The following is a 141,949-nucleotide window of genomic DNA, read 5'->3' on the forward strand; positions in this document are numbered from 1 at the left end:
TGTCTTTGCTTGTCCAGATGTCTATACAGTGGTACCTTGGGTTACAGACGCTTCAGGTTACAGACGCTTCAGGTTACATACTCTGCTAACCTAGAAATAGTACCTCGGGTTAAGAACTTTGCTTCAGGATGAGAACAGAAATTGTGCTCCGGCGGTGTGGTGGCAGCGGGAGGCCCCATTAGCTAAAGTGGTACCACAGGTTAAGAACAGTTTCAGGTTCAGAACGGACCTCCAGAACGAATTAAGTTCTTAACCTGAGGTACCACTGTATAGACTCAATGTCGTTCATTCTAATGATGCGTTTCCAATCCAAGCATCAAGGTGCTGCTTGCATGACAGGCAAAACATACTAGCAGGAAAAACTGTGGGCGGGGGTGGCTCTTGAAAGGAAACTATCTGCACGCTTCTGCCCTAGGGTGAGAAGCACGTATCTTGTGATCACCTGCCTATAAAGTCAGCTGCAATCCAGGTCGATAAGATCTGGGTAGCCTAGCAGCCTGAAGCAGAATCCCGTGCGTGCTGCAATGCACACATGGAACTGTGGGAAAATATCCCTGCTCTCGTTTGCTTGACCAATGAAGGCAGCTCCACCCCATGGAGCTGAATGAAGAAGACCTTCTTCCCTTCCTCGTTTTTTGCATTGTTGGGGTTTTTTAGATTGTAAGCCTTCAGGCAGGAACTGCCTTGTTTTTCATGGCTATGTGTGAGCAACTCTGGGAACCTCTGTACAAATGCTCTAAGTCAATAAACACACACACACACTTGGATCTGGCGTTAGGTCTACAAGGCCTTACAGTTCGTGGACATCCTTAGCCATGCCACTGTAATCTTAGCACAAATTCTCCTTGCTGTGGATTTGCTCTTATTCCCATTTACCAAACAGCATTCAGATAACAGGGTCTGTGGTGGTGGTGAGAGCATCACACAAAAACCCACCTCTGCTGATAGAAAGCCAATGTATTAGGGAGAAAAGTTCTGGCTTAGCCTTCTCTCTAACATGCTAGTCTTCTGTGTGCAGGGATATTTTTTTGAGAGAGGGGGAGAGAAAGAGAAGCATTTAAGCATGTGACCTCCTACCTTCACCATTTCACAGCCCCACCATGTGCGATTTGGTTCTTCGCATAGCTCAGGCAATAAAACTCTTCTACCCTTTTTTTTTTAAGGACCATAAGATGGTTAAAGGTAAAGGGACCCCTGACCATTAGGTCCAGTTGTGGCCAACTCTGGGGTTGCGGCGCTCATCTCGCTTTATTGGCCAAGGGAGCTGGCGTACAGCTTCCGGGTCATGTGGCCAGCATGACAAACCACTTCTGGCGAACGAGAGCAGCACACGGAAGCGCCGTTTACCTTCCCGCCAGAGCGGTACCTATTTATCTACTTGCACTTTGTTGTGCTTTCGAACTGCTAGGTTGGCAGGAGCAGGGACCGAGCAACGGGAACTCACCCCGTCGCGGGGATTCGAACCGCCGACCTTCTGATCGGCAAGCCCTAGGTTAGTACCTTGTAAATTAATCATAATCATAGTCATAATAGATGGTGCTTTTGAACTGTTGCTGGTGTGTTTGTGTTGCGGCTGGAAAGCCATGGTACTTAGAGTGATCAGGCAAGTTCATTAAAGAGGGGTGGGTGGTAATTACAAGTAAACTTACAGTGATTACAACAGTGATGATTTATTTGGGCAACATAGAACAGAGTTGAAAGATGTTGCTAAATCAAGTGTCCCTGAGCCGGATACGCCCACAATCCATGCACGGCGCTTAAGTGATGAGGCCATGTGTTCCCGTCAGTGTTGCACCATGAGCCCATTTTTTACATCTTGCAGCAATAGAGGGTGGCTCATGACAAAACGTGCCACGTAGACTACACATGTGGTTCCCATCCATCAAAGGGATCCATATGTCCAGAACCACTTCCATGCGCCACTCTTCCCTGCCAGATGTGGGTGTATGAGCATTGTGCTTCATCCACTCATTATGCAATCAAGACATGTTAATTCATCAGCGTCTGTTTCACCCCCAAGCTGATTTACAGGTTTTGGCTCTTGAGTTGCTTCTTAACAAAGCCTCCTTTTAATTAGTGTACCCCTCGCGGCAGCTGCTTTATTAATACTGGGACCATGACCAACCAAGCTTTTGACATACACCTCTTCTCAGTCCTGGCCAACTTTCTCTTCGCTCGCAACGAACATCTGGTGCTGGGCACCTGGGTCTTTTGTGGCTTTTGAGTGATAAATGAAAGCTTTTTTGGTCATTGTTTAACATGGGCAGCAGTTCAGGCTCTGTTCTTTCCTTTTTTAAAATCGCTGTCATTCCTCTCCATGGAGAGATGCCGTCGTTTTGCTGATGGAGTTTTTTCTCTTGATGACAGCATTAATCGGTCCATCAGGCAACGTCTTGATGATGTTCCAGGCTTCGAAACGAGTGAGCCCTTGCATCAGAGTTGTGTGCACCTGTAACAACTCGTCCCCAGGCTGAACTGTGGGGCTGTGTTCCAATGCCACCCCTAAAAGAAGCAAAAGGCGTACAATAAGCGGCTTATGAGAATATGGTATATGGGAAACAGCACAAACACACGAAGAACCAACCCCAAACGCCACCTCTTCCAATGAAGCCTTTGGCACAACCAGTAGTTCCCATTTCTAACTACAGGGATTGCCAACATAGTGACCTATACATCTCATTGTACCCCAATTCCCATTGTGCTTGACCATTGGGCCAGAGGCAAAAATACACATAAGAGACATTCTGCAAATGTTATCAGTGTAAAGGTGTGGCGTTTGCCCTCCTAGGTGTGTGACATCATACAGTGGTACCTCGCAAGACGAAATTAATTCGTTCCGCGAGTTTTTTCTTCTTGTGAGTTTTTTGTCTTGCGAAGCACGGTTTCCCATAGGAATGCATTGAAAATCAATTAATGCGTTTCTATGGAAACGCATGCGCTTCTCCTCTGTTCCCGGAGCTTGCGGGGCTTGCGGTGAGGAGAAGGGCTTTCCTCCCCACCGCCAACATTCAGAACAGCATTCTGAATGTTGGCGGTGGGAAGGAAAACCCTCCTCCCACCGCAAGTCTTCAGGACAGGTCCGGGAACAGAGGGGAAGGCGCGTCGGGGGGAGGAGGTCTCTCCGCCCCACCACCAGCCTTCAGAACAGCCTTCCGAAGGCTGGCGCGGGGAGAAGGGCTCTCCACCCCACCGCCAGCCTTCGGAGGAGCCTTCCAAAGGCTAGCGGGGGGAGGAGGTCTCTCCGCCCCACCACCAGCCTTCGGAGCAGCCTTCCAAAGGCTAGCGGGGGGAGGAGGTCTCTCCGCCCCACCGCCAGCCTTTGGAGCAGCCTTCCGAAGGCTGGCGCGGGGAGAAGGGCTCTCCACCCCACCGCCAGCCTTCGGAGGAGCCTTCCAAAGGCTAGCGGGGGGAGGAGGTCTCTCCGCCCCACCGCCAGCCTTTGGAGGAGGTCCGAGGACAGTGGGGAAGACGCGCTGCGCTTCCCCGCTGTCCCCGGAGATTTCCCTGTGGGCTTTCGTCTTGCGAAGGAAGTCCATAGGGAAATTCGTCTGGCGAAGCACCTCGAAAAACGGAAAACTCTTCCTTCTTGCGAGTTTTCCGTCTTGCGAGGCATTCGTCTTGCGAGATACCACTGTACTGGGTTCATAAGGAAAGGGTTAACTAATTGTAAAATGACTAACCAATGGGAACCCCAGGGGGCAGAGTTAACAGTGTATAAGGTTTAAGCACAATGGGTTTTTGGAGGAGTTAAGAGTTAGGGTGGTTGAGAAGACAGTCTGGAGTTAGAAGAAACAGAGAGGATACGTCTGTGGGTTGGGCTAGTCTGATGTGAGAGAGTGAGAGAATTTGTTAACAGGAGTCAGTCAAACAGTTGATATAATCAGTCAGAAGGTATTAGGAAGGTATAGGCCGGTAAAGAAACTAAAGTTAAGATACTGACAGGAATATTATCGGAGAAACCATAAACTTGTTAACGTTTGTAAAATAAACTTGTTTTTTGGTTCACTTTTAACAACTGACTGGACTCAGTGTTTTACTCGAGAGTAACTGGTTGGTGGCAGCGGGGAAGCGAGCACAGTGGTGGCACAGGGATCAATAGACCGTTAAACGTCCAGGGACCCTGTGTGATCACCACAAAAGGTTGCAAACTCCAGCTTTTATTGGGCCAGAAATTCAGTGCAAAGTTATATTTTTTAAAATGGAGTGCAGGACATCTTTGGGAGAAGAAAAGGCTGAGGAGTAAACCCTACGCAAATCCAGAGTGGAGTCCATAAGACGGTTGGATGGTGCCTTGTACACCTCCTTCTAGCAACTTCGGCAGCCAAGCTAGTATTACTCTACTTTCAGTAAGGCTGAGAGGGGGATCTTGTCTAGCCAGCCCAAGACCTCCATACACACTGCCTAGGCTTTTGCCCTGGAGAGGTCACTTCGGTGCTGCAAATGCAGCAAACCAGTGCAAGACCAGTTACAAGTTACTGGTCTCTGCAGCCACAGCAGGCGCTGTGATTCTCTCAAGACAGACGGTCCTAAATGCGTCATGTTTGGAAATAAACCTTTCTGCTCTCTAGGTAAAGAGTTTGATAGGGCACATTAACTTACATGTTAGGTCCTGCACAGTTCACTGAACTCCTTGGGGAAAGTACATGCTGTGCGTTTCCAAGTTAAATGAGTACATCTGTGCTGTTTGCTAGGGTCAGAGGGGTTTAATACATCCCTGGGGTTGAGCCTCTATGCCAAGGATGGATAACCTGTGGCCCTGCAGATGTTGAACTACAACTCCCATCATCCCCTACTGTTTGCCATCCTAGCTGAGACTGAAAAACCAACAATATCTAGAGGGCCACAGGTTCGCAGTCCCTCCTCTGCAAACCAAAGATCTCCTTTGTGAGCATCACAGTGTCTACAGTTTGAAAAAGAATAACGCTCAACTATTTTGCCGCCATTACATACCTTTAAAAAGTCTGTTGACAATGATCGGCTTATCTCCGTTGATGGAGCCTTTCCCTCCTTCTAAACTGAAACCCAAACCTGCAGATGTCTTCTCCAGTATAACTGTGAAGATCAGGTCTTCAGATGCTGTGTGGAGAAGACAGAATATCGTCAGAGGGGGATGTGTTGGTTTGGATGGGCTGAAGCTCAGTGGTAGAGAGCTTGCGTCTCCAATAAAAGCTGGGAAGGATCTGGCCCCAGCAGTAGTATGTGGCCCCTGGAAGGTTACCCAGAAGGGATACCCCTCAGGCTGAAGTTCACCATCTCTGACCCCAGGGCTTTTTTTCAGCCAGAACTCACCAGAACTCAGTACTGGCACCTCTCAGGTGGGCGCCATTCCCATTACAGTGGTACCTCGGGTTACATATGCTTCAGGTTACATACGCTTCAGGTTACATACTCCACTAACCCAGAAATAGTGCTTCGGGTTAAGAACTTTGCTTCAGAATGAGAACAGAAATTGTGCTCCGATGGCACGGCAGCAGCGGGAGGCCCCATTAGCTAAAGTGGTACTTCAGGTTAAGTACAGACCTCCAGAACGAATTAAGTACTTAACCCGAGGTACCACTGTATATGAGAACAAGGGAAGGCTTCATTGTGGGTTCTGGCACCTCTTTTTCTAGAAAAATAGCACTGCCTGACCCTACTGCTTATTTAAGCCTTGTTACCAAATAACTCACTAGACTCCATTGAAGTTTCACTTCCTATAGATACAGAGGATGTAATGGACACATTGGGGCTCCTTTCAGCCTCTTTGGGTTTTCTCGTGACGATGACTGCCAGCTTCGGATGCCGGGCATTTCGCAAGATCTCCAGTGCTTCGTTGTGAGTGGTGCCTTTGAGCGACTTCCCATTTATCGATAAGACCTCGTCACCTTTCTGAATAGTTCCTTCCTGGCACGCAAGCCCACTGGGGAAAACTCTGTGGACCTGTTAGACAACACAATCGCATGCATAAAAGAAAGATGTGTGGCATTTTCAATTTGACATATCAGACAGCCATGCATCCTCCATGAATTTGCCAGGTCCTCTTTGAAAGCCATCCAGGTCTTGGGACCTGCAAACCTCCCAGCCCAAATTAGCAAATCTGTCCCGTCTCCACACATTAAAAAAACTGGAGGGTGTAGAAAGTCATTTAACTTGCAATGTCCCTGCCAGTGCTGGCCCAATACATTTTGCTGCCCGAAGCTCAGGATCTTGCTACAGCCAGCAGTCAGATGCAATCATAGACTTGGAAATCTATGCTCAGAAATGTTATAATTTGCTAATGAGCGAACTGCGTTCTTCATGCCCATAGCTTTTCATATGCCTTGGGATGAAAAGCCTAACAGAACAAGATTGCTTCTGGCAGAGGTGGGAAACCTCAGACCTTGGAGCCAAATGCGGCCCTCAGGCTTCTCTATCCAGCCCTCAGGAATCTCCACAGGGCCACACCCCTCATCAGTCGTGCACCATGCCCTCTGCAGATGCTTCTGTCTGGCTAGACTGTGTCCTTGAACTGAGCCTGTTGAAATCTCTGAGTTCTGTATAGCCGGAATATTGCCCATCGAATGTACAAAAGTAATAGCTCCACCCACTTTTGTCACTGGCCACACCCCTTTTCCTTTGGCCCTCCCCACCACTGGAATGTAGCTCCCCGGGAAGGTCGTCCATGAGAGAATGTGACCTTTGGGTTGGGGGGGGAATTAACCCTCCGCTAACTTACGGTAATGGCTTTGTTTTCTAGGTCTACTCCGCCTGCCAAGCTGAAACCAAGACCAGCGCCTTCTTCTTTGTGCAGAATTGTGACATGAATGTCACTGAGTTGCTGTGCAAAGGGAGAACAAAGTGGACCTCAGTCAAGGCAGTGGCAGGATGCACAGACACAATGGGAAGAGGAGGGGTAACAGCCAGAGTGCCTATGCTCTCAATAGCTGGCTGGAGGAGGTGATTCCATAGCAGCTCTCCAATGTGACAAGCTTCTTTTGGCTGAAATCTCCTCTTTGGCACATTAATGGAGCAGGAACCTTCCTTTGCAAGAAGATCTCTCTGTGTGTGGGCACCCTTGTGGTGCCAGTGAAGCAGACTTCATAGAGGCTTTAGCTTTGCCACATTTGCCAATATGGAAGGTCAAGGATAAGGAAACCTGTGGTCCTCTCGGGGACGGTGGACTCCAGCTCCCATCATCCCTGACTCTATTGCCCGTGCTGGCTGCGGCTGATGGGAACTGGAGTCTGGATGACACCAGGTTCCCATCATCCCTGCAACCTATCTCCCAGTGGTGTCTTTACTGCAGAAACAAGCAGTACTACACTGCTGGAAACAGAGCCACAACCTTTTGTTGTGGAGGTTTGGCTGGGCAGAGGGAACTTCATGGAATGTTTCTGGAGGTGTTCTCCCCCCCCCCCACTCTTCCTCCCATCAACACCTTCCTTTTCCTGTTTTGGGCACCCACACAGATATTCCTTTATCTGTGCAAGTGCACCTTAAAAATAAAATTAAAAGTCCCATGTCTACTCATATGTAAGTCCTACTGAATTGAGTAGAGCTAACCCCCAGGTAAGTGGGGTTGTTAGGACTGCATCCTTAGCATGTTTCACAAAGGGCAAAATGGAGCCTTATGGGATTTTATTTTCATTTACTTTGTAATGCTGATATTGATATTGATCTGACTGTTTGCCTATTGAGATCTTGTGCAAGACTCTTTATCTGGGCTTATCAGAAAAGGGGTGGGTGAAGTACATGTTGGGATACTGCCAGGGAGATAAAGTCCATCTGAGCCCCCAAGCTGGCTGCTGGATGATCCATCGACCTCCCGTAGTCAGGCAATATCAGCAATCAGCGGCACGAAGCCTCAAGAAAAGATAGCCACATTCTTGGACTTGTGCACACTCTATCAGCAGAATTCACACAGCAAAAGATGCACAGCAGGAGAGCATATTTACAGTTTATTCAGCGTTGGTCAGAACAAAGGAAGACATGACCGCCTGCTCCGGCTGCTCAGGCAACAAGAAGAAAATGAAAGGAACAGACAACAGAAACATCCTGTGAGACAGGAAATACGCAGGCTGTGACACAAACATCCTGCTCCCTTTTAAGGTGGAACGGAAATATCCTAACAGTACAGTGGTACCTCAAGTTACATACGCTTCAGGTTACAGACTCCGCTAACCCAGAAATCATGCTTCAGGTTAAGAAATTTGCTTCAGGATGAGAACAGAAATCGTGCTTCGACGGTGCAGCAGCAGCAGGAGGCCCCATTAGCTAAAGTGGTGCTTCAGGTTAAGAACAGTTTCAGGTTAAGTACGGACCACCGGAACAAATTAAGTACTTAACCCAAGGTACCACTGTAGAAGATAATTTGGCCTAGGCATCAAGTTCAAAGCAGCTCTCCAATTTAAACACTGGTTAGTTAATTTGTTTTTTGGTATTTGATCAGCATTGCAACTTGTGTGTGAGTCCAAAAGGTGACAGACTCTATCAGCTTAGAGCTGCAAATCTGAGCAAACAAAAGACGTGCTTTTGTAAAATACTTTTTTGTTGTTGATTATTGTATAGATTATTTTGTTTTTCTGTGTCATTATTATTATTTATTTGCCTGAACAGCTGAAAGTGGCCCTCTGGTTCTCCAAGAGGGCCTGCTCTTTATGCCTTCAGAGGGCAGGAGTTGGTGGAAATAGGCACACTCATGCATTTTAAGCTGTTAGAAATAAAATGGCTAGGCTATGCTCAGGTGAGGAGCAAACAGAAGTACTGGTGCTGTGTTAGAGATCAAGGATGATTCAATTAGGGTGACTAGGGCCCTTCTGTGCCACCCATAGCCTGCCCCCACCTGCCTTTTCACTCCCAAGCAGTTCAGGGAGTGGCATTGTCCATCAGCTTGAAGTCAACAAGGAAAGGCGGAAAGGTAAACGGCATTTCCATGCGCTGCTCTGGTTCACCAGAAGCAGCTTAGTCATGCTGGCCACATGACCCGGAAGCTGTACGGCGGCTCCCTCGGCCAATAAAGCGAGATGAGCGCCGCAACCCCAGAGTCGGCCACGACTGGACCTAATGGCCAGGAGTCCCTTTACCTTTATGTATCAATACTTAGATGCTCCAATGCTTTGGCCACCTCATGAGAAGAGAAGACTCCCTGGAAAAGACCCTGATCTTGGGAAAGATGGAGGACACAAGGAGAAGGGGACAACAGAGGACGAGATGGTTGGACAGTGTTCTCGAAGCTACCAGCATGAGTTTGACCAAACTGTGGGGGGCAGTAGAAGACAGGAGTGCCTGGCGTGCTCTGGTCCATGGGGTCACGAAGAGTCAGACACGACCAACAACAACATGTATCAAATGCTCCATGGTAAGGGGAAAATCCAGCCCTGGTCCTAACCCAATAGTTGAAAACCACTGAACATGGATGGGGTTGGGGAAACTGGAAGTGTCCATAGCAAGAGACTTACCTTTAACGTTGCCTCGTCTAAGGACTTAACCTCCTCCATGAGTTTCTCCAGTTCTTCAGGGGTGAGCAGCGATATGACGGCCTGTCCTGAGGAGGCGCCTAAAGGTTGAGGAGAAGAGCGCTCCCTCATGTTTCCCTCCTTTTCGCTGCCTGACTTACTTGCATTGTAGTCTCTCAGCTCGGAGAGGCTGTCCGATTGTGGAATAGGAAACAAGAAACACCAAATTATCATAGCAAACTTTCCCTGTGACCCATCACACACCAGAGGCTGTTGTGTCTACTGCAGTGGGTTTACTATGAATGTGCTTTTCATTCCTTTAGCAAATACGTACTTTTTACATTTATCAAAGTAAGCACAAAGGACCTGATCCAAATTGGAACTTGGGGTGGGGTGGTGGGAAGGCTTTACCCCTCCATCGTCCCCCTCCTGCCTGATCCAAATTAAGTCCCCTTCACCTGTTCTTTGCATTGGGAGAGATTTTCTCTCATAGGTCCATGTGGCACTTTTCTACCAACGCAAGCTGCAGATGTGGCAGGGGTGTGTGGTTCTGATCTGCATTGGGGGTCTTGTGCCTGTTATTTACTATTTTAAAAATCCATTCTCACACTTGTTCAATGATTCTTCCCCCAAAGAATCCTGGGAATTGTAGTTTGTTAAGGGCTACAATTCACATAGCGGTTTAACAATCAGTCTGTCTTCCCAGGGCACTCTGGGAACTGTAGTTCTGTGAAGGAGACAGGGATCTTCTAACGATGTTCAGGACCCATAACAAACTACACTTCCCAGGATTCCTTGAAGGAAACCGTGACTGTTTAAGGTGGTACGGTACTCCTTTAAATATATAGTGCCGATGAGGCCTTAGAGCCATTCATTTAAACGGATCTACTCTTAGGGCTAACATTGGATGCAAAACGACAAAATCCCCAAAGAGATGTGGCAATGAAGTGCGGGCCACTCCTCTCCCCCTTCTGAACCTGAAAATATTCAGTTTTTCCCAAACTTGGGTCTCCAGCTGTTTTTTTGACTACAGTTGCCATCATTCTTGACCACTGGTCTTGCTAGCTAGGGATGATGGGAGTTGTAGTCCAAAAACAGCTGGAGACCCAAGTTTGGGAAACGTTATGAATGAAACTCAGAGTAAACACTGATTAAAATGTGATAGGGAGTTCAAGCCAGGATATGGGACCCAGAGGTGGCTTGTGGGGGGCTGTCATCTGCCCATCTCTGGCCTAAACTGTAAAGTACCTGTAAAGTACCAGTAACTCTCCATATGTTGTCGGAGGGGTCCCTCATCCCTGCCCATTGGCCATGCTGGCTGGGACTGGTGGAAGATGAGAGTCCACCATACATCTGAAGGGCCCTAGATCCCCAATCCCGGTAGAGCAACTGATGGCACACAGGAAATTGCTCACTGATCAGAAACACACATTTAAAAATACCAAGTAGGAAGGTCTTACTTAAGAGAAAAGCTGGTATCCGAAGAATGAGCTTCATGTGTTGTCCCATTTTCTTCTGTTTGGGGGGTTGGTGACCCATTGTGTGGCCTCTGTGGGTTTTTCCCAGAACACAGCGGGGACTGAGGAAGGGAATGCAACGATTTCATTAGCGCTGATGAGAAGTGGTTGCTGATGGAATAGATCTTGCTGCATTTCTCCCCGTCCATTTTCTGCATCTCGCAAGATTGGGCCGCGGTAAGTGGGAAACTCCGGGCTCTTTTGCTGGGTGCTTTGGCGACTTGTGAGATGGGCTCTGTGCCTTGTAATGGTGTTGATGTCAAAGAAGAGTCAGTGGGGATACCGCTACATGCTTTTGGACTCGGGGCACAGTCTCCTCTTGAACAAGACAACGAATCTAGGCCAGTGGCATCCGGATATGGCTGAAGGTGGCTGTGTTCAGGACCTTGAAAGTCAACACTCTCACTGGGAACTTGTTTAGGATGAACTGCGGCCAAGTTTAGCTCCCTCCTACTGGAAGATCTTTCGTTCTGCATTGATAGAAGTTTTCTGTTTCCTCTTTCTGGAGACTGAGGAGTGCCCAGACTTTCAAATGAGCTTATTCTTTGCTTTATTGACGAGCCTCTAGGCGAGGCCCGGATTATCTTCGAAGTAGAACCCACTTCGTTGTCAGAGACGCTCTGGTGCTCAGCGGTGCTTCTGACGGCTGCTGCATCCGAATTTCCTTTCTTCAACCCTTTCAGGCTCTGACGAAACCAGGCTGGCTTAGGGGCTACTGGCGGCCCTTTCTTAGCAAAGTCGCCTTCATCGGATGACCTGGGTGCCTTTGAGTCCCCCTCTTCCGTTTCTGATCTCTGCAGGGCTGCTTCTGAGCAGCTAGAGGTTTGGTTCCCTTCATTTGAATCAATGGTTGGGTGCAGGTTTAAGGGACAGCTGCCTTCTGACATGCTGGGGTTAAACAAGCTTTTGATGCAGTCCGAAATTCGAACCCAAGGGTCTTCAGTCGTAGCCTCAATGCTATAATCTACCCGTGCCTGCCTTCTGAGCACAGGCCGTTGAGCCGGTGAAAGAGTCTTCCCTGTATTGGGGGGAAAATGTGATTTAACAGGAACATCGTGCATTCCTGTAAATGTACCATAATGGTTAACAGTGAAGAAGGGATGCTCATTTCATTCCAAGATTTCGCACAGATAGGAATCAACAAGTCAATTTTATTCTCTTTCAGTTTCTCATTGTTCTGGTCTCATTTCCACATCACTTTGCAATTTCTTTTTAAAAAGTCCTTCTGAAAATTCATTAGCATTTTACTGTAAATTTCTCCTAATGCACACATTTCTGTATGCAATTTGGCCCCATGTACGCATTTTTGCAAAGCACTTTCCCCGAATGTGATGTATTTCTGTCTGTTACTTTCATTAATCTGTGCATTTTTATGCAAATTTTGCCCCCCAGAATATGCACTTTTGCACACATTACCCGGCTGAAAACTGCATTGCAAAACTGGGAGAAGTACAAATTTCAAAGGATGGCTGCGTTTCAGTATTCTTTTGGAAAGTGTGAAATAAATAGGTTTGCCTTTAAACACAAACTGAACCAAATTCCCCTGTCCCCCTGCTGCATAAACCTGTGGCCATGATCACATAATATTTCTATGCAAGCCATGACTTCCTCATAGCGTGGCTGCCGCTGGTGACAGATGCAGGAGGTGCTGGAGGAACAACGATGTTGCAAGCCTCTCTTCTGGTTCTCAGACCTAAATCTGCTAGCTTGAAATTTTCGCCCTTTGCATTTTCCAGAGGGAAGAGCTAGAATCAAAGGCTATTGGTCCGATTCTATCTGAGCAACCCTTGAAATTGCATCACAATATTATTATTATTATTATTATTATTATTATTATTATTACAAAATTGCTTCACAAACTCACAAGTCCACCACAAGGGGGCAGTGAGGTGAGCTCTCCCTCAGCCCTGCTTCTTCTGTGGGAAAAGCAGATTTCAGTTTACAACAGGGTAAGTTTTCTGAAGCTGTGTCTGAGCTACTGTCCTCCCTCTAGTCTAATGCAACCGGAAATGAACGGAAGTGCCATGCCTGAACGCTACATATATTTTCATTTGGGGGCCATTTCATTTTACTGAATGAGCAATGCCCTCTAGCATCTAAGTTAAGGCTATTTCATTTGAATAAATATTCGTTATAATATCAACTCAGCTGCTTATGTCTCCTCTAGGTAAAGGTAAAGGGACCCCTGACTGTTAGGTCCAGTCGTGGACAACTCTGGGTTTATGGCTCTCATATTGCTTTGCTGGCTGACGGAGCCGGCCTACAGCTTCCGGGTCATGTGGCCAGCATGACTAAGCCGCTTCTGGCGAACCAGAGCAGCGCACGGAAACACCGTTTACCTTCCTGCCAGAGCGGTACCTATTTATCTACTTGCGCTTTGACGTGCTTTCGAATACCTGGTTGGCAGGAGCAGGGACTGAGCAACGGGAGTTCACCCTGTCCTGGGGATTCGAACCACCGACCTTCTGATCGGCAAGCCCTAGGCTCAGTGGTTTAGACCACAGCGCCACCCGCGTCCCTCCTCTAAGTTTGTTTAATTTTTTTTAAAAGATTCAAGTTTTATTTATTTTTTAAAGAAACATAATATAGCTCTAGTATCTTTGAGGGATAGAGAGAGTGGTCTAGATTCTTCTAATTGCATTTAGTTTTTTCTATGCTACTTCTACTCCAACAGCCTTCCAAGGACTTCAGAACTGTGAGCGTGAGAACAACATAGTGAGCTAGGATAAAGAGAGAACATTATGGTTCATATATCATGGTAAGCCAGAGTATGGCTTACCATGGCTGCACAGATGTCCTGGCTCCCATTTTGCTCCTCCCTGGGTGTTTTGGGTTAAGGCAGGATGAGAAATAAACCAAGATTTATGCATTTATACACCACTTCCTAGTAAATGTTTATGAAGTAGAGTAGAAAATAAATATCAAAATAGCAGCAGGTATATTAAAAATTATGTATGCGGAACAATCTCCAAAACAGATCTTAAAAGCGCCATATCACAAAAGTTTGCACAAAACACGTCGTAAAATAAATGAGCCGTCCGTTCCTCAAGATCTTGTTCCACTTTTGCTGCCATTTATCTTTCGACATCAAAAGTTAGCTGTGATTAAGGCTGCATTCCTAACAGTTCCAGATTTACGTATAAGCTAAACAAGCTATAGCTTAGGGCCCCACTCTCTTGGGGACCAAAAAAACTTAAAGGAATAAAAAACTGGATGTACATTTCCAAAAAATAAGATAAAAAACAAATAAAATAAAACCTACATACAGTGTTTTGTGTTGTGTAGGCTCCTATGATGTAAGTAATGAGCCCTGCCTGCTTGCCTGCTCCCTAAAATATCACTGGTTTGCTCATTTCTATATATAGGGTGCCTGCATTCTGCATGGACCGGTTGCACGGCAACATGTGCAAATGGCTTTAGATACCTATTATTTCCATAAATCACCATATAGCATATATTCAACACAAAAAACAGTGACAATTTGTTGCTGGCAAAGGACAGCTGGACATATAAAGGGCCCCATTACCTTCAATAGCTTAGGGCCTCATCAAACCTAAATGCGGCCCTGATTTCTAAGGCTTGTGACTCAGGTTACAACTTAGCTTGGAGCCAGTCCCATTGAACTCAATGGGGCTTGCTTCTCAGGGGAGATGCGCAGGATCGCACAGCAAGGCTACAGTCCTGAGCACAGGTAAGTCCCGCAAGACGCAGTTCCTTCCATGCATTGGATTCTCCTGCATGCCTCATCGAAAGCAATGCAGCTTTGATTCCTGACACACTTACCTGGGAGTAATCACCACTGAATACAGTGAGACTTCCTTTGGAAGTGTGACTACTTCAGAGCAGATGTGTATAGGAAGGACTGCACTGGCTAGCTCACCAAAATTCATTTCTTCCACTGGGATTTACAGGGCAATCCTATACATGCCTAGTACGCATAAGTGTGCAGTGTTGTTCATAATTTAACATTTGCATAAATTCACAATTTAACACGGAGCAGAAATAAATTCAGTTTCTTTGCTGCGGTGAGTACAAGTGATGTTTGTCATCATACAAGGAAACATACCTTTGCTGGTTTTTCTGTCTTGGGCTGAGGTTCCTACACAGGCATCTGGCTGCTCTGAAGCTCTGGGAACTAAAGAGCTCGCAAAAGCACCGTGAGTGACAACTGTCTTAGTTCTCTGCCGCAGCAGATCTTCTGCTTCCTGTGGAATAAACAGGAAGCTCAAGTGTAATGAGGCCCAGTTGCACAAAAACTACATTCTCTGCACCCACAAGCTAGCCCCTGCTCTCTAGAATGGCGGCGAAACATTTACGCTGGGACTCCTAAGGAAGAATGAACCGATAATTAAGGATGCCCCCAGATTGTCAATATTTTCTGACAAGGATTCAAGTGCATTCTGGGAAATTTAGGGTTGTGCAATTAAAGTGGATTACAGCTCAGAATAGACAGATACGTCCTTTTTCCCCCCCTCCAGCTTCTCATTCCTTCGGTCATCAATTCTCCACATTTCTACATCAGTTTAGATTTGTTTTTAAAGTCCTCGTGAAAATTTGTCAGCATAATTTGTCAGGATTTCTCTTAATATGCATCTTTGCAAGCAATTTCCCCCAATGCAGTGCATTTTAATTTCACTAATGTGCGTATTTTTATCTACACTTTTCCCAATTTACACAAATTTTGTAGACATTTGGTTGGAGAACTGCATCACAAAATTCAGCTTCAAAGGACGGATGTGGTTCCTGTTTGCATATTGTGTAGGAACGTGCAAATTACATACGTGCACATTAAAATCTCAATCACACCAATTTTCTCCCCATGCCTAATTTAAACTGTTCTACTGTCCTAACACAACGAATGCACTTTTTAAAAAATGACTTTCTGCAGTTAGGAAAGTGACAGGGATATGCATTGAAAAGTGTGGAATGAACAAATTATTGAGTGGGAAGATTTATAAACACGCCACAAGCGAATCAAGATGAATACAAGATGACTACTCAGTCGTATAACAGCCCTGCAAACAAATCAAAATGAATTACCCAATAAAGACTGAATATGATTGAACGTTTACATAAACTTTTTAGGACGAATGACCAGTGATAAGGGATGTTGCAATTCAACATCTGCAGGGCACCAGTTTGGGGAGGAAGGATCTAAAGCAGGGTTTCCCAAACTTGGGTCTCCAGCTGGTTTTGGACTATAACTCCCATCATCCGTAACTAGCAGGAACAGTAATCAGGATGATGGGAATTGTAGTCCAAAAACAGCTGGAGACCCAAGTTTGGGAAACCCTGATCTAAGGGGTTACCCTTCCTCATTGACTTATAGGGTTAAATATCTGTGGATGCTACTGGTGCATATTTGAAGGGTGGAAGACCAAAAATCATACCTAGAATTTTTTACCATAATTGGCACTTATTTTATTTTTTAAATCATTCTGCAGCGTTTCATAAGATCTTGCAAAACTTTGTACCAGTGATATATTTGTTTTGCTTGCTTTGCATATATGCTACCTAGTACTTTCCATTGTTAAGCTCCTGCTATCTAAAAACTACTGTAGTTCCTTTTTCACTGAAGCTTTGTATACTTGTGCAAATATACCAGAAGAAGCGTGCACTCACAGTTCTCTTGGGTAAATTTGCTTTTAAATGTGAGCAGAATTGAATTTCTCCCCAGCTTACCCATTGACATCACTTCTGCCCAGTGAAAGTGGACCTTCTTCCTAGTCTGAGAGTCACTGCTCTTAGAAGGTGTGGATTTTACCAGGGAGGTATAATCCGCACCTTTAAGACTCCTATTTTTGTTGGCTTCATTCTCTGGGAAGTTGTCTTACCTGAGTGTTGGAAGGAGGTGGGCTCCCGTCCCCTTGCAGCTTGGGCTTCTCTTTCGCTTCCCTGCTCGCCTGCTTGCTGTTGGTGCAGTCCTGCTTGAAATATTTCCTCGGCGGAGGTTTGGGCTTTGAGGACCTGGGTTTCCTAACAAGGATCTCTGCCGACCTTTTTGTATTTTGCAAGAGGTGACCGGCTTCTTTCAACATTGGTGGAGAGGAATCCTTCTCCAGGCTTGTTCTAGAGGAAGAATACAAGGAGCCAGGCTGTCTTGTAATCGGTGCATCAATGCTGTGTCCTTTTTCTTTCATATCAGCCAGCTGGTAGGGAAGGCCGTTGCCACATGATGGCCTGGGGTTGTAACTGCTGTCGCTGCTGGAACGGATCATAAGCTTTTGGGAGTGGTGGCTGGAATGAGCATTATTCCTCTCTGAGTATTTTTCACATGGAGGTCTCTTGTGCCAGCTGTTCTCCAGGCTTTTAACACCTGCATTAAAAAAAAACCAACAACAGTTTTTGAGTGAGGAATAAGACAATAACCAGAATCTAAACACCCACACAACTAATTCTGTGCACCTGAAGAAGCTCTGGAGTTATTCCAAAACCACAACAGCTTCCCTGCATGAGCTGCACTTTAAATAAAAGAAATAAAAAACAACCCCAAACCCTCTGGATGACTGCAAATGGCAAACCTGCATGGCAAACCCAGTGCTTTTTTTCTGGGGGGAAAGGTAGGGAAACTCACTGCAAAGTTTGTTTATTTGTTTGTTTTGTTGCTGGCCCAGTCACAGTCCCCCCCCCCCAAAGCAGAGGAAAAACCTGTACAGCTGCAAACTATAAACATTTCCAAACCATACTTTCAAAGGATCTGCTTACTCGGTGTCTCTGATGACAAATACATGACAAAAAGACACCACTCTGCTGCAAAGTCCAGCAGGTCTCAGTGGCTCTTCAAAGAACTCCCAGCTGATGAGCCTTACCGAGCCAGTTCACCATGGGATATGATTATTATTATTAATAATAATAAATTTTATTTATACCCTGCCCTCCCCAGCCAAGAGGGCGGCTGACACCAGGTGTAAAAACAATTTATTGAAATACAACTTAAAAACAAGAGTAAAATGCAACATTAAAACATTAAAATGCAGCCTCATTTCAGTAGGAACTCAAATCAAAAACTTTTTTGGGGATGAAAACGTCAAGTCTTCACCAAGGCCAACTATCCAGACTGGTCCTACATGGCCAGAAAAAAGCCAGGGAAGTCCCCAAATAGGAGTTCCATCACAGAAGGAGAAAGGAAAAAGGAAAGAGGGGGAGGGGATCAAGTTGATTCCAAGCCAAAGGCCAGGCGGAACAACTCTGTCTTACAGGCCCTACAGAAAGAATTCAGATCTTGCAGGGCCCTGGTCTCATGAGACAGAGCGTTCCACCAGGCTGGAGCCAGAGTTGAAAAGGCCCTGGCTCTGGTTGTGGCTAATCTGACTTCCTTAGGGCCCAGGACCTCTAGGGTGTTGCCATTTATGGACCTTAAGGTCCTCTGTGGGGCATACTGGGAGAGGTGGTCCCGTAGGTACGAGGGTCCTAGGCCGTGATTAAGGCTCCTTCCACCATTTCCCTGTGAGTAAGCAGGCAGCCCCCAGCAGGCAGATGATTAAAGGTTTTCTAACGGCAGTCCGAATTCTCTCCCACAAACACTTTTCGTGGGGAAAGCCTGGGATCTAGAGTGATGCTCCTCTGTCCACTGGTGGTCCTGATATCTGATATTGCCAAACTCCAGAACTTTCAGGGGTGAAGGCCCACCACATATGATAGCAGGACCGTCTGGAGCTACTTCCCCTCCAGAAAATGGGGGAGATGGACTTCAAGATACGATTCAAGTGGGCCAGCGTCAGAAAATGCATTCAATTTTTAATAATTTCTAAACCAATTGGGATTTCCTTACCTTCTGTCCGCCACTGGTACCTCTCCCTTTCAAACTTGTTGCTCTCCACCGCTTGTGAAATAGCCTCCTTTAGCTGCTGTTCAGAAACCTACAAAATGTCACAGATCACAGAGCTACTTGTGGAAGCTGGAAAGTTTGGCTAAAGACTGAATTTGGTTCCCTTTTCCTGAATACCTTTCTTACACAAAGGAGCCCCTTTTCACTCTAGTTTCTGTTGGCCGTTTTATCAATTTTCTTTTTGTGATTTCTGAGGCACGGCTTTTTTCCCCCTTCGTTTTTTTGCTCACAGTGTATTGACTTTTTTTTTTTGCTTCAGAAATAATGGAATCATAGAATTGTAGCGTTGGAAAAGACTGTGAGGATCATCTAGTCCAATCCCCTGCAATGCAGGAATCTTCCACCTAACGTGGAACTCAAACCCAGAACCCTGAAGTTAAGAGTCTCATGCTCTACAAATGGAACTAAGCTGAAATAGCACAGTAGAGCAACAGAGACATCACATGAGGTCACTGACTACATAGCCTGGCTCAAAGAATATGTAGGAGGTTTGGGGTTTTCTAATGCGGTATTTGACCAGATACTTGCAGCATACATAAAACCCAGAGGATTGTATCTAGCTCAGTTCTACTCAGAGTAAACCCACTGAAATTAATAAGACTAAAATGTTGTTGTTTAGTCATGTCTGACTCTTCGTGACCCCATGGACCAGAGCAGGCCAGGCACTCCTGTCTTCCGCTGCCTCCTGCAGTTTGGTCAAACTCGTGTTAGTAGCTTCAAGACTAAAATAGAGCCATGTCTATTACTTTCAATGGGTCTACTCTGAATAGGACTAACACCAGATACAAATCTGACTTGATAAGAGGGTGTCTTTGGTGACATTTACAGCATTTCCTTTTCCTGCCACCTACATTTCGGGGACCCTCAAACTTGAACTGTTTTGGGGGCCGCTTCACAACCAGCAACAAGGTCTGGGTAGCCACCATTATGTGGCTTGTTCCACAACAGATCACAATTTAAAAAAAGAAAAGAACTACCACATCTCTGATTAAAACTGCTGTACTGGATTATCTTGCAAGTCAAAGTCACTGTTGTGAATAAAAATTACCCAGGCCTTATAGTTTTTGTGTTACTGCGACATTCTGCCTTTACAACATCTGCACTACTGACTCTCAGACTTTGGGGTTGTTGAAATATATACCATAAAAAAATTAATCAGTTTGAGATGTGAGACTCAGACTGGGTTTGCTAGACCAAAAATTGTTAAGCAATGTGGACTCAAGTTGCTTCTAGGGCCCTCCAGGATTGGGGCCCCCTAAGCTTAAACTTCATTAGTTTCAAAGTAGATCCATTCCTAGCTACCCGCTATCAAGACTGAAAATGTCTTATATAGATAGATTGCTAGGAAACAATTCTAAAGTGAAATCATTTGAATAACTGCTTTCTTTTTTTACACCCAGGAAGCTAAAAGCCACCAGATAACAACATGTAAAGAATTTGAGTTGCTGCTAAATGGCACTTCGCTCACGAGGCTTAAAGACAAACAGTAAATGCAAATGACTGTACATAAACCTTGAGCACTTACATTTTAAAGGAGAAAAAAGATGCAGCGAAGAACACCCAATTTGCAGTAGAAGAGAAGCTTCACCTTTTCCACATCTGCCACATAGAATCATAGACTTGTAGAGTTGGAAGGGGTCCCAAGAATCATCTAGTCCAACCCCCCAATGCAGGAATTTCAATGAAAGCATCCATGACAGATGGCCACCCAACCTCTGCTTAAAAACCTCCAATCTTAGCTCTTTTGCTTCTTCTCCATCATGGGGGTTCCCAATGCATGTTGTTAGCAACCCTGCGAGGGTCGAAGCATCTGGGCAGTGACTCCCTTGGAAGGTAGTGCAACCTCCTCCTTTGGAGGTTTGTAAGCAGAGGTTGATGGCCGTTCTGCCTTGTATGATCTAGTTGAGAGTCTTGCATTGTAGGGAAACACTGGTCTGCAAGCGGTCCAACTGGAGAACAGCCTTGACCAAAGGTGTCATGGGCTTTGAAGACACTCGAACTCAGGACGTAAGGGAGAAACGTGCTAAGAGGAAGGCACCCTTGGCAAATCCACACCGTGATCAACTCCCGCCCAGAAGGACGTGTGGGTCCAGAATTGGCCTCCACAGTGACTTGCGGACTCATTGTTGAAACCGCGTTTATGGAAGACAATCTTGCTCGGCTACAAGTGATCGCCAAACAAGAAAGAAGAAGAAGGACTAGATTACTCTTGGGGGTCCATTCCAACTCTACAATTCTACAATTCTATGACTACAACCACCACCTCCAACAGTTGGCTAAGTTGGCTGGGGGATCTGATGGGAGTTGTCGGTCTAACAAAGTTGATGATCTCTGGGCTCTGTGTGAGCCTGCCCCATATGGCATCCCACCAGGGCCAGATTTAGGTTTGATGAGGCCCGCAGCTACTGAAGGCAATGGGGCCCTTTATATGTCCAGCTGTCCTTTGTCTACAACAAATTGTCGCGCTGTTTTTTTGTGTTGAATATATGCGATATGGTAATTTATGGACCTAATAGGTATCTAAAACCATTTCCACATAACAAAATACAGTGGTACCTTGGGTTAAAGATGCTTCAGGTTACAGACACTTCAGGTTACAGACTCCGCTAACCCAGAAATAGTACCTCGGGTTAAGAACTTTGCTTCAGGATGAGAACAGAAATTGCGCGGTGGCAGTGAAGCAGCAGCGAGAGGCCCCATTACTGGTACCTCAGGTTAAGAACAGTTTCAGGTTAAGAACGGACCTCCAGAATGAATTAAGTTCTTAACCCGAGGTACCACTGTATGTATTTTATCAAAGTACATCCAGTTTTTTCCCCCTTTAAATTTTTTTGGGGGGCCCAAGAGAGTGGGGCCCTAAGCTATAGCTTGTTTAGCTTATATGTAAATCCGGCACTGTATCCCACCAGAACTGCAGTTGGGATATCTTCCTGGGCAATAAAGAGTTGAAAACCAGGCCTGGACTATCAAGTGCCACACCAAACCCAGGCTGTCCATTGGGGCCTCTTAGACAGGAAGAGCTATAAAAGGTAACAAGGTCTTTCCGGTTGTGACTCCATGGCTCAGTCCTGACACTCAAGCATCTTCAGAATATGGAAGCTTCAAGCTTACCTGAGGATCAGGATGTCTGCTGATGATAATCTGCACAGCGCCAGGATTGCAATGACTTAAAACTGCATGGACCTCATTGAGCGACATGTTTTGGACTGAGGCCTCGTTGATTTCCACTATTTCATCTCCGCACCTTCCAAAATGGATAGGGGGGAAAACTTACATATTTCAATCCGGAAGCCAAGATGTGATTATTTATTTTAGCAGACATTTACAGACCCTCCAAATCTCCCTGTTTTCAAGGAACAGACCCGGATTTACAGAAGCCATGGATTTAAGCTTATCAGTGCAACTTCAACACTGTTTTGCCAAACGTAAGAGTTCTTGGGGCAACAGCAACACAAGCGGAGGGAAGTTCAGTGGTTTTAATAGCAGGCTTGAATACATGCACAAAAGGCAGCCTTTTAAGAAAAAATAGCATAGCATGAACAAGATAAACTACTTCCCTATTCTGCTATTGAGAACACCAGCAACTGATAACGCAAACCCTCCAAGTGTCCCTATTTTCCAGGGACTGTCCCGGATTTACGGAAGCCATCCCGGTTTCTGATTTGATCCCAGAATGTCCCCCTTTTCCTTAGGATGTCCCTGTTTTCATCAGATAAATATAGGAGGAGATGGAGTTATGTGACCCCCGAGCCAAGAAAATTACTAACTATACAATCTTTAGAAGACATCTGAAGGCATCTGTTTTAAATGTTTTATGTTTTGTTATGTTTTTATATATAGCTGCACGGCCAGGGAAAAAACAATGCTGTCCAAGGTTGTAAAGACTGTGGAGAGAATAATTGGGTGCACTCTTCCCACCTTAGATCAAATCTATGCTTCCAGGTGCTATAAGAAAGCTGCAAAGATAGCGCAGGATAGTACACACCCCGGAAATTATCTCTTTCAGCTTCTGCCTTCTGGAAGAAGGTATAGGGTTATAAAGACCAGGACTAGCTGCCTGAGAAACAGTTTCTACACAAATGCAATTCTGATTCTAAACACAGCATAAGGTGTCTCTATAGTATATTGTATTTTAAAATGGGGTTTCAGAGCTTTTAGGGGTTTTTTGAATGTCTTATGTAGATTTTTCAATTTTATTGTTCTGTATGGGACAGTGACAATAAAGATATTGTATCATACGTATTGTATATGTTGGAAGGCACCCAGAGTGGCTGGGGCAACCCAGTCAGATAGGCAGGGTATAAATAATAAAAGTATTATTATTATGGAATACGACATCCCTATTTTCTTCAGGGAAATGCTAGAGGGTATGCATTTACTATTGATGGCCTAAATCAGGGCGGTCCAACTTTTCATACCAAGTGGGCCACAACAGTACTTTGACCCAGAACCTAGGGGCCACACACAACCTTGTTGTGTGGTAGAGATGAAGAGCAAAGCCAAAATTTGTTTTTTTTTTTAAAAAAAAGATTTTTAGTTGTACTTTTCAAATTTATACATTTCATTAGTTTTGCAATCAATTTCGCATTTCAAAATATGGCTTCCTTCCCCCTCTTTCTGTAGTTCCTTAAATTTATTTTTTTAATGTCTTGTGCATATCCAAATTCATTTGACTTGCTCATTTAATTATCTACTGTAAATATATACTCTCATAAGACTGCAGGTTGTGACAGTAATCCTGCTACTGTTTTTATCTGTTTACAATTCATCTGTAAATATTCAATAAACCATTTCCATTCTTTTATGAAAAGTTTGTTATCTTGATTTCTCATTCTTCCAGTAAGTTTCACCATTTCTGCACATTCCATAAGTTTTTGTATCCATTCTTCCTTTACTGGGACTTCTGCTTCTTTCCACCTTGGGGCAAGTAACGTTCTTGCTGCTGTAGTAGTATACATAAATAAATTTCTATACAATTTAGGTAGTTCTGTCCCACAAGGCCAAAATTTGACGCTCCAGTTTGTTAAGGGTGCTGAGGGATGTTAAGGTAAAGGGACCCCTGACCGTTAGGTCCAGTCATGGCCGACACTGGGGTTGCGGCGCTCATCTTGCTTTATTGGCCAAGGGAGCTGACATTTGTCCACAGACAGCTTCTGAGTCATGTGGCCAGCATGACTAAGCCGCTTCTGGCAAACCAGAGCAGCGCACGGAAACGCCGTTTACCTTCCCGCCAGAGCGGTACCTATTTATCTACTTGCACTTTGACGTGCTTTCAAACTGCTAGGTTGGCAGGAGCAGGGACCGAGCAACGGGAGCTCACCCCCTCGCAGGGATTCAAACCACCAACCTTCTGATCAGCAAGTCCTAGGCTCTGTGGTTTAACCCACAGCGCCACCCGCATCCCTCTGCTGAGGGATGTTAGGAGACTACTATTCGTCTCACAGAGCTACAATTCGCTTTGTATCAACCCCTCTTCCCAGGGAACTCTGCGAATTGTAGCTCTGTGGCGGGAAGAGGAGCCTCTTAAGAACTCTCAGTGCCCTTAAGAAACTACAGCTCCCAGAATTCTTTGGGGGGGGGCATGTTGGGTTAAAGTGGTATTATCGTGCTTTAAATGTATGGTGTAAATGTGGCCTAGGTGGCCTGCAATATACCGTATTTTTCTGTGTATAAGTCAATGCTTTTTGCTTGAAAAAATAGGGGAAATTGGGTGTTGTCTTATACACGGATAGTGACTGCAGAGGGGGGAATGTAGGATTAATGGCAGCAGCAAGCAGGAGATTGGCAGCGGCGACTGGGTGGGTGATTGGTGGCTGCAGCAAGGCTTGCTGGCGATTGGCTGGTGCTGGGGCAATTGGGCAGGCGATTGGCGGCTGTGGCGAAGCAGGCGGGTGATTGGGGGCTGTGGCAAGTGGGCAGGTGGGTTGTTGGTGGCAGTAAGCGAGCAGACAATTTTCAGCTGCGGCTGCGGCAAGCGATCGGCAAAATTCATTTCTTAATTTTGGGTTAAAAAAATAGGGGTTGTCTTATACATGGGGGCATCTTATACACGGAAAAATACAGTAATTCTATTTTCCTCCCTTTTGGTCTCTCAGTCTGTAATGGGGCAGAGGGAGCTAGAATTAGGTTGCAAATGACTAAGTCCCAGAGGGCTGCCTGCCCAGGAGAATATCCCCAAAATACGCAGCGTGTGGAAGTCATGCAGGTCTGAAGCACCCTTCACACTTTGGTGACTTCTACAAACTTTCTTCTGATGAGCCTTTAGCTGCAACCAGACCTGCAGTGTGTGATTTGTCAAGTGTGTTGCAGCCACAGTTTCCTTCCTGCTTGCTTAGCCTGTCCTTTCACTTTGGGGGTGGGGGGTGAGTGTTGCTTAAACACTTCCAGCTTAAGCACAGAAGGCTGAAAGAGCAATGTGGTCCAAGCCCTTCATGGTATATGCAGCACAATTTAGCTTGCTAATGTGCAGCTTCTCATACCACTCTAGGAAGCGTGCACGTGGTTTTTAAAAGCACCAGCAGTTGCAGCAGTTTGAGAGTGGTTGCCCTGTTGTCCCTAGAAAATGTGTGTGTATTATGTACAGAGGCTGTTTGGGAGTCAGTCCGGTGCAAGTTTGTTGTGTAGACATGCCCTTATCGCTGCCATGTGTGTGGAAGGGAAGTGGGGCTGACACCCTCAGTTTTGAGGTTCTCGTATTAATTTACAGTGGTACCTTGGTTCTCAAACGCTTGGTACTCAAACAACTCAATGGTCTCGTTAGATCAGGCACCCTCAAAGTCAGCCCTCCAGATGGTTTGGGACTACAATTCCCATCATCCCTGACCACTGGTCCTGTTAGCTAGGGGTGATGGGAGTTGTAGTCCCAAAACATTTGGAGGGCCGAGTTTGGGGATGCCTGCGTTCGATAGTAAAATTCATGTTAAATTGCTGTTTTAGGGGTTGTTTTTAAAAATCTGGAACGGAGTAATCCGTTTTGCATTACTTTCTATGGGAAAGCATGCCTTGGTTTTGGAACGCTTTGGTTTTGGAACGAACTTCCAGAACGGATTAAGTTTGAGAACCAAGGTATCACTGTAGAAGGCCCTTTAACAGCTTGGGCCCAAGACTATCTGATCACTGAGATCCTGGGGAGGGGGGTCTCTGTCCTCCATGGCTCAGGTGCATGACTCATAAGTCTGTGCATTCCCTGTTGTGGACCAAGCCTGTGCAGCCCCCTTCCGACTGAGATTGTACAGGCCCCCTCCTTGCTGAACTTAAGTGCAAATCAAATACTTTCTGATTCCAGTAGGTGTTTAATGTTCAGTTTTATGCTGTCTTTTTGATGTTTTATTCTGTGTAGTGTATTGTTTATGTATGTCACTTAGAAATGCTAACGGTTAAGCAGTATGTCAATGCCTAAAATGAATAAATGAAAATCGACTGCAAATATAGGGCCATCTTTTCTCTTTATATTTTCTGTAATTAGATTTCCTCGTGTATTTTTTTTCAGTTAGTGAAAAACAGTTAGTGACCGCCTTCTAAAGAGATGTGAATTCTCTCTCTCTCTCTCTCTCTCTCTCTCTCTCTCTCTCTCTCTCTCTCTCTCACACACACACACACACACACACGTACACATATATATCTGCTGGGGGTTTTTTTGGTTTTTTTATATATATAAGCTATTCAGTCTCAACATACCTGAGCCTTCCATCCATGTGAGCTACGGAGCCTGGAGAGAGGGCATGAATGAATATTCCTGATATACACTGAAAATAAGGGATGCTGCATAATCCGATGCCCAAACCCACGCCAGCCTCTGAGGAAAATATATCAGAAAGATGCAAAACAAAGACAATCTGTTATGTTTTTTTGAATTATATAAACTGCCTATAAGTCATTAGATGAAAACTTTGAAAATTAGATTGGTTTCTCCCCTTTCTGTCTAAATTGGGTGTGGGAAACACCAGGTTTGGGGGCCAAATGTAACCGTCTGGGTCTCTCTATCCCTTCCTGCCTCTGGGACTATCCCCGCTCTTGAGGCTGCACCCCTCCTTCCCAGATCCCACCCCTCAGTGGCCCAGCGCCTCCTTGCTGGCTTGGAGTGTTTTTGCCTGGCTGGAAGTGCCTTTAAAATGTTATGTTGGTGCTTGCCTGGCTGGAGAGAGGTGTACATGTAGAGACACCCATCATTTGCACGGCCAGAATGTCTACTGTATAAAGCAGGCATAGGCAAACTTGGCCCTCCAGATGTTTTGAGACTACAGTTCCCATCATCCCTGGCCACTGGTCCTCTTAGCTAGGGATGATGGGAGTTGTAGTCCCAAAAAACATCTGAAGGACCGAGTTTGCCCATGCCTGGTATGAAGGAAGGAGTCACATCTGTTGCTCAGCTCACTTTTGAAAACTGACATTTGGAAATTACCGTATTTTTTGCTCCATAGGGCGCACCGGACCATAGGGCACATCTAGTTTTGTGAGGAGGAAAACAAGAAAAAATTATTCTGAATCCCAGAAGCCAGAACAGCAAGAGGGATCTGGCTTCTGGGATACCGTGTGGCTGTTCTGGCTTCTGGGATAACCGCGCCAAGCCTCTTCAGGGCAGCGGGATGAACACTCCCCCTGCCCGAAGAGGCTTCGCAGGGCTAAGGCAGAAGCCAGGACAGTCGTGTTGCTGAAGGGGCGCTGTCCCTTAAGCGAAGCTGGAGAAGGAACAGAAGGAGATCCTTCTGTTCCTCCTCTGGCTTCGCTGGACAGGCACGTCGCTCAAGGGGCGCTGCGCCTTCTCTCTCTCTGCACAGCGCCTCTCCTTCACAGGAGAGGCGCATCGCCCTTCAGCGAAGCTGGAGAAGGAACAGAAGGAGACCCTTCTGTTCCTCCTCCGGCTTCCAGGCCAGGCGCATCGCTCAAGGGGTGCTGCGCAGTTCTCTTTCTCTGCGCAGCGCCTCTCCTTCACAGGAGAGGCGCTGCGCAGAGAGGTAGAAGGCGCAGCGCCCCTTCAGCGAAGCTGGAGAAGCTCCGGCTTCCAGGTCAGGCGCGTCGCCGCGAAGCCAAGGAGCCTGCATTCGCTCCATAGGACACGCACACATTTCCCCTTCATTTTTGGAGGGGAAAAAGTGCGTCCTATAGAGCGAAAAATACGGTACGTTTAAGATTTCCTCACCCCTTTATAAACACTGGCAATTTCCCCCTCACCTTGCCCTACTCCTCTCAGTAGAGTATGACATATTAAATCTGTTTTGGGGCAAATACTTGGCACCCCCCCACATACCCAAAGGGGGAGTTATATGCCACTACTCAGAGTAGACCCCACTGAAATCAATAGACTTATGTCAGTCAAGACCATTCATTTCGATGGACTTAAAAATTATGGAAGTAGTATTCTAAAAGATCTGGAGGGCACAATGTTGGCTACCGTGGAATTAAATCATACTTGAATTCAGGGGTGGCCAACATTGTGCCCTCCAGGTCTTTTGGGATACTACTTCCATGATTTTTGACCATTGGCCATGCTGGCTGGGCCTGATGGGAGCTAGAGTCCACAACATGTGGAGGACACCTCACTGGCTATCCCAATTCAGTTGAATTCAATGCCCAGGAAAGATCACCGATTTAGGGAAAGCCTTCTAAGGGAAAGCAGAGCTGCTGCTTTTGTTCCTTTGTGCTCCGTTACTTCTAACACTCACCTTTCTTTAGGGAAACTTCCATAATGATCCTGTCGTTGGGGTTGGCAGAGTTCAAGGGGAAAGTGGTGCCTTCCGAGCCAAAGGAGCTGTTCTCCTTGGTGATAGACATGCTGGTGCTCAGGGAACGGCAGAGATGGGAGGATAAGTAGCTTGCGGCAGAATGTGGGGTGCTGAGGCTAGTCCGGACCGTGAGTGTGAGAAGACCTTTCTTGGCCTGCTAGAAACAAGGAAGCAACATGAGTTGTGTGTGTTATGTGTATAAAGGGAGAGGCAATGGGGCAGACCCAAACATTAGGCAGAGTGAGGCAGCTGCCCCAGAGAGCAGATTGGGGGGAATGAAAGGACGGCAAATTGTTGGGTTACTTGATTTAGTATTCTTGTGTTTTTTGCTGCCCGGAAAGCAGGAGAACGTGCTTATGCCATTTTCTGCCTCAACTGCAAATAGACAAATCTGTTCTTTTATATTTTTCTCTGTTTCTCAATTCTCCCATCTTATGTTCCAGTGTCCACATTTTCAGGTCAGTTGGTAATTTTTTTTTTTTTTAAGTCCTCCTGAAAATTCAGCAGCATTTTAGTGTGCATTTGGTCTAATAAACACATTTTTGCAAAGCAATTCCCCCTAATGTGATGCATTTTTGTATGCTGCTTTCACTAATATTTTCATTTTTATGCACGCTTCCCTCTCCCCCCAGTATACAGGTTTTGGTACTCATTACTTGGCTGGCAAAATGCACTGCAAAATTCAGAGATGCGCAACTTCTGAAGAACAGCTGTGTTTCAGTTTGCATATTTTTTCAGAAAGTGTGAATAAGATCACATTTCTGTTTCAACCCTAGTCCTGAGTGCCAAACTAACTTGGATGACCTTCTGTACTCTGCACCATGACCTGAGTTCATGTGTTGGGCAAGGGGAGGGGCAGGACTTCAGAGATGGACGTAACCTTGAATTTCTGCAGAGCTTCGTGATGTGTGAGTCCGTGCATTGATTCTCCATTCAGTTCTAGGATTTCATCCCCTGTTAATTGAAAGAAATAATCCTGTTAGAGAGCCTTAGCTTTGTTTATATGTAACACCATCGCTCCAAAAGAGGTCACAAATGAAGATTCAGAGCCATTGTGCATTTTCAGTTTCCACTCAGCATAAATGAGTGTGCGCACACACAAACAAACACATTGCAAAGAAGATACAATGCACAAGAGGATGTATTTATTCTGTTTCACAGTTACCCACTTGTTGTGTGTCAAAGCTGCAAGCCACCCCCATGAGAATAAAGGACACAGAATTTTAGGTTGGTGTTAATGGGAAAAATTTAGGCTACAATTTTATTGGTTACAGAATGTGAGTGGTATTGGCTTAGGCATTGGCATCAACAGACTATATCTGACTCCTGCCCGCCTTGCAGGGAGTCTGGTAAGGGTAAACCACCAGTAGGGGGAGCCCCACCAATGTGGATCGACTGAAGCACCTCCTGGGTTCCTGCTGGGGTCGTGGCATGGCCCTAGCCCCTCCCTGGGCTTCGGATAAGATCCACACCCCCGGATTCCTTTAACGGAATACCCCTGAGCACAGAGGGGCAGGTAATGGCCACGCCTCACCTCCCCCAAACTTTGCTATTCCAATGCCTAACCGCCAAACCTTACAAAGTTGTGACGATTGCTACGAGGTAGGTGAAAACCAAGTGGATGGTGCCAATTTGCCAAGTGGGAAAAGTCCTACCAGGCCCCTCAACGGCGACCAACCGAAGTCCATAGCAAGGCCAAGGACGCAACCTGAACAAAGGTTGTGGGTCACAAACGAAGATTCAAAACCATTGTGCATTTTCAGTTTCCACTCAGTATAAATGAGTGTGCGCACACAAACAAACATACTGCAAGAAAATGCAATGCACAACAGGAGGTCTTTATTCTATTTCACAGATACCCACTTGTTATAAAAGGAAAAGGCCAGTCTGCATATACATAAGCAAAGTTCTCCCACCTTCTTGCAGCCTTCCATCTGCAGCGGCAGCTCCTCCAGGAAAGATAGTCTTCACATATATGCCAATGGGGCCATAAATACTGTCTTTGCCACCCACAATGCTGAAACCAAGGCCCTAAGGGGAGGATACATGGGGAACATGTTTAGTTGATGAAGCGGTTTTAAAAAGGCTTTCCCAATTAAATGTAAATGCTGCACATAACAAAGGTCTTGCCATTATTTTATTTTATATTTTGGCCAAAGTTCTTGAGCTTTCTTTAGCTTTGCCCAAAGTTGTTTTGAGCTCAAAAATCGAAGTTTTCCAGCTATTTTTATGGAAATCCGGGTGTCTGCACATATGTGTGTTGTTGTATGCAATGTTTGGGAGGAAATAAGACGGTAAATAACAAATAACAAACTAAATATCGATGTATGTAATTTTTATTTCTTAATTATATTTAGTGGTAGTATGGCTGTATTGTTTTTTGTAACATAAAATCATTCAATAAAAATTATTTAAATATATCTATATATATTTATGGAAATCTGCCAAAATCTGCACTTCCAACATGGGTTACCATATATCCAGATTTTACCAAATCCCAGCTATGTCTGGGAAATTCCTTATGGCAATGCTATCCCACCCAACCCTCAAAAATACAGATGGGAGAGAACTTATGAACTGATAGACAAAACCTACAATTTCACAGATATGCCATGAGTTCCACTGAGTTCAGTGTAATTACTCTGAGATAAGTGAGAATACAATTCCAGTCCTACTAAACAATGTGTTGGCCATGCTGAATGGGGCTGATGGGAGTTTGAGAATGGTTAATGATGCCTTCCTACATCCCTCCTAAGTCTAAGAAGTATTGGTTAGCAGCCTCTCTGAAACCATTCCTGCCCAAGCAGAGGAGACACATGATTAAAATTAGCACCTCACCTTCCCTTGGCCTTTCATTAAAACAATATTGGAGATTACAGAGGCTTGAAGACCACACGTCGCATGCATCAGCTGGGCTGTACTTAGAGACCGCGAAGACCTGGAAAGGGGCTGCATATTCAACGAAAAGCAACAGGTCAATGCCACTTGAAAGGACAGGAGACCATGGATGTTATGACTAGGGGTAGGATACAAATAGGGCTTAGTTTGAATTTTAACATGAACCTACTCAATTCACACTTTCTGAAACAGTATGAACACTGAGGTCCAGCTCCGAGAGCCTTCTGGCAGTTCCCTCACTGTGAGAAGTGAGGTTACAGGGAACCAGGCAGAGGGCCTTCTCCGTAGTGGCGCCCGCTCCACACAATCGGAACAAATTTCACAAGCCAAAAAGGCGTGTTGGAAAATGCAATTTTTGAGCCGCCTGGCCCCGAAATGGCAATTAGGCATTCCGTTTTGGCAACTGTAACCCTGGTTTAAGAGGGTCATTTGGTGCCTAGATTAGTTATTTGAGTTTCTAACACTGTTCCCATCATTACTGACAATTAGTCACTCAGGCTGGAGCTGATAGGAGTTATAATTCGAGAACATCTGGAGGCCACAACATTAAATTCCCCTACTCCTACCAAGAGAGTCTTTCCTCGTGCTACCTAGTGTGGCTTGAACTGGAAACCTTATGCACCACAATGCATATGCTCTACTACCGAGTTTCAGCCAGACTGAGAAGATAATGCCTGGATGCTTAGAGATGCTGTTGGCAGCCTCCTCCATGTATGGATGGCTTTGGGTTCATTGGAGACATTAATTAGTTAATAAAGTAAAGGTAAGGTAAAGGACGCCTGGACGGTTAAGTCCAGTCAAAGTCGACTATGGGGTTGTGCACTCATCTCGCTTTCAGGCTGAGGGAGCCGGCATTTGTCCACAGACAGCTTTCTGGGTCATGTGGCCAGCATGACTAAACTGCTTTTGGTGCAATGGGACATGTGACAGAAGCCAGAATGCATGGAAACGCCATTTACCTTCCCGCCACAGCGGTACCTATTTATCTACTTGCACTGGTGTGTTTTGGAACTGCTAGGTTGGAAGGAGCTGGGACAGAGCAACAGGAACTCAGTCCATCGCAGGGATTCGAACTGCCGACCTTCTGATTGGCAAGCTCAAGAGGCTCAGTGGTTTAGGCCACAGCGCCACCCGCATCCCTTTTATTAGTTAATAAACTAATGCCCTGGCACACACAGTTTGGGAGCAACAGCCCAATGCTCTTGTAGCCGTGATGGAAAATAGGTGACTGTTCCCTTGACAGGAGGGAAATTGGTAGCCTTAAAGCTGTATACCAGCTGTTCCCTGCTAAGCATAGCTCTGCCTTGTTGCTGCTGCCATCTGATGGATTTCCTCTTACGTTTACAGAGGCTCTTCCTGCTGAGGTGTCCAGCTGCTGAGAGAGAGACTTCCTGTTGCTGTAAAGAGAATGGGACTGTCTGTATCGGGAGGCTGATTTCTTTGCCATGGGGCTGTCAATTTCCCCTATCCAGTATGGACTCACACCTGTTAACAATAACACACAAGAGAAGGGAGAAGGTATGAGACAATCAGGAGTGCATCACAAGGACCAGAAGATAAACTGCAGCACTGCAAGTGTTTCCAAATCAACATTTTCAAGGCAGATTTGGAAGATGGAGAGGTGTGCAGGCTCACCATGTGCAAACTTACCAAATATGGAGGATGGAGAGGTGTGCAGTCCCCTCAATATTCCTTAGTGGGGGGCTCAGCCCCCTGAATATTGAGGGGGCGGAGGAGGCCGAACTGCCGAGCTGAGCACGGCGTAGCATCAATAGAAGGTTGTGCTGGCCTGTGCAATGTTGGGAGATGCCTCGGTCCCGTATACCTGAAGGAGCATCTCCTCACCCATCGTTCAGCCTGGACACTGAGATCCAGCGCCGAGGGCCTTCTGGCGGTTCCCTCATTGCGAGAAGTGAGGTTACAGGGAACCAGACAGAGGGCCTTCTCGGTAGTGGCACCTGCCCTGTGGAACACCCTCCCTTCAGATGTGAAGGAAATAAGCAGTTATCCTATCTTTAAAAGACATCTGAAGGCAGCCCTGTTCAGGGAAGTTTTTAATATTTAATGCTGTACTGTTTTTGACGTTTGATTGCGAGCTGCCCAGAGTGGCTGGGGAGACTCAGCCAGATGGGCGGGGTATAAATAATAAATAATTATTATTATTATGCTGTGAGGACTGGCATGGCCTGCTGCAAAGTCACACTGGCCTGCGCACCAGCTACTCCCGACACCAAGCTGGCTGGTGCAGCCTTCCGCTAGGCCTCATGCCAGGCTGTGACAGTCTCCACAGCATCTCCTGACACCGTGGGGACCAGTGCGGCCTAGCAGAAGGCTGCCCGGCCTACATGGCATTGGAAGGTGTGTGTGACATAACACATGTGCAATGCGCACCACCACCCTAATCTTGGGTGCCACCCGGCACCTGTGAAGGTTTGTGTGTGTGTAGAAGCTAGCCTACTGTACAAAGTTAAAAATTTCCCTTAATTGCTCCACCCACTATGGACTCTGGCCTTGCCCACCACGGGCATCTTCAGCCTCAGTCCTTCCTCCTCGCACACCCATCTGCAATATCACCATGGCAACGTCTATTATTATTATTATTATCGTTACTATTTTTCAGGTTACTTGTTGCCTCATAAAATACAGCTCCAGCTGATGTACATATGCAGTTTTAAAAACAACCACCAAGTTCAACAAGGCAACAATTATTCTGCCCTGCCTTACGGAGTTGTTTGCCAGGATTACCAAGATAACATACGTGGATTGCTTTCGATATCCTAAAGTGCTATATAGTTCTTTGAATTCAGATAGATTTTAAAATGCTGATCTTCAGCTAAAGAAGGCTCCCAGAGAGGTTTGTCAATCACTAAAAAGAGAGAGCTTACAATCTAAGAAGGCACGACACAAAAGGAAAATGGATGTGGGGAGGAGGAGGAAATAACAGCATTAAGTGTTAAAATATAAATTGCTGCTAGAACTTACTGGCTGAATTGCTGCGAGTCCTCTGACATTTTGCTTTTGTCTGTAGAATGGAGCCGTTGTGTACGTCCTGTTTAACAGGCTGCTCTTTGCGAGAACAAACTGAGGATTCCTGGAGCGGGAAGATTTATGGAGAAAAAGACTAGCTTAATCTTTTAAGGGGAGAATGTTTACTCTGAGCTTGCCTGAATACGCTGGAGCTCTCTCCTGTCTTGGCCTGCAACACCAATAATACCCCTCACCAAAATGGTGGAGCCATTTGTCATAACCATGCAAGAGATTCTTGAAAACTTTAGCAGACTTGGATAATGAATCCCCTATATGTTAAATAATTTTTAATTAGGGTTAATGAATCTTTGACTAATAGCTCAGAGCAAGCTTAGTTTTAACAGCTGTGTGGCAGGCCAGAAACAGGAGAAGGGTGGCTCTTTTCAGTATGAACATAGGAAGGTAGGAAGCCACCTTTTACCATTAAGTCTATATAGCCAGGCATTATGTACACTGACTAGACATTGCTGTTAGGGCAGCCATGTACCCCACCCCACGCACCCCTTGCCAGGAATGCCCTTGGGAATACTTGCTCCTGTTTTCAACATCTGGATTTTCAGAAAATCCCATCACAACCTGCCATCAAGATTTATTGTCGAATGGCGACTTCCTTTTTCCCCACAGCAGAGGGCGCTTTTGTTAAGTTACTCAAACGCCGTCGCTGGGTATCTTCCCCTTATTGAACACTTTGGGGGAATGGCACTAATGTAGAAAAGCATAGAATCCTAGAACTGTAGAGGTGGAAGGGACCCTGAGGATCATCTAGTCCAACCCCCTGCAATGCAGGAATACAGAGCTGTCTCATACGGGGATCAGAGTTGCAACCTTGGTTGTGGCGCTCATCTCGCTTTATTGGCCGAGGGAGCTGGCGTACAGCTTCCGGGTCATGTGGCCAGCATGACTAAGCTGCTTCTGGTGAACCAGAGCAGCACACGGAAATGCCATTTACCTTCCCGCTGCAGCGGTACCTATTTATCTACTTGCACTGAGTGCTTTCGAACTAGGTTGGCAGGAGCAGGGACCGAGCAATGGGAGCTCACCCCGTCACGGAGATTCGAACTGCCGACCTTCTGATGGGCAAGCCCTAGGCTCTGTGGTTTAACCCACAGGCCACACCTTCCCTAATACCAACCAACTTGGGTCCTGTTTGTGGTGCTGCCCAATTGGTCCCTGCCATGCATAGTTCTGCCTTGTGGCTGATGCTGCTGTCTGATGAATTTCCTCTTACATTTACAGAAGAGACTTGCAACAGGGCCTTGTAAGTGGTGGCTCCCCCTTTGGGGAATGGCCTACCTGGTGAAGTGTATCTGTCTCCCTCATAACTGACTTCCAGGAGGAATTTTTTTAAAAATTAAAAAATTCTGGTTTACACCCAGACCTTTGAAGGCTAAATGCTACTCTTCCTAGAAACCTTGAAATTATTTGCTATGAGAATGTGTGTGGCTTTATGTTCATGCCATCAGAGTCTTTCCAAGAGGACATATCAGGGCCTCTTCTTAGGAAATGACCCCACACCAGTAATCACTAGAGATTTCTGGCCCTGGTGCTCAGTGCTCCTATGGCTATTGCTAGGCACTGGCCTGCTTTTCCCCCTCTAGACAAAAAATAAGGAATAACAAGTGCTACTTGCTTCCCCTTTGGCTGAAGGAGCAAGTGGGCAGAGACAAAAAAGAAAAGAGGAAGGAGGAGTCATGTAGGGCATCTTGCCAAAGTCTCTCCCCCACACCTGCAGCCTGTGGTCCTCCTACCAGGAGGTCTCTCCCACGTACCTTGTTAGCAATGACTAAGTTTACCAAGCCTTTTGCCGACCGGATGAGCGATTCCGCTTCTTTGCTGGAGAGCTCCTTAAGAGATTGTCCGTTGACAGTGAGAAGTTCGTCGCCAGGGCTTAGACGGCCATCCCTTTAAAAACAGCATCAGAAACACACTGTAATTGACGTTAGAAATACAGCGGTACCTTAGTTCTCAAACATAATCTGTTCCGGGAGTCCGTCCGACTCCCGAAACCATTCGAAAACCAAGGTGCGGCTTTCGATTGGCTGCAGGAGCTTCCTGCACTCAAGCAGAAGTCGCGCCGGACGTTCGGCTTCCAGGAAAAACGTTCGCAAACCGGAACACTCACTTCTGGGTTTGCGGCGTTCGGGAGTCGATTTGTCCGACAACTAAGCCGTTCAAGAACCAAGGTACCGCTGTATTTATCTGGAACTGGAATCACTTCCCTGTGGCTGCTTCTTTCCCTGAAGCTCAGGTAACTTAGAGATTTGGAGACTGCACAGAGGTTCATTTGCCCCTTACCAAACAACGCCCCCCACCCCAACCAGGTGATGCTGGAATGGGGCATAACAAGACATCCTGTAAGTGAGAGCACTTAATGTGTTGTGTTATTAAAATACTGCTCTGGCTGAGCTGCTGTGATGTCATGCAATGTTCACCAATGTTCCAGTTTCTGAGTATCAGTGTTTGCAAACCGCCACACAGCCTGTGCACTGTGATGAATCATGCAAATAGATACATGCATGCATAATTAATTCCAATAATAGAATTTAGTTATTCAATCCAGAATTGTGAATTGTGTTATTATGCTAATGTCCTTTGCCTCTTTTGAGCCTTGGTTAGAAGAGGTAAATTAGAAATCTGAGTAACCAAATACATTCATATTCATCATCTTTAAGCGAACATGTGAAGTACCTCTGGGCAGCTCCTCCGTCAATCACATGGCTAACGGTGAATTCTTTTCCAAAAGCAGAGCAGTTGGGAGTCCTGGAGACTTGAATTCCCAGCCCATCGGTACCCGTGGCTATGCAGAGTTTCCAAATGCAGCTATCCTGGTTTGGAAGATTTGGAACGGTATTTAAGGTAAGAACTGATGCTTCTCATGAGGCCAGCTATAACATTTGGATAGCCTAAAAATAGATGTGCTGGTGTATTCATACAAATCAGAAGACATTCCCCATCCCATGCAATCTTTGAATCTGCATCTTAGCAGATACATCCCCTCCAACATTCCTCCATTGAAAATAGGGACGTCCTAAACAGACAAACGGGACATTCTGGGATCAAGCCAAAAACTGGGACGACTTCTGTAATTCTGGGACTGTTCCGGGAAAATTGGGACATTTGGAGGGTATGCAGGTAGTGTGGGGTGTCTGTGCTGTGGTCCTTGATAAAGTTGAGCTTTTTTGTTAGTACTATGTCTCTCAAATGAGGTCTACTTGATTTGGAGAAAAAGCCAAGATGGCTTTTGCGGTATTGTGACATACATTCTTTATAGGCCTTTAGGGATGTTACTTAACTGCACATTTCAATATTTTTGACAGGCAAAGCAGTTCGTTTCATTTTAGTTCCCTTTCTGTTGGTAGTCGGGCCCAGGAAAGTCTCTGAAGGAGCCTGGCCTTGTTCTAAAAACGTTATTGCTGATATGTAGGAGAATTTCAGCCTCTGATGTGTAAAGTTTTTACACATTACTGTTCCTTTTTAAAAACCTGCAGTTTATTTCTTTCTGCATAGTTGCACTTTTTTGTGATGATGGCTTTATTGGTGTTTCTCTTTAAATAAAAATAAAAAATCTGCAGTGTTAAATGGATCGGTTTAGTTGCTTAGAGAGTGATGCTGATACTGCCAAGGTTGTACGAGACAGCTGCATATTCCTGCTTTGCAGGGGGTTGGACTAGATGAACCTCAGCGTCCCTTCCAACTCGACAATTCTATTATTTCTTCTATGGACAAGTCATATTTCAAAGGTATGAATTCTCACAAGCTTTTCAGCATCAAACACTAAATAGCACTACACACCAACTTTTGTTCCTTCATAGTCATTCCTATATCATCTCTTATCAAAACATTTTTATACAGTTTTGTACTGCAAACAGGCGATGTTAGATGCCATTATCTCTGCCTGCCTATCATCTTCTTGAATGGTTCTGCTAACATGAATTTGACCCGAAGAGTATTGTTTTCTTTCACCCTTTTTGCAGACAGGTAGATATTTTTGGCCCCTGCTGCTTGCTTGAAAATGTAAAGCCCACAGTCTTTTATTTGTTACTTCTGCCTAAGGAGGGCAGAGAATTTTGAAACGGCTTGCATTTTAATGCAAACCTGCCTTATTTGTACTTCCCAAAACAATATGTAAACTGAAATGCAGCTATTCTTCAAATTTTGCATTGCTCCATATTTTACTATGTACTTAATTATTCTCATATATTTAAGAAGTTTATATCCCACTTCTCAATATATACCTCAAAGAGGTTTACAGGAAAATATAGTTCTCCAACCAAAACATACGTACAAAATTGCATATATTAAGGGAGAGCATAAAGATGCGTAAGTTTGTGAATATAATGAACAATATGCATGATCTTAGGCAATTTGGTTTTGCAAAAATGCATATAGAAGAAAAGATGCACACTAAAACGCTGCCTAATTTTCATGAAGACCTTAAAAAAACAAACACCACCCACTAACTGATGTGGAATTGTGCCAATCTGTAATGTAATTGACAGAATCGCCCATCCTGAGTTCTACAGCTCGCTTTTATGCTGTTGTATCTTGATGGTGGTGGTGGTGCGTACTGGTTTTGAAATCTGGGAGCTAGCTTATGGACCTTTCTTTATGCAAATTAACATGACAATATTTAAAGTGTGAAATCTCATACTTTTTAAATAACGTATTTTTTGCTCTATAAGACTCACTTTTTCCCTCCTAAAAAGTAAGGGGAAATGTGTGTGCGTCTTATGGAGCGAATGCTGTTCTGGCTTCTGAGATTCAGAATTTTTTTTTCTTGTTTTCCTCCTCCAAAAACTAGGTGCGTCTTGTGGTCTGGTGCGTCTTATAGAGCGAAAAATACGGTACTAGGCAATATTGCATGTCAGCCATTGTGTACTAGTATCATAGAATTTCGTAGTTGGAAAGGACCACAAGGATCATCTAGTCTGACCCCTGCGATACAGGAATTTTTTGTCCGACATGGGACTCAAACCCACAACCCTGAGATTAAGAGTCTCATGCTCTACCAACTGAGCTGTCCCTAACTATGCAGTTATTCCTATATCTACTCCACTCCAAGCCATGCAGGCTTTCGCACGGCTTCAAAATCCCCTTTGCCAATGAATAACAGTAGGTGAGAGAAACAGATATGAATAGTGATACCTTTCACTGCATTAGGATTATTGCCTGTCTTTCCAGCCTATGGCCTGGGGCTCTCTCTGTATATATGTGACATCTCTAAGGGGCACCCGTAACGTTTGCAACACAAGTCGGAGGACCTGTCTCCGAGCATTTCCCTCCAATTAACAGCTTTTAAGCCACATTTTGCTGATGAGAGGTGCCTTTTAAGACCCCAGCTTACCCCTGCTGTGTGCGCTGTAATGACAGCTTTGTATCATAGCAATGCTCTCTGTATTCCTGGTAGGATGAGCCTGCTGTGCTGCAGAACGGAGAGCACATTGGATGAGCAAGCCACACAGTAGGGGGGGTAATACCCTTGGCACGGAAATTCATGCTGCCTTGGGAAAGGGACATGGTTCTGGGGTTTGTCTCCCAAACATCTGATCAGGAGAAAACCCATATTCAACTGGGGGGGGGGTAACTCTTACCCAGATCTTAGGGAACACCAAACATCCAGTGGTCAGGTGTGACCTCCTACCTTGATGAAGAACTTTCTCTTCATATTCTTGCAGCCATCGCTGGCCGCAGCCCTCAGTTGCATCATGCTGGTGATCATAAAAGGATCAGGAGGGCTGTCCTCGCTTGACGATGCACACGTTAATTGAAGCCGAGGGCAGTAGTCGCTTTCCTCTTGACCCCAGTTGGCCTGCGTTTCGAAGGGATTGGGGTACTTCTCCTCCGGGCTCGATCCGTCGTCGCTGTTCTTGCCATTGCAGAGGATGAGGGAGCGTGAAATGGAGCGCAGGGTTTTCGACTTCCGACTCTTTGCGCTGTTCTGTCGCTCCATCTTCGCCCACCCAGTAATCTGCTGTTTCCCGTCAATTTGCCATGGCTATTACAGGGGCTTGTCCCAATTATTGCAGCTGAACATCCTGCTGGAGGAGAGAGATACAGAGGAGAGAAAGCTGGCTTGTAGATATTGCTGTTTCATCTCTTCTTCCCCACCCCACCCCAAAATAACACACCGTTTCAAATTTGCGATTTTTATTTTTTTTAAGACACAGGCCTTCAGTTCAGGCACAGCAACGTGATGCCTCATGACTTGCTAATTCTGTATTTTTCAGAGAAGTGCTAGGCATGTCTCCCCTCACCCCTCCTTCGCCGCCTTCATCTCTTGGCTTTATATTCTTTCTATTTCTGTCTCTAAGCACCATGGAAGACTCAAAACAAATATTTTGCATCGGTCCTCTTCAGTTTTGGCAATCCTCCTGTGCCCCTTCCTCCTCAAAAATACACCCAAAAATCGAAGTGGGCATGTGGCAAGCACATGTTTCCAAACATCTGTAATACAGGTACGCCGGATAGAGGATCCCTGTATCTTTTTTCCCTTTGGGGAAGGCAAGTAGCTTGATTATCTGTCCAGCCTGAAGCCACCTGTAGCTGCTTAAGGAAAGGAAGCTCTGGGCTGGCGGCTGGCCAGATGGGGACAGAGGGAGTCAAGAAACTGTATCCAAATAAATGCATTGATGTGCAGAAGTCTAGGATTGGCTGTGATTGTAGTCCTGTTCTGATATTCAGCTGCCTATGGAGAGGAATGGAACTGCACACACAGTCTCTTTTCCCAACCACCCCAGTAACGCCGTCTTACTTGCCTTTTCTCTAAACTACTCCCCACCCCCTGCCATGTTGTAGCCTTTCCTCATCGGGGAATTTGGACATGCTTAGGAAATTGATTGATCCCTGGTCAGACTGTTTTTGCCCATCTAGCCCAGTGCTGTCCACTCTGGCTGGCAGTGAAATATTTAGAGGGTGCAATACTTGCCTTCTCCCGGGCACTGGCAATCCATGCTATACCACTGCTGGTAGTTCCACAAAGACCAGGATGCTTGCTATTATCGGCTACCTGGTTTCACTTCACCCCTTTTTAAGAGGATTTTGAGAGTAGGAATTGCCTACCTTCAGAGAAGTCTGCCCCACTGTGTTCTGTGTGAGTCACTGTTTCAGGTGCAAAAGAGTAACTCATGCAGAAAAGCAGGGGGTGAACTCCTCTTAAGTTAGGTCTATGTGTCTCTATGAGGAATAAGGGGATAAGTCCATTGCACCAAACTCATATGAGGCAGAACTGGCCATCCTCAGCAGATTGAAAGGAAGCAAGAGGACAGCATGGAGTTTCAAAAAGGGCTAACGGGCAGCTTCCACTTGTGGGTAGTTCTTCAGAGTTATGGTAGCTTGTAATAGTTTGATTTAAATTTTATTTCTCATGGCACACTAGCTGTTATCTATATTGGCACATAGTTAACTATTGTAGTAACATATCTCTACAAAGATGATTTCCTCTTCTAACATCTTAAGGGTAGTGCTTAAAAAAAAAGATCTCATTGGATAGCATATACATTTACGCCTTGTGGAATTAAATTATGCAAAGGAAACATGTTTAAAAGCCAAAAATATGCATCATACAGATGCTTTTGAGGATTTTGTTAGGTCTGGGGTTTTGTAAGTAGACCAACCAAGAATTAGTTTCCCCAGAAGGCAGTTTCCTTTCACTTTTGTGTTGCTCCAGATTTTAGAATATAATTTTTGGCTCAGCAAACTTACATATTTTAGGATAAATATTTCAAGTTAAAATGTGTACCAAAAATGCAGGCACAAAATGATGTGAAAATGAAACCAAATTTATGAATGAATGCTCATGTAACTGACACAGACCAGAAATAGACTGATCTGATTATCCTTACCAGGGATGGATGAATCTTTCCTTTTCTGTATCTCTGAGAATCTCATTTTCCCAATCTTAGAATTCCTTGTGAAAACTCACCAGCTTTTTAGTGTGCATTTCTCATAATATACACATTTATGAATGTCATTTTCAGCAACACTGAAAGCACTCAAAACCATTTAAAAGCACCCACACACTACAACACCCAATCTCAGAAGACCTGCCACAACAGCCAGTTAGTAGCCAAAGGACTGTTGGAACCAAAAAGGAGGCCAGCCTCCCATAGAAGGGAGTGTGGGATAACCAGCCTCACATAATCAACATACTTCAGTCTAATTAATACATGAAGGAGTTAATACCATAGAGTAAGCTGTCCTGCCCGGCTAGCAATGCCACTTCCCTTACTTTAGGAGGAAATAGGCAAACAAGACTATTGTTTTCCTCCGAGTCTACCTGAGAAGTTCAGTGTGTTAAGAGGTTTGAGCTGGTTGCTCCAGCTCAACAGCATGGCTCTCACCATATACTTTTGAGTTCCTATATCAATAATCTAGGAACTTTCAGGGACGCGGGTGGCGCTGTGGGTAAAAGCCTCAGTGCCTAGGGCTTGCCGATTGAAAGGTCGGCGGTTCGAATCCCCGCGGCGGGGTGCGCTCCCGTTGCTCGGTCCCAGCGCCTGCCAACCTAGCAGTTCGAAAGCACCCCCGGGTGCAAGTAGATAAATAAGGACCGCTTACTGGCGGGAAGGTAAACGGCGTTTCCGTGTGCTGCGCTGGCTTGCCAGATGCAGCTTTGTCACGCTGGCCACGTGACCCGGAAGTGTCTCCGGACAGCGCTGGCCCCCGGCCTCTTGAGTGAGATGGGCGCACAACCCTAGAGTCTGTCAAGACTGGCCCGTACGGGCAGGGGTACCTTTACCTTTAGGAACTTTCACCACTTTGTAACTAAGCTTAGTTTTACTGCCTGTGCAACTTTTCTGACAGATATATGGGAAAGCACATGAACCAGGCCTTTGAAGAGTTTGTAAGTAAACCAAATTTTAACTTATCAAACGTGTTGTCTTCTATGCTAGGGGAAGTGGGACTCACTTACTTGGAAGGGCATATTTTAAAGGTCTAGCAGCTTATATTTCTACACTTTGTTACACATTTTGTGACTCTAAATCTCTGCTGCAGTGCTCTCACCAAAGAATACTTGTCCCAAACTTGGATCCTGGTATCCAGGAATTCTCATTTCTATATATGTTTTGCACCAACAAGGAGTTCCACAATCTGGGAGCAGCCACTAAGAAGGCCCTTTTTATGTACCCTCTCTCTAATATACACATTTTTGTACACATTTCTTTAATCGGAAAGCTCCATCACAACATTCAGAGAACTGCGAATTTTAAAGGGTAGCTGTGTTTTGGTTTGCATATAATTTTGGGAAGTGCACCAAACAGAATCTCCTCAGTATCCTCTTCTTTTCATTCCTTTTCTGCTAATGTACTGATGAATCATGATGTGTGACCAGACCAGCTCTGGCTGTTTTTCCTTTAAAACCTCAAGTCGTCTGCACATATTGTGACCCTAGAAAGGAGGATATGGATGTTGGCTCTGCATATGGGATTTTCATAGCAGGGAATGATTGGTGCTGAGGCCTAGCAAGGAAGAGGTGAATAAGGTCTTCCTTGATACATGTATTCTGTATTAAACTATTTCATTTCTGAACCAAAGAAAACTAAGCTGTACAGTCGTACCTTGGTTTTCGAACAGGCTAGTTCTCAAACGTTTTGGCTCCCAAATGATCGAAACCTGGACCTGACTGTTCCAGTTTTCAAACGTTCTTTTGGAAGCTGAAAGTCCGATGGGACTTCCATGGCTTCCAATTCCTGCAGCCAATCAGAAGCCACGCTTTGGTTTTTGAATGCTTTGGAAGTCAAACGGACTTCCGGAATGGATTCCCTTCAACTTCCAAGGTATGACTGTATACAGTGGTACCTCGGGTTATGTACTTAATTCGTTCTGGAGGTCTGTTCTTAACCTGAGACTGTTCTTAACCTGAAACACCACTTTAGCTAATGGGGCCTCCTGCTGCCACCGTACCACTGGAGCACAATTTCTGTTCTCATCCTGAAGCAACGTTCTTAACCCGAGGTACTATTTCTGGGTTAGCGGAGTCTGTAACCTGAAGCGTATGTAACCCGAGGTACCACTGTATAGCATTCGGAGAATAATGCACATTGAGTCAACGGTGCATAATGTCATATTAGTTTTTGCATAATTTAGTTTAGCTTTGCTAGATGTAGGAATGGTGCGAGGCATTTTGAAAAGCACTGCTGCTCCACACCCAACCACTCAGAGGTGTCTTTAGGAAACTCTTTGAGCTCTTTCCCTAAGCGTTAGCCATAGATCTTCTGAACCTTAGGAACACCTCTTGCTGCCAGAAAGCCTCTCCTTTGGGTAAACATTATGAGAGTTGGAAGGCCACCTTTCAGAGATGTTGTATTGCATTCTGCATTTTAGATCCTGCATGGAGAGGGTATAGATTACATGGCCCCCAGGTCCTTCTGTTCTATCAAAGCTAGGCGTTTGCTCTTCTTTAAACATCTGAAAGGGACGTGGGTGGCGCTGTGGGTTAAACCACAGAGCCTAGGACTTGCTGATCAGAAGGTCGGCGGTTTGAATCCCCGCGACGGGGTGAGCTCCCGTTGTTTGGTCCCAGCTCCTGCCAACCTAGAAGTTTGAAAGCACAAAGTGCAAGTAGATAAATAGGTACCGCTCCGGCAGGAAGGTAAATGGCATTTCCGTACGCTGCTCTGGTTCACCAGAAGCGGCTTAGTCATGCTGGCCACATGACCCGGAAGCTGTACGCTGGCTCCCTCAGCTAATAAAGCGAGATGAGCGCCGCAACCCCAGAGTCGGTCATGACTGGACCTAATGGTCAGGGGCCACTTTACCTTTACTTAAACATCTGAAATCCTCAAGCAACCAAATTACGGTGCCAATACCATCTTCTGGGGCTTTTGTGTGCTCTAAGAGAATTGAAGCATGCACCCACAATTTTGGCTATTGGGGTTTTCCCTCCTGGGCTTTGCTTGTTTCTTTCTTTTTTCTTGAGAAAGATAACAGAGGAGAACCAAATTTGTGGAGCAGTGTCTAGCCCCTCTTTGCCTCATCTGTGAACCCCAGGTAATCAAGGACCTGCTCATCCTTGGCTAAAAGGGTTCGTGCTGTACATGGAAATGGACTAACCCTGTCATAAATCAGAGCCACAACAGCAACCACAACAGAAGCAATTACAGGAGAAACCAGCCTGGCGTTGAAAACAGCCCAGCTGCTTCCCTTAAGCATGATCTATCGCCTTGGAAAGGAAAATCTCAATAAGTGAAGAAAGGAATTCGAGACCACCTTCTGATAAATGTTCGTTTTCCTGGAAGGAATGCATTCGGGGAAAGGATTAATAAGGCACAGGTCGAAGCTGCACAAGCAGGGATCAAAAGAGCGCAAGGGGGGATAGATAAGATGGATTTCCTAGGCCAATGCTGAATAAGTGTTTTTATGGTAGACCGAAGTGCTTTAAATTTTGACCCATGAGCACTGACCCAGAGTTCAACATAATACATCTGCCTACATATCCACACGTGTGTGTGCTGAGCTTAAAACTAAGGTGGTCATGTGACCAAGTTACCATTTGAGGTGCTGGAGGAGACTCTTGAGAGTCCCATGGATTGCAAGAAGATCAAACCTATCCATTCTTAAGGAAATCAGCTCTGAGTTCTCACTAGAAGGACAGATTGTGAAGCTGAGGCTCAGATACTTTGGCCACCTCATGAGAAGAGAAGACTGCCTGGAAAAGACCCTGATGTTGGGAAAGATGGAGGGCACAAGGAGAAGGGGATGACAGAGGACGAGATTGTTGGACAGTGTTCTCGAAGCTACCAGCATGAGTTTGACCAAACTGCGGGAGGCAGTGGAAGACAGGAGTGCCTGGCGTGCTCTGGTCCACGGGGTCACGAAGAGTCGGACACGACTAAACGACTAAACAACAACAACAACCAACCCAAGTCTGGTTTAAAGATAAAGAAACAAGAGCATTGGGAGCAATAGAATTGCCTATCCCCAGTTAGCACCAGGATAGCAGCCTGAGCAAATGCCTGGGTCATCTGGTCATAGTCTTTCTCACTGTGGTGACATGTACTATATTCAGGGATAGGGGGGGACTTCAATTCAGTTTGCATTTAAAGGCAAACTTACCCTCATTAGCCCTGTCCAGAATATTGCATGAACCAAATACAGCCATCTTTGAAAACTCACACTTTTCTGAATTTTGCAATTCAGGTCTCCAGCCAAGTAATGTGTACAAAAATGTACGTATTTGGATATAGCGTGCATAGAAATGCATACATTGGTGAAAATGACGTACAAAAGTGCATTGCATAAATGAAATGCTTTGTCAAACTGTATATATTTTGCCAAATTGCATACAAAAAAACTGTCTTTTGGGAGAAATTTGCACTAAGATGCTTTTGCATTTTCGTGAGGACTTGTTTAAAAAGCAATGTGCAAACTGGTGTGGAAATGTGGAGAATTGAATTTAAGACTGGGAAAATCCCTAACTGACAGTATATCTATCTAAATTACAGTATTTCTAAATGTGCCTTTATACATTTAAATATAACACATGAAAAATCATGTCCTCTTTCCCCCCTCTTTTTCTTCTTTTTGGTGGCTCTCCTACCTGAAAGAAGGTTTACCTGATGTGGCTGAGTGGATCTGAAACTTTCTTAAGTTTTTCCTCCTCCTTTTTTAGCTGCTAGGTGAAGGAATAAGATTCACTGTCACGATCGACCATGCAGAAAAGAATAATACAAATGCCCCACAAGTTTTGTGAACTAACCTATGGAGAATTATTTTGTAGACACTTGCCCACCTGCCAAATCCAATGCAGTCATAAGTCGGTGTAGCCAACATGCCCTGATGAAACACACTCTCCTCCTTAAGGATTTTTCTTCTGTTTCCTGTGTGCGCTCCAGATACAAAGTTGTCTTGCGTTGTTTTTGTAATCCAAATCAAATGTTTAACAGCTTGGCTGGCTGGTCTCACTTCTACACACGCACACACACACACACACCCGCTTCCAACCTCCCTTCCTCTGTTTTGTGCTAAATTATCCTAACCTTTTTTTTTTTTTTTGGTTCTTTATGTAAACAAATGTGCTTGCAAGGAACAGCGTCCATTCTGTTTACACAGAATTCATTTGGGATAACCAAACAGAGCATTTACGAATATAATAAAAACTATTTGGCGCAATTGCAAAACCGAACTGGAGAGTATTGCTGTTAATGAAAAGGCAGGAAATGCCAGATTTCTTCCTTGCTGTAGAGATCACGAGGGTTTCTGTGCCGTTTGGCGCGAGCAGCGTAGTTCGGCTTCTTTCATCCACTCTGATGAGAAGCCGAGAAGGTTCAGCACTTTCTTCTTCTTCTTCTTCTTCTTCTTCTTCTTCTTCTTCTTCTTCTTCTTCTTCTTCTTCCTCCTCCTCCTCCTCCTCCTCCTCCTCCTCTTCCTCTTTTGAGCTTTTCCCATAAATAAAAGGAGAAGGATCCAATGTGTCTTGGGCTATCCCATTGGTAGGTTCCCCCTTTCTTATAACTTCGTCTAGCAGAGCCTGGGGTTATTGCAGCGGGAACAGGAGAGAAGCATATAGAACCATTCTAAGAAATGAAATGTTAAAAGCGACTTACAACAAAGCAGCAGCAGACTCCCTCAGAAGGCTGTTTGTCTTTGCGGCCCCGGCAGAAAGCTTCAAGTGCAATAATTGAAAACACACCCTCCGACTGTCACATGACTTTCTTTCAGTAATTCTGTACAGGGCTATGGGACACAGCTATTGTTTCCTAACCGCAAAAAGGGGCAGGGGGAAGAAAAATGATAAATGAGCCCAGTGGATTTTTTTGTGTCCAGGGCATCCCACCAGATGTCTTAGTGCACCCCACCCCCCACAATTAGGGTCTTGCCATTTTGGTTTACCTTATAAAGGGTTAACTCTTCTGACAAAGGCTTGCAGTTTCATAGGATGGAGGCAGGGAAGAGAGGAAAGGTTGTTGCTCATTGGCATGGCATCTGCCCGGTGTGCAAAAGGTCTTGGCCTCCATCCCCAGCATCTCTAGGTAGGGCTAGGAGAGAACCCTTTCTGAAACCCCAGGGAATCACAGCCAGTCAGTGTAGACCAGGGCTTTCCAAACTTGGGTCTCCAGCTGTTTTTGGACTAAAGCTCCCATCATCCCTAGCTAATGGGGGCAGTGGTCATGGATGATGGGAGTTGTATTCCAAAAACACCTGGAGATGTGATACTGAGCTAGATGGATCAACAGGTCTGACATTGTACAAGACGGCTTCCTCGGTTCCTAGGCCTTACAGTTTCCATTACATCTACAGGGCTGAAGGGCACTGCACAGCAGGGTGGACACCGTTTGCATGATGAGCTGGAGGGGCATATTCTCCCTCATCACAATTTATATAGCCTCAAGAGCAATAAACTCAAAGGGAAAGAAGGCAGCATACTGCCAAGACATCTTTATTGTCTATTGAGAGGGTCAGGGTTAAACTGAAGTGCCTGTCATTCAGAGCCAGTTCACAGAGGAGGCGATTTGCCAGTGCATTTTCCTTTCCCTAAAATTTGCAGATATGGGGTCTCAGCTGGATCAGGACTGTGAGCTTCATGGCCAGTGTAGACCATGCATGAGAACTGTATGACCCTCCAGAATTTGCTGAACTACAGCCCCCATCAGCCCCAGTAGGCATGTCAATGGACAGGGATTATGGGAAATGTTGTGCAGCAATATCTGGAAGTCCTAACCCCAACCCTCTAACCGTAGCCTGTCATATTTTTGTATGTTAATTTCACTAGTATATACCTTTTTAGGCACAATTTATCATTTTGGTATGCATTGCTTGGCTGGAGAACTGCCCTGGAGAATTGCAAATTTCCCAGGGTGGCTGTATTTTGCTTCATGTGTTGTTTTGGAATGGGCCTGTTTGTTCTTTAAATGCAACCTGACTTGAATTCCTCCCCCATTATCACCATGGGAATGTGACTCTCAACAAGAAGGCAAAAAGTATTATGGGGTATGCTACAAGTCCGAATGGTTGCCAAGTGTGTAGCCATTATTCTTTTTAACACGTGAAACAATTATTCATTCTCCAGCTTAGAAAGCTGCCTTACATTGAGTCAAGCTATTTTTGTCCATCCAGCTCAGTACTTGCTCTGACAGGCAGCAGCTCTCCAGGGCCTCAGACTTGGGGTTCCCCTACACCTTTTGTCAGAGATGGTGAGCATTGAAACTAGGACTTCTTACATGGAAAGCAAGCGTTCTGCCACTGAGCAATAGGATTACGCCTCTCTATACAGTGGTGGCGCTGTGGGTTAAACCACAGAGCCTAGGACTTGCCAATCAGAAGGTCGGTGGTTCGAATCCCCATGACAGGGTGAGCTCCCGTTGTTCGGTCCCTGCTCCTGCCCACCTAGCAGTTCGAAAGCACGTCAAAGTGCAAGTAGATAACTAGATACCGCTCCGGCGGGAAGGTAAATGACTTTTCCATGCGCTGCTCTGGTTTGCCAGAAGCGGCTTAGTCATGCTGGCCACATGACCCGGGAGCTGTACGCCGGCTCCCTCGGCCAATAAAGCGAGATGAGCGCCGCAACCCCAAAATCGGTCACGACTGGACCTAATGGTTAGGGGTCCCTTTACCTTTATATAGTGGTACCTTCAGGATCCATTCCAGAGCTCCAGTCGGATCCTGAGGTTTCCACAACCAGAGGTGCCTGTTCTGTGCATGCACATGACGCGACAGGGCGCTTCTGCGCATGTGCGCCATGCGTAGAGTGCTTTTGTGCATGCATGAGCAGCGAAACCCAGAAAAATACTTCGGGTTTTCCGCTTTCGCAACCCGAAGTTTACGTTACCCAAGGGTAACGTAAGCCGAGGTTCTACTGTACATGGAATGTTCCTAAGATGCTGAAGAGACCCGGCGCTAATGGAGGAGACGTATTTGTTAAGCTGCAGTTTGCACAGCAAAAGGGTTTGTAGGAAAGGAAACGTTGACAGCTGTGACTTGCTACCGAAAGAGCTCGCCTGATGATTTGTGCTCCTCGTGCCTCCTAGCCGCCCCCAGACAGATTCCCCGGAAGCCTGTCAAGGATCTGTGATTCAGTTTGTGTGTAGGTGAAATGCCCTGGCCTTTTTGTGGCATTTCTTGTGACGAGCAAGGACCGTGAATTCAGAATTTGCAGTGTGTAAAAAGGAGGGACCAACAAGCAGCAGGGGCTCCCGAAAGGCAACTGCTGTGAAACCGTTACTGTTTTGCTAAGATGTGTGGGCCCTGATAGGAATGTTACACTTTAACAAAACTTTTGAGTGAGTATGTATTCAGGGATGGAGAGCATCTGTGGGTGGGTGGTAGAGGAGGATGAAAGAATGTCTTTAAGGATTGCTTTGCTTGATCAGACCGAAGGTCCGCCTAGGCCATAATCCTCTGCTGCTTATAGCAGCCTGTCAGATGCTCCCAGGAAGCTCCCAAGCAAGGCATGAAGTCTGCCCCTGTTGTTTGTCACTGAGTTCTGGTAAACTGCACCTGAACATGGAAGCTCAATTTAGCTGTCGTGTTTAATTGCCATTGGTAAAACATACGCTCCATAAAGTTCCCTAAGCTCTTTATTTAACAGAATTTTAATTGAAAGCCTCTAAGTGGATCACTTGAAACAATATAAAATACTCATTTTAAAATACAAATGAAATTGTATATTAGAACAAGCTGAGCTTTAAAGAAAGGATCAGAATGTAAGTAAAATTGGCAGTATTAAAAATATACATAATAAAATAAAAATTCAGCTCAAAAGTATACACCTGGGTAAAGGTACCCCTGAATGTCAGGTCCAGTCATGGATGACTCTGGGGTTGGGCGCTCATCTCGCTCTAAAGGCCGAGGGAGCTGGCGTTTTGTCCGCAGACAGCTTCTGGGTCATGTGGCCAGCATGACTAAGCTGCTTCTGGTGAACCAGAGCAGCACACGGAAACGCTGTTTACCTTCCCGCCTATTTATCTACTTGCACTTGACATGCTTTCGAACTGCTAGGTGGGCAGGAGCTGGGACAGAGCAATGGGAGCTCACCCAATTGCGGGGATTCGAACTGCTGACCTCCTGATCGGCAAGCCCTAGGCTCAGTGGTTTAGACCACAGCATGACCTGCGTCCCTTACCCCTGGGTAGGCTTACCTAAACAAATAAAAGTTTTTAAGCTAATGCCAGAAGAAATACAGCCAAGGTGCCTGCCTGGCAGTGGCATAGCATGGGAGGGGCATGGGGTGGTTGTGGCAAAATTGTTAGTGGCACAAAATCTCAATACCTGGTGCCGCCACGATACAGCTACACGCTTCTATTGCTGGGCTCTGTTGAAAAAAGTTTCTGCATGCGAACCAGGAAGTGACCTCTCCAGACAACCGAACAACTCTTCTTTTCTTATCTCTGCAGCTGCGATCTCCTGGGTGATGCAGATGCTGTTAGGCAGTTGAATGTGCATGCATATTCCTTCTGTTTCCCTCACTCTGCATGGCCCCGGGCACTGGCAACCCATGCTATGCTAGTGCTACCTAATGTCAATGTGCAGAGAGTTCTAGAGTGTAAGCGTTTCTACAGTGAAGGCTAGTTACCTTGCAAGTGCAGGACAAACACTAGGAAGCATTCATAGGAATGGCAGTTGCATATCTAGACCCCGCAGCCACCCCCTTGTAAAGAAGACACCAGGACACAGATAATACGTTAATGTTAATTGGGCAAATTTGGCCACAACTTTATTGATTACAGACTGTGAGCGGTATTGGCTTAGGCATTGAATGAACCCGACTATATCTGACTCCTGCCCATTGCGCAGGAAGTCCAGTAAGGGTAAACCACCAGAAAGGGGAGCCATGTCGATGCAGACCAACTTGAGCTCCCCCAGATGTTTCCGTCGGGGTCGTGTCATGGCCCTAGCCCTGCCCCGGGCTTCGGACAAGATCCACACCCCCAGATTCCTTTAATGGAACACCCTTAAGCTTGGAGGGGCAGGTGATGGCCGCACCTCCCCTCCCCCATCATAAGGTCAAACAATGCCCAACCGCAAAACCTTACAAAGTTGTGACAATTGCTACGAGGTAAGCGAAAACCACAAGGCCCCATGCCAATTTTGCCAAGTGGAAAAATTCCTACCAGGCCCCTCAAGGGCAACCAACCAAGGTCCCTAGCAAGGCCGATAAAACAGAAACCTGTAAAATAGGGAGGGGGGAGGGAGTTTAAAGAAGTGAGCCAAGAGGAAGCCCTCTGGCTAGCGCCTAAGCTTAAATGACCCCGGCCACGCCCCCCCCCCAGCCACCGGATTGGCCAGCTGGTTTATGACGTGGCCGGGATCCCCCGGGCAATGTGGGACTTTGTCCCCCGCCCCCAGAGGAGAGTGGGTGGAGTGAAGTGGAGCGGACTTCTGCAAACAGAAGCAATCGAGAGGGCATATGTGAGATAAGGTGACCCTTCAAGTAAGGGTTTGTGAAGAGAGGTTGGGGGGACATCCTCCCCAGTGCATCCAAGTATTGACAGTCCAATTGAAAGGTGAGCCAATCAGACTGGAAGTGAGGTTGCAAGGGAGAGATCAGTGATGAAGCAGCGCTGCTTAGCCTGACGGAGGATAAGAAATGCATTGGGGCAAGAAATGCATTGGGTGTGGATGCCGGTGACTGATACAGAGAAGGGGAAGCAGGAGCTGATAGACATACGGGAAAGGAAGCAGCAGTAAAAGAGGCAGCAGCAGATCAAGGATGAATCGGAGCGTGTGAGAGACAGAGGTGAAATGAAAGAAGAGCGTGGGAGGGAAGGTAGGATGGCAGCCTGGCGTGAAGATGAGAGAGTGAGAGTGGGCGGACTGGGATGGAGGACAGAACGGGAGCATGACAGTGGGAGTGAGCATGAAACAGAGGAGGAGGAGAAACAAGCCGAGGGCCGGGTAATAAGCAGGCAAAAAACAGGGGAAGAAATGAGAGGCAGGCGTAAGACCCTGACTAAAGCCAGAATAAGGGAACAGAGCATCACCTGTGGTGCATTAGGAGAGGAGAGATTACAGCCATATGAAAGGGAGTGGGGGCTTTAGCAGAGAGGCAGGAAGCAGATAAGCGAGGAAAGGGATTTGGGAAGTCTGGGGCAGCAGACCCCCAGTGGCAGGCCAGCAGGCAGGAGCATAAATAAACAAATTATAAATTTGCCTGCTGATGAGGAGAGCCCTGACCTCGAAAGGAAGAGGTGCTCACTAGGTGGCTTTGAACACAGAAGGCACTTTAGACCTGGAGGAGGATGAAGGGGGTGGGAAGGATTTTTCCATGTCATGTCGAAGGTCACGGTGGGGATGTTGCTTTTGAATGTTCCCAAATGGGTGTACTCCCTGCAGATAATCACGCAAAGAAACCCTGGCTTGTCTGGAGGAACAAGGACGCTCCCCGATATGTTAGTTTTCATAACTGATGGAATAATGGAGAGAGTAATCTCAACTAGGGATGGGCAAATCCGTCAACTTCGGGTTCTCTTGGTTTTTCATTTTTCCAAGCTTAAGCTCAGTTCACAAACTGATGTGATGGCTTTTCCAAAAAAAATATGATGAAAATTTTAATTTTTTTTCTAATAGATACCTATCTGAAATGCAGTTTCCCCTAATGTACACATTTTTGCAAAAGAGTTTCCCCTAATATAATGCATTTTCGTATGATATTTTCATTGATATATGCATTTTATGCAAACTTTACCCCAGTATGTGCATTTTTGTGTCCACATTACTTGGCTGGAGAGCTCCCCAGCAAAATTCAGAGAACTGCAAATTTTGAAGGATGGTTGTGCCGCAGTTCTTCTATTGTTTTGGAAAGTGTGGATTGGGCAGATTTACATTTCAAATTGAACTGAACTAAATTCTCCCCCGCCCCAAGTCTCAAAACAGAGAACCTGCTAAATGGGCAGCCCAGGTTTACATGTAGCTTGAATTCAAGCCTCAGTGTCAGCATGCAAACGCCTCGGGCAGCTTTAGGGAGTGGAGTATTCCACCAGGGATTTGTGGAGCTGATGTTTGTCCTGGGCCAAGTGGCTCCCAGTACGTTTCCGAGCACAATTCAAAGTGTTGGTGCTGACCTTTAAAGCCCTAAACGGCCTCGGTCCGGTATACCTGAAGGAGCGTCTCCACCCCCATCATTCTGCCCGGATGCTGAGGTCCAGCGCCGAGGGCCTTCTGGCGGTTCCCTCATTGCGAGAAGCAAAGCTACAGGGAACCAGGCAGAGGGCCTTCTCGGTAGTGGCGCCCGCCCTGTGGAACGCCCTTCCAGCAGATGTCAAAGCGATAAACAACTACCTGACATTCAGAAGACATCTTAAGGCAGCCCTGTTCAGGGAAGTTTTTAATGTGTGATATTTTACTGTATTTTTGGTTTCTATGGAAGCCGCCCAGAGTGGCTGGGGAGGCCCAGCCAGATGGGTGGGGTATAAATAATAAATTATTATTATTATTATTATTATTATTATTATTATTATTATTATTATTATTATTATATTGCCCACAATGCTCCACAACAGTGGAACCATCAGGCACTGTGAGGACACTGTCCAAAATATTAAATGATGGCTCGATACCATCTATTGCTCTAGCCAGGAATAGCCATAGACGGGAGAAGGGAATTCTGGGGAAGAAGAAGAGCCCGCTGAGGACTCATTCAGACCTGGAACCTGCCTCACAGGAGTCCTGCCTTCATCTCTCTCCCACCCCACCCCCCTTATGCACAAAAGGGGTTATTGGGTTGTTGCTTTTATTTTTATTACATATTTTGTGGTTTTATAGTTTGATTTTGTTCTGTGGACCGCCCTGAGACCTCCGGGTATAGGGCAGTATATAAATAAAAGCCCCAGTCACTTTTACCTGAATTAATGGGACCATATGTTACAACACTTGTGACCATTATAGTTACTCTTTGCCATATTCTTCTCAGTTCTGCAATATGTCTTCAAGCAGAGTGCCTTTAAATCGCACAGTTTTGATCCTAGGATCTTATGACCAACTATTTCCCCCCCCTAATAACTGGTTGCTGTGCAGCATATAAATTATTTTGGCTTTGGAGCCGTAGTGATTTATATGAAATTGCCAATTTGGCATTGCCACGACTGGTGTTTTTTTTTTAATCGTTTTTGTGGACTTTCATCTACATTTTGAACATTAGTTTCTTTTTTAAAAAAAATCTGGCTTCTTTTTAAAGTGGTTACTCCTAAAGTAGAGGCTGAAATAAAGACCCCTTTAATGCCTGAATTAAAGGAGGTATTATAAAATACCATTTGACACACAGCCCAACCCCCCAGTTTTCAGGAAAAGTTGTCTGGTAATATGAAAAATACAGTAGTACCTCGGGTTAAGAACTTAATTCGTTCCGGAGGTCTGTTCTTAACCTGAAACTGTTCTTAACCTGAGGTGCCACTTTAGCTAATGGGGCCTCCCACTGCCTCCACACCGCTGTCACACAATTTCTGTTCTCATCCTGAAGCAAAGTTCTTAACCAGAGGTACTATTTCTGGGTTAGTGGAGTCTGTAACCTGAAACGTCTGTAACCTGAAGCATCTGTAACCCGAGGTACCACTGTACTTGAATTTGAAACTGAATGAATATTTGGAGATGGAAGTTTTTGACTAAATAGAAGTTATTTTAACCACAACCAAAGCTCTTACCTTTATTTTCACAAGTTTATCACCCCTTCCCCTTTATACTATAGAAACAGTGGTCAGATAGACTGTAACAGGAGTGGGGAATATGTGGCTCTCCGGATGTTTTTGAACTCCATCTCCCATCATCCATGACCATTGGCCATGCTGGCTGCAGCTGATGGGAGTTGGAGCATAACAACTGGAGCCGAACAGTGCCCAGGTTTCTTTAGTGTAGATTCAACTCAGTTCCATCACTGACTAGTTTCTAGGCTGGTCTTATGTCCTACTTAACAGAGGATAGCTTCTGTCTGAAGGAAACCTGTATTTGGAAAGCTATCTAGTTCAACTCTGGTTTAAAGATTTGTAAAACCCTAAGGTGCTGTGGGTTAAACCACAGAGCCTAGGACTTGCCGATCAGAAGGTCGGCAGTTGGAATCCCCGCGACGGGGTGAGCTCCCATTGCTCGGTCCCTGCTCCTGCCAACCTAGCAGTTCAAAAGCACGTCAAAGTGCAAGTAGATAAATAGGTACCACTCTGGCGGGAAGGTAAACGGCGCTGCTCTGGTTCACCAGAAGCGGCTTAGTCATGCTGGCCACATGACCCGGAAGCTGTACGTCAGTTCCCTCAGCCAATAAAGCGAGATGAGCACCGCAACCCCAGAGTCGTCCGCGACTGGCCTAATGGTCAGGGGTCCCTTTACCTTTAAGAAGGGACAAGGGGCCATGGAGGTTGCGCATCTCGATTTCTCCAAAGCAGCTCTTTATTTTGTAAGCTGGAACAGAAAACTGAACAGCAAACAGCTCAGCCAGCCTGCTTTTATAGGCAGCCAGCTATCAACATTGTAGCAACAACAACCCAGGGTTTCCCGCCTAAAATAACTGACGTGGACCTGAGTGAAAACTATCTACAGTATCCCCCTGCTGGCCCAGGGTGAGAACTTCAGTACATAACAGCATCAACAATTAGCACGTGGACAGCCGACTTGGCAAGCACACAGGCTAGCTGATCCCACAATCTTCCCCACTTTGGCTATTTCCCCACCATTGCACCCAGCCATATTTTAAAAATAATATGGCAGTTGGCCCTCCCAGGTTCAGTTCCAGACTATCTGTGAGTCATAGTCCAGCGAGAATTCAATGCGCAACTCTTCTTCTTTGGCGATCACTCGTAGCTGAGTAAGATTGTCTTCCATGAACACAGTTTTAATAGTGGGTCCGTAAGTGACTGTGGAGGCCAATTCTGGATCCACACATCCTTCCACAGTGGGGACATAGGTTTCCAGGTGGGAGTTAATCACGGTGAGGGTTTGCCAAGCGTGCCTTCCTCTTAGCACGTTTCTCCCTTTCATCCAGAGTTTGAGCGTCTTCAAAGCCCACGACACCTTTGGTAAAGGCTGTTCTCCAATTGGAGCGCTTGCAGGCCAGTGCACAACTACCTTAGTCTGGGCCCAATCCGTACCGTCCACACCAAGCTGCAGCTCTGCGTTTGTGATGCTGGCTTTAATATTTCCCACAGAAATGATACTACTAGGAAGTAGGGCTTGGCAGTCAATGCAAACTCCTTCTTCTTTGAAAGCCTATGCACCAAGAGGACCACACAAAGAAGCGGCAAGGACTAAATATAGCTCATTTCAGGTTTTCCGAAAGTTTAATATTGCTGTTGCCGGGGGGGGGGGCGGCTTCCCTCTATTGCTTAGAGAAGCATGTTGCCACCGGCCCCCTTTAGCCCCTTAAAATGTCTGGGGCCGAGTCGGAAGAATTCACAACATCTTTGGGAGCTGTTGTTATTTCAGCTGCAAGGATTTAGCTGTAAGTATTCTGTAAGTCTTTTGTCGTATGTTTCATGTGCCCAGCAAAAGGCAGAACTGCTCAGTTCAAAATTTTCCTTCCTTTCCTTTCCTTGATCCCCCAACATTCTGACAACTTCTCCAAGTTGTCAGCAGAGTTTCATTTTTAACATGAGGTTTTGTTGCCAAAGATTATCACTGTTAAGCTCTGCTCTTGCGGCCAGCCACCTGGCTCCTTACCCAGGTAACCGGCATGATGTGAAAGCCTATTATTGCCGCCTCCCCCCTATAATATCTAAGCATTAATAGTAGGCACGGCTAGTTATTTCAGCATAAAGCCCTTATGTAACCCAGCAGGTTTACATTTGGGAAGACAGGGCTGCATATACCAGCTTAAGCAGGTATTCAAATCTAGCTCCAAGGAGAGATGTCCCTGCTATGTTTTCTCTGACAGAGAAAACAGCACCTCTGGGGAGCAGGTTGCGGGGGAACCCAAAACAGTTTTTGATGGGGAAACAACATGGGAGAAGGTGTTCATTCCCCAGTTTCCCCAGCACTGAAGTTCCAGTCTGATTTGCACAACCATTTATCTATATGCTTTTCATTTTTAAGATTCAGAAATAATATTTTCAGAGAAGCTTAAGATGAATATATAAATAAATGAATATATAAGTAAATATGAGTGAACGAAGATGTGAATAAACTTATAAATGCTTCTTGCACCTGCTTATTTACGTTAATCTGTTCGTTTTAAAGAATCCTGGCGATGTAACAATAGCATTTTCATACAAATGACACAATGATATACATAGGGGAAATGACAGCTTCCATTTTCCTAAGAGGCACGTAAAAACAGCATAAATCGGCTCAAATAAAACAGATAAAAGACAGCAGAGAAGGCTGCTCTCCCAAGGGAGAGCATTCCGCATGCAGGGTGCCACCACCAAGAAAGCCCTTTCCCTTGTCACCACCTGCCTCACCTTAGATGGTTCCATCCAAGCCCATTGTCAACAGCTGACATCCCTGGGTACCTGCCTGGGCACCAGTACCCCAGCAGGGCTCACTGCTGCTCATGCCCTGGCCCTCCCTTGCTTTATTTTCAAGCAGCGACTAGTGACTGAATCTACTCACCCATCTATTTTTCCCACAGTGTCTCTGACTTTGTGATGTTTGTGGGCATTGGGGGCAACTGATGCTGCTGTCCAGTGCTACAATCTCAAGTATTCCCTTATTCAGCTGAATGCTTTTGTTTTTATTTCAGCTTGCATATTTAAATTCTGGAATTTGCTGTTGTGGGCGATATGCCTAATAAAGGATTTTGAATTGAATTGCTGTTGTGGGTTTGTATATCACTATGCCTCTTGAATGAAGTCCTTTCATTTTGACGACCAAAAGATGTGTGGGCGCCTGTTAAACCTCTTTGAACATAGCCATCTAGAAGTACCGCCCTCTGGATTCTATTATACTTAAAAAGGTAAAGGTACCCCTGCCCGTACGGGCCAGTCTTGACAGACTCTGGGGTTGTGCGCCCATCTCACTCAAGAGGCCGGGGGCCAGCGCTGTCCGGAGACACTTCCGGGTCACGTGGCCAGCGTGACAAAGCTGCATCTTGGCGAGCCAGCGCAGCACACGGAAACGCCGTTTACCTTCCCGCCAGTAAGCGGTCCCTATTTATCTACTTGCACCCGGGGGTGCTTTCGAACTGCTAGGTTGGCAGGCGCTGGGACCGAGCAGCGGGAGCGCACCCCGCCACGGGGATTCGAACCGCTGACCTTTCGATCAGCAAGCCCTAGGCACTGAGGCTTTTACCCACAGCGCCACCCGCGTCCCTTCTATTATACTTACTCTCAAGCAAATGTTAGGTGGCCCCAGCCTTTACAACATCATACAGGAAACTTAAACAGATTGGTTAAAAATAATCACTCACCATTATCAAGAGATCAGATCCATCCTTTGCATTTCATTGCCGTGGCTTGATCAAGGTGGAATACACAACGCAATAACTTTCTGCAGTGGTTAAAAGTTGTGTTCTGTTGCTAAAAACCAGTCTGTAAATCCATAAAAGTTTTCAGATACCTTGGTGTAAGTCCAGGGCACACGAAGTAACATTTCAGTTTAAAACTTCCTTCAGCAGCAAAATATATTTTGATTTGCCTCTTTGGGCTGGCTGGATAGCTCAGTCAGCTAAGCTTCCAATCCCGTGCCCGGCTTGTTTGAGATGGAGCTGGCCGTGTGGGTAAAGGAGATGTTATTTCACTGAATCGGCCACCAAGATTTGTCGTCGCCAGTTTCCTGTACCACAAATAGAAATCAAAAACCTGAGTCTTTCGTTTTGGACATTTACCGACTCCCTTCTACAACAGGAGAGGCGGGGGGGGGCAGCACAGCCCAAACATCCCAAGCTTTTTTGACACACACATGGAAAATGTGTTCAACTGTTTAGATAATCTTCCTAAATCCATGTCCTTCCCCTCATTGGTTAACTGGCTGCTCCTATGTAATTGCATGGTTCATTTCAAATGTAACACCTAAAATCCCGTTGCCCAAGGTTGAAATGAAACGATTCATTTATTACTATTTTTTTCCCAAAAGAAGAAGGGGGGGTGAGGAGACCCAATGTACTTCGTTCATTTCAGCCTTGGTGAAAAACGGCTTTCATAGATGCTTGTGTTGAAGGCATTGGGGGGGTGTGTGTGTGGAGGATGAAAACCATGTAGTGATCAGCAGGGCTCGGTTGCAGAGGGAAGGGTGGACTTGAATACCACTGAGATCTTTACAAGAATAATGTGGCAATAATACAAAGATTTTGGAGCCACCAATGTCCTTGGTTGTTGGTTCCTTCCCTCCCCCTGCCTCTCTCTCTCTCTCTCTCTCTCTCTCTCTCTCTCTCTCTCTATCACACACACACACACACACACACACACTCCCCCTTTGCTGGCTTAAGAGTTTATTCAGCTGTTTTAAATCATGCGCTTTCAGTTCCTCCTCCTCTAGCAAGGGCTCTTACCTTTTGAGTATTTCCAGATGGAGGCTTTTGTGAGTGACAAATGTCCCATGAGCCCTTCACCTGCAACGCGCTGTCTTTCTCTCGCCACCCCACCCCAGCCTCAGCTGCCACCTCCACCAGCTACAATTGGCCTGTCACAGGCTGCAGCAAGCATGAGGGCATTACAGCCTCATATGCTGGGAGTTTTCACAGTGACCCTGTGTGATGAGGTCAGGGTTAATCCCATTTTACAGATGGAAAACCGAGGTTGAGAACCTGTACTTTGCATCAGGCCATCCCTCAAGCAAACATAAGGGGGTGGGGGATCGGTGAACCTCCAGATATGGCTGGACTCCAGCCCCCATCAGCTCCAACTACTGGCCATGCTGGCTGGTGGGGGGAAGTCTGATCCCAGCCCCATAAATATCTGGAGAATCATAGGATCCCTATCCACAGTGTAACCAATTGAAATTATATATATATATTGGGGGGCTTAAGTTTCTCATAGTCAAGACACGCCTTTTTTCTGATAATAATAATAATAATAATAATAATAATAATAATAATAATAATAATATAGGAATGGTACTCTTAGATAAAATGCTCTTACACAGCCCCACCTCTAGATTTAACAGTTTTATCAGCCTGGGCGGGGGCTCATTAGATGGTAATGTTATTGCTTCATTTACTTCAAAATGTGGTAAGCCAGGCATAGGCCCTCCAGATGTTTGGGACTACAATTCCCACCATCCCTAGCTAACAGGACCAGTGGTCAGGGATGATGGGAACATCTGGAGGGCCGGAGTTTGCCTATGCCTGTGGTAAGCCATTTTGCTGGATTTTCTGGGTGTGTGTTCTGCTGAATGAGTCCCAAACGTCAGCCCCCAACTCCACCCTTGATTGAAGGTATATCACACCAGATTGAAAGGCATGCTACACATCATTCTTAAACCAAAAAAAGAGAGTAAGAATTGCCCTCCTTTAGAGGGGTTCACCAGTGTGATTCTGTGTGAGTTGCTTTTCTGAAAATGACTCGCAATGGGGGGGGGAGTTACAGGGTACAACGGTGACTTGGGTCTGAACATAATTCTGAGAGTGGGTGATTTTTCTGCATCTTTATATTAAGAAATACGGGGAGGCTCATTCATGCAAAGTCTGTACAAAATTACGAGCCCTCCACTCACAGTGGCGACTTACTGAATGGAGGTAAGGTGAGAGTTGGGTACCATCAAAGTGGGCAGACTCCTTCGTGTGGTGAGTGGTGAACCAGCCTCACCCTCCTTTGACTCAGAGGTCCCTCCACTCCGTCACAGTAGGAGATTATTGGAGGAGGCTAGACCTCTTTAGGTAAAGCAGGACTTTGCTACACTTGTTGCTGTTATTATATAAGGGCTCAGATTCAGCTCATTTCTTACTGGAGCAATTCCATAGGGCTGTGTTACAAAAGCAGTACCCAAATGCTGCCTTGCCTTAAGCTCAGTTGGGGACTTGCTTTGCTGTGCAGCAGGGCAGGACAAGAACCTTCCAGTATCCTAGCACACGTCCTTCATAGAATTGTAGAGTCGGAAGGGACCCCAAGGGTCATGTAGTCCAACCCCCTGCAATGCAGGAATCTTAGCTAAAGCATCCACGACAGATGGCCGTCCAGCTTCTGCTTTAAAACCGCCAAGGAAGGAGAGTCCACAACCTCCTGAGGGAGAAGAAGCATCAGTGTTGTTACTGTGCGCTTTGACCTTTGACAAGGAAGGTGCTCAGGATCACAATACCTCAAGGACCGCCTCTCCCCCTATGAACTGACCTGGACCCTGCAACCATCACCTGAGGTCCTTCTTCGTGTGCCTCCTTCTTGAGAGGTCCAGAAGGTGGCAACAGGAGAATGGGGCCTTCTCTGCAGTGGCTCCCCATTGCTGGAATGCTCTCTCCAGAGAAGCTCGCCTGGCACCTTCATCATACATCTTTAGGTGCTGGGTGAAAATGCTCCTCTTCAACCAGACCTTGGGCTGATTAACATCCTATATCCCAGGGGTCGGCAAGGCTTAACTTGCCTGGGCCGGTTCACTGCCACGGAGCCCCCTGTGTGGGCTGGATTGTGGGTGCGCGTGAGCACGTGCACCCGCAATTTCCGGCGTCTGCGCGTGCGCAGACATGATTTCCGGTGTTGCAAAAGCGAGTCCCTGTGCCATGCTGTGCTGGTTTAGCGCAGCGCACGGGGACTCGTCAGGCAGCCAGCTCAGTTCGGGGGCAGCTCAGGGTCCAGTAAAATGACCCCCATGGGCCTCCTTTTAAATGTGTTTGTGGGAGGGCAGGTATTGGTTTGTTTCTTGTTCTTGTTTTTATTATGTATACAAATTAGCTAGGTAGCTGGATCTAGAGCTTTGCTGGTTTTTCTCCTCTGGCAGTTGGCCTGAATATGGATCTATCTATCTATCTATCTATCTATCTATCTATCTATCTATCTATCATCTATCTATCTATCTATCTATCTATCTATCTATCTATCTATATCTATCATCTATCTATCTATCTATCTATCTATCTATCATCTATCTATCTATCTATCTATCATCTATCATCTATCTATCTATCTATCTATCTAATCTATCTATCTATCTATCCAACAAAGGTCCATATAGTTAAAGCTATGGTTTTCCCAGTAGTGATGTATGGAAGTGAGAGCTGGACCATAAAGAAGGCTGATCACCAAAGAATTGATGCTTTTGAATTCTGGTGCTGGAGGAGACTCTTGAGAGTCCCATGGACTGCAAGAAGATCAAACCTCTCCATTCTTAAAGAAATCAGCCCTGAGTGCTCACTGGAAGGACAGATCGTGAAGCTGAGGCTCCAATACTTTGGCCACCTCATGAGAAGAGAAGACTCCCTGGAAAAGACCCTGATGTTGGAGAAGGAGAAGGGGACGACAGAGGACTAGATGGTTGGACAGTGTTCTCGAAGCTACCAGCATGAGTTTGACCAAACTGCGGGAGGCAGTGGAAGACAGGAGTGCCTGGCGTGCTCTGGTCCATGGGGTCACAAAGAGTTGGACACAACTAAATGACTAAACAACAACAACATCTATCTATCTATCGATGCACATTTGCATGGTGAGTTTGTTCCCTGGAGTCTTTTACCTACCCAGGAATGCCCCTGCTTCCAGGATAAAACTGGTTCACCTAGGAAACAGTTAAATCTCTTGGCCAGCTTTCGCCTCTCTGCAGAGAATACTAAGCACACTTTGTTCATTCTATAAAACTCAGTCTTGGTTCACTTTTTCCTCTCCTGCTTTCGTAGCTGGGCATAGCAAGAGGACCTTGTGACATCCTCCAGATCCTGAAGGAGCTGGTTATAAAAGCACAGGCTCTCCAAGAGAAAACAACTCTTGCTTCCAACCACACCCTCTCCAGGCCGTTGCTGTGCAGATGGGATTCCCATTTGTTTCGCTTTAGGCTGAGACTAAACAACGTAAGGCTGGCAGTTCCAGTCCCTATTTATAGAGAGAATGTATCTGTCGCTTGTAACTAAGGAGGTGGGTGGCAGCTTTCCAAAGGGATGGGCTAGTGACTAACCACAGCATGATATTTCCACCTGGAATGTGCCATTATTGGGAGTTAGCCACTTCTCAGCAAATTGGGTAGCAATTGTGCTAGGTTCGTAGCTCTCTTTAGCTATTCCATGGTGACAAATGCAACAGAGCTACAGACCAATCCATTTTCAAATAAAACAGGAATGTAGTGTGTTGCCTCTTCTGTATGTGATGAAAACTTCAGAGAATCATAGAAAAGAATCATAGAATTACAGAGTTGGAAGGGACCTGGACGGTCATCTAGTCCAACCCCCTGCAGTGCAGGAATACTCAGCTAGCCAATACAGGGATCGAACCTGCAACCATGGCATTATCAGTACCATGCTCTAACCAACTGAGCTATCCCGGCTGACCCAAAGCTCCTGGTCTTCGAGAGCATTTTTGCCAATTGTTTTTATTGTATGGGGAAAGGCCATCATTCAATGGTAGAATTCAGGAGACTGCCCTGATACTGAGTCAAGCCATTGGTCCATTTAGCTCAGTATTGTCTACACCAGGCCTGGCCAAACTTGGCCCTCCAGCTGTTTTGGGACTACAACTCCCATCATCCCTAGCTAACAGGACCAGTGGTCAGGGGTGATGGGAATTGTAGTCCCAAAACAGCTGGAGGGCCAAGTTTGACCATGCCTGGTCTACACTGATTGGTCGTGACTTTCCAGGGTTCTCTCCCAACCCTACTGGCCAATGGCAGGGATTGAACCTGGGACCTTCTGCATACTGAGCAGATACTCTGTGACTGAGCTAGGACACCTGCTTGGCATGCAGAAGGCTCCAGGTTCAATTCTTGGTGATGTGTGGGATGGAAGAGACTCCTACCTGAAACCCTGGGCGGTCAGTGTAAGACATTGAGCAAACTGAGCAATGATCTGTCTTGGAATAAGGCAGCTTCTAATGTTCCTGCTGCAGTTATAGAGGGTTGTATGGGGTTTTACTGGGGAGGGGGGGATAGTACCTCTGGTAGGAGACGCGTCATGGGGTTGTATCCAATGCTAGCCTTACTCAGAGTAGACCCATTGAAAACAATGAACTTAAGGTAGTCCTGTTCATCGATGGGTCTACTCTGAGTAGGACTAGCATTGACAACAACCCTCAAACTGCTAGGTCCACATTGCGTATTCACCCCCCACCTCTTTCCTTACCTCACATTTGTTGTCTATGTTTTTAAAACTTAAAATACCCAGTATTCAATATACGCCGTTAAACTAAATGCTTACCATGCAGCTAGTCTTATAATGTACCCTATTCTTCCTGGTCTGGTTTCTAATACAGTCCCAATGTTTTGTTTTGCTTGCTTTTTTTTTATTAACCACTGCTGTGAGCTGAGCAGAAGTTTCCACTGAGCCGTGCAGAGTAACGCCTAAGACTATTTTTCTTTTTCTTCTAGAGTGGTTAACTTAGAAATACAGCCTGTGAGTGCATAGATGAAGTTCAGACACCCGTCTGACTTGCATCGCCTCACACTTACCTACAGCACAGGATGTCATCTGCTATCTCTTTGTGCCAAACAGCTCTCCCTGTTTTGGGGCATATGTCAGTGGGGCTCCCAGCTTCCTCCTTTCCCTTCTGCCACCATGGAAGTCACTGAAATATCCAGATGAGTCTCAAATACAGTCATACCTTGGGTTAAATATGCTTCAGGTTGAGCGTTTTCAGGCTATGCTCTGCAGCGACCCGGAAGTAACAGAACACGTTACTTCCGGGTTTCACCACTTGCGCATGCACAGACACTCAAAATTACAACATGTGCATGCGTAGACGTGGCAAATCGCAACCCTCGCACACACAGATGCGGATTGCGTTCGCTTCAGGATGCAAACGGGGCTCCGGAATGGATCCCATTCGCATCCAGAGGTACCACTGTAATGATCGCTATTGTTGGGCGCAATCTATCCAAAGGGAAAGTCCTTGGGTGGTGTTTAGCTTATCAGATTTAGCTGGGAGGGAATCACTGGATGGGTTCGGGATGGGGGGGGTCGAGATGTCGTTACAAGAGGGTGTGATACTGGCTGCCTTGAAAGAGTCGGAGGTGCGGCCATTCCTAAAAGACCCTCCCCGGTGTGTTTAGCCTGGATAAGAGGAGACTGAGAGGAGTTATGATGGCCATCTTCAAATATCTAAAGGATGATGGAGCTGGCTTGTTTTCTGCTGTTCCGGAGGCTAGGACCCAAACAGTAACTTGGCTTCAAGTTATAAGAAAGGAGATTCCAACTAGACGCCAGGAAGAATTGTTCGACACTGGTCCCTCTTAGAAGGTGGTGGACTCTCCTTTCTTGGAGGTGTGTAAGCAGCGGTTGGATGACCATCTGTCATAGATGCTTTAGCTGAGAGTCCTGCATTGCAGGGGGCTGGACTAGATGACCCTAAGCATCTCTTCCAACTCTACAATTCTGTGATTCTAGGACACTAATGTCTCTTTTCTGGGCAAAGTGACTAACAGAGTGATGGCTGAGTAGCTGAAGATATTGTTGTAGGAAGCAGATGATCTAGGGTTATTTCAGCCTGGTGTTAGACCTCATTCTGACACTGAAACTGTCTAGGTCACCAAGGTTAAAGACCTATACCAAGAGAGAGGTGACCTATGCAACCCTGTTGGGTCTCTTCTCGGTGGCTTTTGATACCATTAACCATGGTTTCCTGAAGCAAGTCTGTAAACTTGGGTGTGGGGGTACTACTATAGTAGTTCTGCTCCTGCTACCAGGACCACTACTGGAGAGTGACATTAGGGGAACTTCTGTTCAGCCCCTTGGTATTTGTGCTGTGAGGTCCCATGGGGTTCCATCCTGTCCCTTCCATGCTTTTCATCCTCTTTAGGGAGTTGCTGGGAGGCATCATTCAGAGATTTGAAGCCTGGTGCCACCAACATGCAGTTGTCCTCAATATGGCTCCATTCATCTGATCGCTTTTCAGGTGCTGCTAATTACCTAACACTGAAGTTGGTCCAAGACAGACTGCTTAGATGGCAGAGTCCAGCAAGTTAGGGAGGAGGAACTCCAGCTATTTTGAGTTGTCCGGGCAGCAACCTGATTGTGAGAACTTGCAACCTTGCTCTCCAGCCTAAAAATTTGCTTCAGTTCACATTGAGAGACTAATGCACAACACTTTCCAAATCATTACATGAACCAACACAGCCATCTTTGGAAATTCACAGGTCTCTATATTTTGCAGAGCCATGTAATGTGCACAAACAAATAGATGTATGGGGTTATAAAGTGTGCATAAAAATATATCTGTATTGCTGACAAAGCGTGTTCTCCTTCATGGAGAGCACGTGTTGCGGTGGGGGCCGCCAGGACACTCCAAAGTTGGGGGCAGGCTAATTGATCGTTGGCCACTGATTCGATTGGGGCTTCCCTTGTTGTTGGGAAGAAGTAAATGTTGCCATTTGTTGATTGACAGCCAGAAATGCTAAAACTCCTTGCACGAGGCTAGGGCTTCCTCTTTTCGCCTGTGCATCGGATTGCCCGTCCCTCCCTCCCTAGAATAGGGTTGTTCGCTTTGACCTTGCTATGCCTGTCATGGGGTCGTCTGCTTTGGGGCAGGGGCCCAGTAGGAATTTTGTCCATCTGGCTGATTGGCTGGGGCCATTTGGTTTTTGCCTACTGCGTAGCAAATCGTCACAACTTGTAAGGTTGCGGTTAGGCATTGGTTTATGGTTTGGTTGGTTGAGGGGCATGGATTGGCTGTGCCTGCCTCTTGAATGCTGCTGCTGCAAGGGATTCTGTTAAAGGAATCGGGGGCTAACTATTGCTTGTCCACTCTGTCAAGGGGGCTCGGGCCATAGCAATGAGCTCCTGGTTGCATTTGGGGAGGGCTGAGGGCAGGTTCCCCGCTACGTCGCTACCCCCAAGTGTATTCCCCTGTTCTGACTTTCGCATCGTGCGGAATGTCAGTCTGTCCCCCATGGTGGGGGCAGATAGTCGCAACCAATGCCTAAGCAACCACTTACATTTTGAATTTTAATAAGGTTGTGGCCAAAATTATGCCAAAAACCTTAAACAAAAAATTCTGTGTGATGTGTGAGTTATTGGGGTGGCCCTGGGGACCTCGACACGCAATAGAATCCCTTATTATATTATGTTACATTACATCATATTATGGGGAAATGGCTTTGCAAAAATGTGTATATTAGGGAAAAAGGCCTGCAAACAGAAATTAGAAGAAATTCACATTTAGAGTTTGATGAATTTTCATGTGCTTAAAAAAAACCTGATGTGAAAATGTAGAGAACCAGATTTAACACTGAAAAAAGGAGCTATTGAGAGAATTAACAATGACAGATTCACTCACCTCTACTTTAGAGGCATTTGCAAACAAACTCTGGTCACTTCCAGGTATCTGTTTATTGAACATTCATTGTGCTTTGTTGGCGGGGGGGGGGAGTTATATGATGTCACCCCAAGCAATTCCTCTCCCACCCTTTCCAGTGCATTTTCCTGTCACTTTCCTTAAGCACAAAATGGTTTGAGGTTTTGGTTTGAAGGCAGGTTTCTTATGCAAGACTGCCAAGTCCACTTTAGTTGCACAACCTGAATTTGCCAGTGTGCGATGAACACCCCCCCCCCAAAAAAAAAAAACCCCAGCAAGAGTCTGGAAACTTCCTCCATACCCATACACACACAAAAGAGAAAAATTAGGAGACTCCAAAAGGGTGGCTATGCAGCCTTAGCAAAATGCACCAAGTCTCCCGAAAAAGTGTAAAAACGAACACATTCATCATGGCAAACACAATTTGCCAACATGCCATTGTTGGAATGAGCTCCTTTGCCCCTTCAAGCCTTCTCATCAGCTCTTCCTCCCTCTTTTTCATTTGCTAAATTCAAATTAAAAGCAGGCTGTCCCCATGCCGAGTAGCGGTTCATTTGACCAAACTTTACGGGAGAAATGATTGCAAGCCGAGCCAAACAGGAAACAAGTCACTTACCTGCGAGACGACGACCCCCGTCTTCAGATTTCCAGAATTCTGCTCCCTAAAAGTTTACGTTAACAAGAGTTGAGTGCCAGTGATGCAGCCGAGGTGCCTTTTTGATTCGGTGAGACTGGCTCCTCCCGCTCATTCCTTGACTGGTCGCTGCTTAGTGGAGATCTCCTCTATCCCAACCTCAGCGTCTCCATACCAGGCAGTTGGGATCCTGTTTGTGCACATGAGATGGAAAACTACAGGCCCATCACACCCGCACATCCATGTCCTGAAGGTTGCGCACAGGAACACAAGACCTGTTCACAATTCGGGAAAAGAAAAACCCGGTCGTACCCAAGGTGTCAGTCATTTCATAAGTGTGCCTAGGCTGAGACAGCTTGTGTCGTTTTTGCTGTTGTTGTTGTTTTTAATGTTATGTTTCTTGGGGGAAACGGCCTTTAATCACCTCTCTTCTTCTAAATTAGCATCCTGGCCATACAATGGACCTTACTTCATTGCAAAATAAAGGCAACAAGAGCTTGATTCGTGTCCGGCCCACACATGCTACGAACAAAAAGAGCTTTCAGTCTGGCTCGAGGTCTTTATATAATGTGTAGCTTTTGAAACTAAACAGCTTACAGTAGGGTTGTGTAAGAGGCCTAATGTGTGGCATAAATCAACTTTGCCCTGCTGGAGTTGGACTGGGGGCTGTGAGGGAAGAGAGTCTGTGTGCATGTGTGATGAATGAGTGCTTTGTTCAGGGGGGGAAATAATTCCTTGCAGGGGAAGGTTGACGACGTTTGTGCACACGCTAGTATACAGTGCAAATGGCAAGTCCCCGTCTCCTCCTAATTTAATTTCATAGAAAGCAGGCACAAAGGGGGGGGGAGGCGTCTTTCTTTTACTGTGTTTATGCAAAGCATGCGAAAGAGCCTTTCGCTCTTCCAGTGACACCTGGAGACAAAATTCTGCCACTGCCCGTAATAGCCTTTTAAAAATGAATTCAGGCAACAAGAGAGTTGGCTCTCTGAACTCACAAGTCGGTCGAGGGAGGGGGCTGATGGGACTGCTTTTAAAAGAGGGAAACACGAAATGTACAGAGGTGTCGATTTCTCTTTTGAGAAGCACAAGTGTTCTTCTGGGGGCTCCACACTCAGCAGAAGTGTGAACTTGAATAAAATATTGGGGGAGCCGGGTCACACACACACACACACACACACACACACACTGCATAATTGATCACAAGACACGGCGCACACACACCATTTGAATGGCGATGACCATCAACTTGGGGAGGGCTGGCCCCTCAAATATTTTATTGGGGGGGCTGGAGGGATCTCGGCTGCTGCTATGATGCTCAGAAAAAATGAATGTGTTTGCATGATCCTTTTGAAGTGCAGCTAAAATCTAACCACCCCCACCACCCACACACTTGTGGCTTAATTCACACAAACAAAAGATGAAATAGTAAAACTGCTTTTGGACTGTACTGGTTCCATACAGCTGAATGCCTCCCTATGGAGTGACAGGGAGAATCACTCGGGCGTTTTAAAGCAAACCATCAAGGAAGAAAGTTGAACTAGAAAATGGATATTTGTGTACACTTGTATCTAGTGATGAGAGAGGATTCTGTCATGTGATCCTCCCCCTTTTAGGAATGAAACAGTCCAGGAACACTTTTACCCACCCCCCATCTGCAATCTGTGGGTTTTTTACCAGTGCCAGTCCTACTCACAAGCAGACCCACTGTAGTTGCTGGAAATGTCCACTGTGGATTCATTCACATCAACGGATCTACCCTGAGTAAGTAGCACATTTCAGATGCCAGGGATGGTGTACAGTGATACCACATCAACCTGCAACCTGTTTGTCCACCTGGTCCGACGTTGTCTTCCCTTGACTCACAGCAGCTCTCCGGCAGAAAGAAAGAGGTTTTTCCCATCACCAACTACAGTGGTACCTCAGGTTAAGTACTTAATTAGTTCCGGAGGTCAGTACTTAACCTGAAACTGTTCTTAACCTGAAGCACCACTTTAGCTAATGGGGCCTCCTGCTACTGCCGCGCCGCCGGAGCACGATTTCTGTTCTCATCCTGAAGCAAAATACTTAACCCGAGGTAATATTTCTGGGTTAGCGGAGTCTGTAGCTTGAAGTGTATGTAACCTGAAGCGTATGTAACCTGAGGTACCACTGTAGTGTTTAGCTGATATTTTAACTGTGAAATATGCCTGAAGCCTTCTGCATGCACAGTGCACATACCACCCCACCCCGTGCGGTCCTAGCTCAAGACCCCACTTTGAGTAAAAATAAAGTGTGTTCAACAATTCGTCCAGAAGATGCATGGAAGTGTTTGGGGGAAAATACTCTGGTTTCATGCTGGGTGCTGCCTTAGGCATTGTGTCACACCATGTTATGCTTAAGAAGAGAAGAGAATAGTTTCTGCCCAAGGCGGCCTCTCAGCTAGAGCTGACTGGACTGCTAGCCCTGCTGAAAGCCAGATAACAGTCATAGATTCCTGCTCTGGGTGGTCTGACTGCTTAGCTTTGCTCCGATATTCCACGTGTGACTGGGCTTGACACAAGTCAGAAGGCAAGCCCCAACCAGTTTGTTTGCAAACATATACCAGGAACTCCTCTGCATAAATTATCCTGCAGCAGCATAGCTGGAAAACAAATGCATTCCAGGTTCTTGACTGCTAATGCATCACATACTGTAGACTCCTAGAGCTGGCAAAATGGCTTAGAAAGTCTAGGGGGTTGCTGGGGAGAGCTATGGTCTTGTTTGAGGTGCACTTTCCTGGTGCAAGGAACCTTGCTACTCGTTCTTTATGGGGATGGGGCTAAGTCTGTCCTGTGTCATTTCCATGTGAATTTTACAGGAAATCCTTTGAACTCTGTGCAGAAAAACTTATGATAGAGATACATACAAGCATATATGTGCTTATGAGGGGATCTGATGGCTGCAGCAATAACTCTGTCCAACCCCGTAATAGAATCTACAGGATTGCAGATTCTAAAGAGGATCAAAGGGAACTCATACTCTGATCTGGGCTGTGACCTGCCCTGATTGAATCAGGAGAGTTGGCTTTTGGAATCTGACTTCTGCAGATGCCTCCTCCATCCCTACACATGGCCATGTCTCAACTGGGGGAGTCCTCATCAGAGGAGGACCAGGAGGAGCCACCAGGATAGTCCTGTTGGCTAGAGCGTGGTGCTGTTAACACCAAGGTCGCAGGTTTGATCCCCATAAGGGACAGCTGCATATTCCTGCATATGATTCTCTCACCCGGCCTTACGCCAAGCCTTGGGTCAGGCTCCATCTGGGTCAAGGAGCTGGAGTTCTGCAATGAGACTGAGGTGGGGTGGTCTGCTGCCAGGGTGGCTCTGGCCTCTGACATCAAGGCTAAACAGGTCTCAAGCCTGCAGGAAAAGTGGCACCTTAAAACTGACGTACCCACAGAGGTGCCTGACTATGGACAAGGATGCCTCAGGAATAAAGGTCGTCGTCTTCTTCTTCTTCTTCTTCTTCTTCTTCTCCTTCTCCTTCTCCTTCTTCTTCTTCTTCTATCACTCATAGCCGAGAAAGATTGTCTTCCACGAACCCGGTCTTAACAGTGAGTCCGTAAGCAAGTGGAAGCCAAATCTGGATCCACACGTCCTTCCACAATGGGGACATGGGTTTCTGGGCGGGAGTTGATCATGGGAGGGTTTGCCAAAAGTGCCTTCCTCTTAGCTCGTTTCTCCCTTTCATCCTGAGTTTGAGCGTCTTCAAAGCCCATGACACCTTTGGTAAGGGCTGTTCTCCAACTGGAGCGCTCATAGGTTAGTGTTTCTCAATTGTCAGTGATTATACTACATTTTTAAATATTTGCCTTGAGTCTTTAAACCTCTTTTATTGACCACCAGCATTACGCTTTTCATTTTTAAGTTCAGAATAGACTAGTTGCTTTGGAAGACAATCATCAGGCATCCACACAACATGACCAGTCCAACAAAGTTGATGTTGAAGAATCATGGCTTCGACACTGGTGATCTTTGCTTCTTCCAGTACACTGGAATTAGTTTGCCTGTCTTCCCAAGTAATGTGTAATTCTTTTCAGAGACACCGTTGATGGAATCTTTCAAGGAGTTGGAGATGGCGTTTGTAAGTGGTCCATGTTTCACTACCAGTAAGGTTGGTAGTACGATAGCTTTGTAAACAAGCATTTTGGTTTCCCTGCGAATGTCCCAGTCCTCAAACACCCTGCACTTCAATCAGGAGAAAGCTGCACTCGCAGAGCTTGACTGACTCCAGCTACAATAGCAGAGGCTGCTGAGCAGATGCTTAGGTTGCGGGGTTGTTTGAGGGCATGGTTGCTGTTATTATTTTTGCACCTTTAGATCTTCTTATGATTTATGTGCAAATCGTTTGATTTGGCTGTGGGCTTTTTGCTGTGTTTTATTTACTGTTCATGACTACATTTGTTTATATTTGTAATTATATAATTCATTTCATGTTGTAAGCCACTTTAAACCAGCGTTGCCCAACCATGGGTCTTGAGCTGTTTTTGGACTAGAACTCCCATCATTCCTAGCTAGCAAGCCCAGTGGTCACAGATGGTGGGAATTGTAGTCCGAAAAAATGCTGGAGACCCAAGGTTGAAAAACACTGGTTTGAACTATGGAAAGGTGGTATACAAACAAAATGACAACGTTGATGATGCTCAGGGATGATGGGAATTGTAATCCAGCAACATCTGAAGAACACCAGGTGGCCCACACTCGTGTAGTTCCACCCTTAGATCCCTAAAGGAGAGGTGAGAGAGAGTTTTCTTTATGTTTGGCTTTTTTAAAAAAGATGCTGCCACCTAGTGATTAGGATAGGGAAAGACACAATGTTGGTCAAGGTACTTAAAAAAACTAAGGAGATTATAAGTTTCTTGTACTGGAACTGAATTTTGGATTTATTTTTTATTTTTTTACAGGATAGAATAATGTTATATTTCCATTGCTGTTTGACTGTATCCTCACCTATCTGTTCAGCTCGAATGAAGAAATAGCAAAGCTTCCTTCGTGCTCTGCTGCCAGTTTACATCTTCAGCTCTCTCTCTCTCTCTCTTTCTGTTTATGTGAACCCAAAAAAGAACGTTATTGTATTTCCTTTTTAAAGCATGGGCTTTAACAGGGGCATATTACTTTGGGGATTTCGCTGTTTTGCACTCTGTCCGCGTCCGACGGAGGCTTTGGCCTATCAAACATCGTGGTTGATTTGTCGCTCGGATTCCCGGTAACTACGACCCAGTAATTCTTGTCTTCTTCAGCTCTGTGTGTATCCAGGTATGTGTGGCAGTTTACCTCAAATTCCTTTCCAAAGTATGTCCTTCAAAAGAAGAGAGTAGAAACTCAACAATTATGGCTAAACATTCCGTAACCTCAGCCTGAATGTCAACCAACCAAACACACATACAATTTTAATTTTTTCAGTTGATTGCAGTGTGGCTTGTTTGTATGTGTGTTGGGGATAAGTTGTTGGGTCAGGTTAGCCATATTGATTCATACGCTATGGGGGGGGATAGGTTGTTGTCCATTGTGCTGTGTATGTGATAAAGGGGGAGTCAGACGTATATTTAAATGATTTGTACTTTAAAAAGAAAAGAAAATACAATCCACCACACACCTTGCATTTATTTGAAGTGGGGGCAGGAAGCTCACTTTGTGGTGTTGACTTATGTTTATAATAATAAATAATATTTTTAAAATTTATATCCCGCCTATCTTGCTGAGTTTCTCCAGCCAATCAGGGCAGCTTACCGCATATATAAAAACACAACAAAGCATCAAACATTAAGAAATAACAAAAATCTTATACGAGCAACAAACAAACCAATAAATCAACAGAAACCAATAGCAACTGCAACAATAGCGATAATAAACAGTTTACAGTTACAAATTAAAATAACCACCAACCCCAACTAAACATTTAACCAACATCAACCTGACAAAAAACAGAGGAACCAAAATTAGATCTTTTTAAAAAACATTTTAGCCAGTTGCCTTGTTACACTCCTCAAATGTTGGCCCTGTTCTCCCATTACTTTTTTATATAAGGTTCGGCCAATATTCCTTCCCCAGTTACTCAAAGTATCCCCCCCCCAAAAAAAGAAACAAGGGCCAATTTTCTTTCTTGGGGAAGTGGAGGCATTTGTTTTGATTTGGGGGGAGGAAGTGGTTGCTACTTATGAGGAAGTCCAGCCTTTGTAAATATAGTCTCACACCACTTCCCACTGTCCCCAGAATTCCCCGGGAAATTGCATTTTTATTGGGCAGTTTTGGCCAATGTACACTTTCTTTCTGCAAGCAGCTCCCCCTGATATCTGCCTTCTTGTAATCATTGTTTAGTTGGAGAGTGGCATTGCAAAATTCAGATAAGTGTGAATTTTGAAAGGTGGCCGTGTCTTGGTTCACATGTTGTTTTACAAAGTGCAGATTGGATGGATCGCCTTTAAATGTTGAACTGAAATGAATTTATCCCCTGTCCCTGGTCCCCAGGATTGTTTGGGTAAGGTTTTAACCAGGGGGTTCAAAACTGGTGTAAAGCCAATGCATATTTGGAGTGTAGTGTAGATGTGCCCCTTCTGCAAAAGTTGCTCACCTTATCCAGTAGATCCGAGGAACTGCCAAGGCCTGATTTGTATGACTGTGAACAATGAGGATCTTTGTATTTGCCTAGAAATAGTGGCGGGGGGAGAGGGAAAGAGAAATACTTGAAGGAAAGAAGGGCTTAAATTCTACTGTTTACGCATGAATTTGATTAAAATTTCCTTGGGAATCAAAAGCAAAGCAGAGAGAAGTGTGGCAAGGAAGAATTATTGTTCAAATAGTGCAGAAAAGGTGGAAGGTGAAGAAAAGCCACCCACACCATCTATTTAAAGCATTTTAAGAGTGAGGGCTCCCCCCAAAGAATGCTGGGAACACAGACGCCATGTTCTCACCAATTTTGGGGGGTGCTCAGCACACGTGAGTGATGTCACACACATAATATGCATATGTGATGTCACACAGTTGGAGGAAGATGTGAGGCCCACTGTAGCCACAAACAGGCTCAGCAAGGCCCTCTGCAGGCCATGGAATATTGAGGGGGCCCAGGCCCCTCCTTGAAAACTTTGGGGGTGCTCTCAGCCCCTCGGCCTCCTTAGATGGTGCCCCTGGCTGGGAATGATAGTTTAACCGCTTAGAGAGCTATTCCCAGCACCCTTTCGCAGAGCAACAATTTCCACCTTTCTTAACAAACTACAGTTTCAAGGTTTCTTTGGGGGGAAAGCCGTGTGCTTCAAATGTATGGTAAGGATGTGTCTGAAGATAGCTTGATGGGTAAAGGAAGCAAAGCCGTTCCCAGAATATGGGCTGGCATAAGGACCCCTGACCATTAGGTCCAGTCGTGACCGACTCTGGGGTTGTGGCTCTCATCTCGCTTTATTGGCCAAGGGAGCCAGCGTACAGCTTCTGGGTCATGTGGCCAGCATGACTAAGCTGCTTCTGGCGAACCAGAGCAGCGCACGGAAATGCCGTTTACCTTCCCGCTGGAGCGGTACCTATTTATCTACTTGCACTTTGACATGCTATTGAACTGCTAGGTGGGCAGGAGCTGGGACCAAGCAACGGGAGCTCACCCTGTCGCAGGGATTCGAACCGCCGACCTTCTGATCGGCAAGCCCTAGGCTCTGTGGTTTAAACCACAGCATCACCCGCGTCCCTATGGGCTGGCATAGCAGAGGCCAAAGAGGTAAGAGTCACGGGAGGCAGCTAAAGGCCCCTAGAGCACAGGAGCATGTGTGGAGCTGGTTTAGGAAAGGAGGGAGAGGTGGTTGGAGAACATGAGAGAACAGTCTGAAAGGCAAAGTACTCTTAAGAGGCTCGGCATCATTTCTTACAGGAACTGGGAACCCTTCGTATTCCATGCGTAACTGTGGGTCCAGATAGGTAGCTTGCCAAGAACACAAGTAGGTAAGTTCATCGGTCAAGAACACAGGCTGGAGGGAGGATTTCTTTGTCATGTTCTGAAAACTTCTGTGGTCACTCGCAATAAATAGCTGGAAATGGAAACATGTGGGAATGATTTGTCTGCGAATTAGATAAACATTGTTGTAGATTGACAGAGGCCAAAGAACAAGCAAAACAAATATTAGCGCGGTTACGAATCTGGGTCCAGTATTGCGCTTACATCATACTGTAATCACATGTTGCATTCTTAAGTTTGCTGTATGGACTAGTCTGGCATGAATGGTTGGGTGTGAAGGACTTTGCATTTGCAAAACTTCAGGAAATGAGGGAGAGGGTGGACACAGAGCTGCAAATCCCAGCGCTTGCCGAAAGCAGAAATACTACTGGAAGTTACATTGATCAAAGCCACACAGAAAGCAAAGGCAACGTTGAGCATGTGGCCTGACGATGACCTCTTAAGATATCATAGCCAAACTTTGTGCAATGGTTCCTGAGATCAAGGAGCAGGTTTTCATCTATGTTGGATAGAATTGGACGACGTTCAAAATTGGCCAGGTGTCAGGTGCATTTCCACCTGGCTATCGGCCACTTGCAACCAAGTGAAGATGCGCAAGGTGACGGGATGGCACCTGACATCTCCACCATCTGGAGGTGCGTTCCTGGGCATCCTTGGATCGTGACTGTTTTCACACACTGGCAACACAAAGAGGAAGCTTTTAACTAACGTTGGAAGGAGTCTTTACTCAACAGGACTTACTTCTGAATTTTCAATATTTGTTTACTATTTAGAAGATTTTGGGTCCACTTTTTGGCTACAAGAACTTCCACATATATGCAATTCACCACAATAAAATACAAAAGAACAGAGTTAAGAACCAGAGCATCGTGGAAGCAAATTGGCCGTCTAGAAGGACATTACTGAATAATGCAGCACAATAGTGGTGTGTGGGAAATCAGCTTTGAGTGGAGAAAAGCAATGCATCCTCAGGGCTTAAAAAATAAATAAATCCTAGTGCAGGATCAACCATTCTTCAGGTAAGGGGTCCACGCTTAGTGAGATCCTGCATGGGAGACTGGTTCAGGGTCCCAAGTATGTTGGTGTGAGCTCTTCAAAGGAGAAGCAGGTTAAAATTATGAAGTAGGTGATCATCATAATCATAAGCTGTACTAGGTATCGCAGAGCTTTCCAAACTGTGTGTTGTTGGTGTGTCAGCTGTAGTGTGTAGGTGTGTTGCAGGATATGTGTCTGTATCTCTTATAAGGGGTTAGTTTAACCTCTGATTTACTAGTGAAACTCAATCACCATGTTGCAAAATGATGCATTTCTAAAAAGTGTCACCAACATGAAAAGTTTGGAAAGCATGGTGAACAGTTAGCAAATAGCTGTTGCATCCTTAATCCTGCATATGTTTATGGTAACATAACATTATAGTCATTAACATTGTATGGGCCGTTCTGTTTCATATATTCACTTACCATCTTCTCTGGAAACCCTCCAGATGCTCCAAGACCAAAATTCTGCCCAAATCTAAGTGGCTCTCCCATGCATTCGCCTTCAATGCTTTAAAAAACAGACAAAGGTCATTATTTCAATAGAAGACATGTTACAGATCATTTACGAGGGATGCGCGGCAGATTCAAATTGATCCCAGATCCTGAGCCCAAAGCAAGGTTCTCCTGAAGGATTCTGGGTTTGTGCAAAGCAAGGTGGGATCTTTACAAGGTGCACACAACTGAAGTAGGCGCCTTGGCAATATAAGGTAAAAAAAAAAGGTAAAGGACCCCTGGATGGTTAAGTCCAGTCAAAGACAACTATGGGGTTGTGGAGCTTATCTCACTTTCAGGCCAAGGGAGCCGGCGTTTGTCCACAGACAGCTTTCTGGGTCATGTGGCCAGCAGGACTAAACCACTTCTGGTGCAGCGGGACACCGTGACAGAAGCCAAAGCGCATGGAAACGTCATTTACCTTCCTGCCACAGGGGTATCTATTTATCTACTTGCACTGGCTTGCTTTCGAACTGCTAGGTTGGCAGGAGCTGAGACAGAGCAACGGGAGCTCACTCTGTCCCAGGGATACGAACTGCCAACCTTCTGATCGGCAAGCCCAAGGGGCTCAGTGGTTTAGACTACAGCGCCACCTTGGCAATATGGAGGCAAAGAAAAACATGCAGCAGGTGACTTGCTTGCTAACAGCAGAACTAGTCTTGGCGTACTAAATAAGGAAGGAGAAACAAGGAAAGAATGAATGAAAAAGAAAGAAAGAAAGAAAGAAAGAAAGAAAGAAAGATCCAATTCTAGGAAGTTACAAAATGATTCAACCAGTCTCCCACCTTAAAATCCGGAACGCATTCCGGCCAATTGGGGTCACGCTGCTGATTGCGCTCATATCACAGGGAGCTGTCAGTTCATTCTCTGAGAGTATGTCTGTTTCCTTGGGATTAACAGCCAGAGATAGATTCCCACTCATCGTAGGTTCCTTGTCAGGTGAATTGTTGTTATCTGGGCTCACCAGCATAACCGTATCTCCAAAGTGAATAAATCCGTCTGTAGAAATGGAGAGCTGCTCCTTTTTTAAAAAAAGAATAAGAAGAAGGGGTGGGATCTCAGATGATTATAGCATGATTTGGATTTTCACTTTGGTTGTCTGCAAAGATCATTTTTTATGATCAAGCCACACTTGTTTAGGGAAGTTTTTAATATTTTATCACTTTTTTATTATTAATATTCTGTTGGGAGCCACCCATAGTGGCTGAGGAAATCCAGTTGGATGGGTGGGGTATAAATATATTATTATTATTATTATTATTATTATTATTATTATTTGCTTGCTGCACTGGAAAAGATGGGCTTCCCACGCATCCTTACAAACACAACCTTGAAGATGAAACTGCCCATCTGGCAAAAGCAGCCTCAAGTCAGCGAAGGATCTGTTGGTCTCTGATATGGCACATCCTTCTCTTGCAGATTCCAAGTTCAGTCCCTGGCATTTTACAGGTAATGCTTAAAAAGGAGCCCTGCCTGAAATCCCAAGGAGCTGCCCATTGGTGTATACTAGCCTTTTCCAACGGGTGCCCTGTAGATGTTTGGAGCTGCAGCTCCCATCAGCCAGAACCAGCATTGGCTAAAGATCTGGTATGATGGCAGTCGTCCAAAAATCCGCTCTACTTCCCAGTGGGGAGGAGTTGCGGTGGACCACGTGGCCACCCACTCCCCTCTGGGGGTGGGGGATGAAGTCCCGCGTCCCTTGGAGGTTCCCAGCCAAGTCATTCTCCTGCCAGCCAATCCACTGGCTGGGGGGCGTGGCCGGGCCCATTTAAACTGAGCTTCCTCTTGGCTCACTTCCTCAATCGCCATTGAGGGGCCTGGTAGGAATTTTTCCACTTGGCAAATTGGCATGGGACACTTGGTTTTCGCCTACCTCGTAGCAATCGTCACAACTTTGTAAGGTTTGGCGGTTAGGCATTGGTTGATCTTATGATGGGGGAGGGGAGGTGTGGCCATCACCTGCCCCTCCAAGCTTAAGGGTATTCCGTTAAAGGAATCCGGGGGTGTGGATCTTGTCTGAAGTCCGGGGCTGGGCTAGGGCCATGCCACAACCCCGTTGGGAACCCAGGGGGAGCACAAGTTGGTTTGCAACGACGGGGCTCCCCCTATCGGTGGTTGAGCCTTACTGGACTCCCTGCATGACGGGCAGGAGTCAGATATAGTAAAGGTAAAGGTAAAGGGACCCCTGACCATTAGGTCCAGTTGTGGCCGACTCTGGGGTTGCAGCGCTCATCTCACTTTATTGGCCAAGGGAGCCGGCGTACAGCTTCCGGGTCATGTGGCCAGCATGACTAAGCTGCTTCTGGCAAACCAGAGCAGCACACGGAAATGTCGTTTACCTTCCCGACGGAGTGGTACCTATTTATCTACTTGCACTTTGGTGGGCTTTCGAACTGCTAGGTTGGCAGGAGCTGGGACCGAGGAACGGGAGCTCACCCCGTCGCGGGGATTCAAACCGCCGACCTTCTGATCGGCAAGTCCTAGGCTCTGTGGTTTAACCCATATAGTCGGGTCAATCCCAATGCCTAAGCCAATACCGCTCACATTCTGTAACCAATAAAGTTGTGGCCTAAATTTGCCCAATAACATTAATATCTGTGTCCTTGTGTCTTATTCATCAACGAGGAGGTGGTCTCGGGGTCTCGACACGCAACATCGGGAAGGCATCAGGTTGGGGAAGACAGGATGTTCAATTGGACTGATCAATGGTTTTTGACTTGGTTCAAAACCAGTTCCCATTAGGGCCTATTGTCTTATGGGCTAAATCAGTACAGAATGGTGGGGAAGAGGAGGGATGGATACGCTAGCTTAGCGGTAGAGCATCTGCTTTGCATGCAGAAGGTCCCAGGTTCAATCCCCAGCATCTCCAGGTAGGCCTGGGGGAGAGTCCTGTCTGAAATCCTGGAGAGTAGCTGCCAGTCAGTGTAGACAATATGGAGATAGATGGACCAAGTTCAAGAGTAGAATACGCTCTCAGTCACAGATAGTTGCCTTCCAACACTTCATTATGGAGGGTGATGAGAATGGCAGTGAAGGGAGGGATCTGAGTGAGGATGCTTGTCACCTCAACCTGAATATGCCTCTGGACTAGGGGATTCCAAACTCTACCTTCAGGTAACACTTTCTACCTTGATTTGTCTCACAGAATTGTAGAGTTGGAAGGGACCTCAAGGGTCATCTAGTCCAATCCTGAGGAAATTCTGCACAATGCATAGGAAATTCTTATTTTGACTCTTATTCCACTCTTGTTCTGCCTGCCCCCCCCATCAATAGTATTTGCCATTCCTCCCCATCTTGATTCATCTGGAGATCTAATATAATAATAATAATAATAATAATAATAATAATAATAATAATAATAATAATAATAATAAATTTATTTATTTATTTATTTATACCCCGCCCTCCCCAGCCAAGGCCAGGCTCAGGGTGGCTAACAAGCAATAATAAAAACAAGTTGAATGAATACAACTTAAAAACAAGATTAAAGTACAACATTAAAACATTAAAATGCAGCCTCATCACAGGAGGAGAAAAGAAAAAAGAAAGAGGGGGAGGGCGGAACAACTCTGTCTTACAGGCCCTGCGGAAAGAAATCAGATCCTGCAGGGCCCTGGTCTCATGAGGCAGAGCGTTCCACCAGGCCGGAGCCAGTGTTGAAAATTATATCATATATATATATTATATGTTATCATGTAGATAGATAGATAGATATAGATAGATAGATAGATATAGATATATAGATAGATATAGTGTAACATATAATATGTGAATCAGTTATTCAAGATTAAGGAAAACAACAGCAGTTCATAATATCACAAGTTCTCTGTACAGGCATAGGTTAAAGGCACATATTATTGCACCTTTGCTAAAGCTAAGCAAGTGCTGGTAGAAATGTAGAAATGCAATGGGTGATCACATACCTTCTTGTAAAGGTTCTCTTTCAGTTTTTTTGATTTCTGGATTAGAAGCTCCCCTCTTTCTCTTTTACATAAGAAGTCTTTCAGGAGTTCCTGTTTCAGGAAAGAAATTTTTAAAATGTGAGCTTGGCATTTTAACGTGCATCTGTTGCCTCATCGCGGCTCAGTCTGAACAGCGCAACCTCCAGCCACCGCAAACTGTGGCAAATAAAAAACAACAGCAGTAAAAATTGCTAAATTTCAACATTAAGAGGTGTGCAAAAGTAAGGCAGACTCCCACAATTTGAGCCAGGGGGCACAAATAGAGTTTGAAAAACACAAAGCCGATTACAAAATCCAGAAAGGGGTGTAGAAAAGGAAGCAGAATCAGAAAAAAGCTGGGTCAGTTGGCATCAGCAAGAAGCACTTTTTCTTTAATATCCCAAATACAGGAAAAGAAATGTCCTTTGTTTTGGACAAAGCATTTGCCAATTATTTGCCATAATTAAAGTTCATAAAATATAAAGAATAAAAGTACAAAACTCTATCCATAGATTTAAGGGGATTTCCCTTAAAACATCCATAGTAATTGATATCAATAACATGCTATAAAATTTATTGACAAAACACATTTCCTCATGTACCATGTACAGTGCTTTTTTCTGGGGGGGGGACGCAGGGGTATGCATACTCCTATCTGAATCTAAGTTTGGCCTCATTGAGGGGCAGTCTTTCAATATGAGTAGGAAAATGAGAATACCCCTAAACATTTTTTTTTTAGGAAAAAAAGCACTAACCATGTATCATATATCAGAAATTAGCCAATGCGCACTTAACTGAGAGTAATCTCACTGGACACAATGGACTTTGTTTCCAAGTAAATGTAGAAAGGACTGAACAGTAAATGGAATAAAGACACAAAGTAAACGAAATAAGTCAAGAGGGGAGGAAGAGCTTTTAATTACCTCTTCCAGACACACATCTTCGTTCCAGTTGCCAATCAGCACCCCAGGGCTGTATTGTCTGCCACTCATGCTAGTCCTTAGGTTGAACATTTTGGATTACTTTGAAGTAGGCCACTTCGCTAGCCTTAAAGTCGAGGAGGTAGGTGCCACAAAACACCCTGGGCAAAGCAGTACACACGCTGCTGTGAGAAAGATTATCTGTGTTTACAGGTTGCTATGGGAACCTTGTGTGTGCCCCTGGGATTGGCCCTGCTGGAGGAGAGCTGCTAGCCAATCGGAATAGGGAAGAATGGCTGAGAAAGGAGGTGGGGGCTCTTGCCATCCCTTTAGCCATGGGACAAAACTGGGACCATCCATAGATGGGACGTATATTTTATAAGCAAGAGAATGGAATTAAGTGTGCTGTTTTGGACTGTGATTTGTGTACACACACAAAAACTGTAAACAATAAATAAATATCCAGTTGATTTTATATACTCTTGTTTCCTTGTTTTACTGTAAATCGTGTTATACTGTGAACCACCATGTACAAAGGGTACAAATAAATAAACTAGATTCAAATAATTTAGATTCAGATAGATAGACACACACAGAGAGAGTACACCTTCCCTGTACTGTTTCAGATGCTTCCTGAAAACTTTTCTGTTTCAGCCAGCCTATCCAGACACGTGGTTTAGTTACATTTGTATCAAATGCTTTTACTGATTTTGTCCTGTTTTTTAGTGATGGATATATGTATATTTGTTTTTGATTGATTTGTGGATTTAAGTAATTTTTAAAATATATGACTGGCCTTTTTTTTTCTTTTTGGAAGTGGGATTTGCACACACCTAAACGAAAATCCGCATTACGGTTTGCAGGGTGCAGTTTTAAGTACATGCTTTGAAAACTACTTAGCAGAGCATGGCCTGAATCGCCAATAAAAATGTCTCGTCCTCTTTGTTTGCTTACATACTACAACCTACTAGAATTTCCTCATTAGCTGAACTTAAAATGTGAATCCCTGTCAATCACATGCTGGAAGTCATACACTGAGGGCTCATCCACAAAGACCGCTTCCCACATCAAATGGAGGGCGCCTTTTGCGTGATCGGGTGCAGCCCCCTGGATCCCAGTGCGGTTCCTGGTAGTTCAGGCTGGCTTCATCCTCCCCAGCCTGGATACCTGGAGGTCTCCGCCTACCTCAGCCAATCGCCCAATGCTGCCTGGGGAGGCGTTGCAAGGGGATCGGCCAGGGACCATCCTGCCCACACAACAAAAGGTGATTCTTACCTGCGAAGGGTCAGCTGGCTCCAGAGCTTCTCTCACCCTGCCCTCCCTCAGTTAAGCATTCTTTTGCAGGTTAACCTCTTCCCCACAGTACACAGGTGCTGCCATATCAGAGTCGCTGTTGAAGGACCAGAAAGGAATTTTCCTGCTTTGGCAGGTTTTGCCCTTCCCGTAGCAAAACGTCACAACTTTGGTGGTTTCAGGTCTTGGGCGGAATCCTTTAGTCTATCTTCCTAAATGGGGGGGGGGGTAAGCGGTGACCCACGCCCCCCTTGCGGTGGTGATCCCAGGGTTCCTCGTTAAAGGGGTATTGAGGGGAGGCATTGGCCATACGCGGAGAGGTTGTCATTGTTCTCCCCTCCAACGGCGGCAAAATGGGGGGTGGGCTCTCTGCTTGAACATATGTTCTCCAGAGTCAGCCCAATCCCCACACATTCTGGAAAACCCTGAAGTCTCCCAGATCCCTGACTGGGGACTGGGAAGGATAAACACCCTGTGCCTGAGCCAAGGTCTCCCTACATCTGAAACTTAATAAAGTTGTGGCCAATTTTAATCCCATAGCACATTGTCTTGAGTCTTTATTCCACTTGGGGGTCGCCTGGGGTTGGGGGGACTCCGCCTGTCCACGCAATTACATTTTGCCCCATACTTTCTAGGCAGAGGTCTGCACTGTATCGAAACAACTGGCATTTCAGGTTTTCTGCGGAATTACTTTCAGAGGTTAAGAGTGGGGTTTTGCAAGGAAAGCACCGGGGCAAAAGGGGGGGGACGGGGGGGAACTCGGAGCTTTAAGTGGGACCTATGATAGAAAGGTGACATGAAAGGATGAGCCCTTAGTTCAACTTACACATCTTGAATAATGTAATGCTAGGCGCTGATATTGTTGTGTGGGTGAACCTTAGTACAACAGCTCCATCTTGTGGTTTATTTAGGTCAACTCATTTTCTGGCTAAATTCATTTTTAAAGTTGGTTTGCAAAACTCCTCCTCTGTGCGCCTTATATAAGAGGATGAATAAGCGTTAGTTTTTGGTTAAGATTATTGATAACTGCCAAATCAGGATTTTGGAAGCAACACGAATGGTGGTGATTTAGGAACATCTTAGAATAATCACATGAAACTGTGCGGCATCATAAAGAGATTGCATTTTAGAATGTGAACTTCTTGCCGTTGTTTTTGCAAAATCGAAGGTTTTAATTAAATTAGGATGTCTGTTTTATCTCAAGCATGTTTGAGATGATGTTTTAGCTATATATGCACATGACTTAACTACATGAAAGGCAAGTTGCTTCTGATTAAATCATTTCCCAGCTATATGCACCTGGATCTCTGGGTTTTCGTTTCCCCTTTCCCCTCACAATTAAACCAATGTTTAATTAACTTCCTATGTTCATCAACATGGTTCTGCAACAATCGCTGTTTTTAACAAAGCACACAAAAAATGCTTATATCCTGCGGTTAAACTTATTTGCAAAATTATGGAAGGCTCATAAGTGGTTTCATATTTGTGATAAAGGTTAGAAATGTGGAGAATGTTGATATTAACTGATGATTCTTAAGAGTTTTAGGAGGTCTGGAAATGTTTCTGTTCTAAGCTTTGCTTTTGATACTTGCAATCATGTGCTTTATTGATAAGCAATGGAACTGTAATGTTCTTTATATATAACTCTGGCCATAGAACATGAGTATTAACTGAAAAACTGGAGTGCTAAAATCCATTGCCCAACCAGACAACAACTAGAGACATTCAATTGGCATTGACATTTAGAGGTAAATCTTATAATGGTTGTGATTGTTTTACTGATGCTGTTCTCTGAATTTTCTAACATTTCCGTTTGGATCTCTTAAAATATTGAAAACATTTTCTAACCACCAAGTTCCTATAAAATAATTTTTATTCTAGAATAAAACCCACTGGCAAAATCCATCTCTCTCATAATTCGAAAGCCCAAGAATTTCTTACCCCAGTTGTGTTTATTGCCCATCTTTGAAGGCCATAGAAAGACATAGTTGGTACAACCCATTGTCTGTATGTGTGCAGATAGCATTTTGCAATTTTGGGGGGCGGGGTGGAGGGAGAATGTATTGTTTTCGAACCTATTTCTGCTGTGGATTCTAAGAAGGGATATTTTCTTGCCATATTTTCATCCAAGGGATTTTTTTCCTTCTCTTGTTGGACATGTGAATAGCATGTCGGCCTCTCAGTAACTGTGGAAAAGGAAGACAACTCAACTCTTCAGCATCTGCTCACCAGAGCAATCTGCCTGGGTCTTCTTTTTAATATGCTGCTCTGACAAGTACCATATTTTCTGAAAGGCTGCTTTCTTGGACTTTGAAGATGGTACATCTGTTTTCTAATTGCACTTCTCTCTGTATGATAGGTAATATACTCATGCCGAAAAAGAGAGAGATGACTCCTCTCTTTCCAAGCTGCGAATGATATGGCTTTATATACATAGCTAAGTGGCGTATCCACTCATTAAACAAGGCACTGGGAAGCTTGGCGGAAGCAAAAATTATTGGAGAAAAGTACCGGGCTGTTGGGAACCTGCCCCCAAAACGGTCCAGTGAACTCTGAGCAAGCTCAGTGACCATGGAATCCTGACAGTTAAGAGGGGAGGACCCAGGAAAATGTTCAGCATGTGGTCACCAAAGCAACATGTCTGTGTTCATTTTAATATGCCAATCTCACTATTCCGACAAACAGTCAGAATGGTGCTATATGGGCTAAGGCTGTAGAATGTCTGCTTTTCCATGTACAGTGGTAGCTCGGGTTACAGACGCTTCAGGTTACAGACTCCGCTAACCCAGAAATAGTACCTCGGGTTAAGAACTTTGCTTCGGGATGAGACCAGAAATCGCGTGGTGGCGGGAGGTCCCATTAGCTAAAGTGGTACCTCGGGTTAAGAACAGTTTCAGGTTAAGGAGGACTTCCGGGTTAACGCCATCGGCTAATGGCGGATTCCCTCCGACCTTCGGAGGGAATCGGCTCCGCAGGATCCGGGTGTTGCCGCTGCGGCGACGCGGGGACCCTCAGAAATCACAGGCGCTGAAGCCTGTGAACTTGGTGACTCGGCGGGCACCATTTGCGCCCCCCGACCCGCGAAGGAGCCTTTTTAAAGGCTTCGGAACGGGGGACGGGGTGAGCGGCGCGGTGCTGAGAGTCGACTGCTTCTCCTGCGGAGTGAAGCCGCATGCCATGGTCGGAGAGCGCTGACTTCTTCTTGTGAACAATTGGACTCTAAAAGCAACAACCCGTGAGTAATACGGAAATTAGATTTGTAAAGAAAATTTTTTTTTTTAATTAGGCACAATCGGGGAAGGCGCAAACAGGAAGTCTGTCTCCCCGTCTTATAAATAATCTAAAGCAAAGACTAGCTAACTAAGGTCGAGAGAATTTCTTCTTCTTTATTGGGTAAAAGACATTAATTTCACAATTTGGCAGTATAAGTAATTTCACTGGAGGATAAGAGCTAATTTTGAGAGCTGAAGTGCCACCCCCCCGGACCCGGGAGTGATCCGCGAGAGAGCCTGTTGAGGAGATATAGAAGAGTTTGACAGCTGTCAAATTAGCTGTCAAGAAGGAAAAAGAGAACTTTGTTTCTGCTATCTCTGCTGGATATATTTGCTACAATTTGGTTATATTTTGTTGAAAACAAGGAAGAACTGATACAAACTAACTTGATTTTTGGATTTGAACTGGAAGGAAGATAAAGTAACCAAAATCTCTCTAGAGGGGATTTTGGGACATTACAAGAATGGCTGAAGGAGGAAAAATTCTAGCTAAATTGGACAGAGTGTTTCTTCTCTTGGGAAAGTTACAAGGCCAAATTGATGTTTTGGCTACAAATGTTGCAACTCTGGACTTAACAGTAAACAAATCCATTGAATTTGATAAGGACTCGACTCATGAAGTCCATGCAGCTGGACAAGAAGAGAAACTTGAAAGATTTGAGAGTGTGGAGAAAGAGATATATGTTGCTTCTGAGGAAAAGGAAGGAGGAGATGTAATGTTGCAGATGACAAAGGAGAGCCAGAGGCCTGACATGATAGTTACAAAGGAAAATAAGTACTGGATGACGAAAATCTGGTCTGAATTGGAGATTGAAGAATGGAGAGATCTCCTTATGTGGAGATCTGAAGACCTATGGATTACAAATTTGATTAAGGTGAAAGTTGGAGCTTTTGGGACATTTGGACTTAAAAGGAGTAAGAAACAAGATTCAAGCTCCACTTTTAAGTATGGAGGTCTGGCTGGAAGAAATATGGACCCTATCGGGACAGAGCTTCTCCGAGATCTGGTGTTTAATATTAAGGACTACCAAAAAAACCGGCAGAGAGGAATTGAGAGAGAATTAAGAGCCTCGGACGTGAGGTCTCCAGGCTGATAGTAGACTAAGACTGATGGACATTTGTTGGGGATTGAAACAGGGAAAGGGGGGGGGGTTTGGGAATCCAAAGGGTGCAGAATTATTATCTGTTTTTTTTTTAATTTTGTTTTGTTATTAGTATGAAAATTGGGGAATTCGTGGAAGGGAATTTGGGTCGACTTTAGAAAAAAGTTTTAAGAATGAGTACTGATGTTTATAAGTTAAAATTGGTTTTTTTAAAAAATGAATTAAATATAAAAAGGTCAAAAATTGGGGACAAGAACTTGTTGAATTAACAATTTGAATTGGAATATAAGAAGGGGAGGTGTGGGGAAGTCAGGGAAATATGTTATTGAAAATAAGGATTGTAAACTTTATGTGTTTTTAACTTTTTTGTTTTTTTCTTTTTGATTTTTTAATGTATAAAGGTGGAAAAACTCAATAAATATCTTTTTTTTTAAAAAAAAGAACAGTTTCAGGTTAAGAACAGACCTCTAGAACAAATTAAGTTCTTAACCTGAGGTACCACTGTACACGGTCCGAGTCAAGAAACTGTCAGAGTTTGAGGACACATTCCAGCCAGGCAAAAACCCTTAAGCAGGGTGCAAAGCAAGACCAGTAAGAGAGGTGGCTGAGACGAGAACAGATGTGGCTGAGGAGGGGTGTGGTCTAGGGAGAATTCCAACAGCCAGAGAGACCCAGAGGGCCACATTTGGCCCCCGAACCTGAGGTTCCCCCTTCCTGGTCTAGAAAAAAAAATTAGAGGTGAGGAGAATTTCCTATACCCTCCAAACTTTCTCTGATGGAATAGGGATGTTCTTAATAATAATAATAATAATAATAATACCCCACCCATCTGACTGGGTTGCCCAGCCACTCTGGGTGGCTTCCAACACATACAAAAACATAGTAAAACTATACAGTGGTAACTCAATTTCAGAACTTAATTCTTTCCGGGGGTCCGTTCTTAACCTGAAACTGTTCTTAACCTGAGGTACCTCTTTAGCTAATGGGGCCTCCTGCTGCCGTCGCACCGCTGCCGTGTGATTTCTGTTCTTATCCTGAAGCAAAGTTCTTAACCTGAGATACTATTTCTGGGTTAGCAGAGTCTGTAACCTGAAGCGTCTGTAACCTGAGGTACCACTGTATAGATGCCTTTCTAAAGGTTGTAGAATTACTTATCTCTTTGGCTCAGGGGTCACATAACTCCATACCCTCCAACATTCTGGGATCAAATAAAAAACTGGGATGGCTTCTGTAAATCTAGGATGTCCCTGGAAAATAGGGACACTTAAGAGGGTCTGATTTCCACCCTTAGGTAAATGTAGAAGCATTTCAGCTCCCTGGCTGGGCTGACTGAGGGGGATGAAATACAAAGGTTCTCAGCAAGCAATGCCTATTTTAAGTACACAGCATTGTTCCCTGGGGGATCTTGAACAGATCCGTTTTGCAAAGGTGGTTAGGGCTGCGGAAGAGGGGAAGATCCCGGCAATTCCTAGTGTTGCTTTTTGATTCAGCTCCTCGGATGGTAATAAACAGTGGGAAATCTTGGTGTTGCAGACAAGGGCCCTTGCAGCTGCCAACAGCATTGTAAACATTGTGGTGTTCAGAACTTCAGCTGGCAGCTGTTCTCTCCTCCATCTGCCTATATTAGCTCAGCACCGGGGGGAGGGGGGGGACAGGACTGCGGGAAGACATTGGCCACTGTGGTAACTTCCTTTCTTGAAGAAGCATCTCATTAGAGAGAATTTGCGTGCCAGAGTATAACGAAGGTCAGGATCAAATCCCTCTGCAGCCATGCCACATGAACAGAGTTCAAGGACACCTCCCAACCAGGAAGCAAATTCAGGGAGGAGGGTACAAGGTGGGACTAGTGAAGTGTGTGGCTTAAGAGGATGTGTAGCCTATATTATTCATTTGCCACATTTAGACCCATTGCTCTTTAGCCACACAAAAAAGTCCCAGAGTGGCTTACAAAAATAAGACAAGTAAGATGAAACCTGCCCTCTGGTTTACCATCTAAAAAGATTTGGCACACAAGGAAAACGCGAGGAGGAGGGAGGAGGAAAAGGCAGTCTCAGGCACAAGTTCTTAACATTGCAGTCCTCATAAAACAGTTAAGAGCAGCAACTACAGTGGTACCTCAGGGTACAGACGCTTCAGGTTACAGATGCTTCAGGTTACAGACTCCACCAACCCAGAAATAGTACCTCGGGTTAAGAACTTTGCTTCAGGATGAGAACAGAAATCGCGCAGTGGCAGCGGGAGGCCTCATTAGCTAAATTGGTACCTCAGGTTACGAACAGTTTCAGGTTAAGAACGGACCCCCAGAATGAATTAAGTTCTTAACCCGAGGTACCACTGTACTTGCGGGTGTCAGTGGCGGTTCTTGGGTGTCTTGACCTTGGTAAACAGTGCCCCCTCATATCAGAGCCAGGAGTACAAGAGGTGGCAAGGTCCGGGCCAGGAGGACAGAGCAGCTCCTGCCAAAATGACTGAGCCTCATGCTGCCAAAGACGCAGTAATACAATACCAATTTATTGTCATTATCACTACATAAAGATAAAGATAAGGACCCCTGACCATAGGTCCAGTCGTGACCGACTCTGGGGTTGTGGTGCCCATCTTGCTTTACTGGCCGAGGGAGCCAGCGTACAGCTTCCGGGTCATGTGGCCAGCATGACTAAGCCGCTTCTGGCGAACCAGAGCAGCGCACGGAAACGCCGTTTACCTTCCCGCCGTTTACCTAGTTATCTACTTGCACTTTGACGTGCTTTCGAACTGCTAGGTTGGCAGGAGCAGGGACCGAGCAACGGGAGCTCACCCTGTCGCGGGGATTCGAACCACCGACCTTCTGATCGGCAAGTCCTAGGCTCTGTGGTTTAACCCACAGCGCCACCCGCTTCCCAAAGATAAAGATAGATAAAGATAAACATAGATAAAGAGCCACCATTTGGTCATCTATACAATAGACAGCTGAATCTTTTATCTGGGGCTGGGGGATCCATCACTGTCTGTTTTGTTTTGCTTTTAAGAAAAGAGAGATAAAATGCTGAAAGATCTACTATTAGCTTATATGTATAATTTATTTGTGTGGCTTTTTTTCTAGAAACTCCTATAGACAGAGCTGGCATCTGACCAATTCTATTTTTAATCCGAATGACTGCAGAAGCTCATGTTTATTGCCCTTCAGCCGAGGAGTGTCAGCTAAATTCATCTTTGCACACCCATTTTGGCCGTCCACTTCCTCTTGAGCAGGAAGTCCCCCATCAGGGGGATTTTTTTTGAGCCTTCCACCTATTCATAGTGTTGGGAACGGACACACCCAGGCCTGCCAAAAACACCTCCTAGATGCAAAGTCATTCTCTGAAGTTCCCAGCTGGGAACATAAACTCCATAAAAGTACCACAGGAATCAGAGGAACTGTCTCTGATTCTTCTCACTGTGCCTCCCACCCTGCTACCTTCCATTTCCATTTCCATTCTCATTACTCATTCTTGTTTTCCTTCCTTCTTTTTTTATGGCACAGATGAGCAAGAGGAGAACAAGGGCAGAAGGGCACAGGGTCCTCAACTATGGTATGTGGCCAAACTAGGCCAGTCCGGGGTTAATAGGCCCTTGGGAAAGTTGCCTCAGGTGCGCCTCTTCCTACATCAATGGACCCTGGTGGCCTCACATGGCATCAGCAGCAGACAGTATCCATACTCTTAGTTGGACCTGGATGGCTAAAAGCCAGAGGCGCTGCCATGCGCCCAAAATGGAGGGAGCCCCATGTGAGCTGCATGCACAACGTCGCTTCTTCAGGAGGAGGCCAAGCGCAGAGCCCAGATTAGCATGGCGTGACTTCAATGGCTGGCTCCTCCTCCTCTCTTGCACTCAGGAGGAGCCAGCCACTGAACCACTCCATGCTCAGCTCCGCATTCAATCTCCTCTGCCCCCTCAACTTTGAAGAGGCCCATCCACCCGTCAGTGGATATTGAGGGGTCTGAAGGCACCTTGGCCCCATAGAGTTGGCATGCCTGCTAAGAACTGGCTATTCACTTAAGCGCTGTCGCCCTGAGGCATTATGGGAAAGAAAAATGGCAGCTAGTCATCCAGCCTAGTCATCCAGCGCTGATTGGAGTACAGTGATACCTCCAGTTGTGGACGGGATCTATTCCAGAGCTCCGGTTGGCTCCCAAGGTTTTTGCTACCGGAGGTGCCTGTTCTGCACATGTGTGCGGTGCGGTGCGGTAGAGCACTTATGTGCATGTGCGTGTGGTGAAACCCAGAAAAATACTTCCGAGTTTGCCGCGTTCACATCCTGAAGTTTATGTAACCAGAGGGTTATGTAACACGAGGTACTCCTGTAATGCAATCAAGGATGGATATAGCAACAAAAACCAAGTGGTGGGCCTCGCCAATTTGTGAGGAACCTGTTATGCCTCGCCCTGATCCGGGGCCATCCCCAGAGCCCTCAGAGGACAAAATGGACCCTCAGTTGAAGACCTTGAGGAACAGGCAGGGTCACTTGGAAACACTGCTGAGGAGATCTTTGGTGGAGGCCGTGTTAAGTATAGTGATTTAATTTACTGAAATTGGGAATGCTTAGATGCATCACTGAGTGTTTAATTCTGGAATGTTCCCCAGTAACTTATGCGATTGGTTGACTCTGGGCACACAGGGAGGTATCTCATGGCAATTTCCATTTTGTTTTGTGTGCAAGCAACTCGGCAGTCATGGTTGCATCTCTGTGAACACTGAAGAAGAGACAAGTGTTAGATAAGTCTCTCTCTAAATGCAGTAGAGGAAGGCTAGTGTTTCTGTGTGAATCTACTTGACAGAAGGAAGTACAGGAGTTGATGTTCTCCCAAAGAAGCAGTAAGGAGAAGTCTTCTGGAAGGAGAAAGTGGAAACCTCTCAGAAGCAACTGCAAATGGTCTGGCTGGGTAATGGATGGAAGATTGAGTACAAGTACTGGAAAGAGAAAAACACAGTTTATTTGAATGTTTAAAGAAGACGCTGTAATCTTCAACTAAGATAAACTTAAGCCCATGCTTGGATCAGCATGTGAATGTAAATACCTTGCATATATTCTCTTTTAGCTATACGTTCTGCACTTTTGAATATTTTAACAAGTGTTTGAACATTGTTTTAATTTCAAGAAAAGAGTCGGTACAGTGGTACCTCGGGTTACATATGCTTCAGGTTACATACGCTTCAGGTTACAAACTCCGCTAACCCAGAAATAGTACCTCGGGTTAAGAACTTTGCTTCAGGATGAGAACAGAAATCATGCTCCGGTGGCGTGGCAGCAGCAGGAGGCCCCATTAGCTAAAGCGGTGCTTCAGGTTAAGAACAGTTTCGGGTTAAGAACGGATCTCCGGAACGAATTAAGTACTTAACCTGAGGTACCACTGTATTGTACATGATGTTGGCTTCCTAGCTGCAGTTTAGCTGCTCTGCCAACAGTCAGTGCTTTGTATACCGTATTTTTTGCTCTATAGGACACCCTTTTTCCCTTCTAAAAAGTAAGGGAAAATGTGTGTGCGTCCTATGGAGCGAATGCGAGACTAAGCCCAAAGCCAGAACAGGGAGACGGAGCGCTGTGCAGCGCTCCGTCTCACTGTTCTAACTTGGGGATGGCTGCACAAAGCCTCCACAGGGCAGCGGGGTGAACGCTGCCCTGCGGAGGCTTCACAGGATGTCCCCGAATCCAGAACAGCAAGAGGCTATCCCAGAAGCCAGATCCTTCTTGCTGTTCTGGCTTCTGGGGTTCAGAATTTTTTTCTTCTTGTTTCTTCCCCCCCCCAAACTAGGTGTGTCCTATTGTCCGGTGAGTCCTATAGAGCGAAAAATACGGTAATTATTTGCCCTTCCTATGACTATTGAAAGCAGAATGAATTATGCCGCTCTGCAGAATTTGCATAATAAATATAATTCATAATGAATTCTTACCTTGGCACTGGCTTTTGCATCTTTCAACGTTCAAAGGGCATGTCTTGATTTAAATCATGCCTGCGCACTGTGATTTCTATGTAGGCTCCAGAACGACATCAAAGTATGAGTGCAGATCTGGAGTTCTGCTTTTCCTTTTTATCGGCCAACTTGGCCCTCTGTTCCAGTTCCCACCCGTGTGATATAATTCCTGGAAAAATTGCCCTTGCATCAAATACTTGACACAAAATCAGCAAACCGCTGAGAAAGCCAGCGTTCTGTGCTTCTGGGACACTTGCTGAGGTTTGGCACTGCACCGATATGACTAAAATGTAGCTAACTGGGTTCCCCTCTGGAGTCTGGCCTGAGAAGTTTGCAGAGAGAGAAAGAGGCAGTTGTGAGTCATCTTTGGACAAGTGGCAAGGAAACTCACAAGCCTGACTTAGCACGAGATCTTGCTGAAATTACTAATATTCAAATTATTAGAATCAATATCATAATATTAGTAACTTCATATAGCCACTGTTCAGACTGTTTGCAACAGGAGGTTCTCAGATTCCCAGGATTCACCTGGTGGCTCTCTAATACCCAAAGGGAGTAGTGATCTATCATTTCTGAGAGTTGTTAGGAGACCCCATTCCTCTTAGGTAAAGGTAAAGGGACCCCTGACCATTAGGTCCAGTCGTGGCCAACTCTGGGGTTGCGGTGCTCATCTCGCTTTACTGGCCGAGGGAGCCGGTGTACAGCTTCCGGGTCATGTGGCCAGCATGACTAAGCCGCTTCTGGTGAACCAGAGCAGCACACGGAAACGCTGTTTACCTTCCCGCTGGAGTGGTGCCTATTTATCTACTTGAACTTTTTTGGTGTGCTTTCGAACTGCTAGGTTGGCAGGAGCAGGGACCGAGCAACGGGAGCTCACCCTGTCACGGGGATTCGAACCGCCAGCCTTCTGATCAGCATGCCCTAGGCTCTGTGGTTTTACCCACAGCGCCACCCTCCTCTTACAGAGCTATAATTTCAAGAGCTGCCTGTGAAGAGTGATTGACTGTTAAGCCACTCTGAGAATTGTAGCTCTTGGAGGGGAATAGGGGTCTCCTAACATCTCTCAGCACCATCAACAAACTACAGCTCCCAGAATTCACTGGGGGAAGCTGTGACTGTTCAAAGTGAAATCGTAGTGCTTTAAATGTGTGGTGTGAACAGGGCTTTGATCTCTCCCACTCTCTTTTACACACACGCTTCACCTTCTGTCCCAAGAGCCTTCTGTTGCATCTGTGTCTAGGAACATGAGTGTATATGCAATTCACACATGACCCTTAAACATGCATGTGTGAGAAGCGAACCATTTCCATGGGTCAGTCACACACTGCCCTGAGGATGTGTCTAAAACATGCTGAACCCAGAAATTCACATCAAAGACACAATTTCGAGAAGAACTTTATTACAGCAGCCTGGAGAAAATAAGATTTATGAAAATAAGATAAATGAGATATTCTAACCCTAACCCTAACCCTTTAAACTTAAGCTAATAATAATAAAAAGAGGTCACTCTTCTAATGAAATAAAAGGAAAAGGAACAGAAGCATGAAAGGTTGATGTGAAGAATAGGACAAAATTCAAAGTTACTTATCCAATGGCCGGAAGGGCATTTCTGCAGCTGTGTGTATGCCTGTTTGATTAAGTTAAAAAACAACAAGAAGTACAAATACCTGCTGGGAATGTAAAGAAAAAGAAGGTACCTTTTATCATATATGATGGTCATGTAAAGTAATACAGTGGTACCTCAGGTTACATACACTTCAGGTTACAGACTCCGCTAACCCAGAAATAGTGCTTCAGGTTAAGAACTTTGCTTCAGGATGAGAACAGAAATTGTGCTCCGGTGGCGCGGCGGCAGCAGGAGCTAAAGTGGTGCTTCAGGTTAAGAACAGTTTCAGGTTAAGAACGGACCTCCGGAACAAATTAAGTACTTAACCTGAGGTACCACTGTAAAGGCTTTCTGGGAAATGATATATATAAAACTGAAAGAAATGTTTAAAACAACTTTTGTAAAAACGAACAAATCCAGAAGTTTTCTTATTAGGAATTGTAGGTACTGACATGCCAAAGGAGCTGAAAAGACTTTTTATGTATGTGACAACAGCCGCACGGATGCTGTTAGCCCAGAGATGGAAAGAAGAAGGAGTCCCTATCAGAGAGGAATGGCAAACCAAGCTGTTAGACTATGCCAGAATTGCAAAACTGACTGGAAAACTCAGGGACCAAGAAGACGAAAACTTCAAGAAAGAATGGGGAAAATGTATAATTTACTTAGGAGACCTCTGCAAGCAGATGAAAACAGCAGGATTTTAATCTCACTTGTAATGTAACAAATACTATGGACAATATGGATAGATATAAAATATAGATTATATAACAATATGCAGTTGGAACCGTTGACAATAGGCCCCATGGAGGGGGGGAGTCTTGGGATTCAGAGAAATCTCTTTATATGGATATGTATTTGCTTTGTTATAAATTTATATTTGTAAAATGATATAAAAACAATTTAAAAAACAAAACTCCAGAAGTTAGGACCAGGAATTCTAAGCCTTTTGGTGCTGGGAATCACAAGCCTGCCCTCACAGTTGCTTTGAGTTTAGGATTGCAGCAAGGCAAAAGAATTCCTTATTTAAAGCTCCATGGGAGCACTCAGACCTGGAGAATATTGTGCCAGGATTTATCCACACTTACCTTTCCTCTGCTCCTTGCAGGTACAGTCCGCAGTTTAAAGCTCTGTGTCTGAGCGCCCTTTTGTTTATTTTTCTCCAGAGCTTTTCCCACAAAGGTGGTTAGGGCTGTGGAAGAGGGGAAGGTGCCAGCGGCTCCTACTTTTGTAGCGGTTTTAATTAATTGAGGGCTTTAATGAATTGATGGGGGCAGGGGACAGTAGAGTATGGGAGAGAGAGAAAAGGGAGGAAGAGGATTGTGGACTAAGGGTCGGATTTAGGTTTAATGAGGCCCTAAGCCATGGGTAGGCAAACTAAGGGCTGGGGGCCGGATCCGGCAAAATCGCCTTCTAAATCCGGCCCGCGGACAGTCTGGGAATCAGTTTTTACATGAGTAGAATGTGTGCTTTTATTCAAAATGCATCTCTGGGTTATTTATGGGGACTGCCTGGTGTTTTTACATGAGTAGAATGTGTGCTTTTATTTAAAATGCATCTCTGGGTTATTTGTGGGGCATAGGAATTCATTCATTTCCCCCCAAAAAATATAGTCCGGCCCCCCACAAGGTCTGAGGGACAGTAGACCGGCCCCCTGCTGAAAAAGTTTGCTGGCCCCTTCCCTAAGCTACTGAAGGTAATGGGGCCCTTTATAGGTCCAGCTGTCCTTTGTCAACAACAAATTGTTGCTGTTTTTGTGTTGAATATATGCTATATGGTAATTTATGGACCTAATAGGTCCACACACAACACAAAACACTGTTGTTGTATGTAGGTTTTATTTGGTTTTTTTAATCTTATATTTTGGAAATGTACATCCGTGTTTTTTTCTTTAATTTTTTGGGGGGTCCCAAAAGAGTGGGGCCCTAAGCTAGAGCTTGTTTAGCTTATACGTAAATCCGGCACTGATCGTAGTGGGCACTGACACCTTTTATTCCCAGGAAGAAAGCACTTCCGTCACCCATAGAACCTGAACCCACTGAAGGGCATTCTGCCTGTAGCCCCTTCAAACCCAGAGCCAGGATTTGAAAGGGAAACTTCTGGCTCCCAACTCAGCCTCTTAGGCCACGGCTTACTAGCTAACTGAATCCACAGTGGGCGTGTTTTAACCTGCAGTTAAACTGACCTTGCTGCCCTGAATTTAGCCTAAACCTTGCAATAAAAAAAAAATCCCACCTGTCCACTTTGGGCTTTTGCTTTCCAAACTCTTTTAAAGTCTATGTGGGGAACAGCGAGGAATGCTTAAAATCCCGCTCCTCTGCTGCCTGTTTCTAATATTAGAATGGAGGGAGCTGTTCACATCCTGGAAGCTTCAGCTCGCTTTTGTTCTGCAGATTTTCTTTACTTTTTCTTTCTCCGCCCTCCCCGTCGCCCCCACCGCACCCCAGCAGTTGTCAATGAGCATGTGGAAACAATTATGATAAACAGCTTACGATTAAATGCAAAGTACCTCCAAGATTTGTAGCACTTAAGCTTTCTATTTTAGTGGGTCGTGGAGGGGTGGCGGCGGCGGCGGCAGGGGGGTCTACAAAAGGAAAGGGAATGGCTACATCCTTAGCTTTCATTGTTATTTATGGGATATCTTACCCACCCTACGCCATAAGGTCCCAGGGCGGGTTGCAACCATATCAAGTTACAAGATTAAAATCAGCTAAAGCACTCTCGAGTCAGAAGAATTAATCTGTACTAATATCTCAAAAGTATTGTTTTATTGTTATTATATTAATCCGCCCTTGACCAGAAGGTCCCAGGGTGGGTTACAGCAATATAAATACAGCCTTAAAAAGAGTTTAAAACAAACTACAGTAAAAGCTAGAGTGAGTCCAGGGCTTTTTTTCCCCAGCCGGAACTCACTCAAGTGGGTGCCGTTGCCATTATAAGAGAACAAGGAAGGCGTTCATGGTGAGTTCCAGCACTTCTTTTTCTAGAAAAATAGCACTGAGTCCCAGTAGTAGTAGTTGTCGTCGTCGTCATAGTAGTATCAGTATCCTGCTCCTCTGACTGGGTTGCTCCTGCTGCTCTGGGCAGCTTACACCATACAGTCATACCTCATGTTACATCCGCTTCATGTTACGTTCTTTCAGGTTACGTCCCGTGGCGACCCGGAAGTACTGGAAAGGGTTACTTCCGGGTTTCGCCGCTCGCGCATGCGCAGAAGTGCAAAATGGCGTCATGCGCAGAAACGGCGAATCACAACCCACGCCTGTGCAGACACGCCGCTGCGGGTTGCGCTCTTTTCATGTTGTGAACGGGCCTCCGGAACGGATCCCATTCGCAACCAGAGGTACCACTGTATATAAAAACATAATAAAACATTACACATTCAGATGTCTTCTAAAGGTTATAAATACAGTCGTAGTCGTACCTCGGAAGTCGAACGCCTTGTGAGACGAACGTTTTGGCTCCCGAACACCGCAAACCGGGAAGTGATTGTTCCGGTTTGCAAACGTTCTTTGGGCAGAGTTATGAGAAATTAAAAGACAAAGTGCGTGACTGGCTTCATTATTATCAAATAATGGAGGTCTTTAAGTCAGACAGGAAAAATGGCTTCCAGGTGGAAAAATCAAAACTCGAGACAGAATTGTTAGAGTCCAAAACTAAGAATTTGTCAAAAATGTATAACTTGCTGCTGAAATGGAATACACAGGATGAAACAGTTAAATCAACTATGATTAAGTGGGCACAAAACATTGGTCATAACATTATGTTTGAAGACTGGGAACGTTGTGGACCACCGGTATAAAGTTCACGGCGTGTAACGCCTTAAAAGAAAATATTATGAAAATGATTTATAGGTGGTACATGACCCCAGTCAAACTTGCTAAGATCTACCACTTGTCTGACAATAAGTGTTGGAAATGTAAAGAGAATGAAGGTACATTCTTTCACCTCTGGTGGACGTGCCCAAAGATTAAGGCTTTCTGGGAGAAGATTTATAATGAAATAAAAAAGGTATTTGAATATACCTTTTTGAAGAAACCAGAGGCCTTTCTCTTGGGGATGGTCGGCCAGTTGGTGCTAAAGAAGGACAGGACATTCTTTATGTATGCTACAACAGCAGCAAGAATATTGATCGCGAAGTATTGGAAGACAGAAGAACTACCCACCGTGGAAGAATGGCAGATGAAAGTTATAGACTATATGAGACTGGCAGAGATGACCGGCAGAATCCGAGACCAGGGAAAAGAGACAGCGGAAGAAGAATGGAAGAAATTTAAAGACTATCTTAAGAAACATTGTAAAATTGTGGAATGCTGAGACGTTGTGGATTTGGAAAATATGAGGTTGAATGCTGTAACCATTATGTAATATGGAAAGAAAGGTTAAAATTTATTTATTAGAAATTAGGGAAGGATTTGTTGATCAAAATTAATTAGGGATTGGAATGCAGTAAGGGGAGGTATGAGGAGGTCGGGAAAATCTTTTATGAAAAAAGGGTTTGAAATTATACATGTGGTGTTTTTTGTGTTTTGTGTGTGTTTATGTTTTTTGTTGTGATTTGTGTTTTTATAATCTGTGAAAAGCTAATAAATATTAAAAAAAACAAAAACAAACGTTCTTTGGAACCCAAACGTCCGACGCGGCTTCCTGCAGCCAATCGGATGCCGCGCCTTGGGTCCCGAACCATTTTGGAAGTCAAACGGACTTCCAGAATGGATTCCATTCGATTTCTGAGGTACAACTATACATAGATATGTGTGTGTCAAAGGCCAAGGTATAGAGCATGGATAAGCAAATTAAGGCCCAGGGACCAGATCCGGCCTTCTAAATCTGGCCCACAGATGGGCCGGGAATCAGCGTGTTTTTACATGAGCAGAATGTCTCCTTTTATTTAAAATGCATCTCTGGGTCATTTGTGGGGCATAGGAATTCGTTCATTGTTTTTTTCCAAAATATAGTCCAGCCCCCCACAAGGTCTGAGAGACAGTGGACAGGCCCCCTGCTGAAAAAGTTTGCTGACCCCTGGTATAGAGCATATGATGAAAGCTGTACAGTTAAGATGCCAGGACAGACATCTGTGGAGAGGGAATTCCAGAGCTTTAGGGGGTGCCAAAGAGAATCTAGGGTCAAACCCCCCCCCCGAATCTCTGAGGCTGGTGCGGTTGCTAAGAGGGCATCTTCTACTGCTCTTAACACCTGAGCAGGTGTATGGCGAAGGAGGCAGTCTTTCAGATATTTGGGGCCAAAGTTGTTCAGGGCTTTAAACACTCATTTGAGCACCTTGAATTGGGTCCTCAAGTTGATACAAATACTTCCAACAAGGCTTCTAAGCGGACTTCTCTTTTTTTATCTCAATGGGGATCTGAATTTATTTGAAATGATTTTTGGTATGCACAGTTGTTTTGCCAATGATTTTTTATTAGTATTCTATCTTGAAATCATGTTGAGGCGCTTCATAGGAAGCAATTCATAGATGAAATAAGTAAACAATAAAATCACAGTAACCCGGGAGGTGGTCCATATTCTATCAAAGTAATTGGCAAAGTTCCCCATTGATTTGGACAGCCCATTTTCTGGGGAGATGCTCAGCTCTGGGTTTCCTGGATCGAGATGGGAGTTGGACCACATGTCCTAAAAGACCTTCACTTATGATTCTGTGCAATATTGAGTTCAGCGGAAGTTACTCTCCGCCACCCCATTTCGGTTTAATAGGATATGCAAACAAAGTCAGAGACATGAGACGTGCAAGTTCAGAGATGTTAAAACTTCCGTACCCACAACATGTTGAAATTTGTGTGTGAGAGAGATTAATACTTAAGCATTATGCTCTGTTACAGAATTCAGGAGGAAAACTAAGGGGGCAGCCCCCCCCCAAGAAAAGCATCCCAGTGAGAACTGGACATGTTCAATGGCCACAGAATGTGGAGAGTCTGGGATAGGACAGTTCCAGCAGATCTCACTTTAACATCTCTCAACATTCCTTCTTAGCTTGCTTTGTTCACTCAAAATCTGCGAGAAATTGAGGGGACTCTCTTATGAACTATTATTGCTCTTGAAAGAATGAGTGAAATGTTTTTAAAACAAAAAATGTTTTAGCTGCTCTTTTCCAGTTCTGATTCCTTCTCCCAAAACATCCAAACTGGGCTTTGTTCTTCTATCCTTAAGCTTTGAAAATACAAATATTTCCAGGACTCATTGTCTACCAAGACAATCCTAATGGAACAAAGTTTTCTTATAGTTCCTTACATATGCTCCTTAAATTCTTTGATGAAAGAAAAAGCTGGGCTTTTCTTATAGTAAAGGTGGTCCGTTCCAACAATGCTTTCCCAGCTGTGTTTGATAGGATTGCACAGATCTTATTAATCAGTTTCCTGGTTTTTGCCCAGCCCTCATTAATGGGTTTCCTGGTTTTTCCATTTGCACTGTCCAGGATGTGTGTCCGGTTGATATCAGCAAAATGTGCTAATAGAAGAATGATGACATCAATATCAGGGTGATTTACACCACCAGATTCTGACTGTAATACCACTAGGCCACCTTTCTGCGACAATGCAGGCAAAGCTTGCAAACTAATATTTGAATCAGCTTCCTCCAGATTTGAGCAAAGCAGTTCAAACCAAGGTTTTCCCCTCTTCCATAATTTGGTAACTACCCCCCTCCTTTCGATTCCCTCCCTTCCAGAATAGTTGAACAGGGCCAGCCCACTCATGAGACCAGGTGAGGCGACCATCTCAGGCAGCAGAATCCACAGCGGCAGGCAGCAGATCCCACTGACAATCTTTCTCCCCCACCTTGTTCCTGATGTAGATTTTCTTCTTCCCTGGTGGGGAGTAGAGTCCACACCTGTAGTTGAATGTTGGTCTTGCAGGACATGCATTACAACAGTCATTCATTTCTTGTCCCTAAATTCAGCAAACCACGTAGGACGTCTCATAAGAACGTCCACACTATAGACAGCTGCCTGTCCTCTGCGTGGAATTTCAGGGATGGGGGTGGGCATGCACACCACAAGTTCTGAGAAAGTTGCAGGCAATTTCACAATGCCTCTAGTTATAACTATTAAGTCTACAATATAGGAACTTCCAGAGAAATATCTTTTACTGCTATTTCTGAAAGGCTCTCTGTGGTGCAATGAATGAAGTTAGGTTCTGGGGGTTGAACAGTTCTTGACGTCACCTAGTTCCTTAAGTTGCCTAGTGTTCCTTAAATGGAGAAGACATTCCATTCAAAAGTTTATGTCAAAGCTCAATTATGTTTATTTGATTCTGCCAGCAGCAGTGGAGTGTCTCTTTCCTTCTTCGTTTCCTTGGCTTTTCCTGAATTCTTCGACTTAACATTCACATTTGCAGTTGTTTCATAAAGCAAAGACGCTACTGGCCCAGCACCACCCCTGATCATTGACCAAGATGGCAGGACATGATGGGAGTTGAATTCAGAGGACCATAGGTACAGAATTCAGAGGACCCCTTCTCTAAAGGTAATATAAAGCTAACCTGACAACCTGCAATTTGTGTTGTCCCATAGCTCACCTGTCTTTTTCTCACACCAAATAACAGAAATGGGCTGTTTCAGATAACAAGCAGATGTAGCTGCAGCAAGATGACACATAAGCACTGGGATTCAGCAAAAGAAAATCTACAAAATAAGAGGCATCCGTTCAGATTTTCACCCATCTTTGGAACAGTATTGTCTGATCACAGTTTAAGTTGGACTGGTGTCAGAACCCAGCACCCTCAGATCCCATTTGCGGGCTTTCAATCACTACCCATGTAGTTGACCACTGTGAGAACAGGATACTGACTCGACGGGCCTCTGGCCTGATTCAGCAGGGCTCTTGTGTTCTTATGAGTTAATGGGACTTGCTTTTAAATGGAAATGCAGATGATTGCACATGTATAATTAAGATTGGGGTTTTTTTGTGTATGAGCACGAAGTTTGTCTCTGTGTGTGGAGAGAACTTTTGCACATCAGAATAGTCAGGCGGTGCAATCCTGTTTGTGTTTACTCAGAAGTCAGCCCCCTGCTCCTAGTAAGTGTGCTTAGCAGGGACAGGAGTGAAATTTGGTTTCATATGTATTTTACCGAGAGCCTACCTAATCCACACCTCCTTAAAAAATCGACTTACCTCATTCACAAATATATAATCAACTTGAATCAGTCAGCAATATATAATCAATTGCATCAGTCATCAATCATTCCTAGGAATCATGAAAGGTAAAAAAAGAAGAAGAAGAACGGAGTGGAACAAGTTCCAAACCCTTTTTAAAAGCTCTTTGAAATTTTCAAAAGGCAGGGAAGGAGGGGTGTTAGAATGATTCTCTTGACACAAAAATAAAAATAAAAGAGTGAAACTCTGCATCTGTGTACAATTTTCTTCCACAATAAAGCAGCATGGTCTGAGAATACTGTTGCATTGTGGAACCATCATATTAAATACAGGATATGGGCATGAATAGAGTGTATTTCCCTTGCCAGTGAGGAAAAACTGTATATATATATATATATATATATATATATATATATATATATATATATCTATCTTTTCACCCCCCGCCAGCGACTCTAGCAGATCAGTAATGACCACTTGGGAAAACCTGAGCTGACCCTTGCAGTTGTTTGAAGGTCGGTCATCTGAGAGCCCTTCGGATAAAAGAACTGTCTTTTGTAAATGGCTCTCTAAAGGTCTTACACAGGTGGAACAGGACCCACTTCCTGGTCATATCTGGATCTAAGATGAGTTGCCACAGACACCATAAACTTAAAGGGACCCCTGACCATTAGGTCCAGTGGTGACCGACTCTGGGGTTGCGGCGCTCATCTCGCTTTATTGGCCGAGGGAGCCGGCGTACAGCTGGTCATGTGGCCAGCATGACTAAGCCGCTTTTGGTGAACCAGAGCAGCGCACGGAAACGCGGTTTAGCTTCCCGCTGAAGCAGTACCTATTTATCTACTTGCACTTTGACGTGCTTTCGAACTGCTAGGTTGGCAGGAGAAGAAGAAGAGTTTGGATTTGATATCCCACTTTATCACTACCCGAAGGAGTCTCAAAGCGGCTAACATTCTCCTTTCCCTTCCTCCCCCACAACAAACACTCTGTGAGGTGAGTGGGGCTGAGAGACTTCAGAGAAGTGTGACTGGCCCAAGGTCACCCAGCAGCTGCATGTGGAGGAGCGGGGAATCGAACCCGGTTCACCAGATTGCAAGACTACCGCTCTTAACCACTACACCACACTGGCTCTCGAGCAGGGACCAAGCAACGGGAGCAGGGACCAAGCAACGGGAGCTCACCCTGTTGCGGGGATTCGAACCGCCAACCTTCTGATCGGCTAGTCCTAGGCTCTGTGGTTTAACCCACAGCACCACCCGTGTCCCACAGACACCATACCACCATACAAATAACTGGTTAAAAAAAAGAAAGAAACCAAATGGGTTCCCAAATGCATGTTTTGGGTTAGAAGTGGATTCCAGCTCTGAAAACCTTGAAGACTGCGCTCAATGTTCAGTTCTCAGTATGGGTTAGCGGCAGTGAAGAGAGTTTTCTCTCTCTCCCCCCCCCTTCCCCCGCTCTCTTTTTTTCATTTAATAGTGAAGTTATTTATAGTAAGCTTCTTCATGCAAGGTTCTTGCCAGAGAAACAGATGTCACATGAATATGTTGTCATAAAAATAAGGGCGAAAGGCTAAGGGAAAATATAGAAAGCACCCACCTTTTAAACATTTGAACTCGGCAATAACAAGCTGGGTGTGTCGACTTTAAAACTGCAACTTGTCCAAAGTTTAGAAGAAGGGAAGGGTGGGAAACTTCTCTGCTTATTAGTTCATAATCTGTTTTGGTTAAAGCATATCTGACGCTGTTTGTGGTTTCATAGAATGTGTTTTGAAATACAGCTTTTTTAAAAAAGGGGGTTCTTGTGGCTTAATTCATTGTGAATGAATTCTGCAGACTAGATTAATCTGTTCAGGGAGAGGGAGGAATATATATATATATATATATATATATATATATATATATATATATACTGTACTGTTTTCAAGCAAAGTTTCTCAGCAGAGAACCTAATGAAAGATGACCCCAACAGCACAGGCTTCGTGCTGACATTTGTTGTTATGAAATCTAATGCTATTTCAGTCTTTATGAATGAGGCGTTCAAGCTGTTTACCGAGGACGCCTCTCCTCCAATCCCATTTGGCAAGGTTTGGTGAATGAAATTCTCTGCCATCAGAAGAGAGCAGCAGTAGAAAGAATATAGTTCACCCAGGAGGAGGGAGGAGTCTTGAATACCATAAAATTAGCTTTAGCAGCCTAAAGCCATCTTGAAAAGTCAACAAGTATTACCAACTCATATCAGTATTTAATCAGCTGATTCACCCACACAGTGACCTATATTAGTCATTTGCAGCTTAAAATAATAATAAAAAAGGAATCCATTTTTTGCAAAGTCCCTCTGCCTTATCACCTAGAGACCGTTCTTACTCACCCCCAGAAATCAAGCAAGAGGTTATTTGCAAGTCTGGCTTAAAGCTGGGAAAAGGAAATGTGTCACGATAACGGCAGAAGAGAAGTCGAACCAGACCAGAACTGCTCTGCTGAATCCAGCCAATGGGTTATCTTGTCCAGCATTCCTCTTTCCCTCAGTGGCCAATCAGATGCTCCCAGGAAGCCTACATACAAGGCACAAACCAGCTCAGGATTTGGTGCTCACAGAGATGCCGCTGTATGCACAGTACACCCAGATGTGGGACCAGGGCTGGATTTAGGATTGATGAGGCCCTAAGCTACTGAAGGAAATGGGGCCCTTTATATGTCCAGCGGTCCTTTGTCAACAACAAATTGTCACTGTTTTTTGTGTTGAATATATGCTACATAGTCATACCTTGGGTTGAAGTAGCTTTGGGTTGAGCGTTTTCGGGCTGCGCTCCGCGGCAACCCGGAAGTAATGGAACGCGTTACTTCCAGGTTTTGCTGCTCACGCACGCACAGACGCTCAAAATGACTTCATGCGCATGCGCGGAAGCAGACACGGGTTGCGTTCGCTTCAGGATGCAAACGGGACTCCAGAACGGATCCCATTCGCATCCAGAGGTACCACTGTATGGTGATTTATGGACCTAATAGGTATTGAAAGCCATTTGCACATAACAAATAGGAGCCTACACAACACAAAACACTGTTGCTGTCTGTAGGTTTTATTTTATTTGTTTTTTATCTTATATTTTGGAAATGTGCATCCAGTTTTTTTCCCTTTAAATTTTTGGGGCCCTAAGCTATAGCTTGTTTAGCTTATACGAAAATCCGGCACCGAGCTGAGTGCCCCCGGGTTATTACCATACATCATTAACCGAGAGGCTATCTTTGAAACCTGACAACAAAAGATGAATTGTCGTTTATGAATTTTAGTATTTTAGGGGTTTTTTTGTATTGTATTGCTTCTCTTCTCTTTAGACATGGCCGTATTTATGTGAACGAATAGGTGCCAGCCCCCCCCCAACCCAACCACATGCAGACCCCACATTAGATATAACTCTATTACACACTTTTACTGGTTCCATATTTTCAGTTCTTCCTGTAACTAGAGAGAGCCAATGTGGTGTAGTGGTTAAGAGCGGTGGACTCGTAATCTGGTGAACCGGGTTCGCGTCTCCGCTCCTCCACATGCAGCTGCTGGGTGACCTTGGGCCAGTCACACTTCTCTGAAGTCTCTCAGCCCCACTCACTTCACACAGTGTTTGTTGTGGGGGAGGAAGGGAAAGGAGAATGTGAGCCACTTTGAGACTCCTTTGGGTAGTGATAAAGCGGGACATCAAATCCAAACTCTTCTTCTCTTTGGACATGGCCGTATTTAGGAAAATGAATAGGTACCAGCCCCACCCCCCGCCACATGCAGATCCCACAGGCCATAAATCTACCGCTACAGAGATGCACTGGTGAACCTTCTGCTTCTGTCCTACTATCACAGATAGTACCCATTTTGATCTTTGCAACAACCCTCTTGGGGTGGTTAGGCCAAGAGATGGCAAATGACCCAAGGTACTCCAGTGAACTTTGCAACTCGAGTGGAGACTTGACTCTGGGTCTCCACAGCCTTGTTCCAACTCTCTAAATCACCAATCCACACTGCTTTCAAAAACAGGTGGCAAACAAGCCACTACCACTTTGAATTATACACCTACTAAACCATTTGTGTTCTCTTTTTATATTTTCATGTTGTAAACCGCCCAGTGATCTTTGGATGAAGGGCAGTATACAAATAATAATGATGATTATAATAATGCAAAACAGCCTCATATTACTTTAATTAAATAAATGAGGTAGAACAATCTTGCTACTTTTTGCTTCAGTTCATTTGCCCCCAACGCATATTTTTGAAAGGCAGGACTGACTGGAATGGCTTGGATACACAATTCTGCCTTCACAGAACAAAACTGTGCTTAATTATTTTTCACCCTACTAAAGACTGATGTTTCAGAATGAAAAGCACTGTAGGCTTGTCCACACATTACACTAAACACAGGTGAAAGCTCCCTCTACACAAATACAAGTGAAAAAGTATACACTTATTGACTAGTACAGCTCAGTTATGTGCACAGATAGATGAATTGGTGTGAACACCCCTGCTGTAAAAATTATGAAACCCTCATCCAACTTACCTTTCCTTTAGCATGTAGGATTAAATCATGTATCAGTAATACCCATTTTCAGTGACTTGCTGGTATTTAAAATGTCAGCCCTTCCTTATCTGGAACTGAAAAATGGCTCCCTGAAAATCCGTGGGGGTGGTTGAGTGGCAGAGAGCCTTTGTTAATTTCTCAAAGGAATCCTGAGGTCTGAGAATATCCTCAGAGTGATGTATGGTAAAGCTTTTGGCTCTGCTCCAATGTTTATCCATAACCGCTTTTCTACTTGGGTTATCTAAAAGTTTTCATTTGCATTTGAAAAGGGGTATTAGCATGTTGATGGAGAGCTATAGATTCCCTCCCCCCCCCCCGTCTAATTATGGGTGTGAGGGCGGATTCACGGAGTGGAGAAGGTGTGGGCTCTGCAGTCTTCTACTTACAGTTCTTGGAAATATGATTTAGACTGCTTCTGCGCCATACATTTAAAGCACATTACTTCCACTAAAGAATGCTGGGAACTGTAGTTTGTTAAGGAGCTGGGAATTGTAGCTCTCTGAAGAATAAACTGCAGGAGGCTTTGTGCGGGGAGCCATGTGATTTAAATGTAATTTTGATGTTTGGTGTGTACACAGCCTATAGTGTGGATCCGGGTGGGGCTGTGGTCTAAACCACTGAGCCTCTTGGGCTTGCTGATCGAAAGGTCAGCGGTTCGAATCCCCACAACGGGGTGAGCTCCCATTGCTCTGTCCCAGCTCCTGCCAACCTAGCAGTTCGAAAGCACACCAGTCCAAGTAGATAAATAGATACCGCTGTGGCAGGAAGGTAAATGGCATTTCCGTGTGCTCTGGTTTCCGTCACGGTGTTCCATTGCATCAGAAGCAGTTTAGTCATGCTAGCAACATGACCTGGAAAGCTATCTGTGGACAAACACTGGCTCCCTCAGTCTGAAAGCGAGATGAGCACCACAATCCCATAGTCACCTTTGACTAGACTTAACCATCCAGGGGTCCTTTTCCTTTACCTTAACAGCTGTTTGCAATGTGCGTATAGATGCAAATCTAGAAATAATGTCTGTAATTTAACGAGGAATTCCGTATCTCTCAACTGGTGACTCCCCATTTTATGTGACTTCACTGATGCGTGAGGAGGTTTGGAACGGAACCCCCATGTAAATGAGGAGCTATCGGCCTAGCACCAATATCACCCTCAGGAGAAACGTGTAGACCATTTTTAGAATCAATCCATGTTATTTGCTAAAGGAGCCCCCCCCCCCCGCTCCATTTTGCTCCATTATCTCCATTTACAGAAATACGTTTTCAAAAAAAGCATTGAAAGGGAATTTAAGAAACTTGCTTTTGTCCTCCTCTCAAACGGGTTCTGCAGATAACAGTACAAATAACTTCAAAACTTACTTAGTACAGGCGTAAGTGGGATAAGCAGGCCCACTGGGAGCAGAAATCCCAAATGATTATGGAGGAGGGGAGAGAATACCATGTTCTATGACTTATTCAGGTGACTGCCCAAGAGAATGAATTTAAAGTCAATGCATTTAATTGGACCTTCGGAGCTTAGCAGCTGCATAAATAGCATCTTACCACAATCTGCCTTGCTAATTATTTCTAGCCGTATCATATCAGAGGACGGTGGGGAACTTTTTCAGTTAAGCACTGACCTTGGCTCCGTTTCAGGGCAACCCTGCCCTAGTTACGTGTGTGCTCGTCTCAAGGACTCTGCACAAGGCCTTTCGGAAGAGGGTTACTCTGACCTAAATCAGCTTAAAAGTGCTTAAGAGGCTTCACTGACTGTCCTGATCAAGCTCAGGCTGTGTTCTTTGCTTGGCAAAGCAGGTGTGAAGGTAACGCACGATCGGGCAGATAACCGTCGGTTGATGTGTAGCCTCTTAGAGGGCCAAGGCTTTGAAACCCTTTTCAGACTTTTCGGGCCTAAATGATAGGTGAAGGCAGATTATGATGGTGGTGGAGGTGGTGATAATAATAATAATAATAATAATAATAATAATAATAATAATAATAGACAAAACAACTCTGGGCGGCTCCCAACAGAATATTAAAAGCACAATAAAACATCAAACATTAAAAACTTCCCTAAACAGGAGTGCCTTCAGATGTCATATAAAAGTCAGATAGTTGTTTATTTCCTTGACATCTGGAGGGAGGGCGCTCCGCAGGGCGGGCGCCACTACCGAGAAGGCCCTCTGCCTGGTTTCCTGTAACCTCACTTCTCACAGCGAGGGAACCGCCAGAAGGCCCTCGGCGCTGGACCTCAGTGTCCGGGCTGAACGATGGGGGTGGAGATGCTTCTTCAGGTATACTGGGCCAAGGCCCTTTAGGGCTTTAAAGGTCAGCACCAGTACTTTGAATTGTGCTCAGAAATGTACTGGGAACCAATGTAGGTCTTTCAGGACCGGTGTTATATGGTAAGATTCTTACAAGTGGTTATGGCAGATTCTTCACCTGGGTGTGAAGCTGGACCCCACCTTGAGCACCTTGGAGGAAAGGTGGGAGATAGGTAAATAAATAAATAAGAAGCTGTAACTTCTTGAAGAAATGTGTAAGTTTTTGGTTCCTTCTCTGTAATCAAGTATGGGTTTAGCAGAATATTGTATCTCTCCAGCAGAGTAATAAAAACTAGCAAGGGAAACGTGACAGTTTTATGAAGGCAGAAGAAAGATAGGTGTAATGAAAATCAGAACGGAAGATTTACCATAGCTTCCATCTGCTAGTGGAAACTGGAAAAATCAGGAACCATTACAACTTTCATCTTTGCATACGCCAGCTTTCTGTCAAAATCTCTTTCGGAGATGCAATTTTCCATAGCATATCTGTCCAAAAGATAATGTTTTGAAGAAACCTTTGAATGTAATTTTTTTCACTTCCCTGCATCTGGCTTTCAGTTAGTTTTTTCCCTTTGTTGTGTGTAAAAAAAAGTGTTAAACTGTTTACCATGTAGATAACCCCAAAGGTGGCATTTGTGAGTAATGATCTGGGCAACAGCTGCAACCCTCATTGTTTACTTCCAAATATTCTTACAAATTTAATAAATAATAATTCAGCTTCACTGGATGGCCCCGGCTTGTAGTACTGTATTTTACTTGGTTTGCATCTTAAAGTGAACTCAATTTGCAGTTTCCAGACATATACAGTGGTACCTCAGGTTAAGAACTTAATTCGTTCTGGAGGTCTGTTCTTAACCTGAAGCACCACTTTAGCTAATGGGGCCTCCCGCTGCTACTGCGCCGCCGCCACACGATTTCTGTTCTCATCCTGAAGCAAAGTTCTTAACCCGAGGTACTATTTCTGAGTTAGAGGCGTCTGTAACCTGAAGCGTATGTAACCTGAGGTACCACTGTACATGGATGCAGTTAACAATCGGACAGCAGACTTCTCTGAATTCTGTGGCACAGTTTGAGTTTTTAAATATACATGTGTGTGTACAAGTGGGAACGTGGGTGGCGCTGTGGTCTAACCACTGAGCCTCTTGAGCTTGCCGATCAGAAGGTCGGCGGTTCGAATTCCCGCAACAGGGTGAGCTCCCGTTGCTCGGTCCCAGCTCCTGTCAACCTAGCAGTTCAAAAGCACGCCCAAAAAGTGCAAGTAGATAAATAGGTATCGCTCCAGCGGGAAGGTAAACGGCGTTTCCGTGTGCTGCTCTGGTTCGCCAGAAGCGGCTTAGTCATGCTAGCCACATGACCCGGAAAAACTGTCTGTGAACAAACGCCGGCTCCCTCGGCCTGTAAAGCGAGATGAGCACCGCAACCCCAGAGTCGTCTGTGACTGGACTTAACTGTCAGGGGTCCTTTACCTTTTCTTTTTTTTTTTTACAAGTGGGAACACATAGAGAAGCATGCAAAAGTGTGTATCTTAAGTTGCAAAGGCAAACAAAATACAGTGGTACCTCGGGTTACATACACTTCAGGTTACAGACTCCACTAACCCAGAAATAGTACCTCGGGTTAAGATCTTTGCATCAGGATGAGAACAGAAATCATGCTCTGGCGCTGCGGTGGCAGCAGGAGACCCCATTAGCTAAAGTGGTGCTTCAAGTTAAGAAGAGTTTCAGGTTAAGAACGGACCTCCGGAACGAAGTAAGTACTTAACCCGAGGTACCACTGTACATATTTTAGGGGAAAGCTCTTACAAAAATGTGTATCGATGAAATGCATTTTTCATGCAGTTGTCTTTTCTAAAAAATCTGCAGAAAACAGGACAGAACTATGATTCTGCACATTGAACAGCACTAGGCACACTTGAACCCAGAACCCTTTTCTTTGTGTGTGTATGTTAAGAGTGGCACTGCTCAGAGTTTATGGGCCCTTCCTATTACATGGAACTGCCATATACGTATCTTGCTCTTGAGTCAAATTACACTTTTTAAAGACAGGATATCAAACCAGAAAAGGTGTGTGTGATGAGGAGGGAGAGACTGCTTTTTTACATATGCACGGAGGCATTACGTCACTAGTGGGATGGAAATGGAGAAGTCGAAGGGAGTGGGGCAGGCATTCTTTCCTTCATTTACAGGAAATGGGTGAAGCCTTGCTTGAAATCATTACTCAGACTTATTTCTCTCTCTCTCTTTCGGTGAAGGAAATGTCTCCCGATAGTGCAGGCTATTGGTTTCCTGTTGCTAACTAACAGGGTTTTTTGGCACGGCCAAGAATGGAAAGGAAGGACAAATATTTGTCACCAGGAGACCCTGGGATTAGAAGTAGAACGCCAGCTTGCCTTTGGACTGAAAAGCATATTAAATTGCACAGAAGCTTTTAATGAAAAAGCAGGCTGATGGATAATTAATCGGACATTTTATCCCTGTGGGACATAGAATGGGTGGTGGCAGAGGGGACCTGCATGTGTGCAAATGAGTTTTGAGAGCGAATGATCCCAAGCTTAACAGACTACATAAGATTTAAGTGTTATATTGCTATATTAGAGCTGAGGTGGGGAACCTCAGGCCCAGCACCTAATACCTTCTCTGTCTCACCAGAGTGGTGCATGCTCTGGTTATTTCCCGCTTGGACTACTGCAATGCGCTCTACATGGGGCTACCTTTGAAGGTGACCTGAAAACTGCCAACTAATCCAGAATGTGGCAGCTAGACAGGTGACTGGCTGCCGAGACCATATAACACCGGTCCTGAACAACCTACATTGGCTCCCAGTACGTTTCCAGGCACAATTCAAAGTGTTGGTGCTGACCTTGAAAGCCCTAAACGGCCTTGGCCCAGTCTACCTGAAAGAGCGTCACCACCCCCATCATTTAGCCCGGACACTGAGGTCCAGCTCCGAGGGCCTTCTGGCAGTTCCCTCCCTGCAAGAAGTGAAGCTACAGGGAACCAAGCAGTGGGCCTTCTTGGTAGTGGCACCCACCTTATCAGATGTCAAGGAAATCAAAACAACTACAGTGGTACCCCTGGATGCAAACGGGATCCGTTCCAGAGCCCAGTTCGCATCCAGAGCAGAACACAACCCGTGTCTGCGGGTCGCGATTCACCGCTTCTGTGCATGTGCACGTCATTTTGAGTGTCTGCACTTGCGCGTGCGGCAAAACCCGGAAGTAAAGCATTCCATTACTTCCGGGTTGCCACGGAGCACAACCCGAAAACGCTCAACCTGAAGCAACTTCAACCCAATATATGACTGTATCTGACTTATGGAAGACATCTGAAGGCAGCCCTGTTTAGGGAAGTTTTTAATGTTTGATGTTTGATTGTGTTTTTAATATTCTGTTGGGAGCCGCCCAGAGCAGCTGGGGAAACTCAGCCAGTTGGGCAGGAAAGAAAGAAAGAAGAATAATTATTTATACCTAGTGTCTCTGTCTGGCCCTTCAGACTTGCCCCAGGCCACACCTCTTCTCTCCAGGCCACACACACACTGCCAGCCCTAATTCCTACCCTCCCTAAGTGTTTTGCCTGGATGGGCTATGTCCTTGTGTGTGTATTAAGTAGCCTACGGTACAAAGGTTAAAATAGACATGCATTGCTCCACCCACTTTGACCTCTGGCATGTGGCCACTTCCAAAGACTGCCCAGATGAGAATATGCCCTCCAGTTTGAAAAGGGTTCCTCAGCCATATTTTAGAGGAAACAATGAAAGCGGGCAAATTACTTTGTAATCAATGAAGGGCAGAGGCAACCAGGTCTACATTGTTGCTTCCTACTCGTGGTCCATGGGAAAAATGGGGGGAAATGCAGAAGAGCGTAATAGTGGGTTGACCCAATGCCCTCTCTGGTTGTGACACCCTCTCTATTGTTCTTCGGGGCATCATATAGAAACCTTTGCATCTGCCCAGTGGCTTTTCAAGCATTGCGGTTTCAGGTTAGTCTTTTCTTTTCTTTTCTTTCTCTGCTGTGGCTTGTTTTACTGCATCTTTTAAACAACCATTTGCTGTTTCCATCCCATGTACTGAAAGCAAACCCATGCTCTGAATGTGGATCCTTGTCAAGTGAAAACGGAACCACCCACACACAAGAGGGAGGTATCAGCAGACTTGGGGAATTCCCGAGCTTTGCAGAAGCAGAGACAGAAACTTCAGATTTTTAAGTGCAAAGGGGATTCCCTTAATGAGGGCCTCTAAAATGAAAATAAAGGCCCAGAAAAATTAATCTCAGCATTTCAGATCATTGGAAATATATTTATCTACATCAAGGTCAGCCTGGATAGCTCAGTTGGTTAGAACGTGGTGCTGATAATGTCAAGGTTGCAGATTCGATCCCTATACAGTGGTACCTCGGGTTAAGAACTTAATTCGTTCTGGAGGTCTGTTCTTAACCTGAAACTGTTCTTAACCTGAAGCACCACTTTAGCTAATGGGGCCTCCCACTGCCACCGCGCCACCGCTGCACGATTTCTGTTCTCATCCTGAAGCAAAGTTCTTCACCCGAGGTACTATTTCTGGGTTAGCAGAGTCTGTAACCTGAAGCGTATGTAACCTGAAGCGTATGTAACCCGAGGTACCACTGTATAGGACAGCTACTTCATATTCCTGCAACCAACTCTATGATTCTGTGATTCTATAATTCTATGATTCTAAGGTGCCAAGTGGTTCTTTATAAAAGTACTTCTATGCCACTATATAATAAAATATCAGGGCAGCGTTCAACATCATATACCATTTTAAAAATACATAGATGATCACTACAGTGCAAGCATAAAATTGTATTTGACACCTGAAAGTCAACCGTGAGGAAGCCTGCAGCATCTCTGCAAAAAGCAAAGTGTTCCACAGCAACAGTAAATGACTGACTTCTAGCTGAGGCCTGTGGTGATCACACAGGGTCCCCGGACGTTTCACCGTCTATTGATCCCTGTGCCAGCACTAGATTTCTCGCTGCCACCACCCAGGCCCTAACTGGTACAATACTGAGTCCAGTCAGGTTTAAATTGGAACATAAACCTCTGCGTTTATTGGCCAATTACAGTCATGAGGTGCCTATCCAGACCTATAACTTCCCCTACCTGCTCTCACTCACTAAACCACCTCTCAGAATTTACTTGTCTTCCTAGCTCCTAACTGTTCCTGACTCAGCTTCTTTCTCTACACTAACACAACCTACCCACAGACTCTATCCCAATTCACTCCCACTCCAACCAACTCCCAACGAACTCCTCCCTTTGCCCCTCGCAGAGCTGGTTTTATAGTTCCTCTGACTCCACCCCCTGGGTTCTGATTGGGTAACCTGTTTTAACTATTTCACCTCCAGCACTCTCATACGGTAACGTCACAAGGCCTATCAGGTCTCTGTAGCACAGGAGACAATCTCAGCTACTGAGCTGGGCTATAAGGGATCGGGCTTAAGGCCTCTTTAGCAAGCATGCACCTGTCATTCTTTTGGATTTTATAGAATTGAATTTACAAAAGTTGGGGGGGGGGAGTGGAGCAAAGCAAACTGTCTCTGTGCCTAAAAATAAGAACTGCTTTCAGTTAACCTTGATTCCAGGGCTTTTGGGGAAGCAGAGGGGGTGGGTGGGATGAGAGAAGAACCTTCTAAGCTAATTCCGTTTACAGCCAGGTCTGCCAACATTCCCACGGAAAAAATCTCCAAATCAGAAGATATTTTTTTTCAGCACAGGGTGGGGGGAAGCTGCACCTCCCAAGGCCCCCGCCATCACATGCAGCTGACAGTATGGTTAAAGTGAAACTATCTTCAGTTGCAGAGTCATCTAAGGACATGGCAACTCAGTGTATTTATTGTTTCTGCCATTTGTGGACGGCATCCGCCCTCTTGATCTTTCTACCAGTTGAAATTTTGCCACAGAATTAGGCAAACTCGCTCTTTTAACAGTTGTCTCTCTTCATTTTCTCAGTTTTCTTTCTTCAGTTCAGAAGCAAAGTTTTGACACAATGTGCGGGTGAGTAAATGGGAGAGGGAGAAAGAGGGGGGCTTGAGATAAAACTGTAGAGGGCTTAAACTACAGGTGCCCCCCCCCGCAAAAAAAAGGCTGCTAAAATGAAGAAAACAGGAGGAGCAGAGTGATTTTGGACTGTGACTCTAGCTCAGGTCTTTGTGATAGCCGAGAGCTAATTACTCATTTTTCAGATTTTCGGTTTTTCAATTTCGCATCAGTTTGATTTTTGTTTTGTTTTTGTGAAGTCCTCATGAAAATTCATCTGCATTTGAATGTGAATTTCTCCCAAGAAACCCCTATTTTTGCAATCAATTTTAACAACGCATTTTTGTTATGTTGATTTCACTAATATATGAATGTGTGTGCACAGTCCTCCCTAATGCCCCTAACATATGCATGTGCACACGTAATTGTTTGGTTAGAGACCAGAATTGCAAAATTCAGAGAAGCGTGACTGGCAAATGACAGCTGTGTTTTGGCTTGTCTGTTGCCTTGAAAAGCATACTTAATCAAATTTCTCTCCCATCCAGAGTGTGAGATAATGGTTAAGAGGACAGGAAGGGCTGTCCTGTGGCCTTCCAGCATCAGTTGCATCGCTCAAAATGGCCATTGGTCAGGGCTGATGGGACTTGTAGTCTGGCAACATGTTGAGGGGCCTTAAGAGCTACAACTCCCAGGGAATCAATCTTTCTTCCCAGGGAACTCTGGGAATTGTAGCTTTGTAAGTGGAACAGGGGCCTCCTAACAATTCTCAGCACCATTCACAATTGAAATTGATTCCCTCCCCATTCTCAAAACCACTGGAAAGCTTCTATTTATCTACACTTCTAGCTTCTGAAGGCACTGTTCCCACACTTCTAGAACAGGCATCCCCAGCCTTCAGACATCCAGATGTTTTGCACTACAATTCCCATCATCCCTGACCATTGGTCCTGTTAGCTAGGGATCATGGGAGTTGTAAGCCAAAACATCTGGAGGGCCGCAGGTTGGGGATGCCTGGCCTAGAAGCTTGCTTTTAAAAAGTATGCATATTTGAACACCTAGATTTTCATTCAGGAAGTTGAATTCTGTAGTTCAAATATTTCTGGCACACATACATAGCCCTGACTGCAACAGTTTGGTGATTAACTGCTAACACACCTGTAATAAAAATAAAATATGCAAGGTAGCCCTCTAGCCTTAATATGGATTGCTTCACTCATTCATAACTCACTTTGGGGGAACAATGATATGGAGCATGAAATCTGTATACAATTTTAGCAGTTCCTATCTTTCTGTGAGGGATGCGGGTGGTGCTGTGGGTTAAACCACAGAGCCTAGGACTTGCCGATCAGAAGGTCGGCGGTTTGACTCCCCGCGACGGGGTGAGCTCCTGTTGCTCGGTCCCTGCTCCTGCCAACCTAGCAGTTCAAAAGCACGTTGAAGTACAAGTAAATAAATAGGTACTGCTCTGGCGGGAAGGTAAACCGCATTTCTGTGCACTGCTCTGGTTCGCCAGAAGCGGCTTAGTCATGCTGGCCACATGACCCGGAAGCTGTACGACAGCTCCCTCGGCCAATAAAGCGAGATGAGCGCCACAACCCCAGAGTCATCCGCGATTGGACCTAATGGTCAGGGGTCCCTTTACCTTTATCTTTCTGTGAAGTAGATCAGCTTAACCCCCACCCACACAAAAATTCTGAAGAAATAGTAGCACCTGGATTCAGTACAGTCTCATTCTCACCCACCCACACCACATCAAACAGAGGGGCATGCACTTGTAGCAAGGAAGTGCAGGAAGACAGGAAGAAAAAAAGTCAGCATGCAGATGCGCTTGCAATAATGATAATATTCTAAAATGTGTCTTCAAGTCACCAGCAGCTACATTTCTGCAGACTTCTAAATTTTGAGTTCATTAACCATTTTTTCATTATTATTATTTTTTAAGCATTCGCTGCTTAGAACTTCTTGAACCAACGACAGCAGCCCAGAGCTGGCTCCTCGACGCCCACAGAGATCCCCAAACCTGCTTGCCAGCTCTTTAAGCGAAGAGATTTGTTGCAGGCAGCAGCCTCAGGGCCTAAAGCTGCAAACTGTGCCTTTTCCCCTTTTGCTGAGTTCTCCTCCAGGCCGGAGTGCACAGAAAATGGAATTCAAAAGCTGTTCCAAGCCACCCTGTGCAGACAGCACTCCAAAGAACAGCTTATCCCCGCACGACATTTACCGGAGTGCGTTGGTGCACACACGCACAATTGTAGCAGTAGCTGGGCTTTGGGGAACACCTCTGTGTACTGCAGTGCAGCAGATGGTTTTAAAAAAAAAGCACTGGGGAAAAGGGGGTAGGAGTGGGGAAACCTGCAAAGACGCTTCCCCATGGCCAGAGGATTTCCTTCATTAATAAGTAGGGACCAAAATCTTGCTTTTATGCCGTGAAAGCAAATCTTGGCTCCAAAGTCTTCAGTGCGCACACACACACACACACACACGAGGTGGGGAGAGCTGAACACTTGAGAAGCCTTCAAACCATGACTTCAGCAGGAAATTAGTGGGAAGGGGAAGGGTGTGGTCTGACAGGCCAACAAACACACTTACTTCTAGGAAAACCTCCGAGCTTGGGCAAGAAGCACTTTTCCCCTCCAAAACGGCTTCTTCTTCTTCTAAAAGCATTTCTTTCTTTCTTTAAAAAAATGCTTTAAGCACCAACTCTTTAAATACAGCCGGCCCTATCATTGGGTAGAAGCCTAAGGCAGCCAAATTTTGGGTGCACGAAAGAGGAGGATATAGTCGTTTAATGTATTGTTGTGTTTTTACAGCCAGGGAAAAAGGAAAAGGTGCACTGGGGATTTTCTGCCAAAATAACTTGTCCAATTTCTAGGTACAGTGGTACCTCGGGTTACATACGCTTCGGGTTACATACGCTTCAGGTTACATACGCTTCAGGTTACAGACTCCGCTAACCCAAAAATAGTGCTTCAGGTTAAGAACTTTGCTTCAGGATGAGAACAGAAATCAAGCTCTGGCGGCACGACGGCAGCAGGAGGCCCCATTAGCTAAAGTGGTGCTTCAGGTTAAGAACAGTTTCATGTTAAGAACGGACCTCTGGAACGAATTAAGTACTTAACCCGAGGTGCCACTGTACCTTGATAGGGAGCGGAGGGGAAGGCTTTGCTAGCTAGTCAGGCTGCAAAATGTCTTAGGCCCTGGTTATAACAAAGCCATGTTAAGTAGCATTAACTCACTCGGCAATTTCAAAGCAGTGGTCGGGAAGGAGGGCATTTAGTTTCTTTAAATCAAGGGGTTGCCTTTGATGTTGGTCCTACTCTAAAGTAGACCTATGGAAAATACTGGAACATGACTAACTGGACACGATTTTAATAACGTGCCTAAACAGAGAAGAATGAAGCTGGATGCAACCCAAGATTCATACACCTGTTTTTCTCCTCCAAATAAGAGATTGCCTAATCCAGGCTTCTTCAACCTCGGCCCTCCAGATGTTTTTGGCCTACAACTCCCATGATCCCTAGCTAGCAGGACCAGTGGTCAGGGATGCTGGGAATTGTAGTCTCAAAACATTTGGAGGGCTGAGATTGAGGAAGTCTGGCCTAGTAGGCAGTATCTAACATCAGTTCAAACAACCTAAAAACAACAATAAAAAAACCAATTAATAGTCACATCAAATACAGGGGGAGGGGGGAAATCGACAGTAGTTATAAAACACCAAGGAAGGAAGGAACATACAATTAAAATAAAAATCAACAGAAAAATCAAGAGTTTTCAAGCAGTAACAGCTATGCCCTCAATTCACAGTTGGAGGCAGTAGTGTTTCTGAATATGAGTTGCGGGGGACCACAGGAGCGGGTGAGTGCTTTGGTGCTTGAATCCTGCTTACTGGTTTCCCACAGGCACCTATGAGAACAGGATGGTGGACTAGGAAGGCCATTGGCCTGATCCAGCGGGTACTTTTTTTTGCGTTTATTGCGACTTCATGTTTTATGCTCATGATGGTTTGGGGGCTGTCCTACGTAATCCCGCTTTCAATGCAAAGGTTTTAGGGCAGGCACAATGCTTGGTTTTCCAGCCTGTCCCCTATCTCCCTTCTGAAATCCTGTCACGGTTTATACCACAGATGACCTCGACCCCTCAGGCCCCCACCCCACTGTGATGGTGCCTCTGTTATGGTGGAAGGGTGCCCTTGCAGACATCAACAATTCAGCAATGTTTGGGAAGCCTCACGGAACAGCTGGCAAAGCAGAATGTTGTGGGGATGGTCTAGTATAAACCAACATGGGACACGGGTGGTGCGGTCGTCTAAACCACTGAGCCTCTTGGGCTTGCTGATCAGAAGGTGGGCGGTTCAAATCCCCGCGACGGCGCGAGCTCCCATTGCTCTGTCCCAGCTCCTGCCAACCTAGCGGTTTGAAAGCATGCCAACGCAAGTAGATAAATAGGTACCGCTGTGGCAGGAAGGTAAACAGCGTTTCCGTGCACTCTGGTTTCCGTCACAGTGTTCCGTTGCGCCAGAAGCAGTTTAGTCCTGCTGGCCCCATGACCCAGAAAGCTGTCTGTGGACAAACACCGGCTCCCTTGGCCTGAAAGCGAGATGAACGCCGCAACCCCATAGTCGCCTTTGACTGGACTTAACTGTCCAGGGGTCCTTTTTTTTTTTTAACCTTTATAAACCCACCATTATTGCATCGTTAACATGTTACAGAACACACCTGCAAAAAAGCACCTGGCTGGAAGGGCCCCGTCGCATAGCAGTAGGGAAAGAGAGAAATGGCAGCAGGGGCGAGAGCAACAATGAGGGCAAGCCTGCTGAGGATACACCAACTGCTGCCCAAGCTGGTCTTGCAGTGAGCACTGATCCACTGACTGGCACTAGCTTCCTGGGATCTGTGAGCCGCAGTTCTTGATGGCGAAACTACCTAAAGTGTGCTTTCAGCAACCCCCTAGGAAGGCATATGTACATGCAAGTATTCCTTTGCATGTGGGTGGCCAACTCCCAAAAGACTGCGATCTACTTACAGAATTAAAAACTGGCTGTTAAGTTGTGGGTGAACATATCAGACGACACAGCGATTCTTCAAACAGCTCTTGTTTATTCACAGGACCAGAACAGATCTGGGCTGAAGGGTTCAGTCAACCTGCTATATAGAGCTCCACTACAAAGCAACAGTAACAACTTTCTGTAACTATCCAATCACTGAACGTCACTTTCAATTCCTCATTTGCATATGTGGACCTAAGTGAAAACTATCTACAGTATCCCCCTGCTGGCCCAGGGTGAGAACTTCAGTACATAACACCGGCAGTGAGCTTTTTTTAGAGAAGAGAAAAGCCCTGTTTTTAAGGGGTTTTTTTGGGGGGGGGAAGGGGATCAGGAACTCACCAACAGATCGCTGGGGAAACAAACACCCTCACTGAGTAAACTCCGTCTTCCATTCTGCAGATCGACAATGGAGGGCGGGAAGAGGGGGCGGGGCCAGATTCTATTTTTAAAACGCTAAGGAAAGGGACCCAGCGATCGACCGCGATCTACCAAAACCTCACGGAGATCTACCAGTTGGACATCCCTGCTCTTTGTGTCTGCAGACACTGTGCACCCACAAAGGATTTTAAAAAACAAACCAACAAGACCTCTGGGTCACCTAACGTCATGTCAGGTGATTGACAGGCAGGTGTCCCCGCCCACCTGTCAGAATGGCCCATGGGGGGCAAGGGATGGGGGAGCAGTCAAAACGGCTCACCAGCTGGAAAAGGTTTTAGGCAACATTGGCACCGATCATAGTGAATGTCTTTAAACCAATTTTATTAGAAGTTGCCATATGGGCTTTGGCATATGGCGATTAATGGATTCAAGAAATACAGTGCTACCTCGGGTTACAGACGCTTCAGGTTACAGACTCCACTAACCCAGAAATAGTACCTCGGGTGAAGAACTTTGCTTCAGGATGAGAACAGAAATCGTGCAGCGGTGGCGCGGTGGCAGTGGGAGGCCCCATTAGCTAAAGTGGTGCTTCAGGTTAAGAACAGTTTCAGGTTAAGAACAGACCTCCAGAACGAATTAAGTTCTTAACCCATGGTACCACTGTAATAAACTGTGTAAAGAGAAGCAGCTAATACTTTTGGGATTGTCATCAGCCTGGGAGTCCCATTCCAGCCCACTCTTCACATGCCTGCCTGCTCACCCTCTCGCCATGGGGAAATCTTACAGCACAACTAATGTATAGTTAGCGATAGCAATTTGTTCTTCTCCAAGGCTGCTGGAATCCACTGCTCCCTGAGGGCAAAGCAGTGGCAGAAAGGGTTGCAACAGGGTCCTCTGGCTGACTGCAGCAGAACTGGTTCCTGAAGCGGTGAACCGGACGCGTCACACCAAACAGAAGCTCTTTTGCGGGCATTCTGGGAACTTTCTCAAATCTTCCGTTTTGGGCAAGGGCCACAGCTGAGTGGCATCATCTGCTTTGCATGGAGAAGGTCCCATGTTCAAACCCTGGCACCTCCAGGTAGTGCTGGGAGACCCACTTGGACAGTCACTGCCGGTCAGTGCAGACAATACCAATGGTCTGACTCAGTATAAGGCAGCTTCCTGAATCTAGAAAATAGGGCAGGATGTAAATCTCAATTAATGAATATTACACAGGAAGAGACAGACGTGCTGCTCTTTTCCTGCATTTGAATACGTTCCTGGGCCAAAATGCATATGTAAAGATTAACCATAAGCTTGCTGATGACACAGCCAGCCTACATTTATAATAAATAAATGTTATGATTTTGGATTCTAAAATAGTTACAGACCTGTCAAAACAACGTATTATGGTCCATACTTAATGCAATTACTTTGGCAAGCTAATGGCAAGAATATACTATCCTCCACAAAGTCCTGTGGTTATGGGATGCATATTTCCAGGGCTACATATTAAGCATATTTGCATAACTTAACTCTTGCTTTTCATGGGGAAAGGAAAATACTGCACAGTACTGAAGCTCTCTTTGTACTCAGCTGTTGCGTCCACTTGCTGTACTCAGCTGTTGAGTTCACCAGTATCAGAGCTCACCAATATGGTGCCCGTGGGTACCACGGTGCCCTTGAGGTCTTCTCCCGGTGCCCACAAAGCCTGTGAGCCCCCCCCCACAACCCCACTTTTGTGATGTGGTTAGCTGCCTTGAAAAATGCATGGAGCTGAAGGAGGACATTGGAAGAGACACTCTTCCCCACTTCCTCTTTTTAGCTCTATGTACTTTGGAACGTGGGTGGCGCTGTGGGTTAAACCATAGAGCCTAGAACTTGCCGATCAGAAGGTTGGCGGTTCGAATCCCCACAATGGGGTGAGCTCCCGTCGCTCGGTCCCTGCTCCTGCCAACCTAGCAGTTCGAAAGCACGTCAAAGTGCAAGTAGATAAATAGGTACCGCTCCGGCGGGAAGGTAAACAGCATTTCCGTGCGCTGCTCTGGTTCGCCAGAAGCGGCTTAGTCATGCTGGCCACATGACCCGAAAGCTGTACGCCGGCTCCCTTGGCCAATAAAGCGAGATGAGCGCCGCAACCCCAGAGTCGGCCACGACTGGAGCTAATGGTCAGGGGTCCCTTTACCTTTTACCTTTACTTTTCAAAACAAAGATTAATTCTACTGAATTTGGCTGCTGCCCAGTTCCCACAGCTCTTGTTCAAAAATCCAAGTGTGCCCAGGGGCCTAAAAAACTTGGCCACACCTGACCTTTGACTTCTTCTTCCCCAACCTGGAGCTCTTCAGATTATTTGGACCAACTATGGGCAGCACAGATGATGACTGATTAATTCTAAAACCTCTGGAAGACACTAGACTGGAAAAGGCTGACTACCCAGTTTGAAACTTAAATCTCCGCAACCTTAAGGGATGAAAGCTTGCAGGTGTTTTTTTTTTTTAATGAAAGCTGAGATTATCACGGTTCTGTATTCAATCCGCTCTGGCCAGTGGGACCACAGAACTGACGCAGCTGTCCTTACGAAAGGTGCACCAAATACATGCATTCAAGTGTCACTGAAGATAAGAATGTAAGGACATAAGAGGTGAAAGGCTCAACTATTCCATCATCCTGTTCTCACAGCAGCCAGCCATATGGGAAACCTGATAGCAAAACCCAAGCGCAGTGGCGCTCTCCTATTTTTGATTCAGAGTCCTGCCTAAAGCTACACTCCTGCATCTAGTTACTTATTCCGAAAATGTTTGTGTCTCCCCTTGCCTAAATGTTCAAGGCAGCTAACAAAGTAGAAACATGCATGTTTCCCTTGGAGTCTGCCCAAGTGAATGACGTGCAACTTACTTCTGAGTAAACATGCGCAGGATTGTGCTCTCAGCCTCGCAGAGGTTGACTCAGTTTGTTGCACATACCTCCAAGCTGACTCACAAGGTTACAATATACCTGTATATGTAAAGGTAAAGGTACCCCTGACCGTTCGGTCCAGTCGTGGATGACTCTGGGGTTGTGGCGCTCATCTCGCTAAATAGGCCAAGGGAGCCGGCGTTTGTCCGCAGACAGCTTCCGGGTCATGTGGCCAGCAGGACTAAGCTGCTTCTGGCAAACCAGAGCAGCGCACGGAAATGCCGTTTACCTTCCTGCTGGAGTGGTACCTATTTATCTACTTGCACTTAGGGGTGCTTTCGAACTGCTAGGTGGGCAGGAGCTGGGACTGAACAATGGGAGCTCACCCCGTCGCGGGGATTCGAACCGCCGACCTTCTGATCAGCAAGCCCAAGGCTCAGTGGTTTAGACCACAGCGCCACCCGCATCCCTACCTGTATATGTAAACTCTCTCAAAATGCCTACTGTGTTCCATTAAATCGGAGCTCAAAAATCTTTTGTCTCATACTAAGCTCCTCACAAATTAGGCCAGTTAGCAGTGGAGGCTGGTCCATATGGGCAGATGGGGGCACTGCCCCACTGACCTCAATCTGGCTCCATCCAGTACTTGCCAGGCTGCTTTCTTACAATCAGTCCAGTTTACCAGCTTCCTCCTCAAGTCTGAATTTTGCGCTTGTAGAATGCGGCAGGAAGCAGAATGAGGATAAACCTAGAATAAGTTGGCTCCACTTTTCGGTGGCTCTGGCTCCACCTACTGTTGGCCTCCAGCCCTGTCTTCTGCTCTACCAGGCCCAAGTTTTCTTGCTATAATAAAGCATAAAAATCACACATCTACACACTAACAATGCAATCCTATACTCCCCCCCCCCCACTCAGAATCAGGTGTCACTGATGTAAATGGGGCTTTCCACCTAAGTAAATGGGGCTTTTCCGCCTAAGTGTCCAGCATTGCATCTTAAGTTCAGCTATTGGAGTTGCACTTTGGAACAGCTGCTGGATCAAAAGATGAGGAAGTATCAGGAATGCAGTCTTCAAAGTTTGTTTAGTTCAAAGCAGAAATTAAAAGCTTAACGCTGAGCTACTTTTTTTCCATAGCTGAACAAAGAAATAAGAGTGTTTCACTTTCTGTTTGAGGTAGCCCAGGCATCAGTGAGTAAATTCAGGGTCTCTCTTTCATTTTATTTAATGGATCACACTGTTGCAAAAAACCAAGCCAACCCCAATTTCTCCAATTGCAAAAGACACTTGCGGTCTGTTTCACTGGTACAGTGGTACCTCAGGTTACAGACACTTCAGGTTACAAACGCTTCAGGTTACAGACTCCACTAACCCAGAAATAGTACCACTGGGTTAAGAACTTTGCTTCAGGATGAGAACAGAAATCGCGTGGCGGCGGCGCAGCAGCAGGAGGCCCTCCATTAGTTAAAGTGGTGCTTCAGGTTAAGAACAGTTTCAGGTTAAGAACGGACCTCCGGAACGAATTAAGTACGTAACCAGAGGTACCACTGTAGTTTTTAAAAGTTCCCCTTTCCCCCATTCCAGTTTAATACTGGGGAGAGGGGGGAGCAAGTACAAACCTGTGCTGGGTGTGGTCCAGCAAACATACCTAGATATGGAACGAGCTGAACTTTTGAAGGATGAACCAGCAGAGACAGCTTGGTATGTCCAAGAGTTATGGAGTAGTACTGAAAGGCTACACACAAGTCTCAAAAACAAAATCAAATTTGTAGCTAGCTCCAATCCCCTGAAATTCCAAAGTGCATAGAACATCAAAATCAAAGCCAGGAATCCCCAAACTGTGTGCCATGCTCATCTGCCGGACAAATTTGCAGTGCCACCCTATACTTGGAAACAAGCCCTATTGAGTTCAATGGGATTTACTCCCAAGTAACAGAGTACAGGATTGCAGCCTAAGCTTCACTGATTAAGTGGGACTTAATTCTGTGTAAGCATGCATAGAACTGTGCTGCTCAAGTTGCTATCCTATGCAGAATTAGGCTGTGATCCTACAGGTAAGGTAAAAGATAAAGGCCCCCTGGACAGTGAAGTCCAGTCAAAGGCGACTATGGGGTTGCGGCGCTCATCTTGCTTTTCAGGCCGAGGGAGCTGGCGTTTGTCCACAGACAGCTTTATGGGTCATGTGGCCAGCATGACTAAACTGCTTCTGGCACAACGGAACACCGGGACGGAAACCAGAGTGCATGGAAACGCCGTTTACCTTCCCACCACAGTGGTACCTATTTATCTACTTGCACTGGTGTGCTTTCTAACTGTTAGGTTGGCAGGAGCTGGGACAGAGCAACGGGATCCCACTCTGTCATGGGGATTCGAACTGACGACCTGCTGATCGGCAAACCTAAGAGGCTCAGTGGTTTAGACTACAGCACCAACCGCGTCCTTTTTACATGATGCTACATCACTTACTTGCAAGCACAAGCACATCTAGGATTACAGTGAAGCACACGCAAGTCCATTGCTTTAAACAGTCTTTTGCTTATCTAACGCTACAAACAATTGTGCTGTTGGACTTGAATATTAAGCAACATACTAGTAATCCCTTGGTATGTGGATACACACAAACAGACAACAGTGTCCAAATATTTAACGGCAAACCTCCAATAAATGTAAAGGTCTCATCAGGCAACAAGCAGAATTGTTAAATAAGTAGCTTTTACATAAGAAGCCAAAGAGCTGGAAAGAGAAAAAGACTGCAGATCCTACAACCAACGCTAACATAAAAAGGAAATTGCAGGGAGTTAGGAGAGTTCCAAGACCTGGCAGGAAACCAAGAAATTCAAAGCAAAAGCCTGAAACTTCAGAGCTCACTCCCATGCCTAAATATAGCCTCTCCCATAGCATATGGCATGGCAAAAAATCATTTACAGTACATAGGGCTGCAGAGCCAGCTAATATTATTAGTGGTTCAGTCTGTGTCAGCGTGAATAAATTAACAGGCCAGCCAAACCCGGAGTCCAAGCAGTATTTGGGGAGTTTCAGTGGAATGACAATATTACAAAGATGGCCCCCCAAAAATGAGAGCTTTATGACTCTCTCACACACCCTCCCAATAGCATCTAGATCAGCCTTCAGTTTTCCCCTCCCTTCCTTATTTACATCCTGTCCTGGGGATGGCATGGCCGGTTAACTCCCTCTTCCAACATTTGCACCATGCATTGCAAGCACTTAAACCAAGAGCCAAAAGGGCTTCGGGCCCCCCAATATTGGTTGGGAGTGGGCTGAGCCTCTCCCCCAATACCAAGGGGGCCACCATCCTGTTGCCGCCGGGCAAGCGCTCTTGCGCCAGGCAGGGGTGGGGCACACGAAGGGTGAAGCTCACCCCCGCTGCCATGCAAGCGCTCGTGGGCATGGGTGGGACGAGCCACGTGACACTGCTCCCCCCCCCAATATGGGGGGCAAGTCAGCACCCCTGCTTTAAACAGTCGTGGCTTCCCCCCCAAGGATTCTGAGAGACGTCGTTTGTTAAGGGTGCTGAGAATTGTTAACAAGCGAGAGGCAATGGAGCATGCCTCCAGGAGTGAAGTCAAACCGCTGCGCTAACAGCAGCAAAATGACCTCCCTGGGTGCAAGCCTGGGCAGTGTGCATGGAGGTTGTGGGCTGCCCAGACGACAAGACCCCCCACCCCCCACCTCACTGATGTGGTCCAAAGGAAAGCATAGCAAGACGCTTGTCACCCACTTGACTGTAGGACCTGTATGATACTTCTTTAGGCCACAGTCGCAGCGTACATCTAAAACACTACGATACCACTTTAAACAGTCACGGGTTGGCCCAAAGAATCCTGGGAGGTGCTGGAAATTTTTAGGACCCCTATCCCCACCCCCTCACAATCTCCAGAGTTCCCTGTGGAGAGGGATTGCTCTTTGAACTACAGTGGTACCTCGCAAGACGAATGCCTCGCAAGACGGAAAACTCGCAAGAAGAAAGAGTTTTCCGTTTTTCGAGGTGCTTCGCCAGACGAATTTCCCTATGGGCTTGCTTTGCAAGATGAAAGCCCATAGGGAAATCTCCGGGGACAGCGGGGAAGCGCAGCGCATCTTCCCCACTGTCCTCGGACCTCTTCTGAAGGCTGGCGGTGGGGCGGAGAGACCTCCTCCCTGCGCCAGCCTTCGGAAGGCTGTTCTGAAGGCTGGCGGTGGACCGCCAGCCTTCAGAACAGGTCCGGGGACAGAGGAGAAGCGCAGCGCACCTTCCCCTCTGTTTCTGGACCTGTCCTGAAGACTTGCGGTGGGAGGAGGGTTTTCCTCCCCACTGCCAACATTCAGAATGCTGTTCTGAATGTTGGCGGTGGGGAGGAAAAACCCTCCTCCCACCGCAAGCCCCGGGAACAGAGGAGAAGCGCTGCGCACCTTCTCCTCTGTTCCCAGACCTGTCCTGAAGGCTTGCGGTGGGGAGAAAAGCCCTTCTCCGCACCGCCAGCCCGGCAAGCGGTTTCCATAGGAACGCATTAATTGATTTTCAATGCATTCCTATGGGAAACCGTGCTTCGCAAGACAAATAACTCGCAAGAAGAAAAAACTCGCGGAACGAATTAATTTCGTCTTGCAAGGTACCACTGTACTCAGAACTATAGCTGTCAACTTTTCCCTTTTCTTGTGAGGAATCCTATTCGGAATAAGGGAATTTCCCTTTTAAAAAGGGAAAAGTTGACAGCTATGCTGAGTACTGTACCTCTCTGAGGGGGAATTGTACCTAACAAATCTCCACACCCTTGAGAAACTACATGTCCCAGACTTCCTTGAGTGAAGCCATGGCTGTTTAAACTAGCATACTTTTAATGCGTAGTGCGGCCAACAACGTACAGCGCAGTGCAAATGGAGCCTGTGTCACCACCTTATAAAACACAGCAGGGAGGACAGGCACAAAACTAGAATTTTGTGCCTGTCATTGGCTCTGACTCCACCTGCCCTTGGCCTGCATTTCCAGTCCCAATGGATCCCAGTCACTAATAAATAATAATAAAAACTTTTTATTTATACCCCGCCCTTCCCGGTTCAAAAACTGGGCTCAGGGCAGCTAACAACAAATTTAAAACACATAATTATAAAAGCAGCATAAAATACAGTATAAAAACATGAACAACAATAAAATTCAAAAATCAAAAGTCAATTAGATAATCCCCAGGGCTAGATGGCTGAATTGGTCCTACTCGGGCCAGCGAGGAGATCAGGGGAGAATTAGCTGTGGGGTCTCAGAGTGGGTGATCTTCATAAAAGGGGAGGGGGAGGGAAGAGAAGGGAAATAAAAGATCAGGCTGAATTCAAATTAAAGGCCAGGCGGAATAGCTCTGTCTTACAGGACCTACGGAAGGAGGTTAAATCCTGAAGGGCCCTAGTCTCCTGGGACAAAGCATTCCACTAGGTTAGAGCCATCACTGAAAAGGCCCTGGCCCTGGTGGAGGATAGTCTGACTTCCTTAGGGCCCGGGACCTCTAAACTATGGTTATTCATGGCCCTTAAGGTCCTTTACGGGGCATACCAGGAGAGGCAGTTCCATAGATACGAGGGCCCTAAGCCACTGTGCGAAGAACCCTGAGAAAGCAACAGAATGCGTGTAGAACTCCCTTTGGACGTTGCCCCAAGCTTTCTTTCCATTGAACACTTTGCCATCCCTTCCCTACCACAGATCCCCAACCCTGAGTACACTTTCCTCGGGATGCTGCGTACAAATGTAGCAAACAGGAAACCCACTTTCACAAACCATAACTGAGCTGCAGGATCGAATACAACTAGAACTTGGCCGCATTACTGCAACACCACCACCATTTTCTTCTTATCGTCTGCATAAGTACTGGAATTGTTTTTTGAAGTTTGGTCTGTTTGCTACCCTGGGCTCCTTTGGGAGGAAGGGCAGAATATCAATTTAATAATAAATTGTGTGCTTGTGTATGTATGAATGAAACAAAAGAAGAAACCAACATTATGTAGCAAAAATGAAGGGCAGGCTACATACAGCATAAGGGCTAGTACAGTGGTACCTCGGGTTACATACGCTTCAGGTTACAGACACAGAAATAGTGCTTCAGGTTAAGAACTTTGCTTCAGGATAAGAACAGAAATCGTGCTCTGGCGGAGCAGCAGCAGCAGGAGGAGCCATTAGCTAAAGTGGTGCTTCAGGTTAAGAACAGTTTCAGGTTAAGAACGGACCTCCGGAACAAATTAAGTACTTAACCCGAGGTACCACTGTACATCCTAGACTGAAGATCAGTGAAGCAAGAGCTGGACTAAATGAAGTCAGGTAAACCCGATATAATCCCAGCTCAAACCTGAGCTATCTAAACTGCATTTTTAAATATACCGTACTTACGAGAAGAGCTGTAGCTCAGTGGTAGAACATCTGCTTTAAACGCAGAAGGTGCCAGAACTGGGACGGACCGTTGCCTGAAACCCTGGAGGGCTGCTACCAGACAGTACAGACATTACTAAGCTAGATAGACCAATGGCCTCATTTGGTATGAGGCAGCTTTCTATATTCCTAAAAGCTATATAGATAGCCCTGTTCTCTTCCAACGTAGGGTAGAAACTTTTTTCTAAAGACATCACCTTGCCAACAAAGGTCCGTATATTAAAATCTATGGTTTTCCCAGTAGTGATGTATGGAAGTGAGAGCTGGACCATAAAGAAGGCTGATTGCCAAAGAATTGATGCTTTTGAATTATGGTACTGGAGGAGACTCTTGAGAGTCCCATGGACTGCAAGAAGATCAAACCTATCCATTCTGAAGGAAATCAGCCCTGAGTGAGTGCTCACTGGAAGGACAGATCCTGAAGCTGAGGCTCCAGTACTTTGGCCACCTCATGAGAAGAGAAGACTCCCTGGAAAAGACCCTGATGTTGGGAAAGATGGAGGGCACAAGGAGAAGGGGACGACAGAGGACGAGATGGTTGGGCAGTGTTTTCAAAGCTACCAGCATGAGTTTGACCAAACTGCGGGAGGCAGTGGAAGACAGGAGTGCCTGCCGTGCTCTGGTCCATGGGGTCATGAAGAGTCGGACACGACTAAATGACTAAACAACAACAAGGACTTTTTACACAGCTACCCCAAGCAGAAATTATATAGGCACAGCATTGATTTGCAGTGGTGAGAAATGGTTCCCCTGTTGGGGTTTTGCCTGTTCACCCATTTGTTATACGAACACTAAAACAAATTCTCTTGCATTTAACAATTGCTTTTTTAAAGAGAGACACTTATAGCTCTCCTCTTCTTTAGCCACACTAGGCTCCTTTGGAAGGGCAGGATATGTAGTCAATGAAACAAATAGACAAGAAACAAGCCAACAAGCTTGCTGTGGGTATTTACTGGTTTGGTATCGTAGCATAGGAATAAGCCACATGCTTCCAAATGGAAAATAAGATCAATAAACCATTTTGATCCCCCAGCCAATTTCAGAATCTGTACACAAACCACAAAGATAAGATGAAACCCACAAATATGGTGCATCTTGGTTACTAAAAGTTTTACAGTACTTCCAAAGCAGACAAATACTGCCTTTTTCAGAATTGCACATAGCTACTTGATTGTATGGCACATCCGAAGTCTACAGGTGAGCAGCTATGGATGGATGATTTACACAGACTCCCTCCACCTGCCCTGCTCACCAAGTTACCCAATAGCTTTACATCAGCAGGTGAAGTAGAAAATTAGTTTATGGAGTGTAACATTTACCCTTTTTCAGCCGGTGTGCTATACTGCCCCACTGCAACCCCTCCAGGGGCTGCATTGCAAGCAATGGGTGCAGTCACCACTAGGGATCAGCAAATATGCAGATTTTAGCTTCTAATTTCTGAAATTCAGTTTCCCACATCAGTTTGATGATGCTATGGGAAAGCACGCCTTGGTTTAAGAACCCTTTAGTTGAAGAACGGACTTTGGGAATGGATTAAGTTCATAAACCAAGGTACCACTTTATATTTGTGTGTGTGTGTGTATGTGTGTGTATGTATATATATTAGGAAAGTGTGGATTATATATAAATAAATAACAAAATCCCCCCCATTTCCCAGAGTTCCCAGGGAAGAGGGATTGGCAGTTAAAGCACTCTTATAATTATAGCCCTGTGAGGGGAATATCAACTCTCAGCAACCTCCATGAAAACTACAGATCCCAGGATTCTTTGGGCGGAAGCCACAACAGTTTATAGTGGAATGGTGCTGCACTAATTGTACAGTGCAGATGGAGCCTCCGTTGCTCTAAACTAGTGGCTTAAAAAAAACAAAAACAGCACACATTTTGCCTCTAAGGAAAACTTTCAACATAAATGCACCTGCCACAGAACCCCTGCAGAGGCAGGTCAGACAAGGAACTGCCCAGTTCCATAAGACCACTAAGAACATGCCCTATAAATGCACCCAAAGCTCCTCTGAGTGGAGACCAACAATGTGGAGTGGGTAGTTTCCTAGGGATTTATTTTTCTGTAGGAAAAAAATAATACCCAAAATGTAAGCACATTAGTTAGAACAGAAGAAGAGATCTAGTGGATTATGCAAATAGCTAATCTAGTCTAGCATCGTGTTCTTACAGTGGAAAACCGGACACCTATGGGACGTTTGTAAGCATCACCTAAGGACAACAGTCTCTCCACTTATGACTCCCAGGAACTGGTATTCAGAGGCATACTGCCCGCAACAATGGAGGGAATATAGTGAACAGAGGCCAACTGCAAATAAATATTAGGCAAGCTTGGCTGTTCAAGGGTTTTTAAGCTTTGTACACTAAATGCAAGTAAAACAAACATGCTAAAATAATTCCCTAGGGTATCAGAAAACTTTCCAATGCAAACCAATATTGTTCCAGTGCAAATTACACTCATTTTCAAAAGAAAATCTTCCAACTCAAAATTTTCCAGGAAACCCACATTCCTGGTAAAGATTGAGAACAATGGGAAGGCTTTTTCAGAGAAACTTTTCCATCATTACTGATACTCTCACATAGGAACCCCTGATAAGTGCCCAAGGAACACCTTAATAAATTTCCATGCAAAATTCAAGCCACTACCCTAGATGGCTCCAGCAGGAATGGATCAATGTGCTTTAAAAAGAAAAGAAAAAGAGAGGTACTGATGGAAAGAGGAGAGAGAGAAGAATGATGCTTTGAGCAAAACATTAATTGGTACCAAACTAGCTAAAAAGGCAAGTCAACATTCAGGACAGAGGGGGCCTAAAAGACTGTATGGAATTTCAAAAGCAATATAAACCCAATGTCAGCACCATAAAGCAAAGCACAGCTCCTGAACAAATCAAATCACAAAATGTATTATTGACTATGATACTAAAGCCTGGGAGTTTCACTTTCGGAGCCTGTCCCTATATACGTTGACTCAAGAGTAAGTTCCATTATTATTGATTTCATTTATATTCTATCCTTTCCTCAAGATCAAGGCATCCGATTTGGTTCTCTCTTCATTTTAGCTGAAGAACCCTGTGTGATACGTCGAGAGATGGTAACCGGACCATAATCACCTAATGAGCTTCATGGCCAAGTGTAGATTCAAACACAGATCTCCCCAACCTAAGTTCAAAACCCTGTCCATTACACCATGCCAACTCAATGGCTCTTCCTCCCTATATGTGCACACAGGAGCCCACATTTACAATGCAATCCTATATACTGTATTTTTCGCTCTATAAGACGCACCAGACCACAAGATGCACCTAGTTTTTGGAGGAGGAATACAAGAAAAAAAAATATTCTGAATCTCAGCAGCCAGAACGGCAAGAGGGATCGCTGCGCAGTGAAAGCAGCAATCCCTCTTGCTGTTCTGGCTTCTGGGATAGCTGCGCAGCCTACATTTGCTCCATAAGACACACACACATTTCCCCTTACTTTTTAAGAGGGAAAAAGTGAGTCGTATAGAGCAAAAAATACGGTAATTCTGCTCAAAGCACGTCCCGCTGATTTCAGTGTGGATCACTCCTCTGTCAGTGGGTATGGGATTGCAGCCTTAACAAGTACTCCTTCAAAGTTGCAATCCCTAACATACTTTAAGAACCAAAGTCCCACTGAACACAGTAAGACCTATTTCGCAGTAAATGTGGAAAGGATTGTAGAGCGTGTTCTCAACAGCACAATCACACACATGCCAACCTTGAAGTAAGCTCCACTGAGTTCAGTGAAATGAAGAACACAAGAGCTGTTTTCACAACAGCCAGCCAGTTGCCAATGGGAAGCCCACAGACAGGATCCAAGCACAACAGTACTAGCCCCATTCACGTCCCCCAGAAACTGTGGCTCAAATGTACCACTGTCTCCAACCCTTGAGGTAGTAAACAGTCACTATGGCTGGTAACCACAGCTAACCTTATCAACCATGTACCGTACTTTTCTGTGTATAAGATGAGGGGTTTTTCCCCTAAAACAATGCTAAAAATGTAGGGTTGTCTTGGCGGGAGATTGGTGGCTGCGGCAAGGGCTGCTGTCGATCAGCTGCCGCTGCGGCAATTGTGTGGGCGATTGGTGGCTGCTGGCAGCGAGCGGGCAAACGATTGTTGGCTTTGGTGACGCGTGTTATTGGCAGCGTCATTCAGGCAGGTGAGAGGTTTTCGACAACCCTGGGCAATCAACAACTCAGGGCAACCCACCAAAATAAGCAATCTCCCCCCCATTTTTTTTATGAGGAGTCCCAAAAATAGTGGGCGTCTTATATACGGGGGCATGTTATACACAGAAAAATACAGTATTTGTCTAAGCCATCCAACAGGGTGGTTATCACTACGTCTTGCACAAGCAAATTCCATAGTTACTGAAAGCCTTAGACCAATTCTCAGTCAAGCGCAACCTGAACCCTTCAGTGCCACCAATACCCCACTGTGAAATATTCTCTTAAAACTTCCCAGTTCTCCAATTCAACTTTTAAAAAACAAAATTCACCTAAGCAAGGCGGGTGGGGAGGAAGGAGAGAAGCGCAGAAAACCAGAAGAAAGTGCTGTGCTAGAACCTGTATGATTTTTAACTGTATTGTCATTGCTTCTCTTATTACTTATGTTATATTTTTATAGTACAGGTATTGCAATTCAAACCCCATAGAATTCAAATGGTAAGGGTTCTCCTTAGCCACATTGCGAACCACCTAAATCAAACTTATGCACCACCGTTTGGATCAAGGCCTACAGCAAAAAACAAGGAAACTGTTATTTCAAGTATTAAGAGTCATAGAAGGACATCTGAGAAACAACATTTTAATAGATGAAATAAATACTCCAGTACATGCAAGATTTTTTTAAAAAAAGACACTGAAAAATAATAATTAAAAAACCCAAATCACTTTCTTGTTAAGAGTGTAATATTCCCCCACCCCCTGTTTTAAAACACTCACAGTAGCTTCCCCCCCAGCTTGGAAATCACATCCAATCTCCACTCTTTTCCCACTCGACACAGCCAATGCACTTCCAACCTAACACTTGATTCAAAAGTAACCATACAGAAACCAACATAAAAACAAAACAAAAAGGTAGCTACATCCATCATTTAAAGTTCTGCTTCTTTCAGACTGTATGAAAACTGAGGTAACTTTTTTTTCCTTCCTGCACAACTGAACAGTAAAATTTAGAAGGGAAATTTTGGAAGACCAAAGAAAAAAGTTTTAAAAGCACACCCAGCGCAATTAAGGCCCTTTCTCTATCCCACCCAATCTCAATAAAACCTTAAAACTGTTATTACCACTCGCTTGTTTGTAGACCTTGTATTCTATAAAAGATGCGAAACTGAATCAACTTTGATGGTTTCTCTCTTCTTTTTTAACAATCCCTCGCCCCAAATGATCAGCCACTCAATGCTGATTTGTTTCTACATAGGTTAAAAGGTAAATCTTTTTGCTGCCTCCCCCATTCAAAAAAATATTTATAAAAAAAAATCAAAAGACTGGGCTGATCTACACAAATTCTTTGGTATACATAAAACAAAGGGCCAGTTGAGGGGAGCCTAAGTACATTTGTGTTAGCAGTGACCAAGGTATACCTAAATTGAAAAGATTAATTCACAGAAATTGAGTTCGCTGGCGGTAGAGTCCGAGGCGAAGATCTTTCCCTCAGTGCCTGAGATAACAGATTGCAACCATCTGAGACGGCGCAAGCCGAGTTCCGCAACCGTTCCCTGTATTCAGTTGTTTTGGAGCTACTTTCGGGGTGTTGGGCTATATCCCTGAGGCATTGGGTAAGGAGCACACAAGCCGAGACGACACTCATTGCGCCCCCTAAAATGGCAGTCTGCACGGCTTTACCTTCCGGATTGATGGCGGCCGCTTTGCCCAAAAACTGAGGCTCAGTGGCAAAGCCCACCAGCGCGCAGACAGACTGCACCAAGGGCCCGCTGAACAAGACGCAGCGGTTCCGCGTCAGCTCGCTGGGCGAAGTCTTGACCTCCTTGACGCAGGCCAATAGGGCCGAGCCGCTGGTGCTCATGCACTTGACGCTCAGCTTGAACTGCTCCTTGGCAAACTTATCCTTGGATTTCTCACTGGCCAGGACACAGGCGTCCGTCAGGAATTTCAGATTCTTGGACATGTTCTGGGAAACCTCCAGCAGGAGCTGAGGGCTCATGTCAGCCAATGGGGTGGTCTTCAAGATCCCACAGCCGTGCTCCACCTCATGTTTGCACCGGGTCACCTTGTAGCGATCCACCAGGCCGGGCGATGCTGGCTGAGCCCCCGGTGTTTCCACCGCCGCCAGGTAAGCGGCGTGGGCAGAGCACTCCGTCAAGGAGACCACCAGATCTCCCATCTCCACCAGGATGTCCCCCACCTCCGCGAAGCGTCCCATGTTCAGTTGGCTTTGGACGTCGTGAGTCAAGATGGAGAGGCCTTTTGTCCTGGCGATGATGGTGTCCCGGCACTTCTCGAAGGACTCCCCAAAGACGGACAGGCTATCCGTATTGACCGGCCGGCTCTCGCTGGACAACAGCAGCAAATCCGCCACCAGCTGCATCTTGCTCTTGCAGTGGTCGCAAATGGAGACAAGCTTCTTCCGCTGCAACGCACCGCTGCTTGGGGTGGACGCCTCGCTAGCGGACTTGCCAGAGCCGCCGCTAGCCATAGCGCCTGGGGGGCACACGCATACCTCTCGGGACCCCACAGCTGCCGCCACCCCTCCCACTCCTGATGCCTCCGGAGGAGTCCCCACTCAGCCTGGCAGGATCTCTCTGCCTTTTCCGCACCATCATTCCATTAATCTCCGCAAGTAAAAGTAAAGTCTTTGCGGGCCAGAGGGAGAGGCGGGAGCCGGCCGGAGAGCAGCCCAATCCAAAGGGAGCCTGACGCTACTCCACTTTCACAGTGAACTAATAGGCTTGGAAGCAGGCGACAGGTTCCCCAACTCTTGGGAAGACTGGATCCTCAATTCCGCAAGGGCATGATCAATTATCGTTCCCTTTCCTTCCCCATCTGCAGATGGGCCGATCTTTGGAGAGAAGCGTTATTAGCAAATAATCCAAATGGAGCTGCTGCAAAAATAATAATAGGAGCAATCATTTAAAATCTTTAAAAGTTTCCAGCTGAATAAATTACAGTGGCACGTTTAAATTCATGAGGAAAAGAGTTTGGGTGGGATGGTGTGTTGTTGTTTTTAAAAAAGAAAATAAATGGGAAGAGGGGCTGAAATAGGCGACGATCCTGTTACCGTTTCACTCCTTTCCAATCCAAGCTGTCCCCGTGGCCCGGAAAGAGGCGAGCCAACGCCATAGGCTCCTTTAACAGCTCCCGAGAAGGCAGGCAGGCATCTCTTCCTCTCCCCGTTGCTATCAGGAAGAACAGCAGAGGGTGTGGCCCGGCGGAGCTGTGGCCGGGGGAACTGGCCGCGCGCAGGAGGAGGGTTGCCGCTTTGATTTGCTAGGCTGGTCCCGAAGTGTTTCGTGCGCACCTCACCTCCGGTGCAAAAGAGGACACGGCAGATCGTGGAAGGCGAGGCGAGGAGGGCGGGCGGAAAGCATCGATTTCCTCTCCCCCAACACCACCCGGATCCAGCCGCTGGTGGAGAGGGAAGGCAGGAAGGAGGGAGGGAGGAACCCTCAAGCTTAGCTTGCCGCTTTTGCTTTTCTTTTTCGCCACCTCTCTCCTCTCCCGCTTGGCGCTCAGATCACGACGCCCAGCGTCCCCGGGAAAAGCAGCGGCGGCGCCGGCCCTCCAGGGGCGTGGGCGCACCCGATCTCCGCTCGACGGGGAACTTCAGGCTCTGCCCTCGAACAAGGGCGGCGGCGGCGGCTGCTGCGCTGGGTGGCCTTTGCAACAGCTGCTGCGGGAACCCAGCCGGCCTCCCTTCGCCTCCTCTCTCACCATATTTCCTCGCCGGGCTTTTTCTCCACCTCCTCCTCCTCTCCAACCCTCCCCGGCTGAATCACCAACTTCTGCGCGGTGGAGGGAGGGATCACGAAAGGAGGGCTCCCCGCCCGCTTTCCACTTCCCAAAGTCTCTTTCCAGCCTCGGCCGTGGGGCTCTTATCAGCTGCCTTGGCGCAGCTGCTCCTGCATGGCTGGGGAAAGGGCGGGCGCCGGAGCCAACGCGCCTGCTGCCGCTGCCTTTTTTCCCTTCCTCTCTCTCTTTTTTAATGCTTCCTCCCGGTTGCCTCCGCTGTAACCTCCCTGTAAGCCTATAGCAATCTTTTGTGCGGCCTGTCGCCGCCCTTCGTTTTAAACGCTGCGGTCTTCTCCACGCCCGCTGCTGCCTTGAAGGCTCCACCCCAGCAGGAGATGGGGCGGGTGGGAGAAGGGAAAGAGGCGGTGTCACCGCCCGGTATAACAGGCGGCGCCCTTGCTGTGGCCGCCGGCTCGATTGCGCTTTTACGCACGCAGATGCGCTTGGAGCAGGAGAGCCGTGGCTGTTGGTTCACACGTGGGAAGGTTCTGGCCTGTGTTTTCAGCCCAGCCTGCCCGTTCATTCCCCAGCCCCCGATTTTATTTTATTTTTAATTAAAGGAGCATAATCTATCCCCGCCCCCTTTTGCAACCTTAGCTTCCCAGCTGTCAGCAAACATTACCTGGAAGTCCTGTTGAAATCTGGGATAGCTTTCTAAGGAACCAGGCATAGGACGAGGTCTCTGCCTCTTTCCCACCGGTGTTGGAAAAATCACGAGCATCTTTTGAGCTCTGAGATGGGCGCTGCCAGTGGTTTATTGGAGCGTTTCGTATACAGAAGCATTTCTTTTGGTTTTTCCTTATGGAGGAGAAAATGACAAGCATGCAAACCAAATGGGGTCAGCCTGTGGGCACTGCCACCTGATTGGATTGTGGTTTTCTTGTTGGCCAACTAGGCTAGAGAACACTTTACTACTACTACTTTTTAAAGCGGTGTGCTCTGGTCCATGGGGTCACGAAGAGTTGGACACGACTAAACAACAACATTTTAAAATTTTAAAAGAATATACAGTGGTACCTCGGGTTAAGAACTTATTTCGTTCTGGAGGTCCATTCTTAACCTGAAACAGTTCGGGTAAAGGTAAAGGGACCCCTGACCATTAGGTCCAGTCGTGACCGACTCTGGGGTTGCGGCGCTCATCTCGCTTTATTGGCCGAGGGAGCTGGCATACAGCTTCCGGGTCATGTGGCCAGCATGACTAAGCCGCTTCTGGCGAACCAGAGCAGTGCACGGAAACGCCGTTTACCTTTCCGCAGGTGTGGTACCTATTCATCTACTTTCACTTTGACATGCTTTCGAACTGCTACCACTTAGCTAATGGGGCCTCCCACTGCCGCCACGCGATTTCTGTTCTCATCCTGAAGCAAAGTTCTTAACCCAAGGTACTATTTTTGGGTTAGCGGAGTCTGTAACCTGAAGCGTTTGTAACCTGAGGTACCACTGTATCAGCATCCTGCCATTAGTTGTTGGAAGCTGCCCAGGCTTTACAGAGATGTTAACAGTCC

At 45.6% G+C, this 141,949-nt stretch overlaps 3 protein-coding genes and 1 non-coding gene across 13 annotated transcripts; all 4 read right to left on the minus strand.

Moving 5' to 3' along the window:
* Positions 1–1,650: 1,650 nt before the first annotated feature.
* IL16 (interleukin 16) lies at positions 1,651–69,795 on the minus strand. Of its 9 annotated transcripts, XM_053364351.1 has the most exons (22): positions 69,227–69,795; positions 59,667–60,031; positions 40,047–40,443; positions 37,094–37,230; positions 36,175–36,307; positions 34,361–34,469; positions 32,718–32,863; positions 31,319–31,429; positions 30,397–30,511; positions 29,361–29,434; positions 28,421–28,637; positions 26,436–26,553; positions 21,870–22,002; positions 18,702–18,789; positions 16,765–17,246; positions 14,997–15,135; positions 10,874–11,948; positions 9,417–9,603; positions 6,695–6,796; positions 5,670–5,919; positions 4,951–5,076; positions 1,651–2,502 (listed from the first exon to the last, which is right to left on the minus strand). In XM_053364351.1, the coding sequence occupies exons 3-22, from the start codon at positions 40,353–40,355 to the stop codon at positions 2,306–2,308; spliced, it is 4,248 nt and encodes a 1,415-aa protein (XP_053220326.1). In that variant the 5' UTR covers positions 40,356–40,443; positions 59,667–60,031; positions 69,227–69,795; the 3' UTR covers positions 1,651–2,305. The 9 variants fall into 9 exon arrangements, with proteins under 9 accessions (XP_053220326.1, XP_053220325.1, XP_053220324.1 ...); XM_053364350.1 differs by lacking the exon at positions 69,227–69,795 and having other exon boundaries at positions 40,047–40,440; positions 59,667–60,352; XM_053364349.1 differs by lacking the exon at positions 69,227–69,795 and having other exon boundaries at positions 59,667–60,352.
* Positions 64,581–64,655, minus strand: TRNAI-GAU (transfer RNA isoleucine (anticodon GAU)). Its single transcript has one exon. It is a non-coding gene; the product is annotated as a tRNA-Ile (tRNA).
* A 4,321-nt stretch (positions 69,796–74,116) lies between the features above and the next one.
* Positions 74,117–83,785, minus strand: CFAP161 (cilia and flagella associated protein 161). Its single transcript, XM_053364365.1, has 7 exons — positions 83,591–83,785; positions 82,650–82,739; positions 79,512–79,747; positions 78,658–78,742; positions 77,112–77,270; positions 75,833–75,906; positions 74,117–74,560 (listed from the first exon to the last, which is right to left on the minus strand). The coding sequence occupies exons 1-7, from the start codon at positions 83,678–83,680 to the stop codon at positions 74,359–74,361; spliced, it is 936 nt and encodes a 311-aa protein (XP_053220340.1). The 5' UTR covers positions 83,681–83,785; the 3' UTR covers positions 74,117–74,358.
* A 53,479-nt stretch (positions 83,786–137,264) lies between these two features.
* On the minus strand, positions 137,265–140,804 carry TLNRD1 (talin rod domain containing 1). Of its 2 annotated transcripts, none has more exons than XM_053364363.1 (2): positions 139,714–140,804; positions 137,265–139,494 (listed from the first exon to the last, which is right to left on the minus strand). In XM_053364363.1, the coding sequence occupies exon 2, from the start codon at positions 139,129–139,131 to the stop codon at positions 138,073–138,075; it is 1,059 nt and encodes a 352-aa protein (XP_053220338.1). In that variant the 5' UTR covers positions 139,132–139,494; positions 139,714–140,804; the 3' UTR covers positions 137,265–138,072. The 2 variants fall into 2 exon arrangements, with proteins under 2 accessions (XP_053220338.1, XP_053220337.1); XM_053364362.1 differs by having other exon boundaries at positions 137,265–139,537.
* Positions 140,805–141,949: the final 1,145 nt, after the last annotated feature.

The sequence above is a fragment of the Podarcis raffonei genome, chromosome 14 (genome assembly GCF_027172205.1).
Source record: "Podarcis raffonei isolate rPodRaf1 chromosome 14, rPodRaf1.pri, whole genome shotgun sequence".
In the NCBI taxonomy this organism is placed as follows: Eukaryota; Metazoa; Chordata; class Lepidosauria; order Squamata; family Lacertidae; genus Podarcis; species Podarcis raffonei.

What these genes read in the sequence shown, in the direction of transcription:
- IL16 (XM_053364351.1), bottom strand. Translation starts at nt 40,355, where the DNA reads ATGGAGCGACAGAACAGCGCAAAGAGTCGGAAGTCGAAAACCCTGCGC. An exon ending in AAGCTCTGCAGAAATTCAAG is followed by an intron (nt 28,638 to 29,360) that starts GTTACGTCCATC and finishes CCTTGTTTCTAG; the next exon opens with CAGGCCAAGAAAGGTCTTCT. An exon ending in CACCTCCTTCCAACACTCAG is followed by an intron (nt 15,136 to 16,764) that starts GTAAGACAACTT and finishes TTTATTCCACAG; the next exon opens with GAAGCAGAAGATCTGCTGCG.
- CFAP161 (XM_053364365.1), bottom strand. Translation starts at nt 83,680, where the DNA reads ATGTTCAACCTAAGGACTAGCATGAGTGGCAGACAATACAGCCCTGGG. An exon ending in AAGAGAACCTTTACAAGAAG is followed by an intron (nt 79,748 to 82,649) that starts GTATGTGATCAC and finishes TTTTTAAAAAAG; the next exon opens with GAGCAGCTCTCCATTTCTAC. An exon ending in ACGAAGGGTTCCCAGTTCCT is followed by an intron (nt 75,907 to 77,111) that starts GTAAGAAATGAT and finishes CACTATTTCTAG; the next exon opens with GCAAATACAAAGATCCTCAT.
- TLNRD1 (XM_053364363.1), bottom strand. Translation starts at nt 139,131, where the DNA reads ATGGCTAGCGGCGGCTCTGGCAAGTCCGCTAGCGAGGCGTCCACCCCA.